This window comes from Sturnira hondurensis, unplaced genomic scaffold (genome assembly GCF_014824575.4).
Source record: "Sturnira hondurensis isolate 20B ecotype Veracruz unplaced genomic scaffold, ASM1482457v3 Scaffold0001120, whole genome shotgun sequence".
Lineage (NCBI taxonomy): Eukaryota > Metazoa > Chordata > Mammalia > Chiroptera > Phyllostomidae > Sturnira > Sturnira hondurensis.
In genome coordinates, this window is record NW_028073751.1 from 2,420,362 (window position 1) to 2,563,418 (window position 143,057).

At 46.5% G+C, this 143,057-nt stretch overlaps 3 protein-coding genes across 6 annotated transcripts; all 3 read left to right on the forward strand.

Moving 5' to 3' along the window:
- The first annotated feature begins 24,513 nt into the window (after window positions 1-24,513).
- Window positions 24,514-79,739, forward strand: UBE2D2 (ubiquitin conjugating enzyme E2 D2). Its single transcript, XM_037061669.1, has 7 exons — window positions 24,514-25,007; window positions 64,738-64,801; window positions 71,867-71,898; window positions 71,978-72,055; window positions 72,140-72,245; window positions 76,006-76,099; window positions 78,099-79,739. The coding sequence occupies exons 1-7, from the start codon at window positions 24,984-24,986 to the stop codon at window positions 78,142-78,144; spliced, it is 444 nt and encodes a 147-aa protein (XP_036917564.1). The 5' UTR covers window positions 24,514-24,983; the 3' UTR covers window positions 78,145-79,739.
- Window positions 79,740-97,452: 17,713 nt separating this feature from the next.
- Window positions 97,453-97,977, forward strand: LOC118997815 (40S ribosomal protein S13-like). Its single transcript, XM_037061676.1, has one exon. It carries the CDS (start codon window positions 97,483-97,485, stop codon window positions 97,936-97,938), a length of 456 nt encoding a protein of 151 aa, XP_036917571.1. The 5' UTR covers window positions 97,453-97,482; the 3' UTR covers window positions 97,939-97,977.
- Window positions 97,978-99,889: 1,912 nt separating this feature from the next.
- CXXC5 (CXXC finger protein 5) lies at window positions 99,890-133,396 on the forward strand. Of its 4 annotated transcripts, none has more exons than XM_037061685.1 (4): window positions 99,890-100,410; window positions 129,254-129,464; window positions 129,823-130,900; window positions 132,367-133,396. In XM_037061685.1, exons 3-4 carry the CDS (start codon window positions 129,983-129,985, stop codon window positions 132,409-132,411), a joined length of 963 nt encoding a protein of 320 aa, XP_036917580.1. In that variant the 5' UTR covers window positions 99,890-100,410; window positions 129,254-129,464; window positions 129,823-129,982; the 3' UTR covers window positions 132,412-133,396. The 4 variants fall into 4 exon arrangements, with proteins under 4 accessions (XP_036917580.1, XP_036917598.1, XP_036917605.1 ...); XM_037061693.1 differs by lacking the exon at window positions 99,890-100,410 and adding an exon at window positions 100,483-100,573; XM_037061703.1 differs by lacking the exon at window positions 129,254-129,464.
- Window positions 133,397-143,057: the final 9,661 nt, after the last annotated feature.

Here is a 143,057-nt window from a genome sequence, read left to right on the forward strand (position 1 = left end):
TCCTCTGGTCCACAAAGTGGGAGCCGAAGAAGCCGTGTGCAAACAGGGAGTGTGGCGGGGTTTTATTTTTGTCGGCTCTCTCCGTGGGAGCTGGGGATTGGTCCCCTTTGAACAAAGCGGCAACATATCATTGGTGGTTCTCCTCGCTCTCAGGTTGCTATGCGGATATCTGTTTTGGCAAAGCCAGACGCTTCGGCTCCCTGGTTTGACGTCAGCCGTCTTTTCCGGGTTGTAGTTCAGCCGCCATTTTGTTCCACCCCGCCCATCCTGACAGACTTCATCTGTAATCAGAAATGTCTTTGGCTGTGGGAAGCAGAGTCTCACGCTGTTGGGGGAGGGTGTAAGTCTTGCAATCTCCTTAAGAAGCGGTCTGGTAATACGTACTGATAACTTAAATTTGCATATCCTTTCACCTAGCAATAATCTAGAAATTTATCCTACAGGTGTGCTAAAATTAACCTCAAATTAAATATCCTTCAGTGGAGGTCAGTTAAATAAATTATGATGCAATCCTTCTTATGAAACACTCTATAGTTCTTAAAAAGAAAAGTATAGCCCTGGCTGGTGTAGCTCAGTGGATTGAGCGCGGGCCTTCGAACCACACGATCGTGGTTCGATTCCCAGTCAGGGCACATGTCTGGGTTGCAGGCCGGTTCCCAGCAGGGGATTCATGAGAGGCAACCATACATTGATATTTCTCTCCTTCTCTCCTTCCCTTCCCCTCTAAAGATAAATAAATAAAATCTTTTTAAAAAGTATAGCTCTGCATGTAACAATGCCCTGTCCAAATTTCTGACCCATGGAACCCATGAGCATAATAAATTGTTGTTTGATACCACCAAATTTGGGGGCAATTAGTCACACAGTCATAGGAACCAGAATCCTGCTCTATTAGCATGTGAGTTCTATGAGGGCTTCAACTTTATCTAGTTTACGTCTTGGAGCTAGCATGCAGGCCAGCGCAAACTAGCTGCTCAATGAGTATTTGCTGAATGAAAGGGTATATCTCTCTTCATTCCCAACTGATACACCTTTTCCTAAGGTTTTAAGGGCCAAAATGCCCCTTTGCAGGAGCCATTTACATGACCCCCAGAAGTGAACCTCAGGGTGGAGATCCAGGGGTTAGGTGGGAGTTGGGCTCACAGAGGGGACCTCACACACACGCACACATTTTGACTTCCTGTCTGGGGTTAGTGTCAGCAGCTGGCCACCCAGAGAGTGTGGAAGGCCTCAGCCCAGCCACCCGTCCTCAGGTACCTGACAGTATTTAGAGAGACCTGGTACTCTCAAAGGGCAATTTGATTGCAGGTTCTGGTCTACAAGGTGACAAAGAGGTCTCTAGGGGAACAGGGGAAGAGCTGGCATAGAACAGATATTTCAGACCCTTTGGTTCACAGGCCAGCACTCAATCCACTGAGCCACACCAACCAAGGCAAGAATTTTACATACATATATGTAACAGTTATATATATAATTTTGTATATAACATATATAAAATGAGGTCTGTCAGGGAAAAGTGCAGCCATTGTTAATATAATGAGAATAGTTTGTGTGACATTGATGTAACCCAGCAGCCAAGGAGAGTGGACTGAAATGTACATGCGTGAACAATGATGACTTCACTGTGTTAGTCAGTGGGGGTGGTAGGTAGATGCTGTTGAGTGAACATGTGTACTGTGTGGCTGTAGCATTCAAAATGATTGAGCAAATAGAGCAATGAATCTGCATCAAATTTTGTGTTAAGTTTGAACATTTCTCCACAGAACCTATTCAGATGTTTAGAAGCCTGCAGCTGTGGGCAACTGGTGACTGGCAGCTTCATCAGGAGAAAGTGCCTGTCTCATACAGTTTTTTGGCAACTAAATAGCAAATCATCTAGGTGACTCAGCCTTGCACCACCCCCGCCCCTCAACCATAGACCAGATTTGATGCCCTGTAACTTCTGGCTTTTCCCCAAACTAAAATCACCTTTGAAAGGAAAGAGATTTCAGATTTCAGACTGTTGATGAGATTCAGGAAAATACAATGGAGCAGCTGATGGCAATTGGGAGAACAGTGTGAGGTCTCAACGTGCCTACTTGGAAGGAAACTGAGGTGTCATTGTCGTGTGTACAATGTTTCTTGTATCTTGTATCTTCTTCAATAAATGTCTCTATTTTTCATATTACATTGCTGGATGCCTTCTGGACAGACCATATGTTTATGTGCATGTATATATGTGATTATAAATGTGTATATGTGTATACATATGTTCACATATTGTGAATATATATATACTCACTAGAGGATATGCTTATTGATTTTAGAGAGAGATAAAGGGAGAAAGAGAGAGAGAAACATTCATCAGTTGCCTCCCATATGCACTCTGCTCAGAAATCAAACCTGTAACCTAGGTATGTGCCCTGAGTGGGGATCAAACATGCAACCCTTTGGTACCTGGGATGATGCTCCAGCCAACTGAGCCTCTCGGCCAGGGCAGATACTTGCCCTAGAATTTTTTGAAGCATGGATGCTAGTGGGGGGAAAGGGAGGCCACAGTTGCTCCCCTGACTCCTAGGATTTTATGCAGTTTTCCTTTGCCTGAAAAGTCAGCCCTTCCTCATTTGGCTTGATTACCTCTTACCTGTCATTCAGGTTTCAAATGAGATGTCTGCCCTTCCAAGACTCCTTCCCTGAACCTCATAATCCAGATTGCATCCCTGCTTCATGCAACACATCCTCCTATGCTATCCCTAACAAAGCCCTAGTTTCCTCATCTGGAAACTGTTCACTCATCTGTAAAATAAAAAATAGTGTCCACTTTATAGGGTGGTTGGTTGGATTTAAATAAGGCAACACGCAGTGTCAGCATTCAGTAGCAATGGTGATGTTAGTTTTTGCTTTGATAGACGGTTCATTCCACAGGATTATAATTTCCTATATTATCATGGTCCCACTTGACCATGAACACACTTAGGTCAGTATTATTCATTGTATCCCTAGACTCAGGCACAAAGCACATTTATCAATCACTTATTCATTCATTGAACAAATAATACTTGATCCATCACCCAATATGTGCCAGGCACAGTGCAGGTGTTGAGGGCTCAGGAAGTACTTATTGAAAGAATGAAAGAAACCTGAGACGCTCTCCATTAGATCATTCTCCATTTCAGTGAGATGGAAGGAGGAAGAATCTACACTCTATTTATTTCCCAGTGTTAAATATTCTCAGGGATAGTTCCCAGCCTTTTTACTCTCACCTTCCTTCTCAAGCACACTCAAAGCCAACAGAGAGCCTGGATACCTACCCAGGAGAAATGAAAGAAAAAAAACAAGTCCATACAAAGACTTGCTTGTGAATGTTCATAGCAGCATCATTCGTGACAGCCAAAAAGTAAAAACAACATTTGGGTTATTTATCAATCAATTGATAAGTTCACGAAATTTCATTTCAAAACAAAATGCTACTTAGCAATAAAAAAGAATAAAAAAAGGAACAAAATACTGATACATACCACAACATTGACAAACTTCAAAAACATTACGCTCAGTAAAGAACTCCAGACACAAAAGAACAAATATTGTATGGTTCCATTTTATGAAATGTCCAGAAAATCCAAATTTGTAGAGAAAGGGGTAGATTCGTGGTTACCCAGAGGGGTGTGGGACTCAGTATCTGTAAATAGGATGGTAAAGATATTCTAAAATTAGTTTGTGGTGATGATTGCATAGCTCTAAGCACACAAAAAAACCATTGACATGTATACTTGAAATGAGTGAATTTGATGGCATATAAGTTATATTGCAAAACTTTTTTTCCCCCCTAAGGAAGAGCCCTGGCGGGTGTGGCTCAGATTGTGAATGACCAGTATATTGTTCAAAGTTTTGAAAAATAGTCAGCCCCAAGGATTTTCCTAGAGAACAACCTCTCCATATACATGGAAATCTAAAACATTCACAACCTTTGACCCATACTTTCACTTCTAGGAATTTATTCTAAAGAAATAGTTAATCGGGCCCTGGCTGGTGTAGCTCAGTGGATTGAGCACAGGCCTGTGAACCAGAGGATTGCGGTTCGATTCCCAGTCAGGGCACATGCCTGGGTTGCAGGCCAGTTCCCGGCAGGGGACACATGGTACATTGTGTGTCCTCGGCAGAGGCAACCATACATTGATATTTCTCTCCCTCTCTCCTTCCCTTCCCCTCTAAAGATAAATAAATAAAATATTTAAAAAAATAAAGTATATCTTAAAAAAAAGAAATAGTTAATTGGGCAGAGATATTTGTACAAGGATATTTCCTGCTGTATTGTTTAGAATTTTGAATATTTGGAAATAATACAATATATTCTTACAGGGTTTGGTTAATAAATATGTAAGGCTGTGAAATTCTTAAAGAGCATAAGGTTGGGCCATGGCTGGTGTGGCTCAGTGGACTGAGTGCTGGCCTGCAAATTGAAAGGTCACCAGTTTGATTCCCAGAGAGGGTGTATGCCTGGGTTGTGGGCCAGGTCCCCAGTTGGGGGCATGCAAGAGGCAACCACACATTGATGTTTCTTATCCCTGTCTTTCTCCCTCCCTTCCCATCTCTCTAAAGATAAATAACTTTTTAAAAAATATTTTAAAAAAAGAGCATAGCCCTGGCTGGTGTGACTCAGTGGATTGAGTGCCAGCCTTGTGAACCAAAGGGTTTCTGGTTTGATTCCCAGTCAGGACACATGCCTGGGTTGCGGGCCAGGTCCCCAGTAGGGGGTGCTCAAGAGACAAGCACAAAGTGATGTGTCTCTCCCTCTCTTTTTCCCTCCTTTCCTCTTTCTCTAAAAATAAATAAATAAAATCTTTTTTAAAAAGGGTAAAGTTGGTCTCCATCTATTAACATGGAAATATGTTCATTGATATGTATTTTTATTATTATGGAAATTTTCAACATATATAAAGGTAGGAAGAATAGATTATAATTAGCCCTCACACATCCATTACTCAGCTTCAATAATTACTATCATGGGAAGTCTTGTTTTATTTGTACCTCTACTTGCTTATTTCTTGTGTTATTTTAAAGCAAATCCAAAACATAATTTCAGCTATAAAAACTTCAGTATGTGTATCTGAAGGAGAAAGATTCTATTTTAAAAAACCAAATACACTTTAAAAATAGTAATAAATCTTTAAATGTCCTCAAATTTCTAGTTAGTGTTCAAATTTTAAGTTGTATTAAAAATTTAATTTGTAATTGTTTGAATCAGAATATAAATAGTGACCACACATTGTGGTTGATTGATATACTTCTTAAATATTTATCAGATTTAATCATATACCATACAATTATATATAATCATACAATATATACCATACAATTATATATACCATACAATTATATATACCATGCAATTACCATACAATTATTATATACCATACAATTCACTCAAAGAGAGCAAGTTAACAGATTTTATTGTATTTGCAGCTTTGCGTCCATCACCAGAATTTTAGAACACTTGTATCCTCCTAACAGTAACCCCTTCCCTTTAAGCATCACCCTTTAAGCATCAATTCCCTCATCCTTTATAGCTGCTTTTTTTAAAAAATATTTTATTTATTTATCTTTTTAGAGGGGAAGGGAAGGAGAGAGGAAAGAAACATCAATGTATGGTTGCTTCTCGTGCACCCCCTGCAGGGAACTGGCTCCTGCCGGAAACTGGCCTGCAACCCAAGCATGTGCCCTGACTGGGAATCGAACCGCGATTGTCTGTTTCGCAGGCCCGCGCTCAATCTACTGAGCTACACCAGCCAGGGCCTGCTTTTTTTTTTGAGAGTCATTGACTGCAAAGCCTCTTGGCCAAGAAGTCATAGTTTTATATTTTTATTAATTTTTAATTTTTATTTATTGATTTGAGAGAGAGAGGGCAGAAAGCTGGGGGAGAGAGAGAGACATCAACTTGTTGTTTCACTTATTCATGCATTTATTAATTAATTCTTATATGTACCCTGACCTGGGATTGAACCCCCAAACTTGGTATCAAGATGACACTCCAGCTAACTGATGAATTTAGTTAGTCTCTATGTCTCTATGAATTTGCCTATTCTGGACATTTCATAAAAATAAAATCAGGACTTCCGCCAAGATGGAGGCATAGGTGGAAACACTGTGCCTTCTCCCACAACCAAGTTTGAATACAACAAAGGTTTGGAGAAACAAAGACACAACCAAAGGACAGAAAATTGAATTATACGGAAGTCCGACTACATCAAAAATAAAATCACATCATTTGTGGTCCTTTGTGACTGGCTTCTTTTACTGAGCATGTTTTTAAGGTTCATTCATGTTGTAGCATGTATCAGTACTTCATTTTTTATGACCAAACGATATTCCATTGCACAACTATATCCCATTTTATTTACCCATTCATCAGTTGGTAAACATTTGAGTTGTCTCCTTTTTTTTTTTTTTACTAACATGAATAATGCTGCTATGAACATTTTGATACAAGCTTTGGTGTGGGTTCTTAAGTATCTTCTAGTTTATGTTTCCTCCATCTGTGCTTGTGTGTGTACATGTGAGTGTTAATGTGAGAACAAGAACTTAACTACAACCTGTTTGCTGAAGAAGCTGTTGCTCGTCATGTAGTTTCTCCAAATCTGGACTTTGCTGGTTGCACATTCAAAGTGTAGTTTTGCATTTCCTATTCCCTTTGCATTTTCTATTACTTCATCGTTAGATGTAGAGATTTGATGGCAAGGCTGCTTCATAAATTGGAGTGGTAGACTGCTACCAGAAGAGACATAGTGTCCAGCATAATACTCCATTTCTCAATCAATTAATTCACTAGAGGTTGCAAAATGCTGATATTGTATCATTCCTTCTTAAAATATTACCTGGAGTAATCTATAAAGAGAAGCTTCCCCTTACCTACTATTTTGTTAACCAGTGGCATGATATAGTTTTGATAAAAAATACATTAGAGAACATCCATGTTCATAGCAGCATAATTCACAATGGCTGAAAGGTAAAAGCCACCTTAGTGTCCATTGACAGATGAATGAATATACCTAATGAGATATTCTCCAACCTTAAAAATGTAGGGAATTCTGCATCATCTACAACATGGATGAACCTTGAGGACATTAAGTTGTGTGAAATGCATTGGTCTCAAAAGAACACGTACTATGTGATTCCACTTATTTGGGTTATCTAGAGTAGTCAAACTCATAGAGACAGAAGTGAAATGGCTGTTGCCAGGGGCTGGGGCAAAGGGAATGGGGAGCACTGTTTAATGGGTATTGAGTTTCAGATTTGTAAGATAAAACCATTTCTGTGGATGCGTGGTGGTGATGGCCATACAACAACGTACTTAATGCCACTCAACTCTATATTTAAAAATGACTAAAATGGGAGATTTTTGTCATGTACATTTTATCACAATGTAAACATTTTTAAAGTACATCCCAGAGTGGAATATTAGCCAGCAAAGAACAAATGTCGACGCATACAACTTGCATGGCTCTCAAGGGCATTATGCAGAGTGAGAAAAGACAATCTCAAAATGCCACGCACTGTCTGACTTTATTTACATAGCATTCTCAGAGTGACAAAATCACGGAGATGCAGAATATGTCAGCAGTTGCCAACGGTAGTGATGCTGGATTGGATGGGTGGCAGAAGTGACTGTGAAGAGCCACCATGAAGGAAATTCCTGTGCTGATGGAGTAGTTCTGCATCTTGATTGTGGTCATGGTTACCAGAACCTGCTCACGTGATAAAGTGCCATTAAACTGTATACACACATGTACCAACGCCCGTTTCCTGGTTTTGATGTTGCACTGTAATCCTGCGATGCGACCGCGGGAGTAAGCTGGATGAAGGGCACACTGAACTTTTTGTACAATTCTTGCTGCTTCCTGTGAATATGTAAATATTTTTTAAAAAGGCTTAAAACAGTACATTCACAGAACCTTCTACATAGTAAGAGTCCACATATATAAAACATTAAAATAGCAGTTATTACTTATTATGCTCATTTTATATTTGAGAAAACTGATGTCCAGGTTAAGCGTTGATTGTCAAAGTCATCCTGGATTCTTAACCATTATGTCATACCATATGTATTGTACGGATATTTATACATATAGTAATTACATTAAAAAGTTCGGAGGGACACCCATCATTTGTTATGGCGGTTATTCCAGGGAAGTTAGAATTAAGGGAGGGAACTTGAAGTTTTAGTACTATAGGTTTCTGTATTGTTTGACTCATTCACAACAAAATACATTCCTTTTATAATCAGAGTAAAATATTTAAATTATTTTTCATTTGACGAGGCGGGGAAGGTAAAGCCAATGAGGGATGCCCTACTGCCTGCGCTAGAGAAGCTGGCACCCGGCCGGCCAAGCCCCGCGGAGCTGAGAGCGGTAGGGACGGGCGGGGCGTCAGGGGCCGCCTTCCCGCCCTCAGCTGCTGCTTCTCAAAGCCAGCCCCACCTCTCAGGTCCCGCGGCCTGTTTCCCATTTTTCTGGAACAGGAAGCTTTCCCAAGGAACGCTTCTAGGGCATCGGTAAAAATAGATGTTTAAAAAGTGATTACGTTCACGCGGAGCTTCGCCACCAAATCCTAATTCCAGTGGAAATGTTACAAGGTCGTGAGACACAGCATGAAGTCTGCTTTCTCACATGAATAGGATCAACTTCAACTAAAGTTTAATTTTCTTAATGTAAATTAGAGGAAAATCATCAATACTATGATCTAGACTGGACACAATTTGCTGAAGCATTTTTAATGTTTTCACTTCATCTTCTTTACCCATGAAAAGGAAGGGAAGACAGCAGAATGCCCTTGAAACCAAGGGAGTGATTTAGGGAACCCCACAGAAGGCAAACAATACATTCATAACCTTACATGTTTATTAACCAATTCCCTGTTAGAGTATATATATTTTTTCTATTTCTTTTTTGCTGATTTTTTCATAACAAAAGCAAATCATGCTTATTATTTTACAATGTAAATACTCTAACAATGTAAGTATCTTACAATGTAAATACTTTGACAATTGTAAATACTTTTACAATATAAATACTCTTACAATGTAAGAGTATCTAAAGCAAAATGTGAAAGAACATTTCCTCATTTTTCCCATCAAGTTCCCCAGGGATAACTAAGTAAACTATTACAAATTTGGTCTTCATCTGTCTAGATCTTTTTCTATGCACATTCTAACACACATACACAGACAATACACAATTGGAATTTCATGAAGAGAAAAACCCTTTTATTGAGAATAAACTTAGAATAAATTGTGAAAATCTTAAGTGTACAGCTTTATATATGTGTAACATATATTTTATATTAAAAATATACGAGGTCAATCCAGAAGTTATCCCACCATGTAATATGAAAAATAGAGACATTTATTGAAGAAGATATAAGATATAAGACACATTGTACATAGGGCAGTGATGCCTTGGTCCCCTTCAAAGGAGGCACCTTTTTTTAAAAAATATTTTATTTATTTATCTTTAGAGGGGAAGGGAAGGAGAGAATATCAATGTATGGTTGCCTCTCATGTGTTCCCTGCTGGGAACTGGTCTGCAACCTAGGCATCTTCCCTGATTGGGAATTGAACTGTGATCTTGTGGTTTGCAGGCCCGTGCTCAATCCACTGAGCTACACCAGCCAGGGCCAAAGGTGGCACCTTGAGACCTCACATCATTCTCCCAACCAGCATCAGCTGCCCTACCATATTTTCCTGAATGTCATCAATAGCCTGAAATCTCTTCCCTTTCACATAGGTGTTTTTAGTTTGGGGAAAAGTCGGAAGTTGCAGGTTGCCAAATCTGGACTATGGTGGGTGAGGGCTGAGTCACCTGAGTGATTTGATGTTTTATTAAAAAAAACTCTGCAGGAGATCTGATGCATGAGTGGGTGTGTTGTCCTGACGAACTGCCAATCACCAGTTGCCCACAAGTGCAGCCATTTCTGTCCTACGGCATCTCTCAGAGGACAAACGACATCGAGGTAATACTCCTAATTGTTTGGCCTGGAGGGATGTACTCGAGATGGGCATACACCTTCCCAACCAAAAAACACAGTTAACATGGTCTTGATCTTGCTGTGACTTTGCCGCTTCTTCTTCAGGTGTGGAAAACCAGGTGTCTTCTACTAGGACAACTGGGCCTTTGTTTCCAGATCATAGCTGTAGACCCACAATTCACTTCCAGTTATGACCTTCATGAGGAAATCTGGTTCATTGGTAGAGGTTTCAATCAAGTCTTTAGCAACTGCAGTACGATGTGCCTTCTGCTTTGGTAGCAGAAGATGTGGAATAAATTTTGCCATGACACATTTCATGCCAAGATCCTGTGTCAATATCTCGGACACAGTAGTTTTCCGAATCCACAAATCAGCTTCTAGTTCTCACACTGTCAGTCACCAAGCTTTGTTGATTGCAGCCTTCAACATTCTCAGGAGTTCTGCTTGTTGCAAATGTTCCAGAATGTGGATCACTTTCAACAGATTCTAGATCATCTTTGAAGCATTCGTGCCATGCTTTTATTTCCACTGTACTTATTCCATCATCCCCAAAAGTCTTCTGAATCATCCGAATAGTTTCTACAGAGGAATGTTCAAACTTAATGCAAATTTGATGCAGATTTATTGTTCTGTTCGCTCAGTCATTTTGAATGTGACTGCCACACTGTACCCATGCTCACTCAAGAGCATCTGTTGCCTCCCACTGATGAGTACAGTGAAGTTGTCATTGGTCATGTATACCCATTTCAGTCCACTCTCCTTGGCTGCCAGGTTACATTGATGTTATGCAAACTGTTCTTGTTACATTAGCAATGACTAAACTTTTTCCAGACAGACCTCATGTATATATACAGAATTGTCAAAACTCATGGAACTGAACATTTAAAAGTCTGTGCATTTTATTTGTAAATTGTATTGTAAAACATAAAAATGTTCCCAAACATTCCACTCTCTTTAAGATAGAATTGCCATTAGAGGCTGTTAGAGGTTATCACATTTGCCATGTATAACTTACACCCGTGTTTCTGTGTGCATAATATGTGGATTATTATGCCCATGGCATGCAATCATTGTACCCATGTATAATGTATCTTTATTTTTCCCTCAAAAATTTGGGCACATTAAAGATACAATATTTGTTAGAGGCTAATCTAGTTCTGTGGAAAGCCAGACTTTGTGAGTTTAAAGTAGCTCTTTTTTTCATGGTCAAAAATCAGAAACAGTGGTTTACCAAAGGAATATAGTGCTCAATTTTACATTCTTTTTGTCCAGCCACTCTCTCTCGTTATATACAGTTCGGGGTGTGTTCTGCCTACCATGCTTTATTCTGCTTTGGTCTGATATCCTGCTTTGGTCTGATATTCTGCTTACGCCTGGTCTGATATCCATGCCCCACTTTATAGGAACTGCTAAGTCAAGAAATGATATGAGCTTTGCCACCTGACTCTTATGTTTGTGGGCAGCCTGACTTTATCCTAAAAGTCATCTTTCAGGAAACTTTCCTTGCCAGCCACCCCGATTAGGTCAGGTTCCTTTAGATCAGGGTCCTGCCATCAGAGAGGGATCACACTTTACTGTAATGGTTGCACAAATGGCTCACTCAATAGACTGTCCGTTTCTGGAGAGCAGAGATGTTGCCTCTTTTGTTCCTCCTTTTAATCCCCAATGTCTAGCATACCAAGGATACTTGCTGAACAAATTCATAAGTGACTGGCTGAATAATGAGCAGTTCAAGAAAACCTTTATACTCACAAATTATTGATTACGACAGAAGCTCCCTTAAAAACGAACAGCCCTGGCTGGTGCGGCCTGTGAACCAAAGGGTCGCTGGTTGGATTCCCAGTCAGGGCACGTGCCTGGGTTGTGGGCCGGGTCCCCAGTAGGGGGTGCACGAGAGGCAACCACATGTTGTTTCCTTACCTTTCTCCTTCCCTTCCCCTCTCTCCAAAAATAAATAAAAATTTTAAAACAAACAAACAAAACCACTCTATGGGATTCCAAGATTTTATGTCACAGAACTGCAGTCTCAATCCAGTGTAGAGGGGTTCAAAACCTAGTAGAAAATAGAAATACCATCTTCTACTCTGTCCTTGGGGAAGATATCATTGTGCAAATGTGGACTTCCTCCTGGTGAAATAATTGCAAAGGAGAAGGAGATGTTTGTGCACACTTGTGCCTCTTCCAAGTGGAAGAGGTCACTTGGAAGTGACCTCTTATTGAAGTCACTTATTGAAGTCACCAGTGCTGAGAGGTAATGTGGTAAGTGACATTGTGGTTTAGCACTGGGGCTTTGCAGTCAGTGGGTTTGAGCCCTATTCTGCTATCTATAGTGTAAAGTTTGCATACGTTACTCGACCTCTTAAGACTAGGTTTTTCTCAGCAGTAAAACAGGGATAATGTAGCATCTTCATAGGACTGTGAGATTAACAAAATCTATGTAAAATGTTCCTGGCCTGAAGGAAGTACTCGTCAAATATTAGCTATGATGATGATGGTGATATTTTTCTATTAGAAAAGACTGGTCCCAGCCAACTGTTTGCCCTTGAAAGAAGTCTACCACATCAGTCCCTGTGAAGTCGGGAATGATGTTCTGCTTTGGATTTTAAGACCCCTCAACCACCTGGACCTTGGACCCCTCAACCCCTTTTTCCCTTGTGGATGGAATGAGAGTGCCTCAGCAAAGGAGCAGGTCTTTTACTGCAGGCTCAGCCCACACACCACGTGGCAGAAATCTTGGGGGCTTTCAGCCTGGAAAACAAACAGTCTGGCTGTTCAACCTAAAGATAGTCCCCCAATCTCCCTCTAGATCCTGGAGAAGAAGTGGGAAGACAAGAAACACTTGAGTGGAAGGCTGTGCATATACAAGTTGTTCACCAAATCTATTACTATTATTTGGTATTATTCAAACGGGAAGTTTAAACAATTTAAAAATGTGGTTCTGCTAGTTATTAACCCTGCTGCTTGAAAGAATTTACCTATCTGTAAAAGTGGCTTACATAACAAAGGATGTGGACAAGTCCTGTATTTATTGTGTGTATGGTGGGAGGAGGGTGGAATTTGTAAAGACAGGAAGAGAAAAGGAGCCCTGGGTGGGTAGCTTGGGTGGTTAGAGCATTGTCCCACTACGCCGAGGTGGTGGACTTGGTCCCTGGTCGGGGCACATACAATGAACCAATGAATGCAGATGTAAGTAGTAAGTAGAACAACAAATCAATGTTTCTGTGTCTCCCTTCCCCTCTCTCTCTCAAAAAATTAATTGAAAAAGAAAGAACAGAAAAGAACTTCAAGTCCCAGAGGAGTAGGGGATCTTTGGAGAGAAAGACAGGAATGTTGCCCTGCAGGGGGAAAGGCAGGGTCTGTCCAAGGACAGTGAGGCGGCTGAGGTGGCAGAGCGGTGTAGACAGCAACGCCCTTATTTCTGAGGAGTTGGTGGTTCTCACAGTATATAGCTTACAAGGGCCCAGCCTCTTCACTGCTGGGAAAGATATAAGGACCTAGAATTTAAAATCCAATGGCTTCAGCAGCAAACAAAATGTATAACACATTTGTATTTTCAATAGTGTATAGAGACTAGACAAATAAATGATACATGTGGTATAAGCTTAGAATAACATCTGTATTTGGTGGCTATATGAGAGGGATTATGAGGGACTTTTGCTTCCTAAACCATACATTTCTGAAATGTTGAAAGTTTTATACTGAATATGTACTGTTTTCTCTTTTTAAGAGAACACAGTATTTTAACTTTTTTGTTAAAGATCATATTTCTTTTCAGAGAGAGGGGGCAGGAGGAAGAAAGAGAGTGACATAAACATCAAGTGGTTGCCTGTTGCATGCCCCCAACTGGGGACCTGGCCAGCAACCTAGGCATGGCCCTGACCAGGAATCGAACCAGTGACCTTTCAGTCTGCGGGCCAGTGCTCAATTCACCGGGCCACACCAGCCTGAGCTATTATTTTCATACCAATAAAAAATAAAATTTTAAAGTTTTAAAATCCAATTACATGTAATAGCAAAAAATCAGACAGAGTCTAACTACTCATCAATTGGGAAAGGATAGAGGATACTGTAATTCACACTACAGAATACTATGGCATCATGAAAATAATGAGATCCACATGTACTACTGTGAAAGAACTATCACAATATTACTGAAGTTAAAAAAAAAGGAGCAACTGTACAAATGAAACTACTATAATATTGTATGTCAACTGTAATTTAAAAATAAAAATACTAGAAAACAAACAAACAAACAACTGCAAACCCTGGCTGGATGTCTCAGTTGTTTAGAATGTCATTCCAATACACCAGGGTCATAGGTTCAATCCCCAGTCAGGGCAAATACAAGACTTAACCAATGAATGCATCAATGAGTGGTACAACAAATCAACATTTCTCTCTCTCTCTTTACCACTTTCTCTCTCTCTTTCAAATCAGTAATAATTTTTTTTAAATATTTTATTTATTTATTTTTTGGGGGGGAAGGGAAGGAGAGGAGAGAAATATGAATGTATGGTTGCTTCTTTTAGCAACCCAGCTGGGAACTGGCCTGCAACCCAGGCATGTGCCCTGACGTGGAATCGAACCGTGATCGTGTGGTTTTAAAAAATTTATAAAGGAACTATAGTGAAATGTGCTTGATATAATTCTTTTTTTGTGGGTTAAGAAAGTCTCACTTTACCTTCCTCCCTCAAATGAAAATTTTAAAAATATTTTTATTCTGATTATAAAAGAAATGTGTTTGTTGTAAAGGAGTCAAACAATACAGAAACCTATAGTGCTAAAAGTTCAAGCTCCCTCCCTTAATTCTAACTTTCCAGGAATAACCACCAGAGCAAATGATGTGTGTCCCTCCAAACTTTTTAATGTAAATATTGCAAATATAAATATCCATAGGATACATATGGTATGACATAGTGGTTAGGAATCCAGGATGGTTTTCACAATCAATGTTTAACTTGGACATCAGTTTTCTCAAATATAAAATGAGTATAAGTTAATAACTGCAATTTTTTTTACTTGTATGGACAATTACTACATAGAATTTCTATAAATAAACTGTTTTGAATTATACTTTTTTAAAAAACATTTTATTTATTTATTTTCACAGAGAGGGGAAGGGAAGGAGAAAGAGTGGGAGAGAAACATCAATGTGTGGCTGTCTCTCATGTGTCCCCTACTGGGGACCTGGCCTGCAACCCAGGCATGTGCCCTGACTGGGAATCGAACCAGCGACCCTTTGCTTCGCAGGCCTGCGCTCAATCCACGGAGCTACACCAGCCAGAGCTAAATTTTACTTTTTAAAAAATATTTATAGATTCACAGGAAACAGCAAGAATTGTACAGAAAGTTCTGGTATGCTTTCATATATCATATTCATATTTTTATAACATCTACCCACAACGATATATAAATCATTTTCATTATCCCAGAAAATTTCCTTGATCCCTTTCTGGGCAAATGATATCCCCAACAACAGCAACCAGTTCAAACACCAAAAATTAGTTTTGTCTATTTCTTGGCTTCATATAAATGAAATCATATACTTCATATTCTTTTGTCTTTCTTCTTTTGCTTAATATAACTGTTTTGAGACTCATCCATGTTGTTGAGTGTATCAATAGTTCATCCTTCTTTTTGTTGTAGAATTCCACTGTATGAACATACCATAATTTGTTATTCTATTCTTCTGTGGATGAACATTTGGATTGTCTTCACTTTGGGGCTATATATGGATAAGGCTGTAATAAACATGTGTGTACAAGCCATTTTATGGACATGTTTTCAATTTTCTTTTTTAAAAATATATTTTATTTATCTTTAGAGAGGAAGGGAAGGTGAGGAGAGAAGTATCAATGTATGGTTGCCTCTTGTGGTCAATTTTCTTAAGTATAGAAGAGTAGAATTGCTGGGTTACATGGTAGGTATATGTTTAATTTTATTAGAAATTACCAAATGGTTTTCCAAACTGCTATTCCATTTTATGCTCTCACCTGGAATGTATGAGAGTTCCAGTTTCTGAATTTCCTTGCTATCAGTTAGTGTTGTTAATGTCTTTTATTTTAGCCATTCCAGTAAATGTATAGTTTTAATTTGCATTTCCCTGATGACTAACAAATTTCAAAGTATTTGGAAACAACCTTTGGTCAAAGAATAGATCACAGGGAGAATATGACTATTTTAAACTGAATGAAAATAAAAACAAAACATAAAATTGTGGGATGTAGCAAAAGCAATATGCTTTTAATGCTTTACTAGAAGTGCTTATATTAGAAAAAAAAGGTAAAATTGGTGATCTAAGATCCTACTTTAAGAAGCTAAATAAAAAGAACAAATGATATCCAAAATAATAAAGAGAAAATAATAAAAATGAGAGCAGAAACCAATAAAATAGAAAATAGAGAAAATACAAGGTAAAATTTGGTTCCTTGGAGGATTAATAAAATTGATAAGTCTCTAGCAACATTTATCAAGGAAAAAATAGAGAAAACACAAATAACCAATATCAAAGATACAAAAAGAGACATCATTATATGCTACAGATGGTAAGAGAAAAAATAAGAAGATATGAGTAAGTTTATTCTAAGAAATCAACAACTTAAATGAAATGCAGAAATTCCTTTAAAAACACAAAGTATCAGAATGGGCACAGGAAGCGAAAAGAAAAATCTAAATCCTTCATATTTATTTAAAAAATTAAACTTATTATCTAACACTTTTCACAAAGGAAACTATAGCCCTGACCTGTGTGGCTCAGTTGGTTGTGCATCTTCCCTCAAAGCAAAAGGTTGCTGGTTGGGTCTTAGGTCAGGGCATGTGCCTGAGTTGAAGGTTTGGTCCCAGTAGGGGCCTCTTCGAGAGGCAACTGATTGCTGTTTCTCTCTCACATCCATGTCTCCCTCTCTTTCTCCCTCCCACTCCCTCTCTCTGAAAAGAAAAAAAAAAGTTAAAAAAATAAATTGAGGGACTTCTGGCCAAGATGGAGGTGTAGGTGGAAACACTGTGCCTCCTCACACAACCAAGTTTAAAGACAACAAAGATTTAGTAACAAAACCCAACCAAAACAGACAGAAAATTAAACTGTATGGAAGTCCAATAATGACGAACCATTCAGCTAGACTGGTAAGAGGGGCAGAGTCAGTGGCTGGTGGAGCAGGGTCAGGCAGGAAAAAGCCACCTGTCCGACCCAGGAGCAAAGGCAGCAGTTGGCAGATCCGAGGTGTGGGGTGGCAATAGGCAGACCCAGTGAGGGCACAAGGTGGCTGGCTGACTGTGGTCACACATTCGCGCACAGATAAACCAGATGATAAAATGGACAGTGAGACAGACCACGCAACCCAGGGCCCTAGAGCCAGAAAATAAAGCCTAAAAGCACCAATTGCAAAAACTTTTTGGGGTCGAGGTGCTGGGAGAGGCTCTCAGGCTCACAGAGAGTTTGTTGGAGAGAGACCCACAGGGTCCTGGAGGGTGCACAAGCAGACACATCCGGGACCCAGCACCAGAAGGGCCTAGTTTGCTTGCAGAAAGCAACAGAAGGGACCGAAATCCGAGAGGGCACAGAACAAGTGCTATTACTCCCTCTCTGACCCCGGCCCCACATACACCGTCACAACCCAGCCACTGGGCCACCCCACCCTGGTGAACACCTAAGGCTCTGCCCCTCATGTGTAACAGGTGTGAACAGACCAAAACATTATAGTTCAAGAAGAAGAATAGCTCAGAGCCCCAGAGCCAATACTTCTAAGCAACCAAGAGACAGTCAACCTATCAGATGCATAGTTCAAAACACTGGTAATCAGAATGCTCACAGAACTGGTTGATTTTAGTCACAAATTAGATGAACAAATGAAGGCTACACTAAGTGAAATGAAGGGAAATGCACAGGGAACCAACAGTGATGGGAAGGAAACTGGGACTCAAATCAATGGAGTGGACTGAGGAAGAAAAAAATGACCAACAGAAAAGAGTGAAGAAACAAGAATTCAAAAAATGAGGAGAGGCTTAGGAACCTTCAGGGCATCTTTAAATGTTCCAACATTCGAATTATAGGGGTACCAGAAGGGGAAGAGAAACAGCAAAAAGTTGAACAAATAATAAAGAAGAATTTCCCCAAGCTGGCAAAGGAAATAGACTTCCAGGAAGTCCAGGAAGCTCAGAGAGTTTCAAAGAAGGTGGACCCAAGGAGGAACACACCAAGGCACATCATCATTACATTACCCAAGATGAAAATGAAGGAGAGAAGAGACTTCCGCCAAGATGGAGGCATAGGTGGAAACACTGTGCCTTCTCCCACAACCAAGTTTGAATACAACAAAAGTTTTGGAGAACTAAGACACACCCAAAGACCAGAAAACGGAATTATACGGAAGTCCGACAGTTCAACAAGGACGGTAAGAGAGGCGGAGCCAGCAGCGGAGCTGGGTCGGGCAGGACAGACCTAGGAGCGCAGGCAGCCCAGAACTAGTCAGGGTGCGGGGCAGACTGTCCAAGGTCCCACATTCGCGCACAGTGAGACAGACCACGCAGGCCCCAGGGGGCGAACCCAGTGGTGGAGGGCTGACAGCGGTGGCACACTCGAGTGCAGTGGAACGAAACGCGTGGGCCTGGTGATGGTGGTGGCTGCGGTGCCGGTGGGGGTCTCGGCAGCAGGAGGCAGAGGGAAGCCATTGTCCCTCTTTGACCCCGCCCCCACATACAACGTCACAACCCAGCGACTTAGTTGCCCTGCTCTGGTGAAAATCTAGGGCTCCGATCCTGCTACTTAACAGGCACGAACAGCCCAAAAGATGGCGCAAGAAGAACTCAGAGTCCCAGAGTCAATACTTCTAAGCAACCAACAGATTGCCAGCCTCTCAGAAGCCCAATTTAAGACACTATTTATCAGGATGCTCACAGAATTGGTGGAGTACAGTCACAAATTAGAGGAACATATGAAGGCTAAACTAATTGAAATGAAGGGAGATGTCCAGGAAACCAATAGTGATGGAAAGGAAACTGGGACTCAAATCAATGGAATGGACCAGAAGGAAGAACGAAACATCCGACCAGAAAGAGGTGAAGAAATGAGAATTCAAAACAATGAGGAGAGGCTTAGGAACCTCCAGGACATCTTTAAACGTTCCAACATCCGGATTATAGGGGTACCAGAAGGGGGAAAGAAACAGCCACAAGTGGAAAACGTATTTGAACAAATAATAAAGGAGAACTTCCCCAGTCTGGCAAAGGAAATAGACTTCCAGGAAGTCCAGGAAGCTCAGAGAGTCCCAAAGAAGTTGGACCCAAGAAGGAACACACCAAGGCACATCATAATTACATTACCCAAGATTAAAATGAAGGAGAGAATCCTAGAAGCAGCAAGGGATAAGGGGACAGTCACCTACAGAGGAGTTCCCATCAGACTGTCAGTGGATTTCTCAAAAGAGATCTCATAGGCAAGAAGGGACTGGAAAGAAATATTCCAAGTCAGGAAATTCAAAGACCTACATCCAAGATTGCTCTATCCAGAAAAGCTTTCATTTAGAATGGAAGGGCAGATAAAGTGCTTCTCAGATAAGGTCAAGTTCAAGAAGTTCATCATCCCCAAGCCCTTATTATATGAAATGTCAAAGGAACTTATGTAAGAAAAAGAAGATAAAAATATGAACAGTGAAAGGACAGCAAACTCACAGTTATTAACAACCACACCTAAAACAAAAGCAAACTAAGAGGACAGCTAGATCAGGAGCGGAATCATAGAAATGGAGATCACATGGAGGGTTAGCAACAGGGGAGTGGGAGGAGGAGAAGCGGGGAGAAGGTACAGAGAATAAGTATCATAGACGGTAGGCAGAAAATAGACAGGGGAGAGGGCAAGAGTAGTATGGGAAATATAGAATCTAAAGAACTTATGACACATGGACATATACTAAAGGGGGGATGGTGAGGAATAGGTGTGCAGGGTGGAGGAGAATGAAGCGGGGGAAATGGGACAACTGTAATGGTATAAGCAATAAAATATATTAAAAATAAATAAATTGAGCACATTTGGTGTCATGCAAAATTTAAAGAAAAGAAAACTATGGGGCCAGATGTCTTCACTGGTGCACTCTACCACATATTTAAGGAAGAAAAAATAATCATATACAGTCTTTCAAAACGCAGAGGAGAAAATACTTTCCAATTTATTATTACTTTAAAAAATCCTCACTTGATTGCATATTTATTGATTTTAGAGAGGAAGGGAGACAAAGAGAAACCTCGATGGGTGAGAGAAACATTAATTGGTTACCTCCCCTACACCCTCTAGTTGGGGGTCAAACCTGCAACCTAGATATGTGCCTTGATTGGGAATCGAACTCACCTTTTGATGTACCAACCAACTGAGTCACCCAGCTAGGACCTTCCCCATTTATTGTGAGGCCAGAATAACCTTGACATAAAAATTTGATAAAGATATTAAAGAAAATTAAAAACTGATATTCTTCATGAACATAGATGCAAAAATCTGATCACTCTTTGATGAAGCAATTTCATTTCTACAGTTTACCCTAAAGAAACATCCTTGAAATTGTACAAAGATTAACCACAGGATATCCACTATAGTATTATATGTTTATTTATTTATTATTTAAAAATATATTTTATTGATTATGCCATTACAGTTGTCCCATTTCTCCCCTTCATTTCCCTCCATCCTGCACACCTATTCCTCACCATCCCCCCTTTAGTATATGTCCATGTGTCATAAGTTCTTTAGATTCTATATTTCCCATACTACTCTTGCCCTCTCCCCTGTCTATTTTCTGCCTACCGTCTATGATACTTATTCTCTGTACCTTCTCCCCGCTTCTCCTCCTCCCACTCCCCTGTTGCTAACCCTCCATGTGATCTCCATTTCTATGATTCCGCTCCTGATCTAGCTGTCCTCTTAGTTTGCTTTTGTTTTAGGTGTGGTTGTTAATAACTGTGAGTTTGCTGTCCTTTCACTGTTCATATTTTTATCTTCTTTTTCTTACATAAGTTCCTTTGACATTTCATATAATAAGGGCTTGGGGATGATGAACTTCTTGAACTTGACCTTATCTGAGAAGCACTTTATCTGCCCTTCCATTCTAAATGAAAGCTTTTCTGGATAGAGCAATCTTGGATGTAGGTCTTTGAATTTCATGGCTTGGAATACTTCTTTCCAGCTCCTTCTTGCCTGTAAGGTCTCTTTTGAGAAATCCGCTGGCAGTCTGATGGGAACTCCTTTGTAAATGACTGTCCCCTTATCTCTTGCTGCTTCTAGGATTCTCTCCTTCATTTTAATCTTGGGTAATGTAATTCTGATGTGCCTTGGCATGTTCCTCCTTGGGTCCACCTTCTTTGAAACTCTCTGAGCTTCCTGGACTTCCTGGAAGTCTATTTCCTTTGCCAGATTGGAGAAGTTCTCCTTTGTTATTTGTTCAAATAAGTTTTCCACTTTTTGCTGTTTCTCCTCCCCTTCTGGTATCCCTATAATTCAGAAGTAGTAACATTTAAAGATATCCTGGAGGTTCCTAAGCCCCTCCTCATTTTTTGAATTGTTGTTTCTTCATTCTTTTCTGTTTGATCATTTCTTTCTTCCTTCTGCTTCACTCCATTGATTTGAGTCCCAGTTTCCTTTCCATCACTATTGGTTCCCTGTACATTTCCCTTCATTTCACTTAGTATAGCCTTCATTTGTTCATCTAATTTGTGACTAAAATCAACCAGTTCTGTGAGCATTCTGATTACCAGTGTTTTGAACTATGCATCTGATAGGTTGACTGTCTCTTGGTTGCTTAGAAGTATTGGCTCTGGGGCTCTGAGCTATTCTTCTTCTTGAGCTATAATGTTTTGGTCTGTTAACACCTGTTACAGATGAAGGGCGGAGCCTTAGGTGTTCACCAGGGTGGGGGACTCAGTGGCTGGGTTGTGACACTGTATGTGAAGTCGAGGTCAGAGAGGGAGCAATGGCACTTGTTCTGCTCTCTCTCAGATTTCGGTTCCCTCTGCTGCTTCCCACAAGCAAATGGACCCTTCTGGTGCTAGTGCCTAGGTGGGTGGACTTGTGTACATTCTAGGACCCCATGGGTCTCTCCAGTGACCTCTCCTGTGAAGCTGGGAGCCTCTCCCAGCTCCTCAACCCCCGAAAGTTTTTTCAATCAATGCTTTTAGGCTTTATTTCCCGTTGCTGGGGTTCTGGGTTGAGCTATGTGTCTTACTGTCCGTTTTTTTGCATGGTTTATGTGCACATGAATGTGTGTTCACAGTCAGCCAACCACTTTGCACACCTTACTTAGTTTGCTCATTTCCTCCCCACGCCCGGTCTGTTAGCCACCGCCTTTTTCTGCGGGGACCCCTCTCTGCCAGCTGCCAATTGCGCCCCTCTTACCGGTCTGGATGAATGGTTTGTTGTCGTCGGACTTCAGTACAGTTCAATTTTCTGTCTGTTTTGGTTGTGTTTTTGTTTCTAAATCTTTGTTGTCCTTAAATTTGGTTGTGCGAGGAGGTACAGTATTTCCACCTACGCCTCCATCTTGGCCGGAAGTCTTTAGTATTATATTTAATAGTAAAATTTGGAAACAACTTAAAATGTCTCCAAAGTGTGACCAGTTAAGTAAATATGGTATATTTATGTGATAGAATATGTAGCTATTAAAATATGATAGAAACTTACATTGAAACAGAAAAACTCACTCTACATTGTTTATTTTAAAAGTAGACTCTAAGGCCCTGACTGCATTGCTCAGTTGGTGAGAGTCCTCCCAATATTGCAAGGTTGGGGGTTCGGGAACATACAAGAATCAACCAATAAATTAATAAGTGCAACAACAAATTGATGTTTCTCTCTCTCACATATCAAGTACAAAAAAGATCTCAGCATCAAGCCACCATAGTTTCAGAAGGAAAAAAAGAAGTAGATTCCAAAGATTACCAGCGATTACCAGATTACCCCTCTGCCAGAGATGGATATGTTACCTTGACTATAGTAAATCACTTCACTGTGTTTATGTATATCAAGTCATCATGTTGTACACCTTAAATATATACAACTTTTATTTTTAAATAAAGGTAGATTACCAAATAGTATTATGGTATGATGCTTTTCAAAGAAAAAGAAAAAAGGAAAAAAGATTGGAAGGACATAAACTAAATGTCAAAAATTGTCACTGGGTGATGAGAGTATGGTTCACTTTTATTTCCTTCCTTTTGCTTATCTGTATTTCTCACACAAATATATGATGCTTTTCCAACACAAATTGTTGCAGAAAAAAACCTAAAGTATTACCAATGGACATTTTTCCTGTTCTGCCTTCACATTTATTAAGAAGAAAAGATCGGTGGGATGCTAATTTTTTACCTCTAACCTTGAACACACCCGCAGTGGAGGACTGGATACAGTTTTTCCCTTCTCTGACTCACTGAGTGCACAGTGGCCCTGCCTATTGGCCTAACCTTCTCTACTCAGATAAGGCAGTATAAATTTTCTAACTGCCCTGTGTGACTTTTGGCACGATCTTTGCTTTAGGGCTCCAATTTCTCCTCTTAAAATTCTTACGTTAGAATCAATGATCTTCAAGTTCTCTACCAGACAAAGGAAAAAACACAGAAAACCTCGGGGTGCACTTGAAAATGTGGGCATCAACTCCCAGGAAAATATTCCTTACTAATCCCCCGTGTAAGTGTCTCCAGCCAGATAGTAAGCACCTTCCAGCCCAGGTCTGGCCTTATTTCTTTCACTGATCTTGGTGCAGGGATGGACAGAGTAGTTGTTAGGTAAATTAGCTCTTTGCTTTCACTTCCTAAAAGACAATCCCAGAATAGGTGTTCTAGGCTTGCTCCTGATGATGAGCTGAAACACAAGCACACACTGTGCAAGTCCTTCCCTACAATCCCCCCGCCCCCAGGTAATTGGTAGAATGCTTGTTTGTAACAATTCATGTAGCAGGGTGAGGTCCGCACACTTCTATGGCTGAGAGACACTCAAGCTGTCATCCAGCTGAGGCCTTAACTGGAAAAGCGATCGCAGGACTGCCCGCATTATACGAGAGAACACACTTCCTGTAGGTGCCCAGGCTGTTACCACGCAGCTACGGGAAAGGGATCTGGCGAGTCCCAGCTTTGCCAATGTGGACCTTTGTGACCTTGGACAAGTCCTTTCCTCCTCCAAGAACGTTGCAGTGGGCCTAAGTGCCTCCTACCGGGTCGGTCTACGCTATGGGGATGGTAAAATGACCTGGAATACATTCCCCTTCGAACGTTCTTGACCTCCAAAGACACTCGCGTGGGGAAGCACAAGCAAACGACTCGAGGGTCGTGACGCTAGAGTACCCTCCACCCACACCACGGCTCTCGCGAGAAGTCCTCTATGAGCTTCGCGGCGTTATCTTCTAGACATCCGGAGCGGCGACAGGGCGTTTAAGAGTTCGCAGGAACGACTGTATCCCTCCGCCACCGACGGTGCCCAGCCCTCCTTCCTCTGGTCCGCCAATCCCCGCGCCTCCCGACCTGCCCCTCGGCCTGGGCCCACCCCACGCTCCGGCGGCCCCACCCCGGCGGCGTCGCCCGCCTGTCCGCCCGCGCGTCCCTCGGTCCACCTGCAGCAGGCAGTCCGTCCCTCCAGCTATCCGACCGTAAGGCGGCGGCCCAGCCTCAGGCCTGGGCTCTTGCTGTCCGGCGGAGGGATTCGTGACGGCTGAGGAGGCGGTGCTGAGTTAAAGAGGAAGAGGCCACTACCGTGGCGGCGGCGGCGGCGGCGGCGCCTGCTCGGACTGCAGCGCATAAAGGGGCCGCCGCCGGGTGATGCGGTGACCGCTGCGGCAGGCGCAGGAGCCCAGTGGGCCTCGGCCCTCTATAGGTGCCGCTGAACGCGCCTTTCCGAGCTCTCCATCTTCTCCGGTGAACCCGCGGTCACCGAGGCGGCTTCGCGCCCCCTCGCCCCTTCCCCGTCCCTCCCCTGTCCCCGTCCCCGCCCTGGGGGCTGCAGCCACCCACCTCCCACGATGGCTCTAAAGAGAATCCACAAGGTAAGCGGCAGGAGGTCGGCTGCGCGTTTGGGCCGCTGGGCGGGCCAGCTGAGTAGGCTGCGGCCTGCACTTTCCGCCGTCGTCTCCGTCGGGCTTGCAGCCTCTTCGGACCCAGCTGCGTGCCATGTCCTCGCCGGGCGGCCCTCAGACACTACACTCCCAGTGATGGCGCCCGTGGAGGCCCGGGCGCGCAGCCCGCACCTAGGCCCGAGGTGCGCTGCTCCGCTCAGCGTTCCTCCTCGGCCTCCTTCCTGGTCCCTGCGTGATGTGAAGGCCCAGGGCCTCTCTCCGACCTGGGACTGGTGCGCTAGTGGGCCATTGTCCCGGCCTGCCGGGATTGGGGGCTGGGACTGGGACATTGGGCGGCCACTTCGACAGAGGTCGAGAGGGCTCGCCCCATCACTGCATCTTCTCCACCCCCATCCCCCTTTCCCTGCTCTTTCCACAGAACCGCCTGACCTACCCTTATCTCAGACAGATGGAGGACGCCTTTTTGTCTGATCCACAAGTATTTCTTGAGTTCTCTTGCCTCTTGGCGGCCGCACACTTTGGCTCACTCTATTTGTCCAGAAACTGTTAGAGTAGGAAGTTCAGAAGGAAAAAAAAAACACATGAGTCTTTTGGGGGAGGAGGGAAGTAGAGGTAGAAGCAGTTTATTCCTTGAGGTTGCCATATGTAGTCAGAAACTAACATTTCATTTTTTAAGAAGTGAATCTAACATAAAAGCTATTAAATCGGCGAGGGTAGAGGTAGAATCCTGAACATTGTAAACCACTGGAGAAATCGCAGTTTCCTTTAGCTTAAATTAGGCGACATGTTCAGGGATACCCACTTAATTAGAAGGGATTTTTGTTAGATTTTTTTCATTAGAAAGGACTTCTTTGCCTTTTAAGACAGTTATTTTAGTTATTTATACGGAGGTTTTCCTAATACTGCTTCTAGAATACAGGCTTCTCTTAAAATTTAGGGTTCCCCTCCCCCAGTGTTGTAACTTTCTAGAGCCTTTTACTATAATTTTTTTAGAAGTGGGGAAGTGCCACAGGTGATTTTTGTTTGGTGTTTCACTGACTGTATTAAACCTAGTCACTTGGAAGTAAATGGTGGGATTATCTGTCTGCCCTGAAAGATGGGATGAAGATGCAAGGGGAAGAGAAACCTTTTCACCTTGCCTTAAACTAAGTGAAAATGCAGATTGTTGGACAGTTTAAACACTTAAGATCAGCAGTTGGTTCTCATTTCATTCTTGTTGAAAGACCTTTAATGTGAAATTAATCCCAATGGTTACTGTAAATTAGGGTTAGATCTTTACCAAATTCTTTTAACTCCTTTGACTTTAGATCAAAAAGGGCAGACTTTAGAAACAGTAAATCTTGTACTGAAGTGAAGCAAGTTATTCGTTAAAAGAAGCTTGAACTTTAAGCAGAGATCTCAAAAGAACCATTCAGGAAGCAGCAGCACACTGCAGAATGGTAATCCAAGTAAAAATATGTATGTATTTTGAAGGCTTTTAGGAGTTACTAGGCTCTTATAGAGACTAACTGGGAAGTTGAGAGATTGTGCTGTAGAAAATTGTGCTCTTATTTTAAAACCTGAAGAGGAGTATGCATAATGTGATAATTCAGGCAAGAAATGTAGCCTTTAATCTCTACATTGATTGATACACGTGTTATTTATTACTTTTTTAAAGCATTGTTTTTTAAATATTTTATTTATTTGTCTTTAGAGGGGAAGGGAAGGAGGGAGGAAGAGAAACATCAATGTATGGTTGCTTCTCCTGCATCCCCTGCTGGGAACTGGCCCCTGTGGGGAACTGGCCTGCAACCCAGGCATGTGCCCTGACTGGGAATTGAACCGTGATCGCCTGGTTGACAGGCCTGCGCTCAATCCACTGAGCTACACCAGCCAGGGCAATACACGTGTTATTTTTTTCAGAGGGGAATAATATTCAAAACACGCATTTTAATTTTTAGATATACTTGCCCCCAGTAATATGGTTTCTTTTGAGTTACCTACCTCCCATGAGGAGTGGGTAATGCAATCTGGGTTTTTCTCTGAAATATGCCCTTATAAACATTTTAATAAGGAAAATCAAGTTTAGACAAAGATAAGTTGAACTTTTGAAACTCAGTATTAGCCTTCTCCCCACCTCCCTGGTTTATTACCTAGAACCCTCCTTCAGTCTGGGTCAACTTCTGACACTGCCAGGGATTAGAAAAATAACATTTATTTTTGGTACACTTGTCAGTAAGATTGTGAAAACAAAATGGAGATTTTTTTCTCCCCAAACTTTGTATATGACACCAGTTTTAAGTTGCAGTCTTAACCTAGGTATGGATGAGGTCAGTCCTTTCTCATCCTCAGTCCTGTTAATGTACTCACAATGGAATCCCCAAAAGACTTAGGTGGCTTATATAATTGACCTTGGTCTTGAGCCTTCCCAATTACCATTCTCTGAAAAAAAATAGTTCTACTTAAATACACTCTCAACTATCATGAACTGTTGCACTTGGGTTTTAATAAGATTTTGCGTCCTGGCTGGTGTAGCTCAGTGGATTCAGCACGGGCCTGCGAACCACACGATCACTTTTCGATTCCCAGTCAGGGCACGTGTCTGGGTTGCAGGCCAGTTCCCAGCAGGGGACTCACGAGAGGCAACCATACATTGATATTTCCTCTCCTTCTCTCCTTCCCTTCCCCTCTAAAGATAAATAAATTTTAAAAAATCTTTAAAAAAAGATTTTGCTAAGAAAAAGTACATTTGACATGTGATGTCTTGAGGAATTCAGTATCTTTTTCTTCGATAGAGGGAAATAGTGTTCTGTGAATTTGATAGTGCCGTGTATTTTTTTTTTAAATCTTTTGATGGACTTCACTTTTTTAAAATACAGATTTTATTTCTTTATTTTAGAGAGATTGGGAAGGGAGGGAGAAAGAGAGGGAGTGAAAATCAATGTGTGGTTGCCTCTAGCACACCCCATACTGGGAATATGGCCTGCAACCCAGGCATGTGCCCTGACAGAATCAAACCAGCGATGCTTTGATTTGCAGGCCTGCGCTCAATCCACCGAGGTATACCAGCCAAGACCTGGACTTCATTTTTATATATACTTTAAAGTCTCCTGACCTATGCTTTAACAGTGTACCAAATAGGGTCATTAAGAATATCCATTGTAGTGCTGTGCAGGGATTGGGACCCTCTGGGGTTGTTTGTATGTATGCCACATGGCCCCACCCTGCTATATTTTGAGGTTTTCTGCTGACTTTATAGGTCTTGAGCTTTGATTTTGATGCTTTGAGTGTTTGCCTCTAGCAGCACCACCCCCAGTCTTTTTCCAGTTGGCTGCATCTCATCTGTTGTGGGCTGGGAAACCAGATCATGGAGCTTATTAAAATTATGTCTAAAATAAGATCCAGTAGGCTCTTGAGTGAAGAGGGAGAGCTTCATGTGTTCTGTGAACTGTATGGTCTCTTTGGTTGATCAGAGACCTTTTAAACTTGCTTCCTGTTTTTCTTCTTTACTTTTGTTAGATGCAGGAGGCTTTTTGGTGCTCTTACAGTATCATAATATTGAAATATAAAGGAAATTCCTTTATTCTTGGGAACACTAAAAGGCTGGATATCTTGATTCTTTGAGGAGTTGAAGACAGACCAGTTAGGATACTAGAAACTCTTTTCTTAACAGTAATAGTGCCTTGTACATTTTAATGGTATCCTGCTAGTTATAGTTAACATTTGTTTATACACAGCTTTAATGGTAGGATCATCACTTGATTTTAGTCTATTTCTATGATAAGATTTGTTTAAGAAAGTCCAGTTACAGTTGACATACAATATTTTTGTTAGTAAGGTGTACAACATAGTGACTAGACGTTTATATACCTTACAGAGTTATCACCCTGATAAGTCTAATATGTATCTGACACCAAACATAGTTATTACAATATTATTGTCTATATTCTCTGTGCTATACTTAACATCTTTGAGACTATTTTTATAACTGGCAATTTGTATTTCTTAATCCCTTTAACCTTTTTTCACCCATTTGCCCCCAATGCCCTCCCCAGCGACCATCGATTTGTTCTCAACTATGATAAAGATTTTTATGGCTAGCTTCTTTTAAGGCCTATTAAGAGACAATAACTAAATAAATAAATAAATTTGTTTCTCAGTAAAATAGAGATTTCAAACTCTGATGGCTATAAAGGCCAGGCATGCAACCAAAGTGAGCTAAGAGAATGGGGTGGCGGGGGCAGGGCAGAAGAGCTAGAAATTGCTTGTGCTATCAGAAGAGGGCAGCTGCTACCTAGTTTTCTCCAAATGTTGCTATTGCCATAATCTGTGGGCCTCGGGTTGCCAGATCTATCTTTTTCTTTCTTTCCTTCTTTCTTCTTTTTTTCCTTCCTTCCTTCCTTCCTTCTCTCCTTCTCTCTCTCTCTCTCACTCACTCTCTCCCTCCCTCCCTCCCTGGGAAGCCACAAATCCAGATTTTTGGCAGCCAATTCAAATTTTAAAACAACCACCGTACTTTTTTGGTAGGCACCAGTTTAATATGTGAATTAGAAATAGCAAAAGATTGAGGTTCATTGAGTAATCAGGAGTGTAAGGATTAAATCATTTAAACCATATTGACTATCTTTTTAAAAGTTTCAAAGTATTGCTTTATGTAGATGGGCAAGATTAGGTAGTTTACGTAAACTTCTTATTCTGTACTGAGATTCTATATGGTTGTGTGTATGGTTATAGGGAAAGCAAATTTAGTAGATGCATTGATCCCATTGTAGAAATTTACATCTTAACTTATGAAGTGCTTGTATTATGAATTATCTTTCTATAGGCTACATACTTTTAAAATATCTAAGACTGGGAAATGACTGAAGAATGATTCTTAAAGATATGGGAAAGGAGCCGAAACATTGTAACAAATTTACTAAATTAAAAAAAAGATTGTTTGAAAATACTATACTAAAAGTGTGATGCCATATATTATATGGCAAAATACTATCCATAAAAAAAAGTGTGATGCCAAAATACTATACATAAAGTGTGATGCCAAAAATACAATCATATTTTTTACCAAACCTTACCAAATCAGAGGTAAAGATTGAGTGAATTTCAGTCAAAGTGATGAAACACATTTAGAAATAGTCCTGTGAAGTACTGAGAACTTTAATATAATGAATGGTTGGCTGAAGATGCCTGAATTAGTTCTGTCTTAGAAAGCAAATACATGGTCTGGTCTTACTCAAAAGGGTAAGTAAGCTTGTTGAAATCTTCAGGAAGAGTGTTTTTGTTTGTTTGTTTTGCTTTGTTTCTTAAAGAAAAGGATGCTTTACTTTATAAAAGATTCATGGAATTGAGAACTTTTTTTACCTCTTCAAGTTCGCTATTTAAATGTAATTTAAACAGCCATCATTGAACATTAGCTCTCAGTAAACCCAAGTTTTGTTCAAAGTGTCCTTGTGAGTATTACTATACTGTTGATGGACAGAGGAAGTGTTGACAAAGCCCAATTTTTTATATTTTAGTCCAGAGAGAGAATGCTGCTGAAATATCCTAGGCAGTTTCCAGGACAGGAATACCTGACTCACGCTGGATACTGCCAGGAACCTCTGCAGCCTCATCCCAGAAATGCAGAAGCACACCTGCTTTTTCTGTAGAAATACAGCTTTGCTGGTTAGGTTCCTAGGCTAACCTTCAAAATCATAATAAACAATGACATAGAAAAATAAAGTATCAGGTTTTTTGTCTGTGGAGTCAATTGAAATTCCAAATACAAGAATCATAAAAATTTCAGCACTGCAACACATCTCAAAGCTATTTTCTGAAAAGGTCGTGTGACTAACTAGGATTAGATTTAAAAAACAGGATTTCTTTTTTTTTTAATTTTATTTATTTATCTTTAGAGGGGAAAAGAAGGAGAGAGAGAAATATCAATGTATGGTTGCCTCTGGTGTGTTGCAGGCCAGAGCTCAATCCACTGAGCCTCGCCATCCAGGGCTCTTTTTTAATTGCCAAGTAGTATTCCATTCTGTAAATGTACCACAGTTGTTTTATCCACCCATCTAGTGATGAGCAATCTTGGTGGTTGTAAATGTCACTGCAATCAACGTAGGGGTATTTATATTCTTTCAAAATAGTGTTTTGGGTTTCTTTGGATAGGTTCCCAAAAGTGGAATCACAGGGTCATAAGGCAGTTCCTTTTTTAAAAAAATATATTTTATTGATTATGCCATTACAGTTGTCCCATTTCTCCCCTTAATTCCCCTCCACCCCTCCACCATTTCCCCCTTTAGTTTATGTCCATGTTTCATAAGTTCTTTAGATTCTATATTTCCCATACTATTCTTGCCCTCTCACCTGTCTATTTTCTACCTACCATCTGATACTTATTCTCTATACCTTCTCCCCACTTCTCCTCCTCCCACTCCCCTGTTGCTAACCCTCCATGTGATCTCCATTTCTACAATTCCGCTCCTGATCTAGCTGTCCTCTTAGTTTGCTTTTGTTTTAGGTGTGGTTGTTAATAACTGTGAGTTTGCTGTCCTTTCACTGTTCATGTTTTTTATCTTCTTTTTCTTAGGTAAGTCTCTTTAACATTTCATATAGTAAGGGATTGGTGATGATGAGCTCCTTGAATTTGACCTTATCTGAGAAGCACTTTATCTGCCCTTCCATTCTAAATGAAAGCTTTTCTGGATAGAGCAATCTTGGATGTAGGTCTTTGGATTTTGTGACTTGGAATACTTCTTTCCAGCCCCTTCTTCCCGTAAGGTTTCTTTTAAGAAATCCACTGACAGTCTGATGGGAACTCCTTTGTAGGTGACTGTCCCCTTATCTCTTGCTGCTTCTAGGATACTCTCCTTCATTTTAATCTTGGGTAATGTAATTCTGATGTGCCTTGGTGTGTTCCTCCTTGGGTCCACCTTCTTTGGGACTCTCTGAGCTTTCTGGACTTCCTGGAAGTCTATTTCCTTTGCCAGATTGGGGAAGTTCTCCTTTATTATTTGTTCAAATAAGTTTTCCACTTTTTGCTGTTCCTCTTCCCCTTCTGGTACCCCTATAATTTGGATGTTGGAACGTTTAAAGATGTCCTGAAGGTTCTTAAGCCTCTCCTCATTTTTTTGAATTCTTGTTTCTTCATTCTTTTCTGTTTGGTCATTTTTTTCTTCTTTCTGGTCCACTCCTTTCATTTGAGTCCCAGTTTCCTTTCCATCACTATTGGTTCCCTGTGCATTTCTCTTCACTTCACTTAGTTTAACCTTTATTTGTTCATCTAATTTGTGACTAAAATCAACCAGTTCTTTGAGCATCCCGATTACCAGTGTTTTGAACTGTGCATCTGATAGGTTGGCTATCTCTTGGTTGCTTAGAATTACTGGTTCTGGGGCTTTGAGCTGTTCTTGAGCTATAATGTTTTGGTCTGTTCTCGCCTGTTACACATGAGGGGCGGAGCCTTAGGTGTTCACCCGGGTAGGGCAGTCCAGTGGCTGGGTTGTGAAGCTCTATGTGGGGGCGGGGTCAGAGAGAGGCAGTGGCACTTGCTCTGCACTCTGTCTCGGATTTTGGCCCCCTCTGCTGCTTCCTGCAAGCAAACCTTGCCCCCCTGGTGCCAGCTCCTGGGTGTTTGGGCCTGTGCATGCTCCAGGACCCTGTGGGTCTCTCCAACAAACTCCCTGTGAGCCTGGGAGTCTCTCCTGGCACCTCGACCCCGAAAGTCTTTCCAGTTGGTGCTTTCAGGCTCAGGCTCTAATTCCTGTTGTTGGGGCCCCAGCCTGAGTGGTGTGTCTCACTGCTTGCTCCTTTGCATGGTTTATCTGCTTGTGAATGTGTGATCGCAGTCAGCCAGCTGCCTTGCTCCCTCACTGGGTCTGCCCGTTGCCACCCCACGCCTGGAATCTGCCAACTGCCGCCGGAGCTTGCCTGGGTAGGTCAGGTGGCTTTTTCTTGCTCAGTCCCGCTCTGCCAGCCACTAACTCCGCCCCTCTTACCGGTCTTGCTGAATGGTTTGTTGTTGTCGGACTTCCATATGGTTCAATTTTCTGTATTTTGGTTGCATTTTTGTTACTAAATCTTTGTTGTCTTTAAACTTGATTGTGTGAGGAGGCACAGTGTTTCTACCTACTCCTCCATCTTGGCCGGAAGTCCCAGCCTAGAGTGGGAATTGAACTGGTGACCTTTTGATTTGCAGGCTGGCACTCAGTCCACCGAACGACACCAGCCAGGGCAGAACACTTTTCAAGTGACTAATATTGTTGATGGATACAAACGAGTTTATGAAATAATGCACACTTGGATTAAAATTGACAGCACAGATGGTATATAGTTAATTAAAATATATAATCAAAATATCACAAGCACAGAATTAAAGTAAAACATTCAGATGGTACATCATTCATTGTTATTTTGTTATAAAGTAACAAACACTTTAAGAATAGTATTTTTCTTTCATAATAAAAGGGTCCTCAAGTGTTGCATTAAATATGTGATTGTATATTTTCATTACATATGAAAATTTGTTTCACACAGTTGCATTGTAGCAAAGAAATACAAACCACATTTTCAATATTCATGCATATAGGCTAGTACCAACATTATCGTCTCATGGACAGGTCACCTAATTTTAAAAAAAGTCTGTGCTCATGTTTGTTTTAAAATAATCTGATTTGGGGGCTTAAGAATAAAAGGACTTTTATTTTTATTTAAAACTTTTGTAGTCTAGCTATAAGTCCATGAGGAATAGGTTAGTGTAGTAGAAATATTTAATATATAATAATAATCTTTGATTAAATACCTTCTTAGATGTATGAAGTAACAAGAAATGGGAGAGATCAGTGGAGTCAAACAGACAGTGTTGCCTGTGGTTAAATGCTATTTGTGAATGAGACACAGTGGTTATCATTTGCTTTGCGTGTGCAAATTTCTGGAAGTAAATTATTACTTTGAATCTCCAGAAATATGTAGTATTTCTTAAAAACACATTAAAAGTGGACAAAATTTAGGACAAAAATACTGCCACTTTTATTCCTATACTATGTATTAGTACTTCAAGAGAAATATTACTACAATTGAAAGTTCTAATTGATCCTACCCAGAATCATTTTCCTGTAGTCTTTGTACTTTTCCCTATACAGTGAATGTCTTTCCACCCTAACTCCCCCTCCTTCTGAATTCTTTATTCATCCTTGGAGACCCAGCAGAAAAGGCTTCTCTGTGAAGTATGTCCCAGGCATGTAGGCAGTTAAGTAGGGCTCCATTATAAAACTGTTTCTTAATGTGTGGACATGGTTGACTCTTCCCCCTAGACTGAGCTCTCCTGGTCAAAGTCCCCATCTTATTCATTATATTCCCTGAATATCACTAAATGCCTGATGCGTAGTAGGCATTCAGTTTTTGCCAACAATGTTCAGGAAATGCAAACAGCAAGTGATGTGGTGGGGAAAGATAGTAGGATTTTGAAGCATCATGCCTACTGAGTCAGTTTCTAACTTGCTGTGCCTTAGGCAAGTCACTTAACTGATTTTCTTCAGCCTCAGCTCCCTTGTCAATAGAATGGGGATAGTGTTACCTACCCTGCAAGCCTGTGGGGAACCAGTTGAAAAAAAATATGGACACATAATAGATAGTAGTTTTTAATATTTTCACTGTGGCTTAACTGTCCAGTAGTGTTGACCCGATGAAATGGGTAGAATCATGAAATCTTAGGTGTCAGTGTTGTCTGTTCAGCATTTCACTTCATTGCCACCCCAACAAAAGCCCCCAAATCCAAAACAATAACAACAAACATACGCCATGGTATTGTAAAAGTAATGTCTTACAATGTGTCTAAGTAGGGAAAAGGACTGAGTTCCACATTTTTTCTTCAACAACTTCAGAATATTGTCACCTGAATGTCTTTCTAATCCATGTAGTATTTTTGTTGGTCTGTAAGTGAAAACAATTCTCTTTAGCGTTATCTGGTAATAGAAGTACCTGCTGTTGTCCTTTGAGCACTTCCCCTACCAGTAGAGCATCATGCCAGTATGAGTAAGAGCACTCCTTTGCCAACTCCCAAAAGTTTTACATCGGATGGCATTTTTGAAATCAGAGTTGTTTTACAGAAGCCATAATGATATCACTTTAGAAATTGCCCTGGCTGGTGTAGCCCAGTGGATTGAGTGCAGGCCTGGGAACCACACGATCGCGGTTCGATTCCCAGTCAGGGCACATGCCTGGGTTGCAGGCTAGTTCCCAGCAGGGGACTAACGAGAGGCAACCACGCATTGATGTTTCTCTCCTTCTCTCCTTCCTTTCCTCTCTAAAGATAAATAAATAAAATCTTTAAAAAAAAAAAGAAAAAGAAATAGCCCTGGCTGGTGTGGCTCAGTGGATCAAATGCAGCCCTGTGAACCAAAGGGTCTCCAGTTTGATTCCTAGTCAGGGCACATGCCTGGGTTGCAGGCCAGGTCCCCATTTAGGGGCATGTGAGGCAACCACACATTGACGTTTCTCTCCCTCTCTTTCTCCCTCCCTTTCCCTCTCTCTGGAAATAAAAGAAATCTTTAAAAAATATTTTTAAAAAAGAAATAGATTCCTTAAAATAATAATATTTTAAAGGAAGTAATTGACTTTCTTTAGATTAAATGTCCCCTTATTTTTGTATACCATCTGTATTAGTTTCACAGGGATGCTAGAATAAATTACAAAAAAAACCCCAAACCAACCCTGAGTGGCTTAAAACAGCAGAAACTTATTTTCTCATAGTTCTGGAACCCTGAAGTCCAAAGTTAGTATGTTAGAAGGTGCACACTCCCTTTGGAGGCTCTGTGGGGGTAGACTCCTTCTTTGCCTCTTCTCAGCTTATGGTGGCTGGTTGTCAGCTGGCTTCCTAGACTTGTGGTCATATCACTCCAGTCTCTGCTTTCATCTTCATTACCTTTCCCTCTCCGTGCACCTTCCCCTTTTTTGTCTCTTACAAGGACACTTCATACTAAATTTAGGGCCCACATGTCATTCAGGATGGTCTTGTCAAGATCCTTAATTACATCTACAAAGACATTTTTTTCAAATAAAATAATATTCACAGGTCCCAAGAATTAAGATGTGCCACATATCTTTTGGGGGACCATTCAATCCAATATGGTCTCTAATCACATTCTAATAAAGTAACTGCTGTAATTGCCTTTGGGCTTTTCTGATTTTTTAAAACTTTCTGAAATTTTGAAACGATCTCAAATCTACAGAAAAGGTGCAAATATAATACATAGAACATTTCTTCTTTAACCATTTTAGAGTAAGATGTCACCATGATTCCTCATCAACCTCAAATACCTTAATGTGTATTTCTTACAAACAAGGACGCGCTGCTTACACAATCAAAATACAATCATCAGAATTAGGAAATTCATTAAGATCTTAATGCCGTCTAATCTTTAGACCCCATTCAGGTTTTGCTAGTTGTTCTAATGATCTAGATAGGAAAGGGTCCAGTCCAGAGTTACCTTGCATTTAGTTATCTTTCTTTAGTCTCTTTCAGTTGCTTAGTTTTTCCTTAGCTCTGTGACCTTGATACTCTTGAAAATTAGAGTCCAATTATTTTGGAGATTGTCCTTCCACTTAGGTTTGTCTGATGTTTTCTTGAGAGCAGATTTAGGCCATACACCTTAGGCAGGATTGTCACAGTAGCAGTGCTGTATCCCACTCTTTGCATCCTGTCAAGTGGTGTATGGCTTTGAATTCTTTTCATTACTTCCTGTCAGGTAGTATGCAGTTACACTTTGACCCCCTTACTGAGAATTTTTTATTCATTACTTGACTAAAGTGATGTCTACCAGCATTCCTTTTCTCCTCTATAACCAGTAAGTGATTTATTAAATTCTGAAGATCAGGAACAATATTTTCAGTATTGGCATTCTTTTTCTGACAGTGAGAAACCTGGCTTCTATTATTATTAATATATTCACTCATTTGATCAGTTTCTCTGTATGTAATCAACGTCCCATTGCTTTGGCTGACCTTCATAGATACCATTCTTTCTCCTCCACTCTCCTGGGGATGCCCTTCTTAACTCTGCCCTGACTAGGACATCCTGCACTGGGTCGTGCCCATCCCTCTGTGGATGTCCTCATCATTTTAAGGAAACAAAGTAAGCCTTGGCTGGTGTGGCTCAGTGGATTGAGTGCCAGCCTGTGAAGCAAACAGTTGCTGGTTCGATTCCCAGTCAGGGCATATGCCTGGGTTATGGGCCAGATCCCCAGTAGGGGATGTGCTAGAGGCAACCATACATTAATGTTTCTCTCCTTCTCTTTCTCCCTTCCCCTTTCTAAAAATAAATAAAATCTTTTAAAAAAGTGAAATATAGGACTTATTTGACATAAATTATTTGATAAAAACTATTTAAAACAATAATACTGCCCTGGCTGGTGTGGCTCAGTGGACTGGGCACCAGCCTGTGAACTGAAGGGTCACTGTTTTGATTCCCACTCAGGACACATGCCTGGGTTGTGGATGGGGTCCCCAGTTGGGGGTGGAGTACAAGAGGAGACTGGTTAGTGTTTCTCTCCCTTTCTTTTCCCCTCCCTCTGAAAATAAATAAAATCTTTAAAAAATAGTGTTAGTAAAAAAAATAGTGCTAGTTATGTAGAATATAACTTAAAACAGAGGAAGTTGAACCCAGTGAAACTGTATACCCATTGAATAATAACTTCCCATCTTCTCTCTCCTCAGACCCTGATAACCACTATTCTATTTTCAGTCTCCATTTTGACAAGGTTTTTTGTAAGTGTAATCATACAGTGTTTATCTTTTTGTGACTGACTGACTTCATTTAGCATAGTGTCCTCAAGGTTCATTTCACGTTGGGAGAGTTTCCCTTTTTAAGGCTAAATAGTATTCCATTTTAGGTATATACCCCATTTTGCCTATTTATCTGCTGGTGGACACTTGGTTGCTTACACTTTTTAAGTATTCTGAATAATGCTGCTATGAACATGGGCGTGCAAATTCTCTTTGAGACCCTTCTATCAATTATTTTGGGTGTATACCTAGAAGTGGAATTGCTAGGTCATATGGTAATTTTTAATTTTTTGAGGAATTGCCATACTGTTTTGCACAGCGACTATATCATTTTACATTCCCACTAACAATGCAAAAGGGTTCCAATTTCTCCAAATCCTCACCAACACTTACCATTTTTGTTTGGGGTTTTTTTTCCTGGTAGTAGCTATCTTGATGGGTGTAAGATGGTGGTTTTTGACCAGAGGATCTCGGTTCAATTCCCAGTCAGGGCACATGCCTGGGTTGCAGGCCGGTTCCCTGCAGGCCACCTCCCAGCAGGGGATGCACAAAAGGCAACCATACATTGATGTTTCTCTCCCTCTCCTTCCCCTCTAAAGATAAATAAATAAATAAAATCTTTATTTTTAAAAAAATGTTAAAAATGGTTTTAACATTTTTTTAAAAAATGTTAAAAAAATCAAAAATGGTTTTTGATTTATTTTGTTAATTTTTGTATATGGTGTGAAATAGGAGGAGTCTCAGTTCATCTTTTGCGTATGAATATCTAGTTCTCCTAGCATTTGTTGAAAAGACTATTCCTTTTTCTATTGAATTGTTCTGGTAGCTGTGTCAAAAACCAATTGGCCATTGATGTATGGATTTATTTCTGGACTCTTGATTCTTTTCTGTTGATCTATATGTCTGTTCTTTTTTTTTAAAAAATATATTTTACTGATTATACCATTACAGTTGTTGTTCTATTCCCCCCTTCATTCTCCTCCACCCTGCACAACCCCTCTCCCATCATTCCCCCCTTTAGTTTGTGACCACCATTTAGTTTGTCTCAAGTTCATTAGATTCTATATTTCCCCTACTATTCTTGCCCTCCCCCCTATCTATTTTCTACCTACTGTCTATGCTATTTTCTGTACCTTCTCCCCCCTTCTCCTCCTCCCACTCCCCTGTTCCTAACCCTCTATGTGTTCTTCATTTCTATGGTTCTGCTCCTGATCTAGCTGTCCTCTTGGTTTGCTTTTGTTTTAGGTGTGGTTGTTAATAACTGTGAGTTTGCTGTCCTTTCACTGTTCATATTTTTCATCTTTTTCTTATATAAGTCCCTTTAACATTTCATATAATAAGGGCTTGGGGATGATGAACTTGAATTTGATCTTATCTGAGAAGCACTTTATCTGTCCTTCCATTCTAAATGAAAACTTTGCTGGATAAAGCAATCTTGGATGTAGGTCTTTGGATTTCATGACTTGGAATACTTCTTTCCAGCTCCTTCTTGCCTGTAAGGTCTCTTTTGAGAAATCCGCTGACAGTCTGATGGGAACTCCTTTGTAGGTGACTGTCCCCTTATCTCTTGCTGCTTCTAGGATTCTCTCCTTCATTTTAATCTTGGGTAATGTAATTCTGATGTGCCTTGGTGTGTTCCTTCTTGGGTCCACCTTCTTTGGGACTCTCTGAGCTTCCTGGACTTCCTGGAAGTCTATTTCCTTTGCCAGATTGGGGAAGTTCTCCTTTATTATTTGTTCAAATAAGTTTTCCACTTTTTGCTGTTCCTCTTCCCCTTCTGGTACCCCTATATAATTCGGATGTTGCAACGTTTAAAGATGTCCTGAAGGTTCCTAAGCCTCTCCTCATTTTTTTTTGAATTCTTGTTTCTTCATTCTTTTGTGTTTGGTAATTTTTTTCTTCCTTCTGCTTCACTCCCTTGATTTGAGTCCCAGTTTCCTTCCCATCACTATTGGTTTCCTGTGCATTTCCCTTCGTTTCAATTAGTTTAGCCTTTATTTGTTCCTCTAATTTGTGACTATAATCAACCAGTTCTGTGAGCATCCTGATCACCAGTGTTTTGAACTGTGCATCTGAGAGGTTTGCTATTTCTTGGTTGCTTACAGTTATTGGCTCTGGGGCTTTGAGTTTTTCTTGAGCCATATTTTGGACTGTTTGTGCCTGTTGTATAAGGAGCGGAGCCCTAGGTGTTCACCAGGGCAGGGCAACTCAGTTGCTGGGTTGTGACACTGTATGTGGGGGTGGGGTCAAAGAAAATCAGTGGCGTCCCCTCTGCCTCCTCACGCTGCGGGGGTGCTTGGTCTGTCTCACTGCTCACTCCTTTGCTGGTTTATCTGCACGCTCGAATGTGCAACCATGGTCAGCCTGCCCCACACTCTCACTGGGTTCGCTGCTGGGGCCTGGGGGGGGGGTCCATCTCATTGCTCACAGCTCTGCTGGTTTATCTGCACGAGAATGTGTGACCATGCTCAGCCTGCCCCGCACTCTCACTGGGTCCGCGATGCTACCCTGGCTGCCTGCACACCTGAGTAGCCTGGGTTGCCTGGGTTGCCTAGGTTGCCTGGGTCGGGGGATCCTTCCTGCCCGACCCTGCTCTGCTGCTGGCTCCGCCCCTCTTATCGGTTGGGTTGAACGGTTCGTTGTTGTCGGACTTCCGTATAGTTCAGTTTTCTGTTCTTTGGCTGCGACTTTGTTTACTAAACCTTTGTTGTATTCAAACTTGGTTGTGGGAGCAGGCACAGTGTTTCCACCTACACCTCCATCTTGGCGGAAGTCTGTATGTCTGTTCTTATGCTACTACCACACTGTCTTGAATACCATAGCTTTGTATTAAGTTTTGAAATCAGGAACTGCTAGACTCCCGACTTCGTTCCTTCTAAAATTGTTTTGGTTGTTTGGGTCCCCTGCAGTCTCATAGGAACTTTAGGATTAGCTTGCCATTTCTGTAAAAACAAAAAACAAAATAGTTGGAATTTTTATAGAGATTGCATGAATTTGGACTAGACCTCCTATATTTTTTACTTTCCATGTTTATCTTTTTTCTACTTTCTTTAAAACTTTAAAACTTTTTTTCAGTTGCAATTTACTTTCAGTATTATTTTACCTTAGTTTTGGGTGTATGGCATAGTGGTTGGTTAGGCAATCATACTTTACAAATTGGTCTCCCTGATATTTTAAGTGCCCACTGGCACCATACGTAGTTATTGATTATATTCCCTGTGTTCTTACTTACATCCCCATGACTATTTTATGACTAGCAATCTGTGTTACTTAATTCCTTTACCTTTTTCATTCAGCCTCCCAACTTCCTTCCCCTCTGGCAACCATGAGGCTAATCTCTGTATCTGTGAATCTGTTTCTGTGGCATTTGTTTATTTTGCTCTTTATACTCCACATATAAGTGAAATCATGTGGTATTTATCTTTCTCTGTCTGACTTATTTCACTTAGTGTAATACCCTTTAGGTCTATCCATGTTGTTGTAAATGGTAAGATGTCATTCTTCTTTTGTTTTTTTAGGTTTTACTTACTTATTTTTAGAGAAGGGAAGGGAAGGAAAAAGAAAGGAAGATAAACATCAGTGTGTGGTTGCCTCTCTCACACCCTGTACTGGGAACCTGGCCTGCAACCTAGGCATGTACCCTGACTGGGATTGAATTGGCCGCCCTTTGATTCGTAGGCTGGCACTCAGTCCACTTAGCCACACTAACCAGGGTCATTCTTTTTTTCTTCTTCTTTATGGCCAAGTAATATTCTATTGTATATGTGCCACAGCTGTTGTATATTTGAATCCTCACCTGAGGATATGTTTATTGATCTTTTTTTTAAGAGAGAGGGGAAGAAGAAGAGAGAAAAACATTGATGTGAAAAAGAGACATTGATCAGTTGCCTCCCTGTATGTGCCTCAACCAGGGATTGAACCCTCAACTAGGTTGTGTGCCCTGCCCATACTTTGAACCTACAACCTTTTGGTGTACAGGATGACATTTGAACCAACTGAGCCACCTGGCCAGGGCTGTGCCATAGCTTTCTTACCTGTTCATCTATTGCTGGGTACTTGGGTTGTTTCTGTATCTTGGCTGTTGTAAATAATGCTACAAGTCTTTTACCTACTTTCTGGAAGACTTTCTCATTCTCGGAAACTATGTTTGTTTTAAGGATTTTACTCTTGTTTCATAGAAGCAATAGCTTCTCTGTAAGAGTATTTATGGTGGTTTTTCCTTTGTTTTGACTTTTTTGTCTCCTTGCATGGTCTTTGTTTTCTTCTGCATTTTCCCCCCACATTATTTTGGTCATTCATGTTGTAGGTGAATCATAGGGCTGATTCCTTCACTGTCAGTTGCCTTTCCTTTTAAATTTAAGAGAAGGGCACTAAAAAGCTGATTAAAAGGTCTGAGCATATGGGTGTAAGGTTTGGCAATATAGTTTGGGCTGGCTATTTCTCCAGATAAACCACTAATGCCACTGAATTGTATAGCTCTTTACTTTGTGTTGGTCAGGTTTTCCTGAGAATCTACTAGTCTCCTGCCTGGCAGGTACAGGCTTCCAGTATTCTCAGAACCACTGGGAACAAAGTACATGTGGAAGTGTTCACTTAACTTTCCTCTTTTCTATACATCATCCATGTCCTTGACTGTGCCTACTGTCTCTCAGGCCTGATCCTCTCCAGAGAACAAACCTCCAGCCTGTTGCTTGGGCACACAGGGCATTCACTGGAGGAGTCCAGAGTCAGGGAAGTACCCTAAACATCACTTTATTAGTTTTAGATTTTAAAGTTTTAAGATTTTTTTAAAGGATTTCTTTTTAGAGAGAGGAGAAGGGAGGGAGAAAGGGAGAGAGGGAATCAATATATAAACAAAGTGAATTAATTGGTTGATGTCGCACAATTTCTCTTGGATGTATGAGAGGAACATTGATCGATGAGTGAGAGAAACAACAATCAGTTAGTTGCCTCTTGACCGCCCCCAGTCAGGGACCTGGCCTGTAACCCAGGCATGTATCGTGACTGGGATCTTTCAGTTTGCAGGATGATGCCCAACTCACTGGCCTTACCAGTCAAGGGGTAAAGTTTTAAGATTTTTATCAATACACAACATATAGCATTCTTTTGGTTGTTGTCAAAATTTACATAGATGTTATGGAAATGTGCAGATGCTTCTAACTTACAGTGGGATTATGTTCTGATAAACCCATTGTGAATTGAAGATATCTTGTCAAAAATGCATGTAATACATCTGGCCTACTGAAATGAATATCATAGCCTACTTAGCCTCGCTTACCTTATATGTACTCAGAACACTTACATTAGCCTACAGTTAGGCAGTTATCTTGAATTTTATGTCAAGAATAATTTCCTTCCTATTCATCAGAAGCAGGAGACACAGATGGGCATTTTTTAGACATGGTGGGATGTGAAAATCTAAAACACAATATCCAGAAAATGCTGACAACACAGTGCACTGTAGCTCTTGTTTGTTCACCCTCATGATCCTGTAGCTTACTGTCACTGCCTAGCATCTCAAGACTATCATACCAAATATTGCTAGCCCAAGGAAAAGATCAAAATTTAAATTACAGTTTCTGCCAAATGCGTATCACTTTTGTACCATTGTGAAATCAAAAAATTGTAAGTCAAACTATTTTAAGTCAGGGATTATGTGTATACGTTTTAAATAACATGTATTTTCAGTGAATGCAAATATACCAAAGATACATTTTTAAAAACGTATTCCCCTATGATAAACATTTGTTTCCAAGATTTTGCTACTGCAGGCATTTAACCTTCATTATTCCTCATACATGTCTCTTAGTGAACATATAGTAAGTAGAATTGTTTGGTTCTGGATTGTGAGCCTTTAATTTTTTGTAAGATATTGGCAAATTGCTTTCCAAAATTTTTAGACAGTCAGTTACAGGATATGAGAATTTGTAACTGACTTTTTTACAAGCTCTTATGACAAATATAACACACGGTAAAAGACACAAAATAGATGTCTAATAAACTTCAGTGAAATTTTCAAATACATACGAACACTGAGTATTCTATAAAAATTTCCATGTGTCCCATCACCCATCCTTTTGTGCTAATTCTTGATTCTCTTCCACCCTTACTTGATTATTTTGAAGCCGATCTCACATGTCATATGATCTTTTATATGTAACTGATTCAGAAGGTATGACTAAAAGATAAGGCAGTGGTTCTCAGCTGGGGGCAATTCTGCCCACCAGGTGACATTTGGCATTGTTACAGATGTGTTTGGTTTTTGCAACTGGAAGGCTACTGGCTACTACTAGCATCTAGTAGATGGAGGTTAGCAAGCTGCTAAACATCCTACAATGCAAAGAATTATCCGCTCTCACTGATGTGACACAATGGGTTGAGTGTTGTCCTGCAAACCGAAAGGTCACTTTCGATGCCCAGTCAAGGCACTTGCCTGGGTTGTTGGCCAGGTTCCCGTTGAGGATGTGAGAAAGGCACTTGATCACTGTTTATCTCCCTCTCTTTCTCCTTCCCTTTCTCTTCTCCCTAAAAATAAATAAATAAGACCTTTAAAAAACAAAACAAAGCAATTTTCTGGCTTAAAATGCCAGTAGCACCCAGATTGAAAAATGTGGAGGAAGGGACTCTTTAAATTACACAAGCAGTTCTATCACTACATCTAAAAATGTATAAACAATTCTTTAATAGCAAATGTCCAGTTAAATTTTTCTTTCAAATTTGATTTTTTTACATTTGATTTGTTTGAATCAATATATAAACAGTGAATTAATTGGTTGATGTCTTTTAAGTCTTTGTTAATATATAGTTATCCCTCTTTTCATATACTTTTTTTGTTGAATAAAACAGGTTCCATATTCCTTATACTGTCCCACATTCTGTAGATACTGCTGATTGTATCCTTGTCTACTTAGACTTACAAGCAGTCCTCCTGTTCTTAGCCCTACTTCCAGGAGTTGCTTGCCCAGTCAGTTTCTGAGCCATAGTAAATTAAATTTGGTTCCTTCTTGAGTTTTTCCCATGAACTAGGGTTCACCTTTTTGTGACTGCTATTAAGCCACTATCAGTTACCAATCTGCTTTTTAGGTCCCTAAAGTTTTGCTGCTGTTGTCTCCTCTCTCATTTTTGTACTGGTGGGTTAAACCTTTAAAAAAAAATCTATTTCCTCTTACTGTAATAGGATTTTGAGAGAGAGTAAAAGTAATTGTTGGTCTGCTTGGAAGTCTGAGATACTTTCAGTGGTTCTTCCTGTATATATTTTTTGACACATGCTATAGTGTTACATCAAAATTTATGTTTCCAGGAATTCTAGCTTTAAAGGAACAGGTACTTCAAAAGTCATAAAATATAGAACCTCTGGATCTATTTACTTATATGTAGCTGACAAAAGTTTTGGATATTAAATATTATAGAAACAGTAATAGTTTCATACATTAATATATAACATTTAAAAATGACTGTCTTTAAATTTAGCTTAGTTGGGTAACTTATTTACTTCATTTGAGCTTTTAGGTAAATATTTATACCTGCTAAAATTAAATATTGTTTATTGTTATAAAGGACCTTGGGCAATATATTATCATGTAAATTTGAAGAGACATGGATCACTTGAAATAAACTACTTCTATGATGATCTTCCCTCTTTAACAGTATTTTAAAATATTAAAACAATTTCTCGACTTCCGGCCAAGATGGAGGTGTAGGTGGAAACACTGTGCCTCCTCGCACAACCAAGTTTAAAGACAGCAAAGTTTTAATACCAAAAATGCAACCAAAACACAGAAAATTGAACTATACGGAAGTCCGACAACAACGAACTGGGGTTGCGCAGGAAAACTCAGCCAGACCAACCCAGGCGCATGGGCGGTGGTTGGCAGACCCAGTGAGGGCGCAAGGATGCAGGTTGACCACGGTCACACATTCACGCGCAGGTAAACCAGGCAAAGGAGCAAGCAGTGAGACAAACCATGCAGGCCCCAGAGGCAGGAAGCAGCAGAGGGGACCGCCATTGCCCCTCTTTGACCCTGCCCCCACATAGAGCTTCACAACCCAGCAACTGAGTTGCCCTGCCCTGGTGAACACCTAGGGCTCTGCTCATATGTAACAGGCGTGAACGGACAAAAACATTATGGCTTAAGAAGAACTCAAAACCCCAGAGCCAATAACTGTAAGCAACCAAGAAATAGCAAACCTCTCAGATGCACAGTTCAAAACACTGGTGATCAGGATGCTCACAGAACTGGTTGATTATAGTCACAAATTAGAGGAACAAATAAAGGCTAAACTAATTGAAACGAAGGGAAATGCACAGGAAACCAATAGTGATGGGAAGGAAACTGGGACTCAAATCAAGGGAGTGAAGCAGAGGAAGAAAAAAATTACCAAACACAAAAGAATGAAGAAACAAGAATTCAAAAAAAAATGAGGAGAGGCTTAGGAACCTTCAGGACAACTTTAAGCGTTGCAACATCCGAATTATATAGGGGTACCAGAAGGGGAAGAGGAACAGCAAAAAGTGGAAAACTTATTTGAACAAATAATAAAGGAGAACTTCCCCAATCTGGCAAAGGAAATAGACTTCCAGGAAGTCCAGGAAGCTCAGAGAGTCCCAAAGAAGGTGGACCCAAGAAGGAACACACCAAGGCACATCAGAATTACATTACCCAAGATTAAAATGAAGGAGAGAATCCTAGAAGCAGCAAGAGATAAGGGGACAGTCACCTACAAAGGAGTTCCCATCAGACTGTCGGCGGATTTCTCAAAAGAGACCTTACAGGCAAGAAGGAGCTGGAAAAGAAGTATTCCAAGTGATGAAATCCAAAGACCTACATCCAAGATTGCTTTATCCAGCAAAACTTTCATTTAGAATGGAAGGACAGGTAAAGTGCTTCTCAGATAAGGTCAAATTCGGAGTTCATCATCCCCAAGCCCTTATTATATGAAATGTTAAAGGGACTTATCTAAGAAAAAGAAGATAAAAAACATGAACAGTGAAAGGACAGCAAACTCACAGTTATTAACAACCACACCTAAAACAAAAGCAAACTAAGAGGACAGCTAGATCAGGAGCGGAATCATAGAAATGAAGATGTCATGGAGGGTTAGCAACAGGAGTGGGAGGAGGAGAAGGGGGAAGAAGGTACAGAGAATAAGTATCATAGACAGTAGGTAGAAAATAGATAGGGGGAGGGCAAGAATAGTATGGGAAACAGTATCTAAAGAACTTGAGACACGTGGACATGAACGAAAGGGGGGGATGGTGGGGGGTGTGCAGGGTAGAGGGGAATTAAGGGGGGAAATAGGACAACTGTAATGGCATAATCAATAAAATATTTTTTTTTAGATTTTATTTATTTACCTTTAGAGAGAAAGGAGAGAGGGAGAGAAACATCAATGTATGGTTGTCTTTTGTGCGTCCCCTGCTGGGAGTTGGCCTGCAGGGAACTGGCTTGCAACCCAGGCATGTGCCCTGACTGAGAATCGAACCTCGATCCTCTGGTTCGCAGGCCTGTGCTCAATCCACTGAGCTACACCAGCCAGGGCAATAAAATATATTTTTTAAAAAACAAAACAATTTCTCTTGGGCTATTAGCTTTCAGTAACAGGGTAGATTTTTTGTTTGTTTTAGTATTCAACAGAATTAGGAATTGGTTATTGTTTTGCTGAGAAACTGCTATGGTGGTAATCGTTGGGAGGATCTGTTTATTCAGAGTCCTATCCTCTTTAGAGACAAATAGGGGCATTTATCAGTTAGCTTTGCTGTATAACAAATGACCCCATACTTTAGTGCCTTAAAAATGATTTATTATGTCACAGGATTCTGTGGATTGACAAGCAGTTTTGCTTCATGTGTTGCCAGCCAGAGTCATTCCTGTGGGTGTATTCTGCTGGCATCAGGGTTAGAAGGTCTAAGAAGACCCTTCCCATATGGCTGGGCCTTGATGTTGACTCTTGGCTGGAATGTGCGCCTCCTACTCCTGAATGGCCTTTCCAACAAGATAATGCGTACCTTCTGTGTGGTAGCTCATTGGTGGCTCAGAGCTCTGAGAGAGCGAAAGAAGAAAAACTGTACTTGTAACTGATACAGTGCTATATTTGCTTTGCAAGACGTATGTCCAGCCTGGATTCAATTGGAAGAGAAGTAGACTACTTTCTTTAATCCTCACCAAAGACACGCTGTTGAATTTAGAGAGAGGGGGTGGGGGAGAGAGATGGGGAGAGAAACATTGCTTTCTTCTTGTACAAGTCCCCAGAGACTGAACCTGAAGCCTAGGCACATGTCCTGACCAGGAATTGAACCTGTGACCTTTTGATTTATAGGACTCCTCCCCAACCAAATGAGCACTCTGGCCAGGGCTAGACTACTTGATAAGAGGAGTGGTACATTCTTGCAGGGAGGATAGAAATTGTTGGCAACTGTCTTTGGAGATGATTTGTTACAGGGGAAAATGTAGTAAATGTTGTCTTAATAACGTAGTGTTTTCTTCTTGGATAAGGTCATGTGTTGTAAAGTTAACTATCTGGCAGAATTTTGCTTCTTTGGACTCATTAAAAACAATTCTAACGGTTAGGTAATATTAAATTAACATTTTCAAAATGTTGATTTCAGAAAAGTTTTTCTGAAGATTTGTTTGGCCAGTCAGTAGAACAAGGGAAAAAGAAAGTAGAGGGGAAGGGAAAGACTCATTGGATGTGAAACCCAAAAGTATGGTTGTTTTAGGAAGTCTAGCCATTTACTTGCAGCTTGGTCTTTTCCTGTCAGAATAACTTATTAAATTTCTTTATTTTTTCCAGTTTCATTGAAAGATAAATGATATGTAATATTGTCTAAGCTTAAGATATACAGTGTTGATTTGATACACTTACACATTGCAGAACGATGACCACCACAGTGTTAGCTAATACCTTCATCACTGCACATAATTACCATTTTTTTGATGTGTGTGTTTTAAGATCTATGCTCAGCAAGTTTCAAGTATATAATACAGTATTACTAACTATAATCACTGTGCTGTACAGTAGAATTTATTTGTTTTATAACTGGAAGATTGTAGTCTTTGACCAGCATTGCCCTTTTTCCCCCAATCCCTCCTGTCCCCAAGTTACTTTGTACAGGCTACTGCCAGGAGACTAAGGATAAGGAATTAAAACAATAAAAGATCTTAGGATCTAAGTGTTCTAAAAAGCCATATATGTACATGGATTAAATTATTTCTTGTAGGACTAAAATGTAATCACTAGGCTCTTTTGAGTTTTTATCTTGTGTTATGTAAGTTTTTCCTGTAAGATTACCAGCCTAATGACCAGGGAGGTGGACCTCTTCCTGCATGTCTGTCTGTTCTGGAAAATGTCAGATAAAATTGAGTTATAGGAAGAAAGAATTTCTTACTGTCAGCCTTGTTCCTACTAAGACTCTTGCTTAACTTGTTTTATTGATAGCACACATGTATTAGGAAACTTGAAGCTGACTGGGTTGTACTTTTTTCTTTAACTTGATTCAGAATGTTTTCATACCAAAGAACTCTGCTTGCCACCTTCTCTTTGTTAATGTCAGATATCTCAGAATTCTAAAGTAGCACCACTGTAGTGATTATTTGAGGTAAGCATTCCTGGTAAGTTAATGGGTCAGATTTACCATATTAAAAACTGCTTACAGCCCTAGCTGATACGGCTCAGTATATTGAGTGCTGGACTTTGAAGCAAAGGGTCACTGATTCAGTTCCTAATCAGGGCACATGCCTGGGTTGCGGGCCAGATCTCCAGTGGGAGACCTGCTAGAGGCAACCACACATTGATGTTTCTCTGCCTCTCTTTTTCCTTCATGTCCCTTCTCTCTATAAACAAACATACAAACATACATACATACATACTGCTTACAAGTGGTTTGCTTTGTTCTTAATATCAGAAATTATAAATGGCCCTGGCTGGTGTAGCTCAGTGGATTGAGTTCAGGCCTGCAAACCAAACAGCCATGGTTTGATTCACGATCAGGGCATATGCCTGGGTTGCAGACCAGTTCCCAGCAGAGGATACACAAGAGGCAACCGTACATTGGTATTTCTCTCCCTCTCTTGTTCTCTTCCCTTCCCCTCTAAAGATAAATAGATAAAATCTTTAAAATATAATTTAAAAATTATAAATGTTTTTGAAACAGATAATGCTAGTTGTGATACCAAACCTTTCACCACCCTAACTGTGGACTTGAATTTTCTGTCTAATCCCCTCCCAGCTCTTGCTGCAAATAAAAGGGAAATCCGCTTAGATTGTAAATTTTATCCTAGGAAAACAGAAACTGTTCATTTTTCTTATTGCCATGCTACTGTAATATCCACCCCCAAGACAGTAGTAAATGCTTCTATTACTTTGCAGAAGATACTTGATTAGATAGCATCTCAAGTGGTTTCAACATGGACAAAGAGCTCCTATCTCTAAGCTTACATAAAAGGTAATTTTGAAAAGGCATTTCTTTAGCTGTACCTATTCACACTTCTGTTATTATCGTCTAGTGTCTAGTTTTAGAGAGTGGACTGTTCTAGGGAGATGTAGAAATCTTTTTCTAAAGTCAGTTGGTGTTTTGAATAATTATTCTAGAATACAATCTCGGACCTGAGACTTGATTCAGGCTTGCTTTTTTTTTTGTAACTTGAATTGTATTTTTTTGTGTGTGCTTTGACTCATCATATGAAACAGCTTTGCAAATATGTATCCAGTCTTCTAGCATAGTAAAATTTAATGGCTTTCTTGACTGTTGGTCACCTACCTAACCTTCTGTTGTAGATTGTTGGTCTGTAGCACAGATGGCAAACACAAGGCCCCTGGGCCGGATCTGGCCCTCCACCTTGTTTTACCCAGCCTGGCACCTTGTTTTACCCAGTGGCAGCGCTGAGCTCCTTGCCCCTAGTTAAGGAGTAGTTACATTTATACAGTCCTAAAATTACATTCAGCCCTTCGAAGTCAAGCACAAGGCTGATGTGGCCTCTAGTGAAAATGAGTTTACATCCTTGGTCTATAGGAAGACTGATGTAAGTGTGGGAAGATTCATCATTCTGAACTCCCTAGGTTAGTGTTAGAGAACTTGTGACACAGAAGCTGACTGTGTTTTGGAAGAGTGAAGTCCATGAGAGGAATTACTTCTAAGTTTCAAGGATTTACAGTTATAGTTTAACAGTTTTCATATATTTCAAAACATGTGCTACTTACTAAAAACAGTATGTGCGATTTTTTAGGGGGTAGAGGTACAGTTTTATGGGGTACAGTGGGAAATAGGATGTTATTTTTACCTCTTTTTGAGGTCCCCATTGTCTTGCCACCATAAATAGCACAGAAGCACAAGAAGATAATATTAAAACTCAATTTATTTCCTCATTTTCATGAGGTACATGGCAATTAATGTTATAGAGGAGTGTGACAGTGACTGTTGATAAAATAAGTTCTTCAGGTTTCTAGTTCTTACAGTTGACCCTTGAGCAACACAGATTTGAACCGGGGCGGGGGGGGGGGTCCACTTATATGTGGATTTTTTCTAGTAACTACATAAAGAACTGTAAATGAGGAAATTGGGAAATATGGAAAACCATATTTCCTTGCATTTTTTAAAGATTTTATTTATTTATTTTTAGACAGGAAGGGGAGAGAGGAGGAAGAGAGGGAGAGAAACATCAATGTATGGTTGCCTCTCGTGTGTCCCCTGCTGGGAACTGGCCTGCAACCCAGGCATGTGCCCTGACTGGGAATTGAACCTGCAATCTTCTGGTTTGCAGGCCAGCGCCCAATCTATTGAGCCACACCAGCCAGGGCTCCTTACAGTTTTCTTAATAACATTTGTCTTTTCGCTAGCTGTCTTTATTATAAAGAATACAGTATAGAATATATACAACACATAAAATATGTGTTATCAACTGTTTATGTTATAGGTAATGTTTCCAGTCAGCAGTAGACTATTAGTAGTTAAGGTTTGGGGAGTCAGAAATTATACTAATTCCTGTGTTGCCCAAGGGTCAACTGTAGTTAACTAAGGAATCAGCTAGTGTAAAGATGCTGGTTGCCCAGGTGGTTGTTCACATGTCAGAAAGAGAGCTCTTTTCCTAGAGTTGCAGTATTTTCTCAGGAGCTTACTTAGTGAGTGGTAGAATTTTTTAGCATAGGTGCTTCATCATCTGTTAGCACATAGACTCTCTACAATTATCTGGCTTTCTGCCACCCCCACTTGGACATAGAATGTTGAAGAACATTGACTGAAAGGAAAAGGAATTTTATCTGTTCATTCAGGCATATGAGTGCATCTTACATTACTAGTTCTAGTCTCTGGGAAGTGCGGTAGAGAATATGATACACTTTGTCTCTCACTCAAGGAATTGATAATTAAGCATTTAAGCGGGGGAGGTGAGGGCATACAAAAGTTAACTTCTGATAGTTGAGGACAAAAAATTGAACATGAAATAGTGCTATGCAATATCATATATGATACTAGATTTGTGTATTAAGTACAGTAGCTGCTTGGAGAAAGAAGGATGTCCCTGGGGAATAAAAAATATTGTTTTCATCCTTAAAAAGTAGTATGTAAACACTAATTTTTTTTTAATTGGAAGTATTTATGTTGTGTTTTAGAACCATAACTGTGCTATGCTGTGGCTGGTGTGGCTCAGTGGATTGAATGCTGGCCTGTGAACTGAGGGTTACCAGTTTGGTTCCCAGTCAGAGCACATGCCTAGGTTTTGGGCCAGGTCCCTGGCTGGGGGCATGTGATAGACAATTTATTGATGTTTCTCTCCCTGTCTTTCTTTTATATGTGTGTGTAAGATATACATCTTTTATATATCTATGTGTGTATGTGCACGCACACACACATGCACACATGCGCATGCACACCCGTATGTGCATGCATCAGTGTACCTATGTATACATGTGTGTGTGGACACCTACATGCGTGTACGCATATGCACACGTGTGCTCATATATGTGTAGGTACTCTCATATGTGTATATATGCATATAGGTATGCATGTATTTTAAAGCCATAACTGTGGTGTTGTGAAGATAGATAAAAAACAACCTGGGCTGCAGCCTTTTAATAACCTCAGGTTCGTAATTGGATTAATTAGATGCATTGTCAGAATTTCATGTTGGTTTCTTCTTTGTGAAACTTAAAATGTGCCAAGCTAATTTGAATGTCTTATAATTCAACTGTAATTTATTTTATAGAAAAATCTCGTAAATCAGAACTCATTAATTTTTACTTAAAACTATTTCCTATCGTTGACTTTTTCCCACTTGCCAAATATTGACATACCTCATTATTCTCTGGCTTACTGAGCCCCGTCTTTATTAAAGTGTAAACCTGGTTGTATAATTAAGGTCATTAGGAGTCTAGAGAAAGGATTTTTTTAAGACTTTATAATTCTTTGAATTCCTGTTTTACCTTAGGTTAATCAGGATCTCCTCTGCTGTACAGAATTTTAGATCATACTTATTTCATAAACAAGCTTGACTTTCTGGATTGTATAAGCTTTCAGGGCACATGCCTGGGTTGCAGGCCAGGTCCCCAGTTGAGGGTGTTCAAGAGGCAACCACACATTGATGTTTCTCCCTCTCTTTCTCCCTCCCTTCCCCTCTCTCTAAAAATAAATAAATAAAATCTTGAAAAGGCCTAAAGGAACCACTGCTCATGTGATGCAGATGGCAGAAAGATTGGATGGGAGGCCTGCTTTGACAACTGTGTTGATTTTCTCCAGTAGAATTTCCACAGAAATGAAGATAAAATGCTTTCTTTCCTTTTGCTCGTTGGAAGCAATGTTCATTTCTGTGAGTCTGGGATATTATGAAAAAGGAGGAAGGATGTCCCTGCATTAATGATCTTAGAATAGCTGTAAACTCAAGTACAGAGACAAATTAAGCCCAAAAGATGCAGGGCATTTAGTCTTCGGGTATGATAATCACTTATGTAATAAATCTAAGCTGTACTTGCCTAATCTCAGCACACCACTGAAATGAGTCAAAAATAAAAGCACTGGGTTTATAATAGTCACAAAGTGAATAATGATCTTAGCCACTGAAGAAGTATGAAGTATTGGTCATGATTTGGCAATGAATGTGATGGGGCTTTTCTGAGAAGTAGGGATAGTTTGATGGATAAACTTATGGGATCAAGAATCACAAGAAACAAATTGTCTTCTTTCTGCTCAACCAAATGAGTCTGTACTGCTTTCTTCCAAAACATTGTTTCTCTTCTCATCTCCATTTTTTAAAAAGATTTTATTTACTTATTTTTAGAAAGAGGGGAAGGGAGGGGGGGGGAGAGAAACATCAATGTGTGGTTGCCTCTTATACTACCCCTACTGAGGACCTCACCCACAACCCATGCCAGGTGCCCTGACTAGGAATCGAACTGGTGGTCCTTTGGTTCACAGACCAGCATTCAATCCTCTGAGCCACACCAGCCGGGGCTTTTTTCTTTTCTTTTCTTTTTAACCCTCATCCAAGGATATGTTTTTCATTGATTTTCAGACAGCGAGAGAAACATCATTTGATTAGGGGTTGAACCCCCAACCTAGGTGGGTATCCTAACCAGGAATTGAGTCTGCATATTTTTGGTGTACAGACAAGACAGTGCTCCAACCAACTGAGCCACCAAGCCAGGGCTCATCTCGATTTCTTTACTCATGCTGTCCCAGACCCTTGAAATGCCCCTGCTTAAAACCTGTGCCTGTTGAAACCCTACTCAGGCTTCATTGTCCACTTAAGTGCCATCTCTTTCATAAGTCATTTCTAGCCTGAAGTTACTTCTTTTGGGCCTTTGTGTCTCAGGGCACTTAGATATTTCTTTGCACTCATATTATTAGTAAGCTTATCTTTTCCATCTGGCTAGATTGTAAACTGGAGAAAAAAATGTATGTGTGTATATGTATATCTTATTAATGTTAATAGTAATGTAAAATAAGTGAAAAGGTATGTGCTCATAAGAAAACTGTTCTTCCCCTATTTTTCTAGAAAAACTGTTTCAAGCCAGAGACAAGAGACACATCAACTATATATTTGATCACTACTGGAAGCTATTAACATTGTCATATTAATAGCATTTGTAAGGATTTCAGGAACTTGACAAAAGTAATTTTTAAAACATACTACCCTGACTGGTGTGGCTCAGTAGATCAAGCACTGGCCTGCAAACTGAAATGTCACCGGTTCAATTCCCAGTCGGGGAACATGCCTGGGTTGTAGGCCAGGTCCCCATTTGGGGGGGTGCAGGAGGAAGCTGATCAATGTTACTTTCTCACATTGATGTTTTTCTTACTCTTTTTCCCACTCCCTTATAAATAATAAAATCTTTTTAAAAATCCCTCTCTGTATTCTGCTTTGGAAAGGGAATTTATATTGTATTAACCATTTCTGAAAAGCTACTCACATGTGTTTTCCCTTCCACATTCTTTTAAAACACTTTTAATACATTATGAATGTATTTAATATCACTAACCTTTATATTTAAAAACAAATAAGTTGCTAAGTTTTATGTATGTGTATTTTACCACTATAAAATTTTTTTTAAAAATCACTTTGAATTAATTTATTGTCTAGATGGGGGAGATAATAGATAATAAGAAATAACTATAGAATTTCAGCCATGTTGTGAAGATTTCTCTGTGTCATGTTTGAAAGAGTTTTATTGTAAAATAGTAACATTTCTTTGTTTAGGATTAAAAGTTTTTTCTTGTTTCTTTCAGACTTATTTCTGACTTTCCTATAGACCTTAGGCCTTTTGTGAGAATAAAATTTTAGATTAGGAAGGTGGTGTACGAAGACTGGACCAAGGGAAAAAGCAAATCCTGGTTCCGAGTCCAAACAATAATATTTTCTTTATATTTGACTTCTTCATAACCTTGAATAGTCTTACAAGGATGTGGATTATTATATTTCTCAAGCTTACTTGACCCCTAAACCTGTACCCAAACTATGCTGTGTAAGTGTCTGTTTTAGTTTTACTTGTTTTACAGGTGTGAAAACTATGATCTGGAGAAGTTGAATGACTTGCTTAAAGTTACCTAAGAGTAAAATAATGTGAAACATCAAAGGATATTAAGACTTAGAAAACCTTAGAAGGAATATGTTATAACCATGTAATAAGAATAATATGATGAAGAAGCAGCAGAAGCAGAAAGAAGAGGAGAAAGAGGAAAAGGAGAGGAAGAAAAAGGCTACAAAAGCATGTAAATGATATTCACAATCCATGTATTTCAGACCCTATGTGGAAATGCTTACCAAACACTATGGGAGATGAGACTTAGAGAAGCTAACAACTCACTGCATGGCACACAGTGAGAAAGTCAGAGGGTGGCAGAAGCAGAAACAGACCTCATCGGTACTGACGTTGTCATTTGACATTTCAGTATTGGTTTCTGTACACGTAATTGAAAAGAGTCATACATTTAGAAAACTAAAGATTTCATCATGTTTTCACTTTATTTTTTGTATTGAATGTCTGTGATTTAATTCCTACCATGAGATACAGCATGAAGAGGTTAGGGTAAAATGTGTGTTTTAGAGTCAGACCATTATCTTAGGTGTAAAAATCAGCACAGTTGTTTACTTATCAGTGAAGTTTTTGAATTCCTTGAATCTCAGTTTCTTCATCCATTAAAAAAATAAACCTTCAGAGATCTTTTTTGTGTGGAAAAAAAAAGACTTAGAAAACCTGAATTCTGCCTATTATCCCCTACTGATAGCAGCAAGAACATGAACAGATTATAGAATAACCATTAAAATTCCCATGGAAACTTATTGTCATGAATATACTTACAGATCAGATGGTTAGTTTTCATTATTTGCAACCTAAAGATCTCCATGCAGTTTTTTGGTAGAACCAGCTATTAAAGTGTGAAGGACATCTAGAGTGATTATAAACTTAGAAAATAGCCATCCACTTGTACATTTAAAAGAAAATTCCACTTTAATAATGGAAGTATCTCAGTTCAATAAATAGCAAATAAGTTATGTGAAACATTAACTATAGTGTTGGTGAGAAAATTATAACTAAATGGGTTCCCCTCAAGCACCAACACATTTTCTGGTGATACCCAGGAAACATATTCCAGATTTCTATAGTATTAGAAGATGATGAAAGTCGTCTCAGACATTTAATGATTGTTGGCAAGAAATGTGCTGTGGATCTGGGCTTGAAGGAGGGTTATTAAATGGTATGAATAAAGGTTCAGATGGGCATTGTCTTGTTATCTCCATGTTTTTGGAGGTTGGCACGTAAATTGGCCTCCTGGTTAAGCATTCCCTTCTATGCAATGATCAGGTTTGTAAGTGCCAGTGTACTCAGTCGTTTATTTATTTTTACCTGTGTGGATGGATTGAGGAAATAATTCTAAAAACCCATACTTAATAAATAAAAGGCATTGTTGCATGGTTTAAAAGAAGTAGGGGGGCAGTATAGTTTTAGTTAAATTGAAGTGTTTACCTAGAACTTAAATATACAAGAATAAATGAAAATTTTTGTTAAAACATTGTAATAGTGGAAAATGCACGAAGTACATTAAATGTCCATCAACCAAAGAAAGGATCTATTGTGGTTTAGACATTGAGTAGCAAAATAAAACAGTAATGAAAAGGAATAACCCAGATCTACTTGTGTATCTTCATGGAAAATATCTCAGTAGGTTGAGGGAGGAGCAAAGTATAGAAGAATACATGCCATATACCACTTTCAAAATAAAAGTTAAAAAAAATCATAAGACTATATTGTTTATGAATATAGGAAGGAATAAAAGAATGTAAGGGAATGATATACACTAAATTTGGGGTAATTATTACTTAAGGAAAGATAAACAGGGGACTCCTTAAAGATCCAAAGTTAATATAATAGTGTTAAGATTTTGCAAAGCTGGGTGGTAAATTTTGTGGTGGGTGTATTCTACACTTTTGATTGACTTGAAATTTTTGGAGTATAGACTAACCTTGAATAAGGTTACCTTATTCTGCTTATACTCAGAATACTGAGTATTCTGTTTACACTTAGTTCAGGGAAGGATTAATATTGATACATGTTTCCATTAATTTGTCTTTATAATAGAAGGCAGCATTACTAAGAAAGAAATAGCAAATATGTGAGAGTGCCGGCCCCGGCTGGCATAGCTCAGTGGATTGAGTGCAGGCCTGCAAACCAACTGCAGTTCGATTCCCAGTCAGGGCACATGCCTGGGTTGCAGGCCATGTCCCAGTGGGGGACGCACGAGAGGCAACCATACGTTGATATTTCTCTCCCTTTCCTTCCCCTACCCTCTAAAGATAAATAAACAAAAAAAATCTTAAAAAAATATGTGAGAGTGCCAAGATATTAAGTCTGTCAGTGCCAGGTAGTTTGATATTTCCAAATATTATACTATTTCTTTCAAATTCATTATGATAACTATGAATTACTAGTAGTTCCCAAATTTTAAACATTTATCATTTTAAATACTCTAGCAATTTTTTTCATATTTTAGCTTCAGGTACTGTAAGGACACATAAGCGAGCAGTAAATATTAAGTTAATATTTGTTGCAACTGACAGAATTGGGGCCGGGAGATTGCAATAGTGTGATAGTGTTAGACTGCTTCCCTATCCTTGTATCATGGAAATGTGGAATATGTCTTTACTTTTCTAAGTCTCACCCCTTTGTTGAAATCGTCATCTGTACTACCATTTTACCCTTCACAACTACTTTTCCCTTCCGGTCTTGCTGTAGTGAGTTTTCTGTCATTGTCTTTTGTCTCTGATGTTTAATTTGTTAAACATAATGGTTATTAAGATTTAGTATACATAATGATTTCCTGAGGGGCTTGTTAAATAAAATACACATTGTTAGGCTAAACTCTACAGTTTCTGATTAAGTCAGTCAGGTTGGAGCCTGAGAATTTGCATTTCTAATGTTTTCTTGTGACACCGATGCTGCTGTGCCAGGACCTCATTTTTGAGAACTACCAGTGGTCTAGCTGTTCTTTCTTTACAGTTCAACCTTCTTAAAGTAGGTTTAGCTTAATTTCCTGGGCAACGTAAAGGTTCTCAGACATTCTAACTTGTACACTGCTAGTATTTTAGATCCAGACTAGAGAAACATGATCTAATAGAACATTGTATAATATTAGAGAACACCACATCCTTACTCTGCTAATTACTGATATCTTCCTTGGGTTAGATACTTTGGTCTCAGTGATTTCTTCTGACTTTGAAATTACAATTCTCTGAGTAATAATCTGCTTAAATCTCATATTCTGAGATTTGTTATCACCACCAAAGGTGTAAATACTTATATAGCAATATCCAGGAATATTAAAACTTTAGAGCCATTTTTCTGTGAAATTAACTATAACTTCATCTTCTTATCTTGTTTCTTTTCAGTTTATGCAATAGGGTAAAGACAGATCTCTATTCCATGCCATCTATATTTTGTTTTGTGATTGTTAAGATGGGGAAAGAGGGTTATTTAAAAATAGCTAATAAAAGTATTACTTTTTACCAGCTAATAACTTGAGTACTTAGGGATACAGTGGAAGGAAAATCGGTATACCCTTTGTAGGACACCCTCCCCTCAAAGAATCAGGAAGTCTTTTTTCTTTTTGCAGTAATGCTGTAATACAGAAGCATGTAAGGTTTTTGGAGCTGTTAGTGTTCTTCCAAGGACATTTTTTCATTTCTTTGAGAGAGGGAAAGAGAGAGAAACATTGATAGGTCACCTCTACTACATGTCTTGACTGGGGACAGAGTCTGCAATCCAGAAATGTGCCCTGACTGGGAATCAAACGAGACCTTTCACTTTGGGCGGTGATGCCCAACAGACTGAGCTACATAGGTTAGTGCAGTAGTGGTTCATTTTAAATACAGGCTGATCCTTTGGAAAATAGGTGTTCTTAAGGAATAATAATGTAAGGCATTGTTATTATCCCTGCATATCTCTTTACTGGAAGTCATATTCCTGAGCCAGAAAGATAGTAGTAGGAAACATATAAAAAAGTTCATAGAGCCCTAGCTGGTGTGGCTCAGTGGATTGAGCATTGGTGTGTGAACTGAAAGGTCGCTGGTTCGATTCCCAGTTAGGGCACATCCCTGGGTTGCTGGCCAGATCCCCAGTTGGGGGTGTGCAGGTGGCAGCCAGGTACTGTTCCTCTCACCCATCTGTGTTTCTCTTCCTCTCTTTGTTTCTTCCTTCCTCCCCCTCTCTAAAAATAAATGAATAAAGTCTAAAAGTAAAAAGCTCATAGAAAATTCAAAGTAATAGGTATAAGGTTTGGTAGCCAAACTAAGGTGAGTTACTTTGCTCTCATACTTTGAACTAAGATGAGAAACAGGAAAGTTACAGAGAAAGTTTATAACCTTAATTTTTAAAAATATTCTGTATAAGCCCTGGCTGTGTAGCTCAGTGGATTGAGCACGGGCCTGCGAACCAGAGGATCGCGGTGTGATTCCCAGTCAGGGCACATGCCTGGGTTGCAGGCCAATTCCCGGCAGGGGACACACTGGTACATTGTGTGTCCTCGGCAGAGGCAACCATACATTGATATTTCTCTCCCTCTCTCCCTCCCTTCCCCTCTAAAGATAAATAAATAAAATATTAAAAATATATATATTCTATATACCTACCTAGAAACAAGGAGAGTTTACGGCATCAAGGCAAAAATATTTTTAAAGATTTTACTTATTTATTTTTAGAGGGGAAGGGAAGGAGAAAGAGAAGGAGAGAGAAACATCAGTGTGTGGTTGCCTCTCACACACTCCATACTGGGCACCCGGCCCACAACCCAGGCATGTGCCCTGACCAGGCGTTGAACTGGCAACCCTTTGGTTTACAGTCCTGCACTCAATCTACTGAACTACATCAGCCAGGGTGGAAAATTTGTAAATTGAGAACCATTCAGTATAATCCGTAATTTGCTCCCCAAATAAGTTTCACTTTATTTTATTTTTATTTTTTTAGATTTCAAAGAAAGAATATAATATCTTTTTAGAAATTGAGGATTCTTGCCTTGGCTGGTATGGCTTAGTGGATTTAGTGATCTGTGAACCAGAAGGTCGCTGGTGTGATTTCCAGTTAGGGCACATACCTGGGTTGCTGGCCAGGTTTCCTAGATGGGGGGTATGTGAGACGCAACCTACCAGTGAATCTCTCACACATTGATATTTCTCTCCCTACCCCTCTCTCTAAAAAGTAAATAAAATGTGTGTTTTTTTTTAATGGAGGATTCTCTACCTTAATTGTCCCTCTTTTCTGAATTTAGTTATATATATATACTTTATTTCTCTTGCTCTTTCTATGGAAAAGTTTTTAAATAAATAGAACAGTTCTTTGATTTTGTATTTTATAGTCCCTAATCTCAATTCTAGTAATTTTTATAGAGTAAAAAATTAGATAAATTAATATATAGATATAAAGCCAATTGATAAAAGCAACTGTTAAACAAAAAACAACTGTTAAAGTGCTGATACGTTTTTTTCTGCCCAGGTGATCTGGCTAGGTCAGTGTCTTTATTAAAATTTAAGATTCAGCCTCACTTTTCATCTTGATGCCGAGACATCAAATTTTGTGTTTATTCTGTGTTTTTAGTATTTCTATTATCCTATAGATGGTTACTACTTTTAATAGGTATTTTATTTTAATCCAAATTTATAGCCAAGAACTGGTATTTGTTTTTCAAAAAGGAGGTAAATAGACTTGTTATAGAATTTAGAAGATATTGGGGGTGTAGTGGGGGTGTGGGGGGAGAATTTAGAAGGTATAGCCCTGGCTGGTATGACTCAGTGGATTGAATGCCGGCCTACAAACCAAATGGTCTCTGGTTCAATTCTCAGGGCACATGCCTGGGTTGTGGCCCTGGTCCTCAGTTAGGCGTGTGTGAAAGGCAACTATACATTGATCTTCCTCTCCCTCCTTTCTTCCTTCTTTCCCCTCTCTCTAAAAATAAAATGAATAAAATTGTTAAAAGAATTTTAAAAATTTGCCCTGGCTGGTGTAGTCAGTGGACTGTGTGTTGGCTGCAAACCAAATGGTCACTGGTTCAGTTCCCAGTCAGGGCACACTGGGTTCTGGGCCAGGTCCCCAGTCAGGGTTGTGTGAGAGGCAACCACACAATGATACTTCTCTTGCTCTCTTTCTCTTTCCCTTCACCTCTCTCTAAAAATAAATAAATAAATTCTTTTGAAAAATATATAAACAACTTTGAAATATATAATATACAATAAAATTCAATAATCATAAGTATCAGTTTGAGTTTTGATAAATATATACACAGTTGTGCAATCTCTACCAAAGTCACGATATAGAACATTTCTATCACCCCTCACATTTTTTAAAAAATAGTTGTTTTGGTTTTTTTTTAAGACTATTTATTTATCTTTAGAGGGGAAGGGAAGGAGAAAAGGAGAGAAACATCAATGTATGGCTGCCTCTCGTGAGTCCCCTGCTGGGAACTGGCCTGCAACTCAGGCATTGCCCTGACTGGGAATCAAACCGGGATCGTGTGGTTCGCAGGCCCGCGCTCAATCCACTGAACTACACCAGCCATGGCCCCTCACATTTTTTATTATGTTCTTTTGTAGTCAGTCCCATTCCTCCAATTCCCTCCCTCCTCTGCAGTTTACCATTGATGTTTTCTGTCAATATAAGTTTGCCTTTTCTAGAGTATCGTTATTAGTAAAATCATATAGAACATAATCTTTTTTCCTCCCAGAATGTAATCTTTATGTCTGATTTCTTTATTTGGTATTATGCTTGTGAGATTAATCCATATTCATGCCTTGAACCAAGAAGTGTTGAATGAGTATGTTAAATGTCTATTAGCCTAAGTTTGGGTTAGATTTTTAAAATTAATTATATCATACTGACTCATGAAATGGACTCATGGATCTTATATTCAGCTTAAGCAAATTTACTCTCATTGTTAAACCTTGATGTCATTCAGCATGGAAAAGGGTGACTTAGTTTGAATCATGCTTTTTAAAAAAGAAATGGTTTTATTTATTTATTTTTAGGGAGAGGAGAGAGAGAGAGAGAAACATTAATGTATGAGAGAAACATTGATCACATGCCCTGACATTGGGTTTGGCCTACAACCCAGGCATGTGATGTGCCCTGACTGGGATCGAACCAGCGATCTCCTCTTTTGCAGGCTGGTGCTCAACCAGTGAGCCACACCAGTCAGGGCACCATGACTTAACTTGAAAGAGGCAAGATGTTAGGGAAAAATCACAAGTAAAATTTCATTTAATGAACATGTCAAAACTTCAGCATAGCTTGTTTAATTCAGATCATATTTCAGTAGTAATCCATTGCTATATTAGTCAAAAGAAATAGATAACTGCCCTGGCTGTTGTGGCTCATTGGATTGAGTTCTGGCCTGTGAATCAGAGTCAGCAGTTCGATTCCCAGTCAGGGCACATGCCTGGGTTGCAGGGCAGGTCCCCATTAGAGGGCATGCGAGAGACAACCGCACACTGATCTTTCTCTCCCTTTCTCTCCCTTCCTTCCCCTCTGTCTAAAATAAATAAATAAATAAATAAATTTAAAGAGGAATAGATAGCGTTTGCATTTTAGATCAAGCAAGCGTGATTAGTTGCACTGAACTAAATTAAAGCATTTTGGGAATGGGCGTTGTGTATAGGTAATTTTTTTCTTGAGATGAGCAAGGAATCTCTGTTGTAGAGAGGTACAAAATCCAAAAATTGAAATAGTAGAGAAAGTAAATATGTTAAATCTTTATCTCAGTTTCAGCACTTTAAAAAGGCAAACTTTATTTCTGTACTTTTATGTTTTGTCCTCCAAGCTTACAGATAGGATAAAACAGAATAATTTAATGTACCAAAATGATTAGTTGAATAAGTTAACTAAGAGGAAAAGACTTAGCCCTGGCTGGTGTAGCTCAGTGGATTGAGCACAAGCCTGCGAACTAGAGAATCGCAGTTCGATTCCCAGTCAGGGCACATACCTGGGTTGCAGGCCAGTTCCCTGCAGACCATTTCCCAGCAGGGGATGCACAAAAGGCAACCATACATTGATATTTCTCTCCCTCTCTCCTTCCCCACTAAAGATAAATAAATAAAATCTTTAAAAAAAAATAAAAGAAAAAGACTTAGAGTTATTATGGTACTGCAAATTAAAAAGTATATATTTGGAATATTAAAACCCTATCTTTATCAACTCAATAAGATTCTAAGTAGTTTTTATTATACTTTAAAAATAATAGGCTTTACCGTTTTAGTTGTAAAAGAAAATCTAAAACTAGTCCTTCCCCAGAGCTTGATTTTTATTTCAAATGCCAAGTTAAGGGGAGAGGGAATATAATATGATTTCCTGTCTTGGGTTTTTCAGACATCCCCACCCAGGAGCAAATCTCAGGTTTGTGGGCTGTTACATTAAAATAGCTAAGCAGCTAGTGTCTGGTTGTAGGACATTAGTACAGGTAGACCCACTTCTGATCATAAAACTTTATGATGAGTTTTATTACTTCAGCCAGCCTTTTTAATGGTTTTGTTTTTTAGTTTTTTTCTACTACCTTTGGAATCCTGGTGGTAGATATCATCTGAAAACATGTCAACATTTTGTTAGATGATCCTGTATAATTTAGAATGTTTATGACTTCGAGAGGTTGTCTTGAGTGTAACCTAATTGTTTTGAGGTACAAAAACTGGCCATGAATCTTTTGTTAAAAACTAATAAATGCAGTTTTTACTTTAAAACAGTTTTCGTGGCGCTTTAGTACATAATTCTGTTTACCTTTCTTATATTTACTTATTAAACTAAGCAAAAATGGTCCACTATTTAAAACATATATTTGTGTTCAAGAATCTAAAATACTTTAACCTATCCTTCTCTGAGTGTGAAGGAGTACTTCTGAAAAAGCTGTACTGGTGAGACAGAATATTGGTAACAGTGAAATTGTATTAATGGGTAAAGTTAGATTTATGTTGAATACATTTCTTCTTTCTCCTCTCTTAAGGAATTGAATGACCTGGCACGGGACCCCCCCGCACAGTGTTCAGCAGGTCCTGTTGGAGATGACAGTAAGTATTTAAAAGGAGTAATGAAGTTAAAAAGTGTGACAATCTGCCTCCGGGGAACTATGGAAATGAATAAATACTCCTAAGATTGTTTTGCTGTAGGACAGAGGCAGTGTTTACCCTATTGTCCGTGAAAGGTGTAGTTCCCTGTGTATCCCATCATCTTCTGTCTTGCTCATTATATTTTGAACCTCTTTGCCAGACATTGTGCAATTATTCTGGCCCCTTCCTACCTATCGTTCACCCAGTCTGGGAACTTGGGGGTAGAATATTTGAACTTTTACCTACAACTAGGTATCATTAAGTAAGGTAATAGTAAGGACGGTCATGCATGTGTTTGTGCCTGTCTATCTACTGGCTCATAACTTATGATGAAGACAGGTATGATTTGCTTATTTTTTAATGTCCAATTTATCTGTTTAATCCTGTCTAAAGTAATTTATTAAATCTTAACTCACATGTTGGATAATTTCCTTTTGTTCTGCTTTGTTTCAACATAGCTTTTAGCCCCTTATACCATTTTTCTAGATTTTTAAAAAGGGAAGATATTTTAATAAAACTGATTTTTTTACACAAAACTAATTTTAAAAATGTAACATTTAGCAAATAGAAAAAATGAGCATACTTGGAAACCTTTGTATAAAAGAAGTATATAGGTTAAGACAAGTAAAGATGAGGTTATATTAGCTTGTATTTAAAATTATGTTTTCCTGATATTTCTTAAGAATAGTGTTTTGAGTTTGCTAAACACTTAGGAATCAAAGCAAGGGCCTGTTATAAGGATTGGTTTACAGATAAAACAGATTGTATAAATTATAAGACTTAAGTACATGTGATGAGAAATTCCATTTACATTATTACATTCAGACCTGTCCAGTATGAGTAACTATACTATTTGATGCCAACTAGGCCAGGCCAAATACTTAAACAACACTGTCTCTTTAAAGCTTTGCAATAACAATTATTTTAGGTGAGTTAGAGTAGAAGTTGTAAACTATTTTAGAGGAAAATACAGTGAGAAACTTATGGAAGTTCCCAAAGTGGACTCATATTCAAGTTTTGTCATTCCACAGTATTATATAGTGTACCTGTGTTCCTATACGCTTTGAATTGAGAAAGTGGTTTTATTTCAAGCAGATTTCTTAAAGTTGAGAGTAGCTAATATTAAGTGTTTGAAGTCTGAGGATTAGATTTCATTTTTGAAGTTCTCTTCAGTGTGCTAAAGTAATTTGCCTTTGCTTCTATAATTAATACTATCACATTTCTTTCTCAGACAGAAAAGTTGTTACTCTAGAGAGTTCAATGAAACTCCCCCAAAGTATAAGCAATAAAATAAAAATAGACAAATTAGAATCCATCAGAATTTAAAATCCAGGTGCTGCAAATGATACTTTTAAGCAAAAAGACATGTAGAATGGGAGAAAAATTGCAGGTTGTAATTTCTGATAAGGAATATTTACCCAAAGTGTATTTATAGAAATGACAAATGAACAGTATAAACAACCCCATTTTAAAATGGGCAAAGAATGAATGGATATTTCTCCAAAGAAGATAAACAAATGACTAATAAGCACATGGAAGAATGCTCAACATCATTAGTCATTAGAGAAATGCAAGTCAGAATCATATAGCGCTTCCACTTTGCATCCACTACAATGGCTAGAATCAAAGTGTTAAATAATACCAAGTATTGATGAACATGTGGAGAAATTGGAACCCTCATATTTCCTGATAAGAACACAAAATAGTACAACCAGTTTGGAAAACAGTCTGACAGGTCCTCAAAAAGTTAAACATATGACCCAGTGAGTTTACTTCATAGGTGAAATGAAAGGATATGTCCACACAAAAACTTTTGCATGAATGTTCATAGAAACCTTATTTATAATAGCCAAAAAATGTAAATAACCCAAATACCCAACAACTGGTGGAGGGATAAATAAAATGTGGTGTGTGCACACGATGGAATATTATTTGGCAGTAAAAAGAATAAAGTACTGATAGATACTACAACATGGGTGAGCCTTAAAAATATGCTGAGTGAGAGAAATCATACAAAAGGCCACATAATATTTTATTTCATTACCTGAAATATCTAGAATAGACAAATTCATAGAGACAGAACATAGATAATGGTTGCATAGGACTGAAGATTTGGAGGGGAATGGGGAATGACTACTAATGGATATAGAGTTTCTTTTGAGGATGATGAAAATGTTCTAAAATTATTGTGATCGTTGTACAACTCTGAGTGTACTAAACACCGTTAAACTGCACAGTTTCACTGGATGAATTGTATGGTGTGTGGTTTCTCTCTCAGGAAAGCTGTTTAAAAAATAATAACCTCTTCCTGAACTCCCAGCCTTCCTATTCAATTTTGAATGTCTTGCGTCACATAATACTAGACTGTCAACAGTACCTGTCTTCTACAAGAGAGTAAAGAAAATCTCCTGGGGGATAAAATAACTTTCTTAACATTTGGTCATCTAGATCGTGTTTGCTGATGTTACAGTTAAATTTTTTGTGGGTGTGTGAGAACATTTGAGGATGAATTACTGTTAAAAAGCCTTAAGTCTTCCTGATGAACCACATAAAGAAAAAACAAAGTGTAATTAGATAACTAAATGTACTTTCATCATCTTTTGTCATAAGGAGGCAGAATTTAATCCTAGGAAGAGAGAAACTTGGCCAAAGTGAAATTTTTTGAGCCAAGCTCCTGTTGACTACCCTAAATCTAAATTTCTCAGCACCATGTTACTAATATTTAGTGTAAGAATAAAGTAGTCTTGCCCTGGCTATTATGGCTCAGTGGATTGAGCACAGGCTGCAATCCAGAGGCTCACTGGTCCGATTCCCAGTCAGGGCACTTGTCTGGGTTGCAGGGCAGGTCCCCAGTGGGGGCCACGTGAGAGGCAACCACACATTGCTGTTTCTCACTCTCTCTCTTCCTCCCTCCCTTCCCCTCTCTAAAAAAAAAAAAAGAAGAAAGTAGTCTTTATTTTATATTTAAAATAATATATACTTAATAATACATTTCATAATAAAAGGCTTTGTTTTTAAATATTCAGATTTTAAAGTACCATTACATTTTTTCCCCTCTTTCTGCAAAGATCTGGTAAGCAGGAAAAACTGTATTTTCTGAAAAGAAGTAAGCTGAAGATTTATTGGTCATATAATCTAATTCGTTTTCTCTTTTGAACACTTTATGAATGTAACTCCACAGATCTCACTTGAATTCAAATGTAAATCTCTTGAGATTTAGTCTCAGACTATAACAAATAATCTTACTATCCTTTTTAGCCTTGAGGCTTCACCCTTGAGGATACTGAAGAGTAATCATTGAGATGTAAACTTCACATTTAAACTCTCATAAGAGAGAGTATAGCTTTCAGATGTGTGATTTGATTTAACAACAGCAAACTAAAGTGGTGGTGGGATTTTTTTTTTTTGTTTTTAGACTATCAAAACTTTAAATTCAGTACCATAAAATTTTATTTTGAGCAGCCTGAGATTGATCCTTAAATGGAAGGTGTTTGAAAGTTTTTATATGAGATGTTGCAGTATTTTATGTTTATGTCCAAATATTTCACCCAGAAACTATTTCTGGAGTTCCTTCTACTTGGAACCTGTAGTGATTCTTGAACTGTTTACAAAATCATTGTAATTTGAGGCAGGTTAGATATTATATTCTCTCACTCCCTTTTCCCTTTTTTATACTATACTTCCACTTAGGAGAGCTAGGAGTCTAGGAGAGTTTTAGAGGCACACTTAATTCAATGATTCCAATAGATACACGTATTTTTAACCAGTGTGGCAGAATACTCAATTAAGATTTAAATGGTAGAGCCCTTGCTGGCGTAGCTCAGTGGATTGAGTGTGGGCCTGCGAACCACATGATCGCGGTTCGATTCCCAGTCAGGGCACATGCCTGGGTTGCAGGCCAGTTCCTAGCAGGGGACTCACGAGAGGCAACCGTACATTGATATTTCTCTCCTCCTCTTCCTCTCTAAATACGAATAAATAAAATCTGAAAAAAAAGATTTAAATGGTAGATCTTCAAATTCAGTTCATCTTAATGTGTTTTTAGTTTGTTTTTCCCTGCCTTTTGTGGATTCTACGTTATTTCAACAGGGATAAATATCATTGATCTCAGTTGTTACATTAGTAGGTTTTTGTTCATTCTTTTCCCACCTATTGTAGAGATGTAGCCCCTGGGTATGTGTATTTTCTTTTTTCTGGAGACAGTAATTAAACCTTTGTTTATGAGGGTGAAGACAAATAGTTAATCATTAAATAAAGGTTAGCACTTCAATGTTAATAGGCTTTTATTTAGAGTTTTAAATGCCAACTGTTAATTTAGTTCTGTTGTTGAATATTAAACAGATAGGATTTATTAACTAAATAACATATGAAATAGCATGTTGAGGTTACTTGTGAAAGTTCTCAATATAAGAATCTTACTTAGATACACTAGAATGTATTCAACTTCCTGATGTGCCGAATATGAAAGAGATTGCAATGTTACTTGAAAATATTGATCATAAATGTTCTGGTTGTCAGCTTGCAAGACTTTCTGCTCCAAACTTCTTGGGGTTTCTGTGTTGTCGAAATTGTAGGGGATTTTAATCATAGACCATAAAATATGCTTTGTTTTCTGCAAAGGAGGAATGGGAAATCACTAAAAATAGTACTTTACCTTTAGGAAAAAATTTGTTCTAATTTAAATTTTGCTAGTAACCTCTTAAATCTGGTAGTATTTTTAACAAGAAAAGGGTTGATCTTGGAAAGACTCAGAAGAAAAAAGTAGGGCTTCTAAATAGGTAATGGAAAATATAACTTAATTTTTTAACATGTCTTGGTATTATCCAAGTGCTTTCTTATTCCTTTACTTTTTTGACTCTTGCAGTCTTGAGCAAGAATGCAGGTATATTATGGCCTCCCATTTATAGCCACAAATTTAAATAATATGAAAGGATTAAATGGGAGAACTAGACCTGTTTTTATTTTTATTGATTGATTTTTTAGAGACATTTATGAACTCATTTGTTGATTTTTCATATGTGCCCTTACCAGGTATTGAACATAGGATGATGCTCTACCCCACAAGTGGCAAACACAAGGCCGGCAGGCCGAATCCCGCCCAGCAGCTTGTTTCTACCTGGCAGCAGTGCCAAGCTCCTTGCCCTTAGTTAAAGAGTAGATATATTTATACAGTCCTAAAATTACATCCTAACGTTTGAAGGCAACCGCAAGGCTGACATGGCCCCAGGTGAAAATGGGTTTGACACCCCTGCACTAATTGAGCTTCCTGACCAAACATACAAGACATGTTTTAAAACAAGGTTCTTGGACCTGTAGTTTGGTCATCCTTTTGTCTAATATAGTTTTCAGCCTTGTTTTGGGGGTTGTTTATTCCAGATACCAGTATGCTTTGTTTACTCAAATTGTGTTTGTATTAAAAAACAGTGAGACTCATTTCTTTCAACAGGAATTAGTGGTCTTTTATAGGATCTTTGCAATCATTGTGGCTCAAAGTAACTTTCTCCTTAGCTACTTAATCCATTAAAAAGTTGATTGGCAAAAATTGGGTACTCTAAGAAGGGAGCCTCCACAATACCTATGAGCCTCAACAATACCTATCCTTTATTTTTAATTCCTAATGAACAGGCTGCTATTTGCTGGTTTGGACCTCAATGGGGAGCTAAACAGCCATGGGGACAGCTTCATATGCAATCCTTCTTTTTTTTTAAAGATTTAAAAAAATATTTTATTTATTCATTTTTAGAGAGAGGGGAAGAGAAGGAGAGAGAGAGGGAGAGAACTATCAATGTGTGGTTGCCTCTCGTGCATCCCCTGCTGGGAACTGGCCTGCTGCAACCCAGGCATGTGCCCTGACTGGGAATCGAACTGGTGATTCTTTGGTTCACAGGCCCGTGCTCAATCCACTGAGCTACACCAGCCAGGGCATATGCAATCCTCCTTTCATCAGAAAGATTTGGACTGATGTTCTAGTGAATTTTCATATGGCTTCTTATTCACATTGCCTCCTGACAAAAGTTACCTGGTTTGGGTTTTTAGCATATAATCTCATTGACAAGTTTCCTTAGTTTGCCAAGATCCTAGTATGAATGTTAAGTGCTGAGTAGCTTGCTTGTAAGAAAACTCTGGCTTTTTGGTCTCCGTATTGTACTTAGTTATACTACCTTTGAAATGGAACAAGCATCATTTTTTGCAGTTTGAAGAGATTTCCTTATTAAACAACTTTATAATTTATTTGGATAATCCTTAAAGCTTGTAATCAAGCTTCCAGCTTTCAGCTAATGTTTTCTTAATTGAGGAACCAGTATTTCTAAAGACCCACACAGGAGAGAGCTCTTAGAAATTTTTTCTCATTGTAAAAACCGCCCTGGCTGGTGTAGCTCAATGGATTGAGTGCAGGCCTGCGAACCACATGATCGCGGTTTGATTCCTAGTCAGGGCACATGCCTGGGTTGCAGGCCAGTTCCCAGTGAGGGACACATGAGAGGCAACCACACATTGATATTTCTCTCCCTCTCTCCTTCCCTTCCCCTCTCTCTGAAAATAAATAAAAATATTTTTTAAAAAATTAAAAAAATATAAAAACCATTTTTTCCTAATTTGAGTATTACCTACTTGGACTTCACATTTCTGCTCTATGCTAGTATTATAAAAGGAATAAGTTATATATAATTGTGTTGGGGAAATGACGTAACACATCAATGAGGTGAATTTTTTGGTTCTTTTTTACTCTTTGAGGTGAGGAAATACCTGTTTTAAAGTGGAACTTTGACACTTGTCAAGAATTCTGTCTCCCTGTCCTGAATTTTCATGCTTTAGTCCAAATACTTTTTCACTGAGCATCTTCTCAGTGTTTCAGTCCATGCTAGTCATTTTTCTCTTCAGACTCAAACTTAATTAGATTTCTCACCCTACCAGGATTCATCATATTGCTTGTAAATGAACTGGTATTGGATAGGGAATGATACATTGTTATGATGTAGGTGCAGTGTGAATATTGCTTCATGGTAATGTTTTTTTCTTTTTCAGTGTTCCATTGGCAGGCTACAATAATGGGGCCAGTAAGTACTCAGATTTATTTCAAAATAAATAGTTTATGTAATTCACTCATTTTAATCCCATTTTTCTTGTTATTAACAGAACGACAGTCCCTATCAGGGTGGAGTATTTTTCTTGACAATTCATTTCCCAACAGATTACCCCTTCAAACCACCTAAGGTAATTGAAATATGTTGGTTGTTTTTAATGTGCTTTCTATGATACTAATAAACCAGTTTACAAAAAAATATTTTTTTTCTATAGGTTGCATTTACAACAAGAATTTATCATCCAAATATTAACAGTAACGGCAGCATTTGTCTTGATATTCTACGGTCACAGTGGTCTCCAGCACTAACTATTTCAAAAGGTAATGGAATGGGTATCAATATCAAAGATAAAGCAATGTTTTATCTTTGTTTTAGCAGCTATGTTTTAGAAGTCTTCTTAAGGTTATTTTTGAAAAGATTACTTATATTCTTTTTTTGAGGAGGTAACAGTCTCCCTTATTCTTGAATAGATCTTGAGACCACTGGAGAGAGTTGGATGTTCAAGCACATGTATTGCTTTGTGTTGTGATTATGTCCATTTTCTATTCAGGTATAGGTTGGAAAATAAATTTTTGAGTGTCTTAACAGTCTTCGGCATATGGTTATATGCATGTGTGTTTGCTTGAAAATGTGTAGAGAAAGTTAGTTGCTAATTTTGTGATGAAAGATCCAGTTCTTCTAAATAAGACCTAATTACACGAGTAATTTCCTTCAAAAATTACAGGGCCAACCATAGGGGAAGAAATAAATCATTTGTAGCGCATGCATGTAGAATATTGATCCTTACAAATATTGTGGAAAGTGGAAGAATACTGTGTTTGAAAAAAGCAGGGGTGGGGGGAAATGGAGACAACTGTACTTGAACAACAATTTTTTTAAAAATTTTAAAAAGTAAAATAAAAAGCTCCAAAACAAAAGAAAAAAGATAAAATTAGAGTACATTGTAACTCTAGTTATACATAAAAGTATGTTAAATAACTAAAAAGAAATAGTTTGGCTATTTGGGTGGTGAAATTTGGTGAGTGAGAATATTTTTCTTACATTTTATCATTCCTTTAAAGTGTACATATAGACAGGAGGCAGTATAGTTTCATGCTAAAGAGCATAGATTCTGGTTCTAACTACCTATATTCAGATTTCAGCTTTACCTCTTTACTGAATGAGATTTAAGACAAATTAGCTTCTGTTCCTCTTTTTTTAATCTGTAGAATAGGGATAATAATAATTATTTCATTGTTGTTATGAAGCTAAAACGAAAATGCACAGTTAACTGGTTGCTTGTAGACACTCAAATAACTGGGATAAAGATACTGAAAAGTGTTGTATGTTTGTCCTGTTGTAACTATTGTAAGATTTATATACTCTGACATTAATTTTTTAAAGGAAATAAGAACTCTGGGGCATTAAATTAAAATTTCTGGGATCCTAGGCAAAAATAAAAACAAAAAACCAGAGGACCACCTTTTTAAAAATTGTGACTGAAATAGTTTCAGATAAGTGGCCCCTTTTCTTTTTGTAGGTCCCACTGATTCACAGGCAACTTGTGGAAGTGTTCGTATACTTCTGGTGGTTTCCTGGCCTGCTCGTTCTTCCTTCACAAAATAGCAGTTAGCAGTAGAAATAAATCTAGTAAAGTAATGAGACCAAGAGAGGTGGAATATTTTGGAGGGTGGAGAGGCCAGGGGGATCAGCAGGTCCAGATTGCTGAAATTGTTACCACAGATTTTTTTTCCCTCTGCTTCTGTGCCTAGTATTGCTTTTTTGGTTATTCTAAATTATAAGTGCTGTTAGTTTGATGTCTCTCTATTTGTGTAACTGTCTATTAAAATAATTGAGGTGCCATTTTATTGGGTTTGTTTATATAAGAGTATCTAGGTTTAATGTTTTAACGAGTCTTCTTTGGTAAATTGAATATATGGGCAAGCAGTTCTGTGAAAAGCCTGAATTCTGTGTGTAATATTAATTATTCCTTTAACATATTCTATTTTCAAGGGCAATAATTTTAACTCTAAAATTCCCTTCACTTTGAGTATATATTTTATATAGCTAAATATACAGAAAATTTAAGTAGTAAAGCCTAACTAACAGAAAGACAAATGTGCCGTAAAGCCCCTTGGTTGTATTTTTAGAATTGAAAATGTCTGTGGGTTATATGACACTAATGAAAATGAAGAGTCTCTGCAGGTTGTAGAAATAGGAGCTACTCTATACTACACCTAAAAGAAGGTGTAGTACATTATAAGCCCAAATGAATTTCCTACAAATTCAAGGAACTAAATAGTATACTAAGAATTCTTTCACTAGGTCCAGATAACCACTTACCCCAACTTACTTTCCTGGAAAGAAAGTAAGACAAGTTATTTCTTCAAAATTTATCTTTTAAAAGTAGCTTTATTGAAATAGTCAGAATTATAAATGAATGAAATTTGTAACTGATGCTAATTAGGTAGTATGTCTAATTTTAGGTGAAGAACCAATAGTACTCTTGCCATTTTGATAGACTGGACAAGTTTCTTCTTTCTGTAGTAATTTCGTGAACATTCAAAAATCTATAACTCCCTGTTGTTATTTCCAGGATATGCATGAAATCATTCCTAATTGTTGTTAGAATGTTTTGTGCTTGAAGAGGGCATCAGGTGATACACCTGACAATGGGAAGAGAAGATGTTTTGGGAATGTCATCTGCCAGAATTGTGGGCAACAGGAATGAAGAGTCAGAAAACATCTTTCCTGATGTTTTTTATTTTTCATATACTCTTAAGGCAAGGAAATAGCTTTTTTGTTAACAAACCAAATAATAAAGGTTTGTTACCTTTACCTCTTTACCTCTTTTGGTAAAGGTTTGTTACCTCTTCTTTACCTCTCAGAAGCCCTTGATCTCTTTAGAACAGATTTGATAGGAAAATGAATAAATCCTTTTCCTGCTGAATTTGATGTTCTGGGAGTAAAGTGGGATCAGAGTCATTCATTGTCTCTTGTTAGAGAGCATTAGAGCTGAGTTCTGTTAGCATCAGAATAGAAGGATTAGAATTTATTTCAGTATATAAGAGACCACTGGATTTAATGTAATTAATGGCCTTGGCTTCCTTTTTACATTCATTGAGGAATACATAAATTAATGACAGATTTTACAGAGGAAATTGTGCTTTTGAGATTCATCTGCTATATTCCAGGATGTCAATGAGGAAATGGCTTACAAAAGATTCTAAATCATCACTGAAAAGAAGTTGAGACCTTAGTAGAAGTATGTTGTACCCTCTGTAATAAGTGTGGCCAGCCCCATTTGGGGGCACGTACTAGCCTTTATGGTCCTAGACCAAATTGTTTTCAACTAAAAATGAAACAGATGCATTGCATTTGAATGTAATACTTGCCCTTAAGAAAGCAGTGATTTTTGAGCCCTGGCTGGTGTAGCTCAGTGGATTGAGCGCGGGCCTGCGAACCAGAGGATCGCAGTTTGATTCCCAGTCAGGGCACATGCCTGGGTTGCAGGCCGGTTCCCTGCAGGCCAACTCCCAGCAGGGGACGCACGAAAGGCAACCATACATTGATGTTTCTCTCCCTCTCTCCTTCCCCTCTAAAGATAAATAAATAAATAAAATATTTTTAAAAAAAGAAAGAAAGCAGTGATTTTTGGATTTCATGGTTGTCATTTCTAAGAACATTCACAATAGTGTGTGGTTGTCTTTGGAATTTTGAAAGCCATTTATCCCTAAATGTGGGCTTCTAAAAATTGAACTTTATGGGCTATGAAAATTGTTATTGATCTGGGATTTGGAAGACCTGATTCTAATTCCACTCTAATTACTCACTAACTGGGGACATTAAGCAAGTCACTTCATTCACCAGCCTGGGCCAGTTTCCTTAAGGAGTTAAGTATGGAGAAATCTTAGAGTTTTCGTTGATTACTGTTCCTATAAAGTTAGGAAGAGCTTACAAAGCTGCTAGCCACTGCAATATAAATAGATTCTTAGAGTTTTTTTAAAGTGTTGGCATCTCATGTTTCTTTGAATCCTTTGCTTTTATTCTGTGCTAATTTGTAGGGTTTTGTTTGTTTTGTTTCGTTTTTTATCATTCTAGTACTCTTGTCCATCTGTTCTCTGTTGTGTGATCCTAATCCAGATGATCCCTTAGTGCCTGAGATTGCTCGGATCTACAAAACAGATAGAGAAAAGTAAGTATGGCTTCCAGACAGAAGAGTGTCTGGGGTGGGGAGACATTTGTGACTCAAGTTTTTCTTAACTAAGGGGTAGGTATGGGTCAGATACTTAAAATGAAGTCCTAGGGATGGGAAAGAGAGGTATTTGCATTGAGTATCATTATATGTAGATGATGCAATATTATCTCAATTATTTCATATGACTCCTACCATCTAGGAAAACTTTCTACAGTATATTTTTTTGTCAGAGACATAAAAAACAGTTTTATGTCTTCTTGGCTTTATATAAAGCATGGCTTGACATATAAAGCATATTGCATCAAGAGCTTTATTTGTTGGGGGGTGGGATGAAAAAAAAGAGCTTATTGTCTTAGATTGTTGAAAATTCATGGGGAAAGGACATTGTTTTTCTATCATTTGGTATAATCTAAAAAAGAAAGTGAGTAAGTGCCACAAGACATAAAAACCCCAAATTTCCTTCAAAAATAAAAGATGAACATTTACATATTTTAGAATTCTATGAAATGCTAAAAATGGTCAGGCCCTGGCTGGTGTGGCTCAGTGGATTGAGTGCTGGTCTGCAAACCAAAGGGTTACTGGTCCAGTTCCCAGTCAGGGCACATGCCTGAGTTGTGGGCCAGGTCAAGTCCCCAGTAGGGGGCATGTGAGAGGCAACCACACATTGATATTTCTCTCCCTCTCTTTCTCCCTCCCTTCCCTTATCTCTAAAAATAAATAAATAAAAATTTTAAAGAAGTAGTCAGAATAGCAAAAGAAGTAGTAACTAAAAATGTCCTAATCTTTTTTATTCATGTCGGTATATTCAGTAAAATAAGAAATAAGTGGGAAAGAGTGGATAATGTTCTAAAGTTTAAGTTAGGATTTTAACTTTTTAAAAAGGATTAAAGAATTATTTGAATTCTTTTGGAAGAGAGAGGCATATAGATATAATATTTCATTTTTTTTAATGTTTTATTTTATTTATTTTTAGGGGGAGGGAGAGAAATATTGACCGGTTGCCTCTGGCACACCCCCAACTGGGAGCCTGGCGGGCACCCCAGGCATATGCCCTGATAGGGAAGAACCAGTGACCTTTCAGTTCACAGAGACTGGTGCTCAGTCCACTGAGCCACACCAGCCAGGGCTAGATACAGTATTTTTAAATGGGGCAATGAGGGATTGTGACAGTTGTTACTTAGTTTAGTTTTTTCTGTGTTTAGGTATGAATAATATCTTTAGTCATGTATTTTTGGCTGCATTCAGAATAAAATTAGATCTCCTGTTCTTTTCCTGTTTGTGATTTTATTCAAATAAAAATTTTTGATTGGCATACCATTTTGTCAAATACCTAGAACTGCGGGCGTGAGTGCCTACCAAAAGGCATTTTCTAAGCTATTGTGGTGATAATGTTCAGAAGAACTTGCCTGTATCCCTTTCTGAATCAAAGAATTGTAGAACCCTTTGCCCTGCTTATTTTACTACTAGAATGTTCTTCTGGAGCAATAGATTCTTTCATTTTAGAAACCAAATTGTTAAAATACATTTTACCAGGACTAGTTATTTTATTAAGACAGGAAAGTATTATATCAGTTCAGTCACTATTAGTATATGATTTCAAGAATCATGCAGTGTAAAAGTGTAGAGTTTAAAGGACTCCAAATAAATGAACATGGATGTAAGATCTTCCTTAGAAGTAAGGTCAATCAAGTATAGAACAAGGGTATAACAGTCAATGCTAAAATTTAATCAGAATACTCTATTAGTAGCATTTACAGGGCTTGTTTTTCATTTCACAGCCTTTTCCCACTGTCACTGAGTAAATGCTTATTAGAAATTTGGGGTAAAAAGAGCTTTGCCATAATGTATGATACATTTTCCCCCTCAAGTTACTATATGGGTTTTTAATAAAGGAACACCATTGGGGGGGGGAGTTACTAAATGGGACAATGAATGAAATCTGTTGCCTTCTGACTTCCTCACATGTGTTAAGCTAAGCTTTTCTTTGTGTGTACAGGTACAACAGAATAGCTCGGGAATGGACTCAGAAGTATGCGATGTAATTAAAGAAATTATTGGATAACCTCTACAAATAAAGATAGGGGAACTCTGAAAGAGAAAGTCCTTTTGATTTCCATTTGACTGCTTTCTATGAGCCCACGCCTCATCTTCCCCTGTGCACATGTTTACCTGATACAGCAGTTCTGCGTGTTGTACATACTTGGAACAACAAACTAGAAATACTGTACTTCTGTACCAACATTGCCTCCTAGCAGAGAAGTGTGTGTGTGACAAGCCAGTTCTTCGGGCGTAACCTAGGTGTGAGACTAAAAGCTTTCTTATTGACTTAAATTTGGATAACGGCAGGTGAGGGCTGGTGGTTATGGTGTGTGCTTGGATGGGGAAGAAAAGCTCTACTGACTTACAGGAGATGGTTTTTAAGTGGAATCCTTTTAAACTCAAAACAGATATGAAAAGCAAAGCGAAGAACACGAAGCTGTTTCTATGCTCATTTTATGCTGAAGGACCTACGTCTTAGGTGAAAGTTACAACCAACCAGATTAAAACCTACCATTTTAAGGTCTAAGTTTAACTGGATTGGAGCTATTAGTACATAAAGTGTGATGGGCTTTGTTCCCACCTCTTACATCTCCCCACCCTTTAACCCTCATCCTTTCAGCCCCTCTTTTTCTCTTCCATATTCTTTGGTTTGTATGTGGTTTCTCAGTTAATACATAGCTAATAGCTCTTATTTTTCTTATGTTTTTAACTGCTTAGATCTCTCTGGAAAAGGGTGAAAATTCATTTGATGGAAATACTTGTGTATATTTAAAGACCCAGTTGCTCCTCTGGAGCTTGTACGTTCAAGAATGATTAATCTGTGTAATAAACTGATTACTACAGTCATTACATATAATTTTGTGTGAATAGGCTTTTTGATTTTAAGAATTTTACCTAGGTGAGATTAGTGGTGGGTTTTCCCCCACCCCTGAAATATTTTCATTTATACTGGTTGCATTTCAAAATCATGAAACAGTTCTAGTTTACATAGTAAAAAGGATATCTCGAAAGTAATTTTACTGAACAAGATAAGGGCATAAGCTTAAAAGCTTTACCATGGAACTTATATGTTGCAGTATTCCAGGAACATGACTGTTAAACTGAATAAGAAATTTGCTTCATTAATGAAACTAAGCTGCATTTCACCAAAACCTTGTGGCATTCCCTTGGTACATAGAACATAAAACAAAGGCATTGCTTTCGGTAAGTTAAGCTTCTGTGATTGTAAAAGAGCAACATTGACCAAACCTGGGAAACATGAGCACAATCTTGTATTGGGTAGTCTACATAATTACTTTGCACTAACATTGTAGGATGTGCATTCAGTTTCAAATTGTACTGTATGTAGCTTTTGGAAGTCGTCCTTTGACTCTAGTAAAATGTAGTTTAAAACTTTGTAAACAACTGTGTTTGCCAGAAACATCATTCATGTGAACTAGGCAAGTTCCTTTTTTCTCCTCTCCTCCTAATCTAATTGTAAACCAGGCCAGCCTGAAGGCCATGGCTGGTGCTCACTAGCCATCAGGTTCTTTCAAATGCATCTTTACACTCTTGCACAAAAATTGAGGAATAAATGTCCACTGCTTTTGGTTTTAAACTTGTTCAACTTGTCTTATCTCTCAGTGTCCACTACTTCTCCATCTTGGACTAAAGTGTAACATAACCTGAAAATTCTTACAAGTGTTGCATTTTAGCTGCTGGCTACTTTTTAGTATTGTATTTCTAGCATTCTTGACCTTGCAAAGGTTTGAGCTCTAGACTAAAATTATCCTGTATTCTCAGTATCGTGGGGAGGTAGGGATTCATTGATTTTTGACATAATGTTAACTGTATTGTTGGCTATGGGTCAGTTGCACAGACCCTGAAGGCCAGTTCTTTGTCATCGTAAAGCCAGTTGATTACCATTTGTTAGGTCATAATTTAAATATTTTTTCAAAAGTGCTCTTAAGTATTTTTTTAAGTGCTAAGTAAAAGCCATTATTCTGGTGCACAAGTGCCTAATGAAAAGGCTTACATGGTCACAGACATTAGACTCTTGAATGCAGTTTGGTTTTGCTCATTTAAGTGCGGAGCAAACTTGGTCCAGTCTATGTACATATGCCCTAGTCAGAATGAAGACTCAGTCAGGGAGGCCACCTTTCCCACTCACACAAAAAAGTGTCACTCAGGGTAGTTCTCAGCTGGAATCACATTGCTTTTTACAGGAGTATCTTGGCTTCATCACATGTGAAAGCTTATTTGCAGTGACCCTGATTATTTTGGTGAGGCAGTGGTTACAGGGAATGTCTATTGTATGGGTTCGCTTCGCTTTGCTTTACTTTGCTTAATTACATGGAGTGCTTGGTTATAGTTGAAGTAGTTCCTTTTGGTAAAACTACATGATTTCAGGTACTTGCATGCTCTGGAATTGGCCAGTGGTGGTAGAGCACTTGTGAAGGTGCAAGAAATGTCCACAAACCCCTCTTAGAAGGGGGGCTGCTGGTGGGGTGTGAGAGGTGGCAGGGAGGTCTGCAGAGAGAAGGACGTGGTGGTGATGGTCAGAGAGAGGGATCCCATGTTCTCTGCCCTGAGCAGTAGAAGCAGTCTTTATACTTCTCTTCCACTTTTTCAGTCATTCTTTGCTTCAACAAGTTATTTTGATCCCTAGGTAGATTGTCAGGAGAAGTGAATTATTTCTAAATTACAGTTGGAATGCCTGTGGACTGTCCCATGTTTGCAATTAAGGTGAAACTGGGTTTTGTCTCAGTCAGCTGTATAGTAACCCTTAACACTCAATGGCTAGGTTTTAACAGAAGGACTTTCTTTAGTTCCTGGGTCTTCTGGATTATGAGCATGCTTTTTCTTCCTTCCTACTCTGGAATAAGCATCTTTATTACCCCAGAAAATTGTCACCAGTGTCAAGGACCCATTATCTCCTTTTGATTCCATTTGTGAATAGTCTATTTTAAGTGATGGGTTATTTTGGTGGGTATGGTGTTATATGAGAAGGCAGATTTTCAATATGAAAATAAGTGAAGGTAGTAAGCTATCAAATATACATTCATACACATCTATGAGGAGCAAATAGACTTCCTTGGGGACACTCCTGGAGCCCGTTCCCTGTTTAATTTGCCCTTACATTATGTGTGCACTTAAACGAAAACTGGCTCTGAGCTCTCTGCCCTACAGAAGCCTTCCTTTAAATCCTCTTCCTAACCGTACACAGCTCTGGCTGGTGTTAAATGGTTAGTAATCAGGCCCCTTTGAATATTTCCAGGCCAGTTCCTGAGATGGGCTTACAGTATGAAAACTGGCCATGGGATCACTTTATCTTAGTCAATATAAACAGGAAAGTTCAAAGGTTGGGACTGACTACTAAAGCCTTTAAGGCTTTGGGGGCCTCAGTGGCTGAATATGTAACAGTCACCAGTCAGTTTTGCCCTTTCTCAATGACTGCTCCCTGGCTGGTTGAGGTAGAGTTAGACATTTTTGTTCAAAGGGAACACTTTTCATCTTGGAAGTGTTTGTGGAGCTGCACCTGATCAGAGGCAAAGTGCAATCTGCCTCTTAGCAGATGTAGATCTGTATAAATATCTTAGCATCCACACAGTAGCTTAACAGTTTTCAATTCAGTGGGGTTTTTGTTTTTAACCTTCTGTATAAATTGTTATTGGTAGAATGGCCTTTTCCAGGGCTAGGGCTCATGATTTCCTTACACAGTGTACTCTGAAAGCAAATGGTTGATTATGTTTGGAAAGGCCAAGAAGAAGCCACTAAGTGCCCAGCCACCCTCCAGTGACTGCTGTCCAGGGAAGATCAGTGCCAGCCTTGGTAAATGTGCTGTGCGTTCTTTCAGACTTCTGAGGGTATGAAGTGTGGTAGCTACCATTTTCCCAGGCACCAGTCTCTCATTGACCTGAACTACTTGTTCTCCTATTTGAATTTCTTCCAGAGTCCTGAAAAATCTTGATTCATAAAGGTTACACCCCTGCCCTAAATTGTAGGGCCCCTAAAGATGGAGAATGAGTGGGGAGAGTTTAGTTTTGTTGACCTCAGGGCCAACCACTTCACAAATTGCCAGCTTTCTCAGCTTTGAAGTTTTCCATAGGAAATTAAGGTAGCTTTGGAAGCCCCAAAGCTTAGGGCCCCCTTGGAGGTTTCTAGAAACAGCTCACAAATACACCTGGACCTAGCACCATCTGACAGTAGGGGGCGGCTGGACTTCCCCAGCTAATTAAAGGGTTATACTGGTTAGGTCTTTCTCAGCGATTTTCCCTACCTCCAGCCAACATCACTGCTGTCTTTGAAAGGTATGAGTGCTTGCCCTGGCTGGTGTGGCTCAGTGGTTTGGGTCTCATCCTGCAAACCTAAAGGTTGCTGGTTCAATTTCTGGTTAGGACACATGACTGGGTTGCGGGTTTGGTGTCCAGTCAGGGCATGTCCAGAAGGCAGCCAATCGATGTTTGTCTCCCTCTCTTTCTCCCTTCCCCTCTCTAGAACCAATAAAAGAAAAAAATTTTTAAGGTGTGAGGGTTTGGCTTGCAGGGCGTTGCACTAAGAGTTGGGGAGAGCCTACCCTGTTTCAGAGGGCATGCGAGACTTGCAGTCAGTTGCCGTGGTGACAGAAAGGACCAAGGAGACCAAAGCTTTCTCATGCTTTTTGGAAGGATGGCTCCAGGTCATCTCAGTTTGGCCTCCTTTGAGAACAAAGAGGGCATAAAAAAGGGTATGGGGGACATTATGGGGCCAGGTACTATTTTCTTAAGGGTGAGATCAAATCAACCTCCAAGCTGGATAGAAAGGGCACTTTCTTTTGAAGTTTCAGGTATAAATTTTTTATATTTATTTATTTAAAAGATTAATTTTTAGAGAAAGGGAAGGAGGGAGAGAGGAAGAGAAACATTAATGTGTGGTTGCATCTCTCCTCTTCCTGCCTCGCCCACAGCCCAGGCATGTTCCCTGACTGGGAATCAAACCAGCAACCCTTTGGTTTGCAGGTTTGCAGGCAGGCCCTCAGTCCACTGAGCTCAGGTATAAATTTTGGTGAGGGGTGCTGAGTTTCTTAATGGTTACTCCTCTGACACTGTCCATGGGTTGCTTTTCCTGCCTCAATTTTTCTAAGCATATTTATTTTTAGAGGAGAAGGGAAGGAGAAAGGGGAAAGAGGGAAACATCAATGTGTGGTTGCCTCTTGAACGCCCCCTACTGGGGCTCCAGCCCTCAATCCAGGCATGTGCCTTCACTGAGAATCAAACTGGCAACCCTTTAGTTCACAGGCCGGTCCTCAACCCACTGAACCACCACACCAGCCAGGGCAAATGGGTTGAATTGTCTGTGCCCATTGATGGAGAATATCTGAAGTGCGTTTGCTTGGAGTGGATGCTAGTGCCTGAGTGGCCAGCAGAGGGCAGTGGTGACCCACAACTGTAATAACCATGAGGTGGGTGGTCAGTAAATCTGCTTGGATAGAACCTGAGAGGGGCTTTTGTTGGGGTGTGGAGGCCTGTTTGGGCTTGGCTCTGTTTACAGTTTATCCAGAACCGGATGGACCAGTGGCTAGTTCAGTGAGGCTCCATCATAACCTTACTCACAGGTGGGAAACATTAATATTCCAGCCCAAGGCCTGCCATAAATGTCAAGCCACCAGTTCCCCCTTCCGCCAGTTAGTATAGCAGCCATAGTCCTTGTGTGGACAGGTCAGTAGGGTCCAAGCCAGGGCCTTTGCCCACTTTGCCATGGGGGCAAAGATTTCTTCATCGTTTTATGTGAACAAGGGGATCTCATATTTCTGGCAGTTCTCTGCCTGGTACCCACTGCTGCATTTCCCCCAGAAGCAGGCAGTCCCTGTGACCCCAGCCATCTAGCCCAATTTCATTTGCCTGCCCACCTACTCTGGGAAACATGGCTTCTCATACCATGAGGGATGGAGGCCTGGGGGCTATTGATAAAGCCTGGGAGATGTTCTTCTCTTATCCTTCTCAATCTGTCTTATGATTTGGGGTCTCAGGCCCCTCAGTCTTCTGCCCCAACAGCTGTGAGCCTCCAGAGCCACTAATACTAAGCCAGTTGCCTCTTCTTGGGGAATTCTTTGAAATTCCAGCTTTCTCCATCTGGGTATGCAAATAGCTCCAGATCTGTTGAGTTCACCAAGTGGCTGTACCCCAGCCAGGGCTGTGAGAACTAACCCCGACTACCCCCAGATGGAGAAAGCTGCTTTGGGGCTGTTGGTGCCTGGAACCCAGGCTTTCCCTGCTGAGAGACTAAGAGATGAGGGGGAGAGGGGTTCTAGGGAGTCCCCAGGTCCTGCTCTAGTTCCTAATTTTGTGAGAGATTTTAATATCCAAGGGGTGAGTTGGGAAACTTCTTGGGGGCCCTTTCTGTAGCATGAAGCTCTGGACCTAAGAAAGTCTCTGGAATAAGGAGGGCAGCTTTGAGTCTAGCCTGGCTAGAGGAGTAGGGGCTCCTTGTGGGGAAAGCTGGCTCATACCATGCCAGACGCAGGCAGTAGTAGAGCTGGGCTTAGGCAGCCCAGAGTAGGGCCAGCAGCCTGGCCCCCAGAATGCCTTGCTTTCCTCCAGGCCTCCCCCTGGGGCTGGTTATCTGGCTGCAGCAGGAGGAATGTGTGCTCTGAGTGGGGAAGGGGGGGTCAGGGTCAGGGCGGAAACCTGGGAATGTGGACTCCTGCCTGCCCCTGTCCCTGTTGGAGGGAGGGAGCCGTGGAGAATGTGGCTGACAGGCCTCAGGCGTGGGAGAGTGTAGGACTCTGTGTATGTGTGTGTGTGTGTGTGTTTGCAGGAGGGGGCTGCCCATGTGTGCAGGAACTTGTGAGAGTGTGAGAATTGTGAGCATGAACATTCCTTAGTGTTTATGCATATGGGTGTGAGTCTAAGCTATAGCCTTTGAGGAAAAAAGTCAAGTCTGAGTTTGAATCATGGGCCCATGACTTTTCAGTTGTATATTCTTGGGCAGCCAATTTATTTTTCCTTTACTTGGTTTTCTCCTGTAGGACATGCCACCCTCCCTTCTTAGCCCATAGGTAATGCTTAATGGAAAATGTCCTTATCAAATTTGAGGGTTGTGGCTATGGGATGCTTACCAGTTCAAGGAGATAGTCATGGACAGTGGGACGTCTTTCCTGGGTTCCTCTACAAGCCAGAGATTTGCTTCTCTTGGAGGAGGACCAGCTCCTGGGATAACCAGGGACTCCGCAGGTTGTCCAGGCCCCTTTGGGAACTACTTGGCAAGGCTTGGAAGTGTATCCACAAACAGAATGGGTAGGCATTTGGATGAATATGCCTAGCCAGCCTGCATGTCCTTGCCCAGGTTCTGTATGTCCATCTGCTTGTCAGGGAAGGAGGCAAAAGGGGAGTCCAGCTACCCCGTCTGGTAAGTAAAGGCCTAGAGCTGGTGGTAGGAAGAGTGGCCTCCAGCTGTGGGCCACTCTCTGGGGGGGGGGTAATGTGAAGGGAGGCCAGAGGTCCCCCACTTGTCTCCCAGGTCTACCTGAGGATGAAGATAAGGGATGAGCCATGAGTGATTTGTAGCAGTGCCCACAGCCCAGTATGCTTGCTCCCCATAGCATAGGCCACAGGCCACCTAGTGGTCCTCTACTTACCGAAGAGTGCCTCTGTGTATGCATGTGTGCGCGGTGGGGGGTATTGGAGTCTTGGATCAGCAGGCAGGATTTGGGACCTGGGAACACAGTCTGGGGAATTAGCCAAGGTCACACAGCCTGGCAAAACTAGGGAATGTTGGAAGTCTTCCCAGGTGAAACCTTCAGGGGGAGCTCCTGGCTGCTCGGGATTCCTGGAAACCCCTGAGAGGACCCAGGCCTTCACTGGGGGAAGAAAGGGCTACAGCCCAGCTAGCCCTACACTGGAACCACAGGAGTGGCCTGAAAGGATATGCTGAAGGAATGACAGTCTGGCCCTGCTCCCTTGGGAATGGGGTGGGAGGCAGTGGCTGAGATCAGGAACTAGTCCTGTTTTCTGCTTTGGATTTGACCTAGGGAAGGCTTAGGCTTTAGAACTGATGCCTCAGTTTATGTGTGGGGAAATAGTGGAATAGAGAGGGACTGAATAGGGATGGTCCTGAAGGAGTTTACATGGGAGGCTCTGGGACCCTGTGTGACTGGACCACTGTTGGGTAGAAGGTGCTTTGTATTCTACAACTTTCTGAGAGTGGCAGGAAATAGGGTCACTAGCTATGCACCTGGTGAGAGAGATTGGGGGAAACTCACAGTTTCCCCACCAGAGTCCCAGAGTGTGTATGTGTGGCCGTTATGGCTGTTGACTAGGGGAAGTGATAGTGCATGGCCACTATGTGGGTGAGTGTGGCAGTGTGAGTTCTGTTTGTGATACTTGGGTTTCCAAGGTGTTTGTAATGGTAGATTATTATGATATATATATATAATAACAGTAATAATATTGATATGACTTACTAATATATAGTCATTAATAATCCCAAGATCCTCTGTTTTGAGCACTCACTAGGTACCTGGCTCTGTGAGTTAATGCGGGTTTGTCTGTGCCACATTATATTCGTGTTGGGGGATGTGACAGCTGCGTCTGTGTTTTAGTTGCTGGGGTACAACTTGAATTGTGTCTCTCTTGTATACTTGGGCTCTTGATCTCATTGTGTTGCCAACATGGGGCACAATTGTCTTGTTGCAGAATGTGATACCCATTTGACAATGTTCTTTGAGATGGTGGTGATGATGTATAATTTGGCTGTGTGATTTTTTTGCTTTGTTGTGACTTTCTTGTGACCTCCCTACTGTTGTGTGGTTGAGACCAGCTAGTGGAATGTATGACTCATTTTGTGTCCTGGTGATGTGGTGTCTAGCATAGGGTCATCCATTGTGGTATGAGGCCCTGTTGTAGTGAAATTAACTGGTTGTGTGATGGTGTGACCAACTGTATCATTGTGTGTGTGTGACCCTATGAAATGTATCCATGTGAACCATTTGTTTGATCCGCTGTGTCCCACCATTGTGGCGTGGTGGTTGTGGCATGGTGTAACCTGTGGTGAGTGTGCCTCCTTTGTGGTGGTGGTGGTGGTCCACAGTAGTGTTTCCCTGTACAGATTGGGTGTCCATGTGACCCCTCTTGCTGCTGTTCCCCTTTGCGGGTCTGTGTGTTGTTTGACCTCAGCCCCCAACCGCCCCTCCCCCACACCATCCGCCTGAGCCGTGCAGCAATCGATCGCCATTGATTGTCCCTGACGAGCTGCTCCACTTTCCAGCCAATGTCAGGAGGGGGGATCTCTGCCGCCCTGGCGGTGTCATTTCCACACACTCCCTGGGCTGCTGCCAGCGCGGGTGCCGCCAAGAGCCGGCCTGGATCGGCCAGGGCATGGACTGGAGCACCAACACCGTGCCAGGATGCCCCCCCTCCCCCAACTCCTACAGCCTGCCCGGCACCCAGGCCCCTCCTTCTCTAGGTGGGTGTTTGTTGACACCACACCAGTTTGAGCTGAACCCTGGGAGCCCAGGGAGCAGGAGGGGCGTAAGAGAAGGTGCTGGGTCATCAACACTAGTGTGTCCAGAACAGATGCTAATGATTTTCTGGGAGGCCCGGTTATCTCTGGCCTCAGCCTGCAGTGTGTGGGCCTGGGTAGCACAGACACTTCCCCACCCTCCCCCTCACCACCTTGAGCAGCCCCGCCCATGACCACCTGGCCCCAGAGGACAGTACAAGTCATAGGCTGCCTAGGGTAGTCCCACACAACCATACAGTTGGTCACACGATTACTCAACCAGTTCATCCCACCACCCTGGCTGCGTGGGGATGTTTGCTCTCTCTCTGCCCAGGATGCTACTGTATCCTCTTTTAAACCCCTTCCCAAAGCTGCAGCTACCAAGCACCTACTCACATACAGGCGAGCAGAAGAAACTGAGGCTCAGAAAGGTGTGGCCCAAGGTCACAAGATCCTTTGCCTGCTCTGCTGAGTGGGTCACTCTCATTTTAGAGCCACCCAGTCAGACTGGTAGCCCTGAATGGTCTCCCATTGCCCAGGGGCCAGAGTCAGTTTCCAGGCTCCCCAGTGGAAGTGCTGACGTGGCTCTGGGCAGCTGTCTGGTGCCGGGAAGCAGGGCAGATGTCACAGTGCCCAGGGGAGGTGGCTCCATGGAGAGGGTGGGCAGGGCCTCTTGCCTGGGTAGACACACCTCCTCCCCCTAGGCCTGGCTGGCTGTCTAGGGCTGGGACACAGCCATGGGCCAGGCTGACCTGCCTCCAAATCTAGCTCCAGCCTTTCTGTGTGGCTGCTGGCAAGTGTTGCAACCTCTCTGAGCTTCTTTCTCCCCAATAAGGAGAATGACAGCACCTGCTTTGGATGGGTGTTCGCTTCAAATGAAAGCAAAGGTGTGCAAAGCCCTCAGTCCTGTTCTGGGCACTCTGTTCCTGGTCAATAAATGCCAGCTATTACTGCTGCTGTTTTTGCAGGTGGGAGTTCAGTAAAACTGGGTCCCAGGGTACCAGCTGGTTTCAGGGGTCATTCCAGCCAGCCTCCTGCCTTGCTGCTGCTGTCCCTCTGCATTTCTCATGCCTGTCTAGCTTTGTTCCTTCTCATTGAAGTGTCAGTCCCCCTCAGCTCTGCCTGTTGCCAAGCTGCCCCCACTCCCTCTTATCGGTGTGGTTCCCTCCTATCTGGCCAACACATTGGGTCCCTCAAGCAGCACAGCCCCCTGGGAATAGCAATCGATGGGGCGGAACAGCCTCCCTGACAGATGGACCCACGGAGGCTGGGCTGCTTCAGCAGAGCTCCCTAGGAAACCAGAGACAGGAGCCGAGCCACCATGGCTGCCTCCTAAATAGAAATAGGAGGTGGTAGGGAAATGAGGAGGAGGAGGAGGAGGAGGAGGCCAGAACTTCCAACCAGCCACAAGCTGGGACAGCCCTCTGGGACTTGATCTGGAGGGGCAGGGCAGCCCCTAGGGGAGAACCCTCTTGGGAAGAGTGCTCTGTAGAGCTTGCCTGGTAAGTGGGATATGCCCGAGTCCTCCTCCACGGCAGGTGAAGTGTTTTGACAGCCCTTCCCTCCCACCCCCCACCCCCCTGCTTCGTGGGCACACTTTTTCTAACAAGCTCAGAGGCTGATGGGTAGGTAGGTAAGCAGGCAGGCTGCATACCTCATTCCTCAGGCCACAAGGGGCCTTTGAAGCCAGAGTGGTAAAAGGACCCTCTCTGCCTGTGGGGGTAAGAAATGATGAGCCTTGGCCCTTGCGTATGTGTGTGGAATACCTCCTGCCTCCTACTCAGATTAGTCAGGGAAGTTATTCCCAAGGGTTTTCAATCTCAGCACTATTGACATTTGGGGTTATTTAATTCTTTGTCCTGTGCATTGTAGAATGTTTAGCAGCATCCTTGGTCTCTACCCATTAGATGCTAGTAGCAACAGTTGTGGCAACCAAAAATGTTTCCAGACATGGCCCAGTGTCTCCTGAGAGGCAAAATCAGCCATAGTTGGAAACCACGGGTCTTCCTTGAGGACCAGCCCCCTGGGTTGGAGGGGTAGCCAGGGAATGCCAAGAAGTCTTCACAGCAGCCCTGTCCCCAGCTATCTCAGGCCCAGGAGGATGGGAGGTGCCCTTTCCCCTCAGCCCCCATGGCCTCAACTGCCAGGTTGGAGGGAACCCTGCTTGCTTGTGATGGCAGGAGTCTTGGTGTCACTGCTCAGCTGCGCCAGGCTTGGTGCCAACAGCTCGCTGCTGGACTACACAGCATGGGGGTGGGGGAGCTGGTGTGGCTGTGGGGGGTACTCAGGCTGCCTGGATGGCCTTCTGTCCAGCCAGCTTGGGGTGGCAGGAACCAGTACGGATGATCAGCCTCCTCACTTCCCTTGGTGCCCTGGCAATGTCTGCTGCCCCCCCTCTGTGCTGGTGTTGGGCTGGGGGTAGGGCTGGCAGGCCTCAGAGCCAGTGGGGGCTACTGCCCAAAGTAGGAGAAGGATTGTGGACACAAGTCCAGCAGGCTCAGCCAGCTGACAGCTGGGCTACCTGAGTGCCAAGCTGTCCCCTCCAAGAAGGGGAGGGAGAAAGGCACTGTGGGCTGACTAAACGGTGCCCGAGCCCCCATCCCACAAGCCCTTGAGCCAGACTCCCTCCGGAGTCATCTTCTCCCTGCCCTAGCAGGCAGGCAGGCAGGCAGGCAGGCACTGAGGTGAGGGAGTTTTCCTGTGTTCAGTCTCACTGCTGGAAAGTCCTAATTATGTATAACCTCCTTCCATTCCTCATATAATATCCACCCTACCCTGGCCTGCGTGCTCTGGCCCCTGAAGAGTCAGGGCCCAGCATTTCAGGTTCTGTGGACAGGGTGAGCCCTTATTCTGGGGGAAGAGAATCCTCATCCACGGGGGAGGTTCAGTCAGAATACAGGTCAGTGGGCCCTGGCTGGTGTAGCTCAGTGGATTGAGCGCCGGCCTGTGAACCACACGATCGCGGTTCGATTCCCAGTTAGGGCACATGCCTGGGTTGCAGGCCAGTTCCCACCAGGGGACTCACGAGAGGCAACCATACATTGATATTTCTCTCCTTCCCTTCCCCTCTATATTTTAATAAATAAAATATTTTAAAAAATAAAAAAAATACAGGTCAGTGGCTTGCACTGTGGGTAAAGGGATGAGTGCCTAAGTGGGCAAAGCTGAGGAAGGAGAGGGACATTGGTGTCAGTTGATAGACTAAGGCCTACAGAGAGCAGGATTACCCCAAAACAATGAACCCAGCACCAGCCTACGGGGTCCCTGGTGGGGAGGAAAGAAGTGTGCGGGAGGTGGGCAGCGACTTTGTAACCTGCGATGGGTCAGGTTGGCTGAGGTGGCAGCTTGGGGCTGGAGTTTAAAAGAGCACCTTGGCCTGGCCAGGATTGGGTTCGGGTCACCCACAAAGTAGCACGGCTGCCACCATCCAGCTCGAGTTTCTTGCCTTTGCTGATGATTTGATGGAGGAGGGGGCTAGTCAAGCCGGCTGGCCTAAGAAGAGGCCCAGGCACTGCCACTGCGGTCCACTGACCAGGCTCTGGCCTGACTCCCCTCTTCAGACCCACTCCCATGGGGCAGATTGCCTGCTGCTCCTGATCCCCTCTCTGTTCTTTAGTAAACATTTATTTAACATCAACTAGGCCCTGGCTGGTGTGGCTCAGTGGATTGAGTGTGGGCCTGCAAACCAAAGAGTTGCAGATTCGATTCCCAGTCAGGGCACATGCCTGGATTGCAGGCCAGGTCCCCAGAAGGGGTCACGTGAGAAGCAACTACACATTGATGTTTCTCTCCCTCTCTCCCCCTAAAAATAAATATGTAAAATCTTTAAAAATAAAAAACAACAACCTGGCTGGTGTAGCTCAGTGGATTGAGTGCGAGCCTGCGAACCACATGATCCCGTGGTTCGATTCCCAGTCAGGGCACATGCCTGGGTTGCAGGCCAGTTCCCAGCAGGGGATACATGAGAGGCAACCATACATTGATATTTCTCTCCCTCTCTCCTTCCCTTCCCCTCTAAAGACAAATAAATAAAATCTTAAAAAAAAACAACCCACTAACTGGGTATCAGGCCTTAACCAAGAATGGAGATGAGTAAGACCTTAACCTTGTCCTAGGAGTTCAGGTCCCAGGACTGCACAGAATTGGAGAACGATCAGTATTTAGCAGAGCCCTCCATGTTTCACTGATATCCTAGCCTCACCCTGAAAGCCCTAGGCATAGGGAAGGCAAGGAGCAGAACAATCCCTACAGCTACAGACTAGGAAGGTTAGACCTTAGATAATATGCCTGCCACCAGAGAAATGAAGAGGGGAGAATGTTCTCCGAAAAGTTAGTGATCATCCTGGAAAACGGGCCTCCCACCCCCAGGGGTGTTCACTCCCCTAAGTGTTCCCTGGAGAAAGGGACCAAACAGAATGATCTTCCCCGTTCCCCAAGGCAAAGCCCTCAGACACAAATTTGAAAGGGCATTCTGGTCCTTCTGTGTCCAAGTAGGGTGCCCACTTCCCCAGGGTGACCCAAGGATTAGGGAAAGGTGTCATGGGAAATGAAAGGGGGTTCCCTCGTTAGTTTTTCAGGGGAAGTATGTAGTTCTTGCCCTGTGCCACCCCATTGTGCTGTTGGAAAGGGGAACAAGCCACACTAAGAAGTTCTGCCTGGGCCTAGTCCCCTCTCCCCCACTCTCCCATGCTAGAGCCTCTCTTGGGCCTGGCAGGCAGGGCTCCTCCCCACTTTCCCTCCACAGCCGTGGACCTATGGTGGGAGGAGGTGACCCTGGAAGCCCAGCCAGCTCAGGGCCCCAATCTCTTAACTGGAACAGTGGCCAGTCCTCCTGACAGAGCTCACATATATCTTAAAAAGCGTCTTGTATATATCTTAATGATCTTTCAACGGCCCCTGATTGAAGCATGCCCAATTTAGCCATGCCGTAAGTAACTTTTTATATTTCCTCAGGGAATCATTTCACTTATGAATCTTTCTGAATCTGCAATCTTGATTAAAAGTTGATTTTTTTTGGTCTCTGTCTCCTCCCTTCTGAGATTCCTCCCTAGTGAAAAGGGTGGTAGCACCACCATCAATCTTCCCTCATTAGCTCGTCTGGGACAGGAGAATTCTTCCTGGGGTCTGGGGAGCAGCCACCAAGGCTCCCCGTGGTGGCCCCTGGGGGTATGTGACCTGAGGGGGAGATGGCCTGGAGGAGGGGCTCGCAGAGGTAATGGGGCACATTGCCAGTCTCCTGCCCACATCCGCTCCCCTATCTGCCCCATATCAGCACCCCCCCCACACACACACACACATACTGGGACGATTATACAGACCATTTTGCCTTTAAGGTGTCTCTTCACCAGTAGCTTAGGAATTTGAGGAGAGAGAACCCTTCGAGGATTCTCCTTGAGAGCACAAAACTGGTTCAGACACTGACCTTGTCCTTGTACAGCTGCCACAGCCTGGGCCTGAGTAAATCACGTCTCAGAGCCTCAGTTGCCTGATTTGCAAAATGGGAATGTGATTGCTGAACAGATTACCAAGCAGGTAAAAGGTTCACTTAGCACAATGCCTCTGGAAAGGCAGCCTTTATTATTTCCCTAGGAGGCCCCAGCACCAGGAAGCAGGGCTGGAGCAGTGCTGAGGGTCCTATCCCAGTTCTGACCAGTATCTAGTTCTTAACCCATTCATTATCCAGTCCTGGTGATACTCCTTGAGGCAGAGTGGGCGAGACTGGCATAATTATCTCCCTGAGGAGAGGAGAGGTCTGATGTGGTTGGGACTTGCCTAAGGGCTGCCCCAGGAGCCCCCCCCGCCCCCCCAGACTTCCAGACCCTCTCCCCAAAGAAGCAAAGTTGGGGCTGCAGCAGGAAGGCTGGAGGGCAACTAGGGTGAGAAACCTGAACTTAGAAGTGCCTTCCCCATAGATCCCCTCCCTGGAACTGACCCCCCGCACCCCCCCTCCGCCCGGCCCGCCCCACATATCTCCCTCCTCATAGTTGGGGGAGAGACTTGCCCAGGTGCTGGGACCTCTGACTCTGACCTCTAACCTCTGACTTCTGGCCTGGGGGTGGGCTCTGTGAGGGCCAGAGTCATGACTGGGGGGGTGGGGCCCCTGGGGACCGGCAGCGGTGGCGGTGGAGGTGGCAGCTGTGGGAGTTAACGATTTACGAGGGGCCCCTTCCTGAGGCCTCCCTCCTCCCAGGCCTGGCAGGCAACCCGTGACTTCCCAGGCGGCTAGACACAGAACCAGTCCCTCCAGTTCAAAGAGCAGCTCTGCCCGGCCCACCCCCAGGCACTGTCTGAGCACCCCATTCTCAGGAATCTGAAGGGGAAGGCAAAGTAGAGGCTGGTGGGTGGGGTCCCCTGTTCCGAGGAGAGAAGCTTTGTCCCGCTTTCAGAAGTCCAGTATGAGGGGCATTTAACAGCCTCCCCTGCCTTCTCCCTTCCAGTCTGTGAGGGGAGGCTGAGTCACCCCACCCTTCCAACTTCAGCAAGCCTTCCCCGTACCACCCCACCTTAGCCTGCAGGTCTAGGGCAGGGCACTTTCCGGCCAGGCTGGCTTCTGGACGCCCAAGGCACCCCTCCCTGTGGGCCTGGTCTGGGGCCTCCAGGTTGGGGACAGCGTGTCCTCCCCCTCTCGCACACCCCATTCTTTTACCTCCAGGCCCTCCCTCTTCCTGACAGGGAGGGGCAGGGCCCTGGAGCTACAGCTCTGGCCCCCCCAGGTAGTGGGAACATGCGCTCCCACTACCACAGGAGAGGCAGCTGAACCAGCATTGGCCCTAGAAAAGTTAAGGGTACTGTCAGGGGCGAAACACACCCCTGCCAAACTGTCCTCACTGCACATCCAGGCGGAGTTCCCTGTGCCTGGCAGAGAATGGCGCCGTGTCCGGTTGTCTGTGGTCTGTGTGTAGCTGTGCCTGGGCAAGGGGAAATACAGAGTGTGTGTGTGTGTGTGTGTGTGTGTGTGTGTATGTGTGTGTGGGCTTGTTCTCCATTCCCTCCCAACCTCACTCACTCACTTGGTTCTAGAACTGGAGTCCCCCTCAGCCCTCCTTCCTTCCCTCGTTTACACAGCTTGGGTTAGGCTTAGCCCACCAAACCAAGTTCTCATACATGGGCAGGCCTTGCCCTGCTGAGAGACAGGCCTGGCTTTTCTGATTTTCCCCTCTGCTTTCACAGCTCTCTTGTCTCTTCAAAGGTCATGCGGGCAGGGGTAGGGAGATCTAAAGACCAACAGTCTGTGTGTGAAGACTGAGACCTCAAAGGCCTGGGCCTGTGTCTCTTCCCCTGCCCGTGTTTGCACCCCCTGCCCGTGTTTGCACCCCCTGCCCGTGTTTGCACCCCCACACCCGCACCAGGATTTTGGTTGAGGTCACACAGTTCAGTGTGACCCCACTGAAAACTGACCTGAGTCAGGGCTCCAAATAACCCTGCTCCCATCCTCTGTGATACAGTGGGGGGGGGGGGGGGCGGGGCGGGGCACAGGTCATGGCCCAAAAGGGGTAGACATTAGGCCAGGTTCTGGGTTGGCCATCTTTATTGGAGATCATAACTCCTACACTCCTAACTCTCTCCATGCAGCTATTTCCCAGTCATTGGATGTTTAATCAATGACCGACGTTAGCTGATAAATGGCAGTTGTGGAAAAGGCAGATCCCTCAGACAAGACATGGATTTAAAAATCCTGGTTTTGCTATTTGTAACCGTGAACAGGTGTCTGAGCCTGATGATTAAATAAGCATAGGCACACAGAGCAATTAATGTGGTGCCTGACATATAGTGAGTATTTAGGAAGATGTTGGCTACTGTTGATATCACTGGTCCCCACTTAGCACCAGGCCTCAGGCCCGGAGAGCAGATAGATTTTCCCTTACCCTCAAAGAATTTTCATGGGTGGTAGTAGTGAGGGGAGAGGGAGACAAAAGAGCAAATAAAAGCTATTTTTGTGCAGTGTGGTCACTGTGGCCATAGGAGGGAACAGATGAGGGGCCTCGAAGGCTGGCCACAGAGCACAGTTGTTTGGTGCATGCACTGCAAAAAACGCCCCCTGGCAAAGGAAGCTAGGGAGACTGAAAGACAGTTCGCTACGTGCAGCCAAAAGGGGTACCTGTATCTGCCCAAAGGGTTGGGCAATTTGTTCTAATTTGCACAAATGCTAATGGTGGTTCTGGAGATATGGGCCAAACTGAGGCTGGGAGCCAGCGGTTCCCAGTGGAGGTGACATGTTGTCGGTCTTCAGTGAGGTGAGTTCATTAAGTTCATGAGGTGAGCTTAATGAAGGCCCTTCTGGGCAAAGGGAGCATGCGGAGCCAATGGGAACTTGAAGGGAGAGTTTTAGAGTGTCTGAGGGATTCACTAGTGTTGGTGGTGGTGGTCAGCAGTGCCCAGGGAATACAAGGAGGTATAGGGTTGGTTAGGGAAGCCAGGTGAGGGGGTTGCTGGGCTGAGCCCTCTGGGCCCTTAGGAATCACTACAAGGTTGTGCAGCAGGTGAGCCCCAGGGCAGATCTGTATGTGAGTCTCACCAGGAGAGCCAATCTCAGGGGTGAAGAGAACAAGGACTTTAGTGCCAGTTCCACTTCAGTTTGCTCATCTGAAAAAATGGGGATGATGCTACTGCTGGGGCTGATGTATGGATTAAATGAGATAATACACCATAGCTGTTTAGCACAATGTTCTGTCCAGGGTATTGGCTTCATAAATGCCAGCCATGGATACTACCACCAGGGCACAGGAGAGCTGGGTGCAGGGTGCTGGAATGGCATACTCCCACCTAGAAAACAGGCCCATCTCTCCCCCCAAAGATGCTGGACACTTGTGGGAACTTGCTTCCTGAATCTAAGCTGATTGACTGAATAACAATATGAAAACTTATTCATCTTTGGAGGCAGGGAGAAAGGAGGGAAATAGTGAACCAGGGTGGCTTCACTTATGGAAGGGGACTGGGCTGGGGATGGTCTCCCCCAAGGCCAGACCTCATACCCACTCATCTCATTTATTATGGTAGAGACTCTTGTGTGGATGGTTTGCCCATGACATTTATTGTTCATGTTGCATTTTCCTTGTGGATAATTCTGCCCCTTCCCCTTCTGGTTCCTACCTGGGTTGGATAGGGGAGGAGCAGGGGCAGACTCCTAGATCCATCCTCTGAACTGGGCCAGGCGTACAACAGGACCCCTTCTCTGAGAAAGTCACCACTGGGATCACCTGACTCATCTCCACTGCAGCCTGCAGCCCCTTGGCTTTGCTCTTCTCAGTTTGGGGCAGGAGTCACCCCCAGCAAAAAAGTGGATAATTAATAGTGATTCCCTAAGGCGGAAGCTACTGTTCACCTTCAATGCCAGCATGAAGCTTCTTTCAGGTGTGCAGGCCTGATTCTGCACTGACCCTCAGCTTCAAGAGCTCCGCAGGATTGGGCTTAATTTCTCGGGTCCTAGCCCTCTGAGGCCTTGCTGCTAAACCCTTGGGGAACAGGTGCCTCCTCACAGTCTGTGCTTCAGCCTCCCCAGAAGAGGTAGATGGAGCTTTTTTTGCTCTCTGTCCTCCGCCATCATGGGTGGAATGCACGCTCCCAGGAAGGGCCTGTCCCAGTCGGCTCTACCCTACTGCCGCAGCGTCCCCACCTGGCTGNTTAATAGTGATTCCCTAAGGCGGAAGCTACTGTTCACCTTCCCCCTGGAATGCCAGCATGAAGCTTCTTTCAGGTGTGCAGGCCTGATTCTGCACTGACCCTCAGCTTCAAGAGCTCCGCAGGATTGGGCTTCATTTCTCGGGTCCTAGCCCTCTGAGGCCTTGCTGCTAACCCTTGGGGAACAGGTGCCTCCTCACAGTCTGTGCTTCAGCCTCCCCAGAAGAGGTAGATGGAGCTTTTTTTGCTCTCTGTCCTCCGCCATCATGGGTGGAATGCACGCTCCCAGGAAGGGCCTGTCCCAGTCGGCTCTACCCTACTGCCGCAGCGTCCCCACCTGGCTGAAATTGACGTCTGACGACGTGGAGGAGCAGATCTACAAACTGGCCAAGAAGGGCCTGACACCCTCACAAATCGGTGTGATCCTGAGAGACTCACATGGTGTTGCACAAGTACGTTTTGTGACAGGCAATAAAATTTTGAGAATTCTGAAGTCCAAAGGACTTGCTCCTGATCTTCCTGAGGATCTCTACCATTTAATTAAGAAAGCTGTTGCTGTTCGAAAGCATCTTGAGAGGAACAGAAAGGATAAGGATGCTAAATTCCGTCTGATTCTGATTGAGAGCCGTATTCACCGGTTGGCTCGATACTATAAGACCAAGCGAGTCCTCCCTCCCAATTGGAAATACGAGTCATCCACAGCCTCTGCCCTGGTTGCATAAAATGTCTGTATTCAAGCAATAAAATCATTGTTTAACTAGGAAAAAAAGAAGAAGAAGAGGTAGATGGAGGTGGGTCAAGTGTTTGGAGATCTTGGAGCATCTAGAACTGGGACGTTTCCTCCTTTTTCTTTATACAGTCAGTGCCAACAGGATACCTGACAGTGTGGGGTGTAGAATGATTGCCTTTAAGCAGTTCAAGGTGAAAACTGTTCCCAGAGCATGTAGCTTGCTTTCGTTCACATAGTATGTTTGTTTAGGTTGACTTTGAGGAAAGGTACTGGAGAGGAGAGGAAAGACTAAACACCTCCCCTCTGGAGCCATTCCTTGAAAATGGTTAAGGAGGACACTTCCCCAAATTTGTGAAAAGAAGGGAGGAGGTGTCCACGATGTCTGGGGAGGGGCCAATCCCTATTGCCTGGGTCTGGATGAGGTAGGGAGGCAACAAACATTCTAGGAGAGCTCTGCCCTTTACACTTCCTCCACTCCCCTACCCGCCTGGCTAGGTCACAGTCCCACAGCCAAATTTAGACGACTTGCCGGGTGGACAGGCGTCTGCTCCCCCAGAAACCCGCATGTCAAGGCCCTCCACTGTCTCCTCAGAGATAGGCAGGCTGCACAGAGGAGAGGAAGCAAGGAGGTGGGAGCTGGTTTCGCTTCTCCCATGGAGGCCAGGCCGGCCTGTGGCTGGAGGCAGCCCAGTGGCCACAGTTAACTCCCTGTTATCTGGGCCCCAGTTGATCTAGGGCTGCTACTGTTTGACTCTAGGCAGGCTTCCCCAACTGCTGTCCTCCCCCTTCCTCAGCCAGGGTCTGGGGCCTGGGAGTTCTTCAGCTGGCAGAAGGAACCCTAACCCACCCCCCTGAATTCCACAGAATTGCAGAACCTTTCCACTTTGGGATTATCTGCAGTTTAGGGTTTATAGGAGCCTGATGCTTACTCTGTGGGTCCCTGAGATGGCAAAAAAGTACTCCTGCCATATCATTAGCCCAGCCTGGGCAGATGGAGGGGGCCGCTGAGAAAGAGGATATGACGGTCGGCATAAAATCTGTACCCACTGGGCTTTTGTTATCTCTTAGAAACAGTGTCTGCTGAACACTGCTTTAAGTCAGGCACCATTTCAGGCTGGGACTTCGTGGGAGTTCGTGGGCCTCGGTCCCAGAGCGCCACAATTGAGTGCCACAGCCCCAGGACTCAGGGCTTGGGCTGGCGCCGGTGTAGGACGCAAAATGTCCTTTCTTGGATCACTCTCTTCATCTGTGAAATGGGGACAGGAATCTCCGCCCCCTTTCTCCGGGAGAACCAGAGCCCACCCAGTCCGGGAAAGCTCTCTGGGTGGCGCGCTGTTTGAGCTGCGTCCAGCTCCGAGCCCTCCGAGAGGAGGTTCGGGACCTACAACCACCTGAGCCGCGGGGCTCGGCCGAACCCTCTCAATTGGTCCTGGCAGCTCCGCGGCCAGCAGGAGAGAGGGGGCAGAGGGACGGCGGATTTCAACGTACGGTGGGTGTCCAGACGTGTTCACCCCTCACTAACTGAGGAGGTCCTCCTATTTTTTGTAAAGTTGTGCAAAAAGAGGTGAAGACGGGACGCGCCGGGGCGCTGAGCCTGGGTGGACGTCGTCAGAGCGCGGGGAGCTCCAGGCGCAGTGGCTGCGGCTCCGGCCTCAGAGCCTGCGGCGTCGAAGTGGCCAGAGCTGCGCTGGGAGGAAGGCGGAGGGAGGAGGGAGGGGAGCCGAGCGGGGCGGGGGCGGGGGGGGGGGGTGGGGGGGGAGCGGCNAGAGCCTGCGGCGTCGAAGTGGCCAGAGCTGCGCTGGGAGGAAGGCGGAGGGAGGAGGGAGGGGAGCCGAGCGGGGCGGGGGCGGGGGGGGGTGGTGAGGAGGGAGCGGTAAGTCCGGTCCGGGTTTTGCCGGCAGCCCCCGGGCAGCGTTCAGAGCTTCTGCCCGGGCGGGCGCGCGGCGGCGGCGGCTGAGGCGGCGGAGCCTGAGCGGGGATGTAGAGGCGGCGACGGCGGCGGCACTGGCGGCAGCAGAGGCGGCGGCGGCAGCGAGAGCAGGCGCCCGAGCTCAGCGAGAAGAGCGGCTGAACCTTGCCCCCCGAAGCCGGGCCCCGCGCCCCAGCCCTGCCCAACCCGCGCCCAGCCATGCGCGCCGCCTGCTGAGTCCGGGCGCCTCACCCTGCGCCCTCCGCCCGCCGCGCCGCGCTCCGCTCTGGGGTGATTAGTTGCTTTTTGTTGTTTTTTAATTTGGGCCGCGGGGAGGGGGAGGAGGGGCAGGTGCTGCAGGCTCCCCCCCCCTCCCCGCCTCGGGCCAGCCAAGGCAGCTTGACTCCGGCTCCGGACCCGGGCTCAGCGGCCGGCGGAGCTGGAGCGGAGCGCACGGCGGCGGCGGTGCCTAGAGCGGAGCGCAGCTCTCCGCCCCGCCCCTCCCCCTCGTCCCCGCGGCGGCGGCGGTGGCGGCGTGGACGACTCAGAGAGCCGGTAGGTGTCGGGCCACGGCCCTCCCCCGACCCCCCCGGAGGCCGGCCCCCTCCCCTTCCCCGCCTACCTCCCTCTCCTCCCCCGGGGCCCGGTGCGCGGCCGGGGCCGGAGTTCGCTGCAAGTCGGCGGAAAGTTTGGCGGCGCGGGCTCCCCCGAAGTTCAGGTGCGGAGAGACAGGGACAGGGAAGGAAGGGTCCGCATTTGGGAGGGGCGGGGGACGCCCGCAGCCTGAATCCCGGAGCCCCGTAGGCTGAGAGTCTTAGCGCCTGTGATCGTTTGGTGGCCGCTGCTGTACCCAAGCCTCCCAAGCCGCAGTCGGCGCGGTCGCAGATCACTGAGTTCAGACAAAAAGAGAGGTTTTAGGGTCGGGGACTGCGGGTTGGGCGTCGTGGATTGGGGCTGGGGCTCTCCCTGCGGGGTACTGTCCTCTCCCTAAATACTCGAGCTGGAGGGCGTTGGGGTGGCGGGAGCCCAGGTCCCCACCTCACCGGGTGGAGCGGGCGGAGCGCCTGCGGGGGCGGCTGATTGGAGATCCCCCGCGCGCACTCCCCCCATCAGACCCCACTCGCAGCCCTGTGTTTTGAGGGCGACGGTAACTGCTCAGAGTGCCCTGGACCACGCGTGGCTGAGTCGACCCCCTCCACTTGGAGCGGGCGGTGGCCACATTTCCCCCTCCGGCTCCTCTCCCCGGTTGCCTGCAGGGTGCCTGGCGGGCTGATCAAGTTTGACCTTTTTTTTTCCGTCAAAGTATCACGCCCCCCCCCCCCCGCGCGCCCCGCGGCCTCTGCCTCTCTTCCTCTTCAGCCTAGGGGAGTCTTTCAGGCTGTCTCCCGAGCCCCTCGTGGCCAAGCAGCTCGCAAAGCCAGGGAGGGAGAATGGGGGTGCTCCTCTCTCTGCGGAGCTGTGGGAGGCGGGTGTCCCGGGCCCCTGACTCGCGTTTCTGGTCCCACATTTACCCGTGAAGTTCGGCCCCGAAGCCCCCTCCCCTTGTGTTCCCTAGAGCGAGGGGCTGAACCGCCGCGGGAAGAATGTGTTAATTTTCTTGCTGGGGGAAGTTGTCCTCTCCCGGAATGAGCTGCTTTCCGGCGGGGAGCGCGGGGTGCGCCTGGCTTTGTTTATTTGTAGGATCGACAGCAAGTGAGTGACCCCAGCTTTTAGATGGGGGGCCGCCTCCGGGACCTGTCAGAAGAGGTGAAGCGCCCAGTGAGAGCAAGATTGCGTTTTAGTTTTTCCTCTCAGGAATCGGAAGGGGTGCGCGGAGTTGGGCTGGTGCCATGGTCTTCAAGAGGGCACCAGCAGATTTTGGGGGGGGCGGTTCAATAGACACTCGTCTGAAAAGACCCACTCTCTCTTGTGTCCTGCGACAGGGGTCTGTAGGGTTGGCCGCCGCGCCCTACTTTGCCCCCGGACCCTGGGTGGTCTGAGAGTCGCGTTTTCAGATTGGGGGTGCTGCAGGGGGCCCCGGAGAGCCAGCCTCTTGACCTCCGTCTTTCTCTGCACCGCGGGTTCTGTTCGGTTTTGTGGCTGGCCCACCCCCACCCCCACCCCCGGCTTTTGCGCAGGAAGCGCTGGGGAGGGGGGCATGTGTGATGGTTCAGCCCTCGCCCGCGCCCGAGCTGCCCCAGGGCGGCCGGCAGAGTCCCTTTCAAGTTTTCCGCTGGGGCCGCCTGGCGGGGGCTGCGTGCGCGGTCGCTGCGGGCTTGTTTGGAGCGCTATTTGAACGCCCGGCGCCACCTCAGCTGCCCCGGTCCGCGGAGGCGGGGGGTGTCCTCCGTGCCATTGAGAGCATTCAAATAAGACGTTTTTAGGGATGTATTGGCTTCAGCTTGCTTTGGTCCCCCTCGCGAAAGACCCCGTGCCTTAGGTTTCAACCGCCGTGGGAAACCCAGAAACTGGGACCCGAACGAAACCTCCTTCCAAACCCCTTTTTGAGAGCTCTGCGGAGAGACTGAGGCCGGCGTTACCTACTACTGCGTAGTGTTGATTTAGCAGTTTGCCTGGATGAGAGCAAGAGCTGGGGGGGGGGGGGGGGTGGCTCGCTCTGCAGCTGTCACCCCCCCCTCCCAGAACGGAAATTGTTCTCTCTCCTTGGGGAGGAGGGAGAGGGGGTGATTTTTGCTCTGGGAAGGGGTGGGAACTGCTGAGGGAGGCTGGTCTCTGGAGATCGATGTGGAAGCCCCCCCCTCCCCGGCCCCCCCATCCTGGCAGAAGCTGAAGCTCTCCCAGGGAAGCCCCTAGCCAGCCTTGCACCTCCCTCCCCCTGCCACCTCCTTTTCCAAAGGTTCCTCTGCAGAAGACAGACCCTTGGCTGGCTGGCTGGCTGGCTGGCTGTCCGTTGGCGCCTTATTTATGTGTGTGTATTTGGGCCCGGCTGTTTTCTCGGCTCAGCAGGTGACCCTGGCCGGGGCCTCCTATCTCTCTCCCGACAGAGCCTGTTGACTTACCCGTGGGCCAGCGGCCTCGTCTTTATCACGTGAGGCCTGGAATGTCCACCCGGCTGGGCTGGGCTGGGTTGGGTGGGGGAAGGGAAGGGGAGAGGAGGATTCTGCATCCAGGGCCCAGGCCAGTGCAAGCCTATGTTCTCTGGGCTCCCACTGTGACCCCCAGCTCTTGCTGCCTCTACCCAACTTTTTGCTTGCCTCCTACCCATTTGGCAAGTGTGAAACGGAGGCTCATAGGATTGTGGATATGGGGTGGGCAGGGTTGCATCTGGATAAAGAACTAAATCTTTAGGAATTAAATATCCCACCTTCTTGAGCACCCCACCTAATTATTTTGGGAGGGTGGAATGGAGATGGGGTTCTCCTTGGGAGAGAGGAGTGTGGGCTGGGCAGAGGTCAGCTGACTTTCCAGAGTGCAGAGTAGGGTAGAAGAATGGGGGGACACTGATGAGCCCGAGCCAGGCCTGCTTTTCTAGAGCCCCTGTCTGGAGGCCTGATCAGGGAAGTCAGAACTTCCCAAGCCTGGAGCTCCAGATCCAGAGCATGCCTTAATTGGCCAAGAATGAGGTGGGGTTCACTTTTTATTACTGTTATTATTGCTGATCTTTACATGTAATTCACTTGTTCATTGATCCAATGTGTGTTTATTGATCACCTACTGTGTGTCAAAGCCTCACCCTTCTAGGGGTGCAGAAATTAATCACTGACTGTGCCCCTACTCTGGAGGCAGGCCCAGGGCAGAAGCTCCACCCTCTTTCCCCACCTCCTGAGGCCCTGATTGGAGCTTTTCCATTTTTTTTTTCCTGGGCTCTCCCTCTCTTATCCTCATCACCTGGTCTCATTCTAGCCCCTAGCTCTGTGTGTGTGTGTGTGTGTGTGCGCGTGTGTGTGTGTTACTTGATTAAGTGTATTAATAGTTAAACTCTCACTCATAGCTGGAACTCACCAGACCACAAAAAACCTCCCCAGTTACTCACGCGCTACTGCCCAACAAGAATATCCCACTCAAGTTTTTTTTTCTTTCTCTTGCTTCCCTCTTTATTCCCCCCAACTTTGAGCCCACCTCCCAGGCTGCAGACAGTGAGAAAGGACTGGCCCCCATTCCACCTGCCCCCTAAAGCCAAAGCCAGTGTGAGCTGCTAGATGAGGCTGTGTGGATCTAGCCTGTTGGCCTGGGGTGTGGGAATCTAGGCGCCGTGTGTGCTGATGACTCAGGACACGTATATCTATGAATCTCTCCGTTGAATGTGTGTCTTTCTTGGGGTCTGGGAGTCTGAGCATAGGAATCTGTGGGTCTAGGAATTGTTTGTGTGTGCACTGCATTTGTCCCTGTGAATTTGGGAATATGTATAATCTGAGTTATGTATGCTAGGAATTTTGTAGAGTGTATGTTTGTGTTTTGTATATATCTGTGTGTTTGTATAATGCTTGTAAATCTGGGAGTGTCTGTTGCTCCCAGAGCGGTGTATCTGAATAGGGAAAGTGTGAACCTGGGCATATCTGAGCTGTGTGGGCATTGGTCTGTGCCTGTCTTTGGTGGCTGGTGTCTGTGTTCCTTTCTCTTTCTGTATCTCTGTCCAGCCTGTCTTTGAGTCCCTCCCTCCCTGATTGAGACCCTGGGTATGATTGTGTGTAGCGCTGAACCTCTCTCACCCTGTCCTTTCCCTCCCCTCCCCTCCTCTCCCTGGCAGTAACCGGGCAGCTTCCCCGTCTGCCTGCCTGCTGGGAGTTTTGGAAGCTGTGGAGGGAGACAGGCTGGGGCCGGGGTGACAGTGCGTATCCACGTCGATGGCAGCCTGTGATTACAGGAATAAAAGGATTTTAAGGTCATGGGTGTTTTTTTTTTTTTTTTTGAGCCCCCTGCCTTTGGTGAAGCCAGTGGCAACAAAGGGCCAGAGCTTGGTGTCTGCTGGTTGGGAGTCTGTCCCCATGCAAGGGAGCATGGGAATGGGGGGCTTCCTGGGAATTTGAACACATGTATGTACATGCATGAGTAGAGCCTGTGAGAGCATGTGTTTCCTATCTGCCTGTTCCCTGGGGGAGAATTCCCAGGAAAACTTCTTGCTTCTGGGTGTTAAATGGGTCTGGAACCCTGCAGTTCTCCACGCATCTTCCCCAACCCTCCCAGTAGGGTATCACCTGGACCAGGCCACATCTTGGGGTGTCAGTGCCCCTGGCCCTGCTCCAGCCCCTGTAATTGCATTCTGCCGCCTAATCCCCCGCCAGCTCAATTAGATCGCAAATTCTTCTTCATTTCCTGCCTCTGATGCTGCCCTCCCTCTGGGCTTGAAGGGCCTAGAAGGGAGGGAGGGGATCCTGCCCTCCTTCCGCCAGCACTAGGGGCTCTTGGGGTGGTGGTGAGATTAGTTCCTGGCACAAGGGCCTGGGGGGTGCGGGCTGGAACCTTGGCAGTCAACAGGACAGGGCTCTGCTGGCCCTTTTTGGACTAGCCTCAGTATCCCCATGTTTGGGGAGGAGACTTTTGTTTTCTAGTGCACAGGCTCTGGGCAGAAAGGCAAATCACTCTGGCCAGGCCCCTAGGCGGTGTCCTCACCCCCAGCCCCTGCAGGTTCTACCCATCTGGTGCTCCCAGGGCAGTTGCTGGCCTGCCCTTGGCACAGGGATTATTACCTTGTTTTTGACCTTTTCATTGTGTCCATTCTGGGGGGCCAGTGAGACTACTCAGTGGGACCACTGAGCTCCCCTCTGCTGAGCCCTCCTAACCCCATCCCTTGACCTCACCCAGACAAGTGTGTTGGAGCTCTGGCTCTGGAGTTAGACCTAGTCCCAAATTCTGATGGTGTCGCTGTCTCGATGGCTGTATGACCTTTTGTGTTCTGTGATCCTCAGATTCCGTATCCCTGGAATGGGATAATAGGAGTACTTGGTCCACAAGACCATTTTCAGATGGACACGAGGACGGTTATGCAGTACCCAGCACCAGTGGCTAACTAACAGTCGGCATTCAGTTAAAGCTGGCTTTTATGGTGAAGAGGACTTCCTATCCCTCAGTGAAAAGGAGGAAAAGGACACATGGCTCCCTCTTAGTGTTTCGGTCTCCATTCTGCTAAACCATCAGGTGTGTGACCTTGGGCGCATCGCCCTGCCTTCTCTGAGTTTCTCTTCCCCAACTCTAAAATGGGACTGATACTAGGCCTGACTTCACAGAGGCTTGGGAAGGGTGTCTGCATGCAGGTGCTTGGCCCCAGCTGCCCCAGCAGGTTTTCAACGTATTACTTGCTTTCTTCTACCTTCTTTCACATCATGCCTGGGTGGGTGGGGCTGGTGCAGACACAGGCTCGGGGATGAGGGGACTGACCAAGGTCATGAGGCTGGTAATGGGACCTGGGTGGGGTGGGAGGGCTAAGGGATGACCTGCTGGCTCCTAGCTATTTTGCTCACTGGCTCAAAGCTGAGCTTTGAGGCATGGCCTTCCCTCCTCGCTGGTCTCTGTGGAAAGTGGTGGCTTGGTTGATTTTTTTCCGTAAAGGAGAACCTGGAAGTCTCCCCCCTCCTCCCTCCGGAGGCACTGTGGCAGCGGCTGTGCTGACAGGTCTTTTGGCCTTCTTGCTAGGATGGCTGGCAGCTCTGGAAGGCCGGTGGCGCACAGACCAGCTAGAGGGAAGAGGGGACGGCGAAGGTCCCCCGCCATCACTAATCCCCACGGCCCCTCCCACCCTCAGTCTGTCCTCTCTGTGGGTGGAAAGACTGAAAGGAGCCACAGCAGGACGAAAGCTGGGGAGACTGGCTCTGCTGGAGGTGGTGGAGAGGGACAGGTGGTGGGGGGCCTCAGTGGGGGGGCGTATCTCACTCGCTAGTCCCCTTATTTCTATGACCTCTGTCACTCATTGGCCTAGGCTCTTTAATATTTCATGGCCCTTGGAGTCAGCCCCCTGCCCCAGCTCACAGGCCCCCTTTGTCTGCCTGCTGCTGAATTGCTGAATTACTGACCCGAGGCTGCTTCTGCCTTCCCCCAGCTGGGCCTGACACCTTCCCTGTCCCTCCTGACCTGCCTCCCTGACACCTCTACTTGTCACACCCTCCATCTCTCACACTCATCCTCTCCCCTTCTCTCACATCTCTGACCATCTCTGTGCCCTTTTTCTTCTTTTGTTGGCCTCCTCCTCTCAGCAGAACAGAAACCTCAGCAACTGGTCCGCTTGCCTGCCTCACCCCTCCTGGGTCCACCCCTTCCTGCCCCCTCCCCCCAGCCATGCTGGCCGTGAGAGCTGGTTTTATTTATTTTTCTGTTTGTTTGGGAAGAGGGCAGTGGCAGTTTTGGGCCCTGGCTGCTGTGTTCTGCCTAGAGCAGCGGGCAGGCCGGCTGTGCTGGCCTCCCAGGAATGTGGCCGGGACGCCCCGCGCTATATTTACTCCCCTCCAGCTGCTGGCCCCAGCAGGGCAAAGCCAGGCCTGCCTGGTGGCCCCGGGGGGAGCCTCATACCCACCCTCCCCAGTCTAGCAGACCCCACATGGCCCTTGGGCCCACTGTTCCCTCCCTTCTCTGTGACCTCCGCTGACCTCCTAGGACTCTTCTGGCCCGCCAGCAGGAACACTCGTCGTTGGTGCCAGTACGGCCATAAAATGGGGGCTCTAGGGCCTGATTCGTGTGGGCCAACACCTGGCAACGCCCCCCACCCCACGAGGGGCCTAGCCCAGTCCTGTAATCTGGTGGCCAGAACTATGTAAAGCATCTTTCTGGGGCCTCTCCCCACCAGGCCTGGTCCTTGCTCTTGCCACATCCATGATCACTGGAAGGGGTGCGTGGGTAGGGTAGGTGGAGTTGGGGGAGTCCTGACCTGGCGTGAGCAGCTGTGTTCCCTGCACTGCTGCTGTACTCCCAGATACTTTGCCCTCTGCCGGAACTCCTCATGTGGACATATGTGTGCATATCTACTAAGTGTTCATACATGTATGTGCAACATGCATGGACACATGCTGGATCATACCTTCCTTGGAGGCAGGGCCATGCCTCCTGTCACTGGTTCCGTCATTCATCAGATGCGTATGGGACTTTGAGCCTGCTCCTTGCCGGCCATGCAGTGGGGTGGGGCAGTGATTCCTTCCCGTCCCCCAGTGCCTGGCACCAGCGAAGTGTCTGAAGAGCTCTAGCTGCTGCTCTGATCAATTGCTGTCCCAATAACAATAATAATTTGTAACAGTGGTAATGGCAATGGCTAACTGGCACTGTTTCTAGCCTTCACTTTCTTTAATCTTCACAGTAGCCCATTGAGTTGGTGCTGTTAGCATCCTCATCTATTGAGGCTGGAGAGTTTGTGACTTGCCCAGGACAAACTCTCCGGTGGAATTAGGACCTGGTAGAGCCCTTCCTGGTCTGTCTGTGAACACCGTCAGGGCAGCCAGGGTTGATCTGCAGGTGGTTTTTCTTGCACCTGCCACACTGCCTGGCACACAGCAGGGACTCCCTAAATGCTTGCCGACTACAGGCTTTACTCTCCTTCTTGAGATCCCCGTATCCCTGACAAGGATCCTGGCATGTAGTGGGGAGAAGGGCTGATGGACCAGTTGGGTGAATGAAAGAATGAATTAATGACCAGATGATTACTTGTGGAAATCAGTGCTCGCCGCAGACATTGGGATGGGAGGTGTGCTTGTGGTCAACTAATGTTTAGAGATTACTGGCCCTACAGAGAATCATGGGAAGTGAGGTGGGGGATTGGGCTAAGAGATGCAGACAGAGACCAGTAGGCTGCTGGATCTGAGCCCTTTGGGCAGGTCACATCTTCTCCCTGGACCTCAGTTTTCCCATCTATCAAGTGGGGTTGGGAGCTTTTGTTGTTGCGGTGGCCTGCTGGCCTGAGCTGGGGCTGGCCTGGGAGGCTGAGAGGTGAGGGGACTGGCGGGAGGAGGAAGCAGCGGGTGGTGAAGACAGGAAGGTGAAGCGTGGAGCTTGGCTTGGAACCTGAGAAGCACGGAGACCAACTCTGACCTGACGCCCGTCCTGCCTCTGAGCTGCAGGGTGGGGGTGCAGGCTCACAAACCTCTAGCTACCCACTCTTGCTCTGTCGAGGGCTGGGCTTCCTGACATCTTCGCCATCTATGGGCCTTGAGGAGCTGGTCTGCTCGCCCGGACAAGACCAGCCATATCCACAGGCCCACAGCTCCCCACCCCACCTCACGTCCACTTCTGTTGACCCTGTTGGGAGAGACCCAGCCTCTCAGCTTCCCCCAAAGCTAGACAGTAAATTGGTTAGCTGGACCCCCTGAATGTCAGATCTTGGTGGCTTAGAATTTTTAGGCCACTCACAGGAGTCCAGAATTAGAGAGTGCTTGGAGCAGAAGAATTCTCCAGTCAGGATTCCTATCCTGTTGCGATTCTAGAATCACAGAACCATGGGTTTTACTGCTAGAGGAAAGCGTGAATGGTCATGTTTCAATCTTGTTTGATGCTAGGGGACACTGAGAATATGAAGGGAGGGGCTTCCCTGGGGTGCCCCTCAGGCGACTTGAGTATATACACCTGAGGCAGAAACCCAGTTCTGTCACTGACCCACTGCTCTTTAGAGATCTAGCTAATGTGGAGAGTGGGTTGTATGGTAGCAAGGGGATGTGGCTAGCCTGCAGGCACAGGAGGGGTCCTCTTGGTGGTGCCCACCGCCCGCTGCCCACGCTTCCCGAGGCACCAGTGTGAGGAGGAAATGCAGGCTGTTGCTTCCAGAGACAGCCGGCAGGGCCGGGCGGCTTCCCAGCTCCCCTGTGATTCATGGCTGCTTGCAGCTCCCCCCTCCCCTGGGGGCCTCAGCAGCCCCATCTGTGCAATGGGAGAGGAGGCTCTGTCCCACAATGTACCGTCACAAAAACAATACAGTTGGGATTCTTTTCAAGACCACCCTCAGGCCGTGGGAGAGTTGTCCCAACTAGCCAGCTGGACTTTTGGATCTAAAGCACTCAGAAATCCTTCTTGGAGTCACTGTAGTGCTTCCAGTTGCTTGGAAGGGCTGAGTGGGCTCCTGGGGCAGAAAGTGTTGGTGTAGGGTTAATGGATGGAGAAGGGTCCCACAGTCAGAGTCTCTCTCCTTCAGGAAGACAGAGCAGTGAATGGGAGGGCTAGGTTACCAGGCTGCCTCCTGACCTTAGTGTACCTGTCTGTAAAATGGAGGGTGTTGTTCCATGAGGTCATTCATTCAGGGTCCACTCTGTGCATGGATATGTGCTGTGGGTGCTGGGGATGTCGGGGCAAGTGGTGGGACCGGGAGGGGGGCTCCTTGGCTGCAAACATGGGGTGGGAGTGTGATTTGGCTGAAGGAGTGACTCGGGAAGAAGGAATGAGGTGGGGGAGATAAGGAGCTGGTCAGTTAGGCAATGTCTAGCGGAAAATCCCAGCTGACCTAAGGAAGTGTTTCCTCCACTGGTCTCCTGGGAGGGAGACAAGACAAGCAGGAAGGAGGGTAGCTGGGTGAAAATAAGGCCCCCCCAGCCAGTCCAAGTGGAGACATCCTAGGTCTGGCAGCTGGGTGGGTGTGCCCCTTACACTGTGGGGTTGGAACACATCTTCTTTCCCCAAGCTCTGAGGCTGGGCCTGTGGTGGGGGGCTGGGGCTGCCAGGAGGGGCTGGGCCATTGTCCGTATTTCAAAGCCTTCCCCAGGGGCTTCTTGGTAGCCCCCACCCTGTCCTGCCCTGTCCTGAGCTGCCATAGCGGGGGTGGCAGATGCTGTTTCATCGCTGAGGCGAGTGGGAGGCCTCCGGAAGGTCCTCCTGGGAGGTTCCGGGGGGCAGCGGGGGCGTTGGCAGCTGTCTCCCAGTGAGCTGGCTCAAGTGGCCTCCCAGGTCCCTTAGTCCCCCAGGCCTGGGGGTGGGTGGTGGTGCCTCAGAATTGAGACTGGTCCCTCCTGCCTTTGCTACCCCCACTGCCCACTGAGCTTTTTGGCTCTGGCCCCCTCCCATCCCTGGCTGTGTCTGCAGAGCCCCCCGGGGAAGGCAGGGGAGGAGGCGCAGCGGGCTCAGAACAGCGGGTGCCCGCGCAGCCAAGTATTTGCGCGAGCTGTCAGAGACAGACAGGCATGTGGGGAATTTGGTGCGTGTGGGGCTGGGGGAAGCAGCCGGGTGGGCAGGCAAGCAGGAGGTGGGAAGCTGGGAAGCTGGGGCTGCCTCCCCCGCCTGCAACCCTGCAGAGACCACCATTCTCCCAGCCCAGACCAGAAGGTATATCCAGCCCCTTCTGTCTGACTGTACCAGAATGGCGAGGGGAGTGGGACTGTGACTCCGGCGGAGGTCTGATGACGGAGCTGACACTGGGGAAGGGAGTGCCCCGTCAAGGGCCTGATCTTGGGAGAGGCTGTCTGGTAGAGTATGGAGCCAGCCTGGAATCCGGGTTGTGCCCAACTGTGGCCTCCAGGAAATAGCAGCTGTCATGCTCCCAAGTCCCCCTCAATGTGCCCCCCCACCACACACACCAAGCCTGGCACAACTTGTTTCCTGGCCAGGGTCCGGCTGGGGCAGATTGGAGGAGCCTGGTGGTATTGCCCAGCCTGGGGAAGGGACAGGCGTGGTGGAGGCGGTCACGTTGATAAGCCCAAAAGTACTTGGGCTGCTGAGTAGGGGCTCCTCCAGTTATTTTGCTGAAGCAGGTTGGGGTCACTTTGAGGAAGAGACCAGACCCTTATCTCCCTGGACAAAGACCCCAATTTAGTAACCTTTGTGGTCTCTCCAGTAGTGTCTGTTAGGCAGGTCAGGGCCTAGAGCTTAGTAATACTTGGCATTTCATAACTGAGAGCCCAGAGAGGCCAAACACTGGCCCAGGGTCACACAGCGTGCTCCCCAGCCTTCTTCCTACCCTCGTGGGTGGAGCCAGTGGGTAGAGGTGAACACTGGGGATGGGGGGCTATATTTAGTCAATTTTGCAGAGCCAGAGGGCCCCTGGGAGCAGCTGTTGGTGGTGGTGGGGGGTGCAGACAGAGGCCTGGAGCTGCATTTAGTCTGGACAGAAATATCCTCCCCCCACCCACCCACCCACTGGCTCAGTGGCCAGGCTGCGGGCTTGTCCCCTGAGGGGCAGCTTGCCTGGGCCTGGCGGCTGGCGGGACAGGCAAGATGACCCGATAGGCTTTTCCCAGCTCAGGTTTCGATGAAACAGGAACCGGAGCCGCAGCCTGGGCTGTGGGGGCCAGGGCAGCCAGAGCCTGGGGGCCAGGGCTGCCTCCCCCGCACCTCCCCCTTCTCCCCATGATGCAGCCTCCCCTTCTCAGAGGCCTGGGGAAGCAGCAGGTTATTTATCAAGCCAGCCTCCCTGCCGCGTCTGGCAGCCATGAGCCCAGCAGAGCAGGGTGAGCTGGGCGGGCGGGCCTCGGGATGAGCTCAGGAGACGTGAGTCACCCCATCCCCAGCAGCCCCACGAGGCCCTGCGGCCTGGCAGGCAGAACAGACTCATGCAGGCCCCATGCGGCACACCCCGGGGCACACGCTTGGGACAGACACAGTCACTCAGCTCACGCAGTTCCACATGACCTGCACACACAATTGACACACACGGCACAGGCTTGATTCCCTACGCTGTGGACACTGCAGAAGCACACTCGCTGTTATACTCACAGCCCCAGCTTCTGATGGACACGCACATGGGCACACATATCAGCAAATGGACATGCACAGTCACGCATGTGCGTGGCATGTCTGGGGGATCCCACACACTGGTCCCTGAGGCGGTGTGGGCGTGCCCCGTCCTGTCACAGGCTCAGGCAGCCGTCCTCAGGCCATAGCTCCCATGTAGATGGTACCCCAGGGTTGGGTTGGGAGTACAGACATAGTAGAGCCCGGGGTACGCACATGACTCGCTGGGGCTCCTGTCACCCAGATGCCCCTGGTTTCAGCTGGCCCAAAGGAGGCCCAGCCCTCGGCCACATTACAGGCGGCTGAATTCTGTGCGGTGGGCATGAAAAGGGAGACATTTCCCCCCAGTCTTCCAGACCTGCTGGCCCTCTCAGGAGGAGGCGCAAATATCAGGCGTGGCACTGTTAAACCCACCCTGTCTCCAGGATGGGGTGCTCTGGCCATGGCAGAGCCCATTGAGGGTGGGTGGGGAGGGATATAGAAGAGCTAGGAAGAGGACAGGCTGGAGAAGGAAAGCTGTGAACAATCAATTTTTCCAGGAGCGCCAAGTAGTCAGCTGCCTCCCCAGCTTGGGGTGTGGTCATTGGGAGATTGGGGGTTGCCAGAGATTCGGGAAGGAATAAGACCCCCTTATCCAGTGAGTTGTGACCCAGGGGTGTGTCTGCCCATCCTCTCTGCACATCTTGGCACCCACTTTCCTCTGTCCCCTTGATTCCCAAGCCCCTCATTATTTCCCCCTAGTTCTTAGTCTGCTGGCCTGCAAAACGGATGGAGAGCTGGTGTGAGTATAGGGAGGGCCCAGGCCGCTGAATTGGAGGGATACCTCTAAGCTTCTGTTGCCCTTGGGGGCTAGGACCTGCCTTGCCTGGATGAGGCAGAACTGGGGCATACCCATTTTTCATGTACTGGAAAATACACCATTTTTCGGATGAGAGAATTGAGTCCAATGGGGATGGCTTCTTGGTCATCTAACACTCAGATTACAGATTATTCTGGGCCCATCGGATTGAGACAGCCCAACAGGGGTCAAGGGGCAGATAGCTTAAGGCCTCAGCCCAGGCTGGCTTCCACTTTCTGGCCACAGGGGTCTCCTATAAAGGCCTGGACAGTGGCCAGGGAGGGAAGAGGGGCCCAAGAATTCTGAGGGGAAAAAATGACCCTGGTCATGGTCCATGTCCCTGAGCCATGGACCCTGTAGTTGGCCAGGCTTGGTCACTTCCTGCTATGTAATCATGGGCCAGTCTGCCAACCTCTCTGGCCTCACTTTTGCCACCTGTGAAATGGATCCGAGCCTTATCTCTGTGTCTCAAAGCCACAGGGTTTGAAGTAGATGGTGGGGTGTGGTTCTTATCATGTCACACCTGGATCTCCAGTCCTCGCCCCCACCCCACCCCCCACCTGTCTGCTCCAGCAAAGCCGGCATTTTCCTGGGAGTGGTGTCCCCACAACATGGACTCTTTAATTAGAATGTCTTGGATTTGGCCTTCTCTGAAGCTGGTCTCAGATGGGAATGCTGAGGTGTGGGAGTAAGGAGGCTGACCTTTGGGTCACAGGGAGGGGGAGGGGTGGGAATGGGTTGGACCCAGGGCCGAAGGACCTGGGCTTCTTGAGTGTCTGGACATTCCTGGGGACTTCACAGTAGGACAAAACAGAAGGGGCCAAGGCTTTCTCTGGCTGCTACCCGCCAACACACATGCAGGCCATACATTAGTCTCAGGGACTCCAGGTGGCAAATGGGGCCTTTGCAGGGTGGTGAGGAGCTTGGCACGTGCCAGTGTGGAAGAGCTGCTGGGGCTGTGGGGACTGAAGAAGTGCTGGCCTAGAGCAGGCAGGGCTAGGGCTCGAAGGAGGGAAAAGGAAAGGTGGGCAGGAAGTAAGGTGTGTTCTTCCTGCGGCCAGAAAAGGAAGGGTAAGCCTGGACAGCTGAGCGCTGCCCTCCCTGTAGCCTTCAGACCTCTACTGTATGCTCATCTCCCCATGTTCCTGCAGGTAAGCAGGGGAGGGGGATTCTCTCTATTTGGGGCTGGGGAAACTGAGGCACCAGGGATTGTCAGACTCAAAGGCAAACGGTGGCCAGGCGGGGGCCACAACCTAGGTTCCCTGACGCTCCTGGCTTGAGCTGTCCTTGACATTCATCTTATGCTGGCTGATGATGACAGTAAAAGTGATAACTGAGCAATTATTTATTGAACTCGTTCTGCATGCTGGCTCTCTCTAGGACCCTGATGGGAGCGGGGCTGTTACTGTGTGCATGTCACAAATCAGGGAATGGGCTCAGCAAGGTCAAGCAACTTGCCTGAGGTCACTTAGGATGGAGTGGGAGAGAAGCGTTGACTCGAAGCCCACGTGGACTCGAAGCCCAGGTGGACCGTTCAGTATCCTGCATCTCTGCCTCTGGGGGCTCCCACCCATCCCTCATGATCACACACTGTGAGCGGTGTTCCTGGTTGGGCCAGCCCCCCCGCCCACCTGTGCCCAGGCCCGTCCATGACTCTCTTAGGGATTTCTGCTGTGGCACTCCCCAGGTTTGAATGAAAAGGCCTTGGGAGGGTGCGCCCTGTTGCCTTGGCTTCTGCAGGGGAAGTGGTTCGAGGAGAGTGGGGTAGGGGATGCTCCAGGGAGCAGCTTCTGCCCTGAGGGATCTCCTTGAAGACCAATTCCGACAAACTCCATTGTGACAGCAGCCCAGGGCCTGGTCAGGGTCACACCCCACCCCACCCCTTAACCTTCCACCTTCCTGGGGGCTCTTTTGCCCTCTGGGGAGCCCTGCGGGGAGTCTCTGAGAGAGTGCCCTTGAGCTGGAAATACCTTTCTGTACACAGGGACAGTCACAGTGACCCCACCCCCACCCCCAGCAGCCAGCTGGTTAGCCAAAGACAACAGACACAATGTGGCCCTGGGTTGGGGCTCACTTAAAGGTCACTGAGTTGAGCTTACGTTGCTGGAAGTAGGGCCGGCCTCAAGTGGAGGAGCAGACTCTGGGTTTGGGGCCTTGTGCCATGTAGCAAGTCACTTCGACTTTCTGGTCTCAGTTTCTACATCTGTGAAATGACGGAGAGTCTGCTCTGCATACTCTTTGAGGCAGGGGTGAGTCACAGTCAGGCACGCCCATGTGCTTTTCACCTGGTGTCCCCAGATCCTCTAGGTTTCTGCAGCCCCCTCATGCTAGCACAGGATCCAGGGGGTGCTGGGTGGGCTCTAGAGTTGAGCCAACCTGAGTTTTACTCCCCCCCTCCACGATCCACAACTTGGTTGACTTTGACCAGTCACTGCCCCACGAAGCTCTGAACCCCAGTGTCCTCATCTGTAAAATGGGTGGGTCATGGGGCCTACCTCTCTAGGACCATGTGGACAGAACACCTGGCACCACAATGGTGGTGACAGTATTGCGGTACCCCCAGCCTTGGTTGCAGGGATTCTGGGAAGGAGACAGTGCCAGTCTGCTGGCTCAGCTGGCTTGGCCACTGACCTTCAGAGCACCCAGGCTGTCAGGGCCACCTGACTGCCTGCTGGGCAGGCAGGCGGATGGCAGCGGGGAGCGTCAGCCAGTTCCTCGCCTGACACTGCCCTCCCCTGCTCCCGCTCTCCTCTCCTTCTCTGCGTCTGTGTGTGAGCTAATTAATCTCAGCCCCTTTGGGAAATTACAACGCTGCAGCCTCAGCCTCCTCAGCCTCAGTGCCTGTGCTGCTCCTGGGCCCGGCCGAGACCCACTGTGGTTTAGGGGCATGGGGTCGGGGATGGGGGTGGCAGGACTAGCTGCCCAGGCATGGCTCTCTCTTAGCCCCCCACCTTCTGGCTGGTAGAAGGAGGGCTCTGGCCTCGAAACCCCCTCCCCTACCAGACAGGATCCATGAGGATCCAAGCAGCTGCCCCACTGGGGTGAAACCCGACTCCCGGTGCCTCTTTGACCTGGGGCTGGTATGGTCACCTTCTCACCCCACATTCTGTCTCATCGTGGGGTCCCCTTGCCTGCCCAGCTTGGACTGATGGGGACATGCAATTGTAGAATTCTGCTTGGGAAATTAATTCAAAAAAGTTAATTAATTGGCAGTTCCGGAGGTGGCAGACTCCACACCCAGCTGGTCCTACTGACATGAGTGCTGACCTGCCTGAGATACGTGGCTTGTGGCGCAGGCCGGAGAGAGGGACACCAGTGACCTGGCTGGGCAGCCCTAGGACAGGCAGCAGATGCGCAGTAAGGCAGAAAGTTCGGGCCAGTGTTGTGACCCAGAGGAGGTGCCCTGAAAGGGTCTGTCAGCTGGACCTGCTGAGATACGCTTGGCACCCTGAGGACTGGGTCACTTGCTTGTATAGTCAACAAGGTGAGTCAGGCTCCTCCGGTGCGCAGACCCCAGTGTCTCAAGTGCCCCGAGTCAACATAGACCACTGAATGTTTTGTCCAATTCTTCTGAATCCCTTTTCTCAAGGAAAATCTCTCAACCTATACCCAAAGTTTTTCCAGAGGGCTCAGGGGACATTACTGGGCCCACTGTGCAGATCAAACAACTGAGGCTCAGAGAGGATGTGACTTGGCCAAGTCATTCAGCTGTATCCTCCAGCAGGATAGAGGAGGGGTCCTGTAAAGCTTAGTCTTCTTACCAAGGGCAGAACACTCCCGCAGGCAGCCCCTCCCTAGTGTAGGTGACAGGAGCCTAGAAATTGACTCTTTCCCAAGCAGAAGGCCAGAGAACTTGGCCAACCCTTTCACCCTGGCACCCCTGGAACTATTGTGCCTCCTTCTCCCCACCAAACCCCACCCTGGGACATTTGTGTGTGCATATAGGGGCTTCCCTCACCATCCCACCCAATTCTCCGGATGACCCAGCTGGGTTGAGACAGGAGGCCCCACGCCCCAGGGCTCTAGGGCCCCTGATGGCAGCAGCCCGACCAAGTTCTAGTTTCTGGAGGAGTGGGGCTCAGTACAGTCTTACTCAGACAGAAGAAGGATTAAGGCTGGGGCAAGAGGTGGCTAGGCCAGGGACAGTTAAGGGATACTGATTGAAGAGGGCCAATAAGGTGAAGAACATGAGCTTTCAAGACATTGTGTGGCCTTGGGCGGGTCCCTTAGGTTCTCTGAGCCTCATTTTCCTCATCTGGAAAACGGAGATGGTCATATGTACCACTCAGAGGGCTGTGGTGGGGTGCAGGGAGGTATAACTGCTTGAAGCGTCTGACCTTGGCACCAGGCTAGGTGGGAGAGCAGGAAGCCAATGGGACTGGGCTGGCTCCAGGGCCTGAGAAGACCAGCGGGTGTGGGGGGGGGACCTGGTGCATGTGGTTGGGACAGGAGCTGGAGGACACAAGAGGAGGTGATATTTGTGAGGCACCCAAGAGCCACAGCTAGGAACCCAGAGCCCTGGGGCCTCTAGGGGGAGTCAGTCCATACAGCATGTGCTCCGGGGTTTGTTCAGAACATTGCCTCATCTCCAGGCTCCAAGTGGGCCCCACAGTGAATCATGTAGGCCTTACCTTTTATAGTGGTTCAGAGGAAAGTGACCGTCACGCACAGGCTGAGCTGAGCACTTTGTGTTCCATATCACCCTGATATGGTCGTTAGTTCTGAGTTTCTTCAAGGACTGACCCCTAGTCTTGGATTTAAGTGGGCCACACCCACTCCTTGAGCATCCTGTGTGGGCTAGGTCATGGAGTCAGAGAGGAGAAACTTCCTCTGCTCATCTCACCTCCTTCTAAAAGCCCTCCCTGGTGCCGCCTTTCACTGCCAGTGCCCCCACCCCACCCCCACCCATTAGGTCATTGGCTGAATGCTTGGGGTTCTCTGCATAGACTTTTTAAAAATATTTTCTAATTTCTTTTTTTTTTAAGATTTTATTTATTTATCTTTAGAGGGGAAGGGAAGGAGAGAGGGAAACATCAATGTATGGTTGCCTCTCCTGTGTCCCCCTCTGGGAACTGGCCTGAAACCCAGGCATGTGCCCTGACTGGGAATCAAACTGCAATCCTCTGGTTTGCAGGCCCACGCTCAATCCACTGAGCTACACCAGCCAGGGCTGCATAGACTTTTAAACCCTTCTCTCTGTGTGTCTGTCCATTCCCCGCCCTGGACTGGAAGCTCCCTGAGGGTGGGGGTCCATGGCATTTCTCTCCCATGCCCAGCACAGTCAGTATGGGACGTGGATTATAGGGCTCCTCTTTTCCTGTTTTACGTATGGCCCTGTGAGGATGTTGCTCAGCCAAGGTCACAGCTTTTTGAGGGGCAGGGCTAACTTGGCCCCGGGTGGGTGTGGGGCTGCTGGTGCCCTCTGGTGTGTCTCCCTACAGACCTCAGGGTCTTCCCAGACTTCTTTGGGGCCTGCAGCTCCTGATCCACCTGGCAGGCAGTGTTCTGGGTGCCCAGCCTTGAGCCTTGTGCCCCTGAGAGGTTTGGGAGTAAGGAGTTCTGGCATCTCCCAGCCTCGGTTTCTTTATCTGTAAAATTGGGGACGCTGGTACCTCTTCCTGCTTGTGCTTGGTGAGGAGGTGATTAAAACAAATAATGGATGCCTAGAACTTAATACGAACTCCTTGAGTGTTCCCTGTCGTTATTATTACTAACACTTATTTTTTTTACCATCACATTATCATTCATGCTCCCTGGGCCCCAGCAGCTGCAGTGGCTCTGGGCCTGGGCAGAACTCTGGTCTGCAGAGAAGTTGCAGTTTCTAATTAGGCCGTGGCCCAAGGAGAGGGCCTGGGTTCTTTATTTTAGCTAGAGGATGCCACCTGCCCAAGGCTTCCCCAGCCCGTCATCCACTGGGCTAGGGCTGTGACCCCTCTCCAGCCTGAGGTAAGGGGCCTGGCTCCAGGCAAAAGCCTCCCCAAATTTCCCCTGCCACTCCCTCCCCCTCACAGACCTCCAGGGCCATGAATCATTTATGAGGCAAAAATGAAACCAATTAAGGACAAACTTTGAAAGCCTCTAATTGCTGTGCCTGGTGGCACCGAGGAATGAGGGGAGGCAGGCCAGTCCGGTGTGGAATCTCCTTGGCCCAGGCCTTCCCAGGCCTCCTGTCCCACCGCGTCGCAGGGCGCCACGGCTCCCCGCCGCCTCCCGGCCGGCTGCGGATGTGCCTGCGCAGCTCCGGCTCCGGCGGCGGCTGCTGCGTCTGCCGCGTCTGCCGCTCCGGCGCCCGCCCGGGTCCCAGGCCGACTAATTAGGGCCGGCTCCCCTCCCCTCGCCGCCCGCTCCAGGCCCGAGGTGATGGCGGCTGTTCCTGCCGTTCTGGGGCCCGTGACCCAGAGCTGGCCGCGTTTCTCCAGGCGGGAGCCAGCTCTGCTTGCCTGGCTTAACCCAGACAAGCCCAGGACGCCCTGTCCTTGAACTGGGAGGTTGGGGCTCCCTGCGCCCCCACCACGGGGTTCAGGCTTGTGTAAGCTCTGGGCCTCGCCGGGGTACATGACTTGGACAGTCCCATTCAGTCTTAGGGAGAGAGATGCTCATCCCAGGGAGCGGTTGGGAGAATGACTGATGAGATGGAAGCTGGAGGACACAGGGGAAGGGGTAGGATGAGGTGGGCCGAGCTCCTGAGGTGCTGTCTTTGTCCACAGGATCCAGTTCTTTCTCAGTTTTGCCACAAACACAGTGATCTTGTGCAGATTGTTTAGTCTCAGTTTCCCCCATTTGTAAACTATTAGGACTGACTAGTTTTCTTCTCGACTTGGGACTTGAGGAGCTAGGTTTTTTTGCCCCCTATTCCCCTCTCTTGGGGGCTGTTGAAGGGGTGGTGGCCTGGGGCTGGTGTATGGGCCCAGCAGGGCCTGCCCCACTGCCAAGAGCCCTGGGCACCAATGACCAACCTGCTCCCTGTGCTGAAGGCCAGGCAGGCCCTGCGCACTCAGGCACGTTGTTTGCTGAAACTGAATTTCTGTGCTTGTGTTTTTCCATAATTATATTAGCAGGTGGGATTTTTCCTCGGGGAAGCGGTGGGAGGGGGAGCACCATGGCAGTGTCCCCCGCCCGCTCTGAGCGTGAGCTCACATGGCTCTGCCCGCCTGCCTGCCCGCCCGCCCGTAATGATTTTTTAATTATGCAGCCAGTGCTCGGAATTGCTAATCCACCTCCAGCCCAGCATCCCCTCCTGCAGCTCACACCCCAGCCCCTCACTGGTGTCCCCAGAGTGGTGGTGCCCCACCCCACAGCCGTCACTGATGCCCATGCCCGGACCACAGCACAGCGGGAGAGAGGGTAGGCCCAGAAGGGCTGAAGGGGCACCTCTTCAGCTGCAAGTGGAAGAACTTTGGCTGGGGGGGGTGCGCTGTGGCTCTCTTTGTCGTCCCCAACCCTGGCCCAGCATGCTTATACCAGCTAGGACAGCCATGGCATTGGAAGGGGCCAGGGAGTTACTGGTGCCTGCCCCTCGGTGACGTGGCCACACCCATTTCAGGGACATCAGCCCATCTCTCCAGCCTTGTGTGACCCAGAGACACACACAAAAGTATGATCTTTGTCTCTGTCACACTCACACATTTCACTTCCCTTTTCCCCACACACTGCCTCACAGTCACGCAGCCAACATCACGCTCTGTGTTCTTGTACAGAGCCACACCTGGGGGCCAGGGCACCCTCTGGAGACCCCTGCTGTCTTCCTTGCCCTGCAGTGACCCTGCCCCCACTCCCCTGTCTCCATACCCTCCCACCCCCACCTCTGACTAGGAACACTCAGGTCTCCCTGCTCCCACCTGGTGGGATGGCTTCCTGTGGCTGGGGCCTGCTTGAACCTCCATCAACCTGGCCTGGGGGAGGTAGCAGGGGGTTGGGGGGTGTGCTGCAGCACTGTGGCGGCGGCTCTTCTCCAGGCGCCCAGCTGTGGCATCTGTCAAGGTCAGATAGCAACTCCGGAACCAGCCGGCTGGGCCCCACGGCCCCTCTCGCCTCATTATTTTTGTGTTCCGGGGCTGCGGCGACACCTCCCTCCCTCCCTCCTCCCCAGTCTCCCGCCTCTTGCCTGCCTCCCCCACGCCTCTGCAGGGAGGGCCTGCGGTCTGGGGGCTTTTGTTTTCCAGTTTTTTCCACGCTCAGGCCAGGCAGTCTGGTAGACACTGGCCAGGGCTGTTGGGTTTTGAGCGCAGACAAGGCAGGTGCCACCCCCATGACTAGGCAGGGGGTGAAACACTAGTGAAACACTGGGTTGGTTTCTCAGGGGCACAAACTGAACCTGGGCGGAGCCCAGCCCCACCACAGCCCCAGAGCACCTGTGGGCAGCTTCCTGTTTCCACAGGGGCCCCAGCACCTGGCATCAGTTCCTGTGTACATCATCCCCATCCAGACCCCTCAGAGGCCCTGATACTACTCTTAGTCCGCACACGTGCATACCGCGCACACACACACTGGTATACACACGTCAGAGATGTGTTGACACTCACAAGCCAAAAGAACCCACAAATATACAGCCTGCCTGTCTGCCCATAAACCGTGTATACTATGTGCTGGTACACACTCACTGTGGGACACACAGACACATCACTGATGTAGGTAGCACACATTTCACTTGTACACAGGGGTCACACAAAGACCTCTGCCTACCCTGATAGGTAAGCCCCATGTCTACATCAGTGCTCACACCCATACCTGAGACTGTATGCGTGCACCTGGGCACATCCACAGCCCCCTGGAGCATCCACAGCCCCCAGACACACTTATGCATGCAGCATTCACAGGGGTCTGACGCACCTCCCAGACATGTACACCCAGATGTACTTGTCCTTAGTGCTGCTCCTCACAATGCACACTCTAGCCTGAGCTCACGCCCTGGGGCTTAGTGATCCTGGAGCACAGTCACACCACCTAAGGGCTTTTGTCCTGTGAAATGCTGAAGTGAGCTTGATGCCTCCCCCTGATGTGCTCTGTGTTTCCAGAGAGCCGCTGGACAGGGAGAAATGGCAGCTGACAGATGGCTGCCCTGCCCACCTGGCCAGCCTCTTTATGTGCACCACCCTGAGCCCAAGAGCACAGAGATGGAGTGGGACGGGGCGGGGGGCAGGTTCCAGGTGGGTCACGATGGACTTGGTGACTGCCGGGAGAGAGGGCAGGCTTGGGGTTGTCCTCTCAGGCACTGTCTCTGGGTCCTTCTGCCTGCCCCACCTCCAGATAAGGGTGTGTAAGCAAGCGTTCAGGAGATGAATGTGGGCAGACTCCAGGTCCCCCAGGGTCTCTGGGGTAGCCATGGCCATCTCACTTCCTCCTCCAGCTGTGGCCTGCTGTGACCGCCCCTGAGAGGGGGAGGTAGCTGGAGGTTTAGCAGGGGCAGGGCCCCCACCCCCCCCAGGAAACTCAAAACCCTGGGCCAGCCGCGGGTGGCGGGTTGGGGCAGGCACAAAGAGGGCCTCTGTGCGGCCCGGCTGGGCTGCCCACAGGATTCTGGGGGAGGAGGCAGGAGCCAGTTTCCGTCCCATTCTGCTTCCTGCGGAGGCCGCCGGAATGCCCGGAGCTCTGGCCCAGCCTGGCCCGTCCGGCCCACCCGCAGCCCCTTCCCCTGTCTTTTCCTGGGCCTCAGGGTACAGCTGCAGACTTTTCTGCACCAGTGCCCTAACATGTTCTGACCAGAGCCTGGGAGCCCAGACCCATGGGAAACTCAGGGGGTTCCCCTAGACCGAGGGCTGAGGAGCCAGAATTCCTCCCTCTGCCTGTCTCAGAGCCTTTTGCCAGTGTTGGAGAGCCAGGCCCCGGAGTTACACAGACCTCATTTCAAGTCCTGGCTCTGCCACTAATTGACCTTGTGACCTTAGGCAGGTCTTGTGACCATAGGCAGGTGACTTTACTTCCCTGAACCTCAGTTGCCTCATCTGTAAATGGGGATAATATTCGAGTGACAGGGAATTCGATGAAAAGACAATGCATGTAAAATGCTTAACACCTGGCAGAGAGTAAACACTCATTATTAGGGCCTGCCGTCATCAGGACCTCTGGGAAGATGGAGGCGGATGGGGGCCAGTAAGCCTCGCGTCAGCTGGGGCTTGGTCCCCACCGTATGACCTGCCCCAAACCCTTCTCTCTAGATCTCAGTTTTGCGAGCCGCAAATCACACCAAGGGCCAATTAACCTCTGTGGGGCCCTCCCAGGGTTTGGACAGTGGGAGGGGTTACTATCTGGAGTCTTTTCAGTATCTCTCTGCCTCTTTCTGCATGGGCCCCTCTGGGATAGTGACTCCTGCAGTTTGGGATGAGGAACAAGAACCATTTTACAATGGGAAAGAGGCTCAGTGTGGGATGGAGTTGGGGGGGGGTGAGTCTTGGTATGTCAGTCATCAGGAAGGGAATGGATGGTGGCACAAACCTAGACCTTAGGACTCCAGTGCCCCAGCCAGTCGTGACACTCACCTCCAAGCCCCAGACGGGCACACACCCTTGCCCCCTTGACTCCTTGTCCCCAGCATCTCTGAGCTAGCCTGCCCTTCCCCAGCTTGCCCAGTGGTGAGGCCCAATAGGAGGGAGGTCCTGAGTAAGTGTATGGGCCCTGATCCCATGTTGGTGTCAGCTCAGACATCACCACTTTGAGGCATGTTAGCTAAGATCCAGGGGCTTTTGAATGGGGAGGGCATAATTTTCTCTGTATCACAACTGCCTCTCAAATTGCCTGCCCTAAAAGGGGCAATAACAGTACTTCAGAAAGTGCAGATGAGGATTCAGTGAGACAAGGCGTGAATGGCATTTGGCACACAGTGGGGCCTCCATACACATTAGCTCTTATCCTCGTGGTCCCGGGTTACAGGTCGGGAAACTGGCTCAGAGGCCATATGCCGAGGTCACGTAGCAAGGAAGGGCCCCTCTCATTCTTCAGCTTTTCCAGAGAAGAAACCAGGCTGTTGAGGAAGGCCTTGCCTTTATCAGAGGTGTCCCTGGCTCTGCATCTCACTCCCTAGGGCCCCAGGTCAGGGCATACCACCCACCTGCCACAGTGTTCCTGTACCTGAAATGGGTTGCCCCCTCTTCCAGCTGTTTTGGGAGTTTTCTGAGGGCTAACAGAGCCCCATGTACTCTTGGGGTTTTCTCAGCAGCATGTTTCAGTCCCAGGCAAGGGGGTTGTGCCTGCCCTGGGCAAAGGGGTGTAAGAGCATCACAGGGTATGGAGGCCAGGAAACACGATGCAGGGCCCCCACCGGCCCCAGTTTCTGTCCTTGGCAGTCAACTTTAGGGTAGTAGTCTTGGGGAGACCCTAGTGGTATTGAGGGCACGTCCCACCCCCAAGCCCCCTGCTGGGTGCTTAGCGTGTGTGTGTGTGTGTGTGTGTGTGTGTGTGTGTGTGTGTCCATCCATAGCTGGATACGTGCTCTGTGCTCTCCGGCCGGGTTTGCAGTTCCCCCAGCCTCCAAGGCCAGTGTCCCATGTGCATCTCCTTGGGCCTGAGTGGGGCTTTTGTTCCCTCTGGAAACTCCCCAGGCTGAATCATGGAAATCAGAGATGAAAACACACCCCCCCGCCCCCCCCCCACATCCAATTGCTCAGCTTGGTTCAACCAATGTAGCCTGTGGTCTACCCTCTGTGCCACCACCGGCCCGCCTGCCACCAGTCTGTCTTTCCATCTTGCCTCCCTTGGAAGCCAGGGAGACCAGCCCACCAAGGTGGGTGGCAGAGTGTAGGCAGGTGGAGCAGGGGTGTCAGCAGTGAACGTGGAACTGCGGGGGAAGGGCCCCACGAGCCAGAGTGTGCAGGTCTGCCCCGTGGGTCTGCCCAGGCTGTGGCACTCCTGCTCCCCTGCACTAGTGCCTCGGGGGCTGGAGGGCTCCCCGGAAACGCAGCTTCCTCCAGGGGAAGGGACAGCTGGGAGATTGCTCCAGCCTGCCAGAAAAGTAGGGGGTAGGGGTTGGCCCCTTGCTTACACTCTGCCCTTGGTAGTAGTAATGGTTGCACAACTCTGTAAATTTATTAAAAATTGTTGAATTGTTCGGCCACTTAAAAATGGCTGAATTTTGTAGTAGGTGAACTATATCTCAGTAAAGCTGTTTACAAATTGCTGCCCTCGGTCTCAAAGCCCTACTCTGGTAAGACCCTGCCAGTCTTACTGGCACACCTCACACCTACTTCTCCATTTCTTAGGGACGCTCTCAGGCTGGTGGTCCCTTCCGTCAAAAAGGTCCTTCACCCCATGCCCTCCTTGGTTCCCTTCCTGCTCTCATTGCACATCAGGTAGCCCGGTTCCTCTGTACCCCTCCAGGAAGACCTGTGTCCAACTCAGTCTCCCAGTAGCCCAGGGCCTGGGGCTGCTGTTGGGTGGCTCTGGGGCTGTGTGTGGCCCAGGTCATGGGACCACATCTCTCTGTGGGCCACAGTCTGCGTGTCTACATCCTCACAGCGCCATCCCACCCCACGGTGCCCCACCCCTCTGCTGGCTCCAGGGGCTCAAGACAGAGCCCTACTGGGGGTGAATCCAGCTCTTCTGGGGCTGAGGGTGGAGTGGAGGTAAGTGAAGGCTGCCACCTCTGGTGACCTCACTGTCATTATGATGTCACTGGTCCAGCATTCTGGGTTCCTACCTGGATATTTCCAACTCCTCCAGGTGGGGGTACTCCCCTGGGGTCTGTGACAGCTTGCCCCCTCACCATGTAAAGGTGACAGGCACGGTAACAATTCTAAGGGTTGGGGGCATTCTGTCTCAGGGTGGCTGGGTCACCTTGCCCTGGGCTAGTCAGTTGCCAAGGTGAGCAGAGGTGGTCACCAGGGCAGGGTGGCAGCTAACACTTGAGCTCTAGGTTCAAGTTCCACCTCAGAGAGCACTAGCTATTTGACCTTGTCCTGACAGCGCGAACCTCTCCGAGGTGCCATTTTGTCATCTCTAAAATTGGTTAATGGTTCCTATTTCCCAGGTTCTGGGAAGGAGTCAAGGAACGAGAGGGGATGAATAGAGCATAAGAGCATGGAGCCTGGGCCACAGCAGGTGCTCAGTAAATGCTAGCTTATAGCGTTGGTCAGTCAGTTAAGGAAGCCGGAGTGTCAGTCGGTGGCGGGAGCTGGTTGGAGAAGGGCAGGGTCTGCGCCTTCTGTGGCTGACCAGGGCTGGAGCTAGAGGCAGAACATGACCCCACCGTCAGGAAAGTGGCCCCAGCTTTGACTCTCCCTCTGCCTAGCTCGGCCAGTGAGCTTGAGCCCGCAGGAAATTGGGCCCCTCGACCAGGCCGTGGGGCCTCAGGCCAGAATGGGGCCCTAAGGAGGTGGTCTTATCTGGTCTCCCCCAAACCTCCCCCTCTGCCTCCCTCACCTGTGGGTATGTCCAGCTGCTTTCTTTTGGTCCCTGAATATGGGCTTCTTCCCCTAGGGCTCTGTTTTCATGTCTCAGACTGAGGTTGGTGCCCTAGGTCTCTCTGAACCCGGCCCCCGCAGTGTCTGCTTCCCATGATGTGTCCTCCATCCTTGACCCTTTGCCCTGTTCTATCCACATCCTCTTCTCTGACCCACCCCTCCAGTTCTCTGTTTCATGATCCTCTATCCCCCACCACCTGTCTCTCCTTCTGCCCCCATGTCCCCCTCTGCCCCCCAACTCTCTAAGAGTGGTCCCCCCCCACTCCCGCCCTCCCGCCCGTCAACCCCTGGTCCCAGCTCCCGGCCGCCCGGCTCCTGCACGGACAAAGGGGTCCTTTGTGGCCTGACCGCGCCTGGCGGGGCGGCGGGGCGCTGGCTCCACATTGCTGATGAAACGGAGCCCTTTGTTGTCCCTCCTCAGGCGCAGTATTTCTTTTTGGGGGCTGGATGCGTTCCTGGCAGGGCCGATGATGGATGCGCCCGCCGCCGCCCGCCTGCCCGCCAGCTTTCCCTCCCGCTCATTCCCGCTCCGCTTCAACGCAGCCCCAGCTCCTCCCCTGCTGCCTTGGCACTGCCAGGCCCTTCCTGGCCTGGGAAGGGTTGCTATGTGCCCTGCAATAGAAGGCTGAGGCCTGGGAGATGGTCTTCTTTTTATGTCTTCCTGTTCCATGACTCGGGCAAAGGGGTCCTGTGGTCAGGGGTCCACTGGGTCCAGGGCATCAGCTTTTTCCAGGGTCTGAGGGAGATGAGCCAGGTACAGGGACATATTTGGAACATCCTAGGGACAGGGCCTTGGGGACTAAGATGTTGGTTTGAGGACAGTTGCCCTGCATGCCAGTCCCCCTTGTGTATACCCCGCACCTTCAGTGTCTGTGGCTGACGAACTGCAGTGTTTGGTCTGCAGCACCTGTTCAATGACACATCACGTCCTCTGGTCCTGAGCTCAGCGTGTCCCAGGACCTGGCGGGCTGGGAGAGGGTCGTTCCTGAGGACGGACAGAAAAATGGAAGATCATAGAGATTCAGAGAGAGGGCCTGAGCTGAACAGAACGTGAGGTTTGGTCCCCACCATGAGAGACGCAGGAAGGAGACAAAAGCAGGGAGGTTCGGCCAGAGCGCCAGCCCTGAACGCAGGCCGGGCTGTGTCGGAGGGAGCTGACTTCTAATTGACCTGCCAGCCCCGCACACAGAGCCAGATCCTGGAGCTGGGAAGAGGGAGGGGGAGTTGAGCAAGAGCAGAGTTAATGCTGCTATCGATTTCTGCCACCAGCCAGCAGGCCGCAGAGGCGGGGGACACGCACAGGGGCTGGGGCGCAGACCGCTCCCCTCCCCAGCTCTCCAACCCTAGGGCTCCTGCCTTCTCCTGTCTGAGGCTGCTAGGAATGTAGCCTGGGGCTGGGTCGTTGAGTTCACATAGGCAGGGCTGGGTAAGTTGACTTGGAGCGATGGTCTCTGGGCCTGATCTGGGCCTCCTGGTCCCCAGCACCTAACCAGGGTCACTGCTGCCTGGAGGGGGATTCTGATCTCTGAGGAGCAAAGCCACAGAGCTAGCCTGGTCTTGGCCATTAGGAGGTAAGGTGGAGCACAGCTGTCCTTGGGGATACATGACCTGCTTCCTCTTACTACAACAATTCTGACGTCCGTGACATCTGAAGCCCAGCCTGGAGAGGCCTTCCTTGGTTTGTCCCGGTGGAATCTGCCAGCGTGCCCAGTTCTTCCTCACCATTCATCTGCTTTCACTAGGGCAGGGCAAGGAGTGTCTGGTTTTCTGCTGATGCATGCCATTTGCCTCATCCTGGAGATAGAGTGTTTCCCTTGCCTACACTCTCTCCTCCTTGTTCCCACTCCTTAGCAGTCTTGGGGCAGGGGCTGTGCCTGCCCCGGCCCTCAGTTCCCCCCTCGGTAAGTGCAGAGGGTTGGACTAGATGACCTTCCAGGACAGGCTGAGTCCTGTGCCTGGGGGATGGTGGGGTTGCCTGGGGACAAAGATGTAGTGTGTGCTGCCCCCAAGCCCAGGGCGGGACAGGCCCAGCCAGATGTGTGCCTCCTCCTTGAGCGGCCAGCTGCTTGGGCTGGGCCCTGTCCTCCCGCCTCTCTCCCGGGGGTTGCTGGGCCAAGGCACAAGGCAAGCAGACAGGGAAGGAGTGCTAGAGAGCCAGGGCCGATGAGGAAACTGCCACTCCGCTGCATCTGGAAGTTCCTCTCAGAGCTCCTGGCCAAGGAGCCTGGCTGCTCACGTGCCTTAGCTTTGGGGCCTGAGCAGAACAGGCTCTGTCCTGGGCAGGGTCACATCTACTCTCAGCTCCAACTTGCACCAGCCAGAGGTTTCTCCTGCCCACACCCAGGTCCATCTGGGAGCCAAGCTGGAGCACAGCGGTGAGGCCTGAATAGAGACAAGAGTGGAGTCTGAGGTCTGGGAGTGAGAAGGAAGTGTGTGCCGACGTGTGCACAAGTATTTCCCCCATGCTTGCAGGTGAAGGCTTGTCCTTTGGCACCATGTCCCGCCTGCCCTCTAGCAGCAGGGTTCATGCTCCTTGAAATGAGATTTGTGAGCTGTTTGGCAAACTCTTAAACAAAAACAAATCTAAAATTTCCTTTACCTGCAGGACTTCCCAGAGCCTTGAGACAATTGATGTGTGATAGGAATAGCCAATGAGGATCCAGGGGCAGCTTTCCATGCGTCGTGGTCGACACCTTCTGTTGATCTTCCCTCCAGAGGCTTTTCCAACTCCTCTGTAGCCAGGTCAGGGAAGGAAGATTAGGAAACATCTCCAGCTCTCTCCTCTTAGCCCAGGGAGAACTGCCTGCCTCCATCAGGTCAGTGGGCATGACCTAGCGGCAGCCATGGCTGTGGACAAAAGCAGACCTACCTCAAGGGCAGTTCTGGCTGTGGCGAGCAAACTGAGCCACGTGGTGTATCCATGGGCTAGTCATTTCTCCCTCGTCTGTAAAATAATAGGGTGTCACTAGCCACTGCTTCACAGGAGTCTTGTGAGTCTCAGCCGAGATAGTGCAAGTGAATAATTCCTAATGAGAAGGGGTGGCGGGTAGGGGCTGGCACATACTAAATAACTAGTCGGGCTTGTGGTTGCTACAATGGCAGTGTGGTTAGTGGTGGTGGTGGTAGAGACGGTGTTCACCACTGCCCTGACCCTGTGTCCTCTTGTCCTGACAGAGTGAAGACACTTCCACGTGGACGCCGGACCATGTGCCTGCCCTGAGCATCAAGGACCACCAGGCATCTCTGTTGTGGGCAGCAGGGCCCGGTGCTTGTCTGAGGACCCTCGGTAGTTGGCAGGCTCCCCCAGCAGCGGGGTCTGGGCCTCGGCCCCACCATGTCGAGCCTTAGCAGTGGTGCCCAGGATACCAGCGGCAGTAGCAGTAGCAACAATGCCAATGGCAGCAGTGGCAGTGGCCCCAAGGCCGGAGTGGCTGACAAGAGTGCGGGGGTGGCCACTGCTGCCCCAGCCTCGGTGGCAGATGATGCACCGCCCCCTGAACGTCGGAACAAAAGTGGCATCATCAGTGAACCCCTCAACAAGAGCCTGCGTCGCTCCCGCCCTCTCTCCCACTACTCTTCCTTTGGAGGCAGCGGGGCCAGTGGCGGTGGCAGCATGATGGGCGGGGAGTCTGCCGAAAAGGCTGCTGCAGCTGCAGCCGCTGCCTCCCTGTTGGCCAATGGGCACGACCTGGCGGCAGCCATGGCTCTGGACAAAAGCAACCCTACCTCAAAGCACAAAAGTGGTGCTGTGGCCAGCCTGCTGAGCAAGGCTGAGCGGGCCACGGAGCTGGCAGCCGAGGGACAGCTGACGCTGCAGCAGTTCGCACAGTCCACGGAGATGCTGAAGCGCGTGGTGCAGGAGCACCTACCGCTGATGAGCGAGGCTGGCGCGGGCCTGCCCGACATGGAGGCTGTGGCGGGTGCTGAAGCCCTCAACGGCCAGTCCGACTTCCCCTACCTGGGCGCCTTCCCCATCAACCCAGGCCTCTTCATCATGACCCCGGCAGGTGTGTTCCTGGCTGAGAGCGCGCTGCACATGGCGGGTCTAGCCGAGTACCCCATGCAGGGTGAGCTGGCCTCCGCTATCAGCTCGGGCAAGAAGAAGCGGAAACGCTGCGGCATGTGCCCGCCCTGCCGGCGGCGCATCAACTGCGAGCAGTGCAGCAGTTGTAGGAACCGAAAGACTGGCCATCAGATTTGCAAATTCAGAAAATGTGAGGAACTCAAAAAGAAGCCTTCCGCTGCTCTGGAGGTAACGGCGCCTTAGAGGGAGGTGTGTGGGCTCTTGTGTCTGTCTGGCAGTCCAAACCCACCCCAGCCCCACCTTTCCTGCCTGCGCGTGGGTCTGGGGGAAACCCAGCCAAACCTTGGGCTCTGGGGTTCTAGGCCAGCCTTTGAGACACCAGCTCACTGCCCCCCAAATCAGAGCCACATCCTGATAACCTATTAGGTTGTAGTTTGCAAGGCAGGCATAAAACTCCAGACAGGGGCCTAGCATCCCTAGCATCCTGAACACCCGCCTGGAATTCCGGGTCAGGTGTTGAGATTCCCATACACATCCCAAGTCTCCAGCTTTCACACATGTCCTAAAGCTTCCTCTCTGTGACCTAAGGTTCTGGGACTCTCCCCCGTCCTGTTTGACAGGGTTCTTCCATGGACCCTGCAGCTTTGAGAGCTTCAGAGCCCGGCCTTCCCCTGCCCAAGGCTGCCCAAGGCTGCCCAAGGCGAGAACAGCTCCAGTGCTGACAGCTCTGCTCTGAGGCCTGGAAAACCCCGGGTCTAGGCACCTAGCTGACAGATTTGGGGTGTCCTGGGGCCCCGAGATCAGTCTGGTTGCACAACTAATGGCTCGGGATCCTATGGGCCTGGAGTTAGGGGTTGCGCCTGGGATGCGGGCAAAGCCTGTTCACTCTGGGATTGGCTTAAAGAAGGCCAACTGGTTCCCATGTTGCTTTCCCTCCACGTGGCTGGGCCTGTCCCTGTGCCCCCAGCTGTGGCAGCCAAGTTTTAGTGCCAGGCCTGGGTACAAAAGCATCTTTTCAGCCTGCTGTCACTGCCCTGTCCCCACCCCTCTATGAGTGGGCTTGATGCAAATGTCCCGAATTGTTAGAAAACAATTAATGGCATCCCAGCCGTGGCTACCCGCCCCCGAGCCCCAAACCTCACACATCTGCTCTCCTGCCCAGAGGACACACCTGTATGCACACAAAGGCACCCACTCTGGTCTGGCCCAGACACACACTGCCCAGCACACAGAGATGTAGCCTCTTAATAAACACAGCAGGTATCTTTCCCGCCCACCAAGCTCCAAACACCGTACACTGTAGTGGAGCTCAAGACGTACATCCAAAAATGAGTCCAGTGCACGTGCTTACACGCTCATTCGACAGAAACGTGCAAACAGCTCCCAGATGCCCCACAGCTGCCTGGCGCTTGTGGCCTTTGGACCAAGGGAAAGGGTATTCCTGTCTGGAAGGAGGGCTCCTGGGCACAGTGGCTCAGGGGGCCTCAGGGAACTCCAGGCCCTTCAGCGACCCAGTAGGTCAAGGCTCCTTCTCTGGCCTGGCCAGGATGGCGGAACTCCACAGGGTGGCTGGCTGCCTTTACTCCATGCCCATCCCTCCACCATGAGACCGGCCACGGGGAACGTCTTTGCACCAGGCTCAGCCGGACCCTGACTGAACTCTCTCCTTGTTTTTGTCTCCCCGCCCCCGCCAGAAGGTAATGCTTCCGACAGGAGCCGCCTTCCGGTGGTTTCAGTGACGGCGGCGGGAACCCAAAGCTGCCCTCTCCGTGCAATGTCACTGCTCGCGTGGTCTCCGGCAAGGGATTCGGGCGAAGACAAACGGCTGCACCCGTCTTTAGAACCAAAAATATTCTCTCACAGATTTCATTCCTGTTTTTATATATATTTTTTGTTGTCGTTTTAACATCTCCACGTCCCTAGTATAAAAAGAAAAAGAAAAAAAATTTAACTGCTTTTTCGGAAGAACAACAAAAAGAGAGGTAAAGACGAATCTATAAAGTACCGAGACTTCCTGGGCAAAGAATGGACAATCAGTTTCCTTCCTGTGTCGATGTCGATGTTGTCTGTGCAGGAGATGCAGTTTTGTGTAGAGAATGTAAATTTTCTGTAACCTTTTGAAATCTAGTTACTAATAAGCACTACTGTAATTTAGCACAGTTTAACTCCACCCTCATTTAAACTTCCTTTGATTCTTTCTGACCATGAAATAGTGCATAGTTTGCCTGGAGAACCCACTCACGTTTATAAAGAGAATGTTGATGGCGCCGTGTTGAAGCCCCTCTGTGTCCATCCGTGTGGGCAGAGCTGCCTTGAGGAGCTCACAGAAGGGGAGGGAGCAGACCCCCCCACCCCCGGGCCCAGGCCAGGTGTGCTACACCCACGGTCCCCACAGTGGGACCCCCCACCCCAACGATGATTCTGCAAAAATGAAAGTTTTGTTTGTTTATCCACTGAGATCTGGGGAGCCATGTCTGGACAGTCCCGATCCCGGCTACTTCCCTTAGAGAAAACAAGTCCCTTCTTTCCCGCCTGGCTGATGGCAACAGAAGAAAGGGCTTCTTTGGGTGGTCCCCTGCCAGTGGGGGTGGGTGCCCAGGGGGTCCCTCTCGGCCTGGGCTTCCCTGCCCGTGGCCAGCTTCCTGCTGATGAACATGCTGTTTGTATTGTTTTAGGAAACCAGGCTGTTTTGTGAATAAAACGAATGCATGTTTGTGTCACGAAGCACTGCTGGCTTCTTGCGCTCCGGTTTGGGGGGCTGTTACTGGGCAGGGGTTGTCTGGGACCACCTTGGGGAGGAGGAAGAATCACCCAGGGACATTCAAAGAGGGGATCTCTTGAGAAGTTACGCCCTCTGGATCCACAAGGGGGGCAAGCGACAGCAGCCTGCCCACAAATGGCTGTTACTCTGGTGGTGGCTGGTGCCACAGCACCTCACCTGCCTGCCTGCACCCCCACCTCAGAACCTGGGGGACCATCATTCACCTGGGGCCATTTTTTCTTCACCTACAATCAAACAGCACCTGATCAGCGCAGAGCAGCCAGCAGGGTGGGGCCTGGGCTGCCTGTTCAGGTTCTTACCTCTCCTTCCTTGCAGGGATCTAGAGCTCCCCCGACCACTGAAGTGGGTCCCCAGGGAACAGTTTTGGCCCCGGTTCACCAGGACCTGGCTGTTCCCAGCATGTACACAGAGACCCCCACATACTCCTCTCTAGGCCTGAGGGATCTTGGAGTTGGGCCCAGGGTATCCCCGGCTTTGTCTCTTGTGACTATCTCAACCCTAAGAAAGCTTGTTGGCACCAGGTTGTCTGGGACCGCACAGGACTGGGGAAGGCACCCACAGAGCCATGCGGTCTGGGCCAGGGTAGCCCCCTGAACGGCTGACGCTGGCCTGCAGGATAAGGCCTGTCATCTGCTTGACAGGGAGGCCTTCTTCCTACCCAGCTGCTTTGAGCCTGGCTGAGACAGAGGCTAGACTTGAGGAAGTACTTCCTGAAGATGTTGGGCCTGGCTTCAGGTGGGTGAGGCCTTTCGGGATGAGAGGAGGGGCAACTTCTGAAGCTGAGTGGGCAGAGAGGTGTGCAGTCGGGACGTCATTGTCATTGTTTCTGGGAGGAGAGAAAGCAGCCATGTTGGGTGGGGGTTCTGACCCTCAGCCCCTTCCCCTGTGTCACAAGCTCCTTTCCAGCACCAGGAGCTCAGCAGCTTGGCCTGACACAGCAGGGGCAGGAGGGGGCCGTGGGAGGCAGCTTTCAACTCCATCTCTGCCTGGGAAAAATTCCCTTTCATGTGGCTGCCTGTGATCTCTCCAGGCGGCTCTGCCGAATGGGGCGTCCAGCGGGAAGTAGGGGGAGGTGTTGCAGCGGGGTGGGGGCACCCTCACCCCCTTCACAAGGCAAACTGCAGCACCTCAGAACCTCCAGGGGGCAGAGAGGGTCCTCTTTGGGGGTGTGGGGGTGGAAGCCTGACCAGCTGGGAGCACCCAGGCAGGAGGCCCCTGCCTGCCCCCACCTGGTTGCTGGCAACACACAGGCCGCAGATGGCCTCGGCCAGCCCTTGTTGGCATGCCTACAGGTGTGGGGTGGACGGCTCCGGTGCCAGCCCCAAGGCGGGGTGTGCCGTGACTCAGCCAGTCTGTACCTTGTCGTGTGCCAACTTGCAGCCCAGCTATAGCAGCTCCTGGGCTCACCCCACACCCCAATACAGAGAAGCCCCTCACCTCTTCCAACTTCAGCCTCTTGCGCTCTGCTTTGTGCAAAAGTTAGGCAAGTCCCTCTGTCTGGAGGAGGCCCGGCAGAGGTGGGGATAGCTCTGAGGCTGAACGAAACACATGATGAGACCTCAGTTACCTCGTCTGGGAAATGGGGACAATACTAGTCTTCCTCCCATGAAGTTGCCTGAGGATGACACGAGGTCACTCTAAGGAAGGGCCTGGCTCATCTTAAGTGCTTGGTCAATAGCAGCTGGTGTTGCTTTTTAAAACAATTCACCTGAGTCTTACCAAGATGTCCCCCACCCTCTGCCCAGGGTGTGCGTCTTCCCTAAAAAACCCAGCCACCCAAACTCCGCCCCTCTCCCCAGCCCTGTCTGCCCCTGCCCGCTTCTCTGGCTCACGGTGTCTGAAGCTGTCTCTCTTGATGGTCTCTGACTCCTCTGCGTCTCTGAGTCTCCACGCCTCTCACATCGCTTCACCTCTGTATCCTGCACCTCTGCACCTTTCTGTTGCAGGCCCAGCCCTGCTGCTCTCCTGTCTGGCAGAGAAGTACTTAGAGGCGGGCTCCCCCAGGGGGAAGCATGCCCAGTTCCCTTCCCTGGGAGGTGCCCTCGATACTCGGCTTCACTAGGAGCCTGACCTAGTGACCCAGGAGCCTTCACTTGGGTGGCAGGGAGTGGTGTGATAGGCTGAAAGTGCACATGTGACTGGAGACAAACCCAGCCTCCGTGCAGCCTCGTGTGTGAGTGTGTGTGTGTCAGAGAGAGAGAGATGCTGCAAGGCCTTGACAACCGTGCGAGGCCTTGTGCAGCGATATGACTGAGTGTGACATGAAAATGGGTCTGTGACAATGTGTGGTAGACTATGATGTAGACCTCATGGGGCCCTGGGTTAGTATATGATGTCAGTGGACACACCAGGATGTTCTGTGACATTGCACATGTAATCCTGTGACAGTGTACACTTCTGTAACAGACCCAGTGTGATGCAACAGAATGTGTGACACTGAGTGATTCTACATGTGACATCGGATACGCAGCATCGACGATGTATGGTGTGCAGGACCCTATCCTTACGGCACACTGGATGATTCTATGTGGTTTGTGACACTGTTTCTGGGACTGCCATCAAGGACTCTATGTGATTGTGTGATGTTGGCTTGTGACCCGGTGACATTGCCCATCTAACCCCAGGTGTGTGCTCACGACATTGTGTGTTGGGGTGCACCTGGGACCCTCAGTGAATCTGACACTATGTGCCTTGTGTTCTTTGTCTACAGCATTTCCTGACTCTTGTCCCTTACAGCCATGCAACTCTGAGGACAGAGTGGGGGCTCTGACAGCCCCGTTACCCCAGCCTCACCCTGAGGCCCAGTCTGGGTGGGAGAGCTGGCGTGGGGGCAGCAGACACAGTTCCCACGGCTACCATGGCCCCTCTTTCAGCCCCACCACAGGGCTTCAGCTCCACAGAATATCCTGGCAACCCCAGCCTCTTTGTTCTCTGTGGCCGCCAAAGGCCTCCCCCACCCCAGCCTGCCCAGTGTCTGCCAGGCGCCCCCTCCTCCCCACAGCAGCAGTGATCAGGGGCCTGACCTAGTCCCTCTCTCTAGGGCCTGACCTAGTCCCTTGCTGCCCTTATCACCCCGCCTGGACTGGGGCCCCTGTCTCATGCCCTGAGCCTGACTCAACACACCAGACTGGGCCTTTGACCCTCTGCTGTGAGCTTGCTGAGGTCAGTCGTGTTGTGCAGGAAGAAGGAAGTGGACGGCTCCTGCAGTGTACTGGGTGATTACGGGGTGGAGCTAAGCTCTCTCTCTGTATGGGTACTTCCCTGTGGCCACAGGCGAGTTGGAGAATGTCTTCAGCCTGGGATAGTTTTAATTTGTTGAGTAAGTTTGCTTCTTTGGCTCCAGAAAGTCATCAGGATAGGGATTGTTACCTATTTTACAGAGGAGAAACTGAAGCCCAGAGAGAGTATGTGACATGTCCAAGACACAGAGCAAGAGGGTAGCAGAGTCCCGATTAGAACTCGGCTCCTGGCTGTCCAACCCCTGCATCAGGCTGCTTCGGAAGGGTCAGTGTCCTCAGGGGGAACGGAGCGGAGGTCTGGGAATCTAGGCACATTGGTCCTCTTCTTGGTCACCATGTGTCAAAGTCACATTGCGTGCGCATGCACATGTGCGTGCTGCTGTCCTTGATGCCCTTGCCTCTCTTCCCAAGAAGGGCAGCATAACCAGAGGTTGTGGGGTGGAGCACTTGACAGGGTGCTTTGCAGGACAAGGTCACCTCACAGTGCCAAGACTTCACAGCATCTCCAGTGGGGATGTGGAGTTGGTGGCCCGAATGCCGGATTTTGGCTTAGGGTCCCAGTCTTTCTTTACTCCCAGGCTAAGCCTAGCTCTGCTGTCACAGAGAAGGAGGTGGTAATGGCCACATGACTGCTGTAGTCAAGGCTGCTTCAGCCTGACCTGATTGCAACATCAGCTCCCACTCCCTCCCAGGTGCTAGAGATGGATGTGGGGATGGAGGTCACTGTGCAACCAGCCACAGCACCAACCCCCCCACCCCCCGCCCGGCTGCCCACCCACAGCCCTTTGCCGACAGGCACTGCTGACGACAGCCGAGCTGGGGGAGGGACGGGCAGGCACCGGCATGTTAATAATACAGACCTTGGCCCAGGCACCCTGCAGGCAGGTAACCCGCACAGAGAGGCCCAGCTGCCCCTCCCCCAGAGGTCACACTGCCCTGCAGGGAGTCCTGTCCCAGAGGTCCACAGCCCCCTGAGGGCCCTCTGAAGGCTCTTCCTACTGCTGAAAGGAGATGGCTGGGGAGGACAGAGAGGGTACGTGAGGGTTCCCTGAGACCGCTGACCCAGCTGCCAGAGAGGACACTTTCATCTCTTCTCCTGTCGACCTGCCATCCCTCAGCGGCATTAAATTCCCCTCCTGCCAGAGAACAAGGGCCGCCTCAGATTCCAGGCAGCAGGGCGTGAAGATGGGACAGGTCTAGGGGAGGAGAGCTGGACCCTCGGTTCCAGGCCTGGGTGCAGAGCTCCTGGGTTTGGGGGCAGGGGACCTGGTCTGTGGCTTCCGGTGGCGGGCTACCCGGTCAGAGGCGATGCAATGTAGGCTGTTTCCTGTTGCCTTCTCCTGACCGATGCCTTCCTTCCCCTTCAGGTGCCGTCTCCTCGGGAGACTCCTCAACCCCTGCGGGCCAGGTCTAGTGTCCCTGTGCCACCCCCATTACTATGCTGATCACTCTGGGTGACATAACCTGGCTTCTGGGGTGCAGTCTGCACCACTGGCACCAGAAAACCACTGTGGGCTGAGCGTACACCCTATCTCCTCTTTCTTGCCAATTTTTCCAATGCGTTTCCAACCCCATTTGGAATGCTGTCTGCTGGTGAGGGAAGGCTCACTAGAAAGAGCCCCTTTCCTCAGCCCCTGGGTGTTCATACTCCGTATCTCTGCCCTTGGTTAGAGGTCCCCCTGCCTCACAAGGCACGGAACCGCGTGCCACACAGGCCAGTCCACTGCACATGCTGGCTCACTTAACCGTCACAGTCCCACACGGAGGACATTCATCGGCTACCCCATTTTATAGGTGAGAAAGTTGGGGTTTGGAGAGGTAGAAGTAGATATACACAGGGTCACACAGCCGGGTTCCTCTAGTTTCAGGAGCTGGCCTTTAAGCACTTGGTTTTGCTTCAGGCCTTGCCTGGAGGGAAGGAACCTCCACCCCATCCCACTCACTGCCCTTGAGACCGCCCAGACATGGGATTAGGCTCAAGCTTGACTTCCTTGAAATTTTCTGCACTTTCTGATTTTTTGTTTTACATTTCCTTTCTCTCTCTCCCCCCTTTTTTTGTAGTAAACACATACTGCTTTTCAAATCAGAAAACCCAATATAGTTAACCAAACGTTCTTAAGTCCGGAAAGGTTTGGAAACAAAGAAGGCTGTATGGAGTGGAGGTGGGGGATGAGAGGGTAACCCATGATCAGTGCCACCTCCCTTGAGGTGACAGGGTTTGGGTATTGGGGGTCCCACAGCAGGTGCAGCCTGACTCTACCAAGGCCTCCTCCCCTCCACCCTCCTGGGGCATTCCCACCAGGCTCCCAGCCCCTCACCCAGCTCAGGTCTGCCCGGGGCGGGGGGGGGGGGCACCGCCTGTGGTTGAGTTTTGGCTCTGCCACAGGGGGATCCACAGGTAGCTGCGGGGGGTCTGGGGAAAGTAGCTTTGAGAGTGAGGGCAAGGGCATTGCCTGCTGTTGATAAGGCGACGGAGCCTTTGGGAGCTAGGACGCAGTGAAGCCATGGAAACGCGGCCAAGGTGTGAGGCTGGCTCAGCTGCTTCCCCCAGGTGGCTGCCTCCCAGGCCTGGCGGGGACCCAGCAAGACAGGTCCACCCACTCCCTGACCTCCTGCCAGGCTTGGGCAGGCACTGGGCAGGCTTGATGTCACCCTAGCTCACTTTCCCCAGGGCCAGACTTGGGTCATGTCTTGGGTCTGAGAGGGGAGGGCTGAGGACGCAGGCCAGGGTGCTTGGAGTCCTTGGCCCCAAAGCTCCCTGACCCCATTCAGTCTCTCCACTTTCTCCCACCCCCCCTTTTGTGTAAATATGTGTGCATTATTTACCTTAAGCATTTTGATAAATCATAATAGCAGAGACATCTGCTGTCAAAACTGCAAACTGCATTTGGGGCTCAGCTGGTGGCTAGGGCTAGAGGCTGGGGGTGCAAGAGCTCTCATGGCCTGAGGGGTGTAATAAGAGCGACCCTGAAAGGGTACCTAGGCCCCACCCTTTGGGACCCCTCCTCACCAGCTGCGGACCAGGAAACCTTCCTGAGGAGGCCACTCCTCACCCCCATCTGTGTTTCCTCCTTCCTGCCTCCCTCTGCCTCAGAATTAATGCAGCCGTGACTGCGGCTGTGAGAAGTCCCCGAGCGGAGATTAACTCCCAGGGCAGCGGGCGGGGCTGGCCAGGGGAGGGCGAGGGTTGGGGGCTGACGCACAGTCCTCACAAGATTAATCACCCTGCCGCCGGCTTCATCACGAGGGTGCCCAGTGCTGCCATCCCCCACCCCCAGGAGGAGTGCTGGGTCCCATGTCAGGAGCCAGCCTTGCCTCCTGCAGCCCCTGTGGCCCCCAGTCCAACTGGTGGGAAGATTTTGGAAATCCAGACTGAGTTACTTTCTTATTCTCTCTCCGTATCCTAGGCGCTCAGGGACCCTGAGGACCAAGCAGCAATTTGGTGGCCTCTTTCTGCCCCCTGATCTCAGGTTGACTCAGCACCTGTGGGAGAGGGAGGCTTTTACCCTCGCCTGCCTCCCTCCCTCCTGCTGGCCCCACAGGTATCACTGGTCCCACTGGCCTGCCAGTTCTCTAAAGCAGAACTGGGGTTTGGGAGGCAAGAAGAGGTGTGCAGTGGATCTGTCGGCTCCAGGCCTGGTGGGCCTGCTGTCCAGCCAGCTCTGTCCAACCATCCTGGGGGGCCCGTGGAGATGGCACAGAAAAGGGATCCTGGGGAGCTATAGCATAAAGGTGCCGGTTGATAAGGCTCCCGGTCCAGTGAACTGTCTCAGTCAGCCACCTGCTCACAAAGTCTTTCGGGGGGGTTGAAGTTGGACTGAGGTTGGACATAGGAGAAAAGTGCCCCTGGGAGGCAGGACTGAAGAGAGGCTGAGTTTGTGGTTAGAGTCCGCTTTGACTCTGCAGGTCTGGCTGGAGGCCCCTTTCCAAGCCACCCAAGGCCTCAGGTGCCCCCATTATAGCCTTGCTGGGGTCACAGTGGATGAATCCTCCTGTTCATCCAAGGGGGAGGTGAGCTCCAAGGTGGAGGAGATGGTCTACCTGGCACGGTAGGTGCTCAATAATGTTAAATAAATGGATGAATTAAAGGTAGAGGGCTTGGGTTGGTCCTCTGTGTGTCAGGAGCTGGAGAAAGAAACTGTTGGGTGTGAGGTCGAGGACCCTAACTGTAGCACCACAGGCCAGTGACCACCAGGAGCAGGGCCTCAGGAGAAAGTGGGGCCTGCTGCTGGGCGCCAAGTTGACACTCGCAAGTTGTGTGACTTTCTACAAGGTGTTTTCCTCTCTGGTCCCTGGTTTACTCACCAGCAAGAAACATTACTTTGCGGAGATACTTCGAGGGTGGCGTGGGAAAGCCCGTGTGAAAGGTCCATGTGAGCTCTCAAGCCTCATACTCCCTGGTGAGCAAGAGATCTGAGTGGATGGGAAGAGCCAAGATGGCCTCTGAAAGGAGATGTGATGGAGCTAAGCCTCAAAAGACTATGCTGCTTACCTAGGAGACCTGGAGACTGGTACTCCTGGGACAGTGAGGAGGCCATACTGGAGGGAGCTCAGAGGACTGTAGAGTCAACCTCAAGTTCCAAGATAAAGGATACATTTTGTCTGGGGGACAGTGGGAACCAATGATGGTTCTGGAACCTGGGCAGCTTCGGGAGGGATTCGAGTCTGGAATGAAGCTTCCAATCAACCTGGGTGTGTGGGGCAAATCCCCAACCCCACCCTGGGCCCCTGGGCAGGGCTGGGGAGTCAGCAGGAGCCAGGTCCCATTCCAGAAGAACCACAACAAACTCTGTGTTAGAAAGTGGAGGACTAGGCTTGACAAGAAGTGACCTGTCAGTTTGGGGGACTTGACCACTTATATCAGGATAGGGAGTACAAGTTACAAAAAGGCCAGGCTGGAAGGAGGGCTTCTGTACCTGTTCACTTCCTAGAGATGGGGATAAGGAGACATGTGGGCTCCATCTCTCGCCCCCCAAGACCCTAACCTAGAGGCTGCAGAGTCGTGGACTGGGAAGCAAGGGTCCAGGACTTCCATCTAAGCCCTATACCCTAGCTGGCTCCATGATGTCACCACCAGAGGTATAGCCAGCCCTTCCTGTGCCAGATTTCCCGCTCACTGTAATAGGGTCCCTTCCAACATCAGTCAGCCAAAGTTCCAGGCCTTACTGGGCATTCACTCCTCAGGAGGAAGCTGTAATTTCGGGGTCCTTAGCTCCAGTCCCTCCCACCGCCCTTGTGCTGGGCCTCCTCCCCTCTTCTGCTTCACCACCCACACCCCCCTCACCCCTGACCCTGTGGCCAGCAGCCTCTGCTGCTGTCATCCGTTGTCATGGGAACCTCACAGCTCTGACCTGGTGGCGCAGGCAGAGAGCTGGCCTGGAGCTTGTAGCAGGCGAAGCCGAGGGTAGCAAGGGGTGAGGCGGGGGTGCCTGTCCGTGCCCGCTTGGCTGAGTGCTGATGTGCCGCACGGAAGGAGCATTGGAAAGATGACCTGGACTGGGGTGGGCTGGGGTGCAGGGTCTCAGGGTCTGACTGCTCCCAGTCCCTGAGGTCTCTATCCTTTTTCAGGCTGGGCCCCCCTCACCTACCAAAAATCAGCTCCAGGCTAGCTGGCAATGATAGGGAGGGGTGGCAGGGACCTTCCCATTTCCCTCACGGACTATAGTTGCTCAGAACCCTGAGCTCAGCTCATTCTCAAGGCTAAAAATACCAGGGAGGCGGCAGCGGCAGCTCCCCTGACACCCTGTCCGCCACACCGCCCCCCACCAGCAACACACGCGCACACACACACACACACACACACACACAACCAGCCTGGGCCAGGTGCTGAGGTGCCGCGTATTCCACAGTGTTGCAGTCCCCGGGGCCTCCCGAAGTCCCATTTGCATGCAGCCCAGATCTGGGTGCCACTTCCACCTCCGACCGCATTTTGCTGTGCGATCTTGGAGTGGTCATTCGCCCTCTGTGCCCCTTGGTTTCCCTTCCTTTGTAACAAGGGAGCGACAAGAAGGGGAGGAGCTCAGGAGTGGAGTAGATGGTCATGCCCCGGCCACTCCATGTCCACGAGCCCCACAGACGTCCCAGCCGCACCCTTCAGAAGGCTCTGGGTCATGATCCCCCTTTTCTGTTTGAGGGCACTGAGGCTGGGGAGGTAAGGATGGCTTGAGGGAGGCTAACCAGGCCTTGGGTTCCAGGGTGGCCCTCTCTTGTCCTGCAGTGGCGAGTTGAGTTCCTGGGACCCACAGGCACTTGTTGAAAACAGCCCAGGGAGTTAGTTCATCCTGGGAAGCTCAGGGTGCTTTTGTGGGTGCCCTGGTCAGGGTGCCAGCGAATGCATAAACAAGTGGGACGGCAAACCGGTGTT

Excerpts from the sequence above, each read along its gene's own strand:
- UBE2D2 (XM_037061669.1), top strand. The coding sequence starts at position 24,984 with ATGGCTCTAAAGAGAATCCACAAG. Across the intron at positions 64,802-71,866 it reads AGGTCCTGTTGGAGATGACA|TGTTCCATTGGCAGGCTACA; the intron begins GTAAGTATTTAA and ends TTTCTTTTTCAG. Across the intron at positions 72,056-72,139 it reads ACCCCTTCAAACCACCTAAG|GTTGCATTTACAACAAGAAT; the intron begins GTAATTGAAATA and ends TTTTTTCTATAG.
- LOC118997815 (XM_037061676.1), top strand. The coding sequence starts at position 97,483 with ATGGGTGGAATGCACGCTCCCAGGAAGGGCCTGTCCCAGTCGGCTCTA.
- CXXC5 (XM_037061685.1), top strand. The coding sequence starts at position 129,983 with ATGTCGAGCCTTAGCAGTGGTGCCCAGGATACCAGCGGCAGTAGCAGT. Across the intron at positions 130,901-132,366 it reads AGCCTTCCGCTGCTCTGGAG|AAGGTAATGCTTCCGACAGG; the intron begins GTAACGGCGCCT and ends CGCCCCCGCCAG.